The sequence below is a fragment of the Heptranchias perlo genome, chromosome 4 (genome assembly GCF_035084215.1).
Source record: "Heptranchias perlo isolate sHepPer1 chromosome 4, sHepPer1.hap1, whole genome shotgun sequence".
In the NCBI taxonomy this organism is placed as follows: domain Eukaryota; kingdom Metazoa; phylum Chordata; class Chondrichthyes; order Hexanchiformes; family Hexanchidae; genus Heptranchias; species Heptranchias perlo.
The window spans coordinates 29,041,353-29,185,531 of NC_090328.1; the positions used below are offsets into that span (position 1 = coordinate 29,041,353).

General features: G+C 41.9%; 2 protein-coding genes and 1 non-coding gene across 8 annotated transcripts; 2 read left to right on the forward strand and 1 right to left on the reverse strand.

Annotated features, from left to right (window-relative positions):
- Nucleotides 1–10,095: 10,095 nt before the first annotated feature.
- LOC137320816 (KH homology domain-containing protein 4-like) lies at nt 10,096–61,194 on the forward strand. Of its 4 annotated transcripts, none has more exons than XM_067982688.1 (14): nt 10,096–10,192; nt 13,963–14,221; nt 15,844–15,969; nt 16,862–16,941; nt 26,618–26,670; nt 27,918–28,072; nt 33,940–34,151; nt 35,674–35,734; nt 41,736–41,796; nt 43,083–43,420; nt 48,027–48,203; nt 50,534–50,640; nt 55,915–56,003; nt 60,473–61,194. In XM_067982688.1, the coding sequence occupies exons 1-14, from the start codon at nt 10,164–10,166 to the stop codon at nt 60,748–60,750; spliced, it is 2,025 nt and encodes a 674-aa protein (XP_067838789.1). In that variant the 5' UTR covers nt 10,096–10,163; the 3' UTR covers nt 60,751–61,194. The 4 variants fall into 4 exon arrangements, with proteins under 4 accessions (XP_067838789.1, XP_067838790.1, XP_067838791.1 ...); XM_067982689.1 differs by lacking the exon at nt 10,096–10,192 and adding an exon at nt 10,470–10,510; XM_067982690.1 differs by lacking the exon at nt 10,096–10,192 and adding an exon at nt 10,533–10,809.
- On the forward strand, nt 49,197–49,306 carry LOC137321311 (small nucleolar RNA SNORA47). The gene has a single exon (XR_010962779.1). It is a non-coding gene; the product is annotated as a small nucleolar RNA SNORA47 (small nucleolar RNA).
- Nucleotides 61,195–61,861: 667 nt separating the features above from the next.
- On the reverse strand, nt 61,862–117,947 carry aggf1 (angiogenic factor with G patch and FHA domains 1). Of its 3 annotated transcripts, none has more exons than XM_067982684.1 (16): nt 117,884–117,947; nt 117,691–117,771; nt 104,800–105,005; nt 102,752–102,854; nt 102,094–102,407; nt 99,664–99,795; nt 97,571–97,747; nt 92,046–92,388; nt 81,709–81,814; nt 79,137–79,188; nt 78,397–78,498; nt 74,978–75,143; nt 71,531–71,613; nt 66,201–66,328; nt 63,261–63,360; nt 61,862–62,206 (listed from the first exon to the last, which is right to left on the reverse strand). In XM_067982684.1, exons 3-16 carry the CDS (start codon nt 104,989–104,991, stop codon nt 61,976–61,978), a joined length of 2,229 nt encoding a protein of 742 aa, XP_067838785.1. In that variant the 5' UTR covers nt 104,992–105,005; nt 117,691–117,771; nt 117,884–117,947; the 3' UTR covers nt 61,862–61,975. The 3 variants fall into 3 exon arrangements, with proteins under 3 accessions (XP_067838785.1, XP_067838787.1, XP_067838786.1); XM_067982686.1 differs by lacking the exon at nt 92,046–92,388 and adding an exon at nt 94,420–94,489; XM_067982685.1 differs by having other exon boundaries at nt 117,691–117,933.
- Nucleotides 117,948–144,179: the final 26,232 nt, after the last annotated feature.

Below are 144,179 nucleotides of genomic sequence, written 5' to 3' on the forward strand. Positions count from 1 at the left end.
CTGCTGTAGGCCTGACAGACTTGGAGCAGCGGTTGCTTTTCCATATCCATTTCCAGGTGCAAGGTTCTGTCAGGGGGCAGCCCTATGCCTGGGTTGTGTTGGGCCTAGGGTAATGACCTGAGCCCACAAATACAGGCAGGTTCAGGTCAGATTAGGTGGTGCACACTTTGGATGTGCTCTGCCTGACTAGCAACCAGGAACAGCGGGGGAGAAAAATCTGCCCTCTAGTATCATAGAATCACAAATACGTAATTAAAAATACAATATAAACAGGTTTTTTTTTAACCTTAAAGTTAAATAAAAGAAAATGGCTGGTAGCTCACGAACTCTTGTAGCTTATTTTGTGCCTTTTGTGCCATTTTGAATATACAACAAAGACATTCCCAAGATATGTTTGCGTTCTTCTGTCAGTCTTGTTATTTAAAAGATCCTGACTCAACATTTACTACAGCATCTTCTACTGAGAACCCCGTAACATTTTTCCAAGGTGTCCAATTACTTTGCAGCATTTCATTCAAACCATTGAATTGCATCTCAGCATGGAGCATCTCACTGAATATCAACTAGATTTACTTTGGCAATCCTTTCATTTTCATCACGAACTTTGTTAGAATTCGTTCTTCTGCCATCTATCCACAGAATGAACAGTTATTCACAAATTTATGCGGTAACCTCTTTGGCGCAAGGGGAAAGAACACTGTGATTGTGGAGCCTGCTTCTTGTTTATAAATTATTGTTCAGACGATGGAAATATCATCTGTGCAATGCAAATAGTTAGGACTGAACAATGTACATAACAATTTTAGACTGCTTTCCTGGAAGTTTTACTAGATTATCTTTGGCATGCCAGAATGAAATATCATAAGGGCCCCATACATAGTTTAGCACTTGCTGACATTGCACCGAGCCGACCTCATGGGATTTCCTGAGATTAGCCTTGTTATGTATTCCCAGCGTGCTCCTAACCTGGATTGGCTTTGCCTGTGGGAGCTCACTGTTGGGAGCGGGGGGGGTGGGAGGGATGCGAGAGTACTTCAAGAAGTGTAGCAAAGGACGGTTGTCCTGTCTGGAGCTCCAAGGAATCATTCCCATAGTAGCTCCATCAACTCTGTTTGGCAGAAGGTAGTAGACAGAGCCTAAAAAATGGGTGCAGAAGAGAATAAATGTTGATAGCCTCAGGAAGTCTGAAAAGTAAGGCTAGCCAGTATTTCAAAATGCCAAGGCGATGGATAAAATATATATACCACAATGACTGTCCTTTCACTGTTAAACCATTACTGATGCTGCATGTTGAGCATTCACAAAACAACTCTTATGCATGCCCATACTGCAGCAGTGCACACTTTATTACTGTCACTACAAATTGGAAATGCTGTCCTATATTACAACATTGACTGCACTTCAAAAAAGTACTTAATTGGCTGTAAAGCACTTTGGGACATCCTGAGGTCATGAAAGGCGCTGTATAAATGCAAGTCCTTTCCTTGGGTGGTTTGTAATAGGACCTTTGTCCCTGCTATTCCTTGCAACACCAGGTTATAGTCCAACAGCTTTATTTAAAATCACAAGCTTTCAGAGGCTTCCTCCTTCGTTAGGTTAGGACCTGACGAAGGAGGAAGCCTCCGAAAGCTTATGATTTTAAATAAAGCTGTTGGACTATAACCTGGTGTTGTAAGACTCCTTACATTTGTCCACCCAAGTCCATCACCGGCATCTCTACATCCGGCTATTCCTTGGCCTTTGATGGCTAATTCTTTGTGCCCCAATGCATCTGAATGCAAAAAAATGGCAGCATTTGAAGGGCAGCCAGCAGCCCTTCAATAGTTGCTGATGCCCAATACTGTGGCTCCCGACACCTGTAGCATTATCAACACTTCAGGTGCTACATGCCAGAAGGGCCACATAAATATTTAAATGAACTGACCTTGCATTATATGGCAAGGTGAGCACAGTTGGGGCGCAGATGCAGACAGTGCCTGAGGAGCTGTGACTGCATTAGTCATTTAATAACAATACTGTCTAAACACATTTTTTTTCATTACTTTGTCCACTATTTTAACAGCGGTATTAATGTGTTTATTGTTAACTGGCTAACGCCACCATTCATTGATGAAATTACCATATATTGAGATAAGATGGGTGAATTGGCTAAAAAGTGGCAGATGGAATTCAGTGTCATTAAGTGTGAAGTGATGCATTTTGGTAAAAAAACAACAGTAATTGTATTCTAAATGAAAGTAGGCTTGGTGCTGTGGAACAGGAATGGGATTTGGGGGTACAGGTGCACAGGTTATTAAAGTCATGATGTGGAGATGCCGGTGATGGACTGGGGTTGACAATTGTAAACAATTTTACAACACCAAGTTATAGTCCAGCAATTTTATTTTAAATTCACAAGCTTTCGGAGGCTACCTCCTTCCTCAGGTGAACGAATGATTTCCACATCGTTCACCTGAGGAAGGAGGTAGCCTCCGAAAGCTTGTGAATTTAAAATAAAATTGCTGGACTATAACTTGGTGTTGTAAAATTGTTTACACAGGTTATTAAAGGCAGCACCTCACGTTGATAAGGCCGTAAAAAAGCTGATGGAATTCAAGGTTTTATCATGAGGTATAATGATGAGCTTATGTAAAACCTTAATAGGACCTCAGTTAAAGTACTGTGTACACTATAGCAAGGATATTGAGGTATTAGAGAGGGGACAATGCCTGGTATAAGGAAATACAAAAATGAAGAAAGACTTAAAAAATGGGTCTTTTTTCCTTAGAACAATGCAGATTATAGGACGATATGATGGAAGTGTTTAAAATGATGCAAGGATGGTACGGGGTAGATAAAGATGGACTATTTCTAGTAGCTGAGGGATCCACAACAAGGGGTCATAGATACAAGATTAAATGTAAGAGATTTAGAACTCTAGATTTAGAAGGCAGGAGAAATTTCTTTACACAGGATATGGAATTCACTTCCAGGGTTGGTGGTTGAGGCAAAAACGATGTCAACATTCAAGATTAGATTGGGTAGATGGATGAAGGAAAAGGGGAGAAAGGGATATGAAAACAGGGTGGGTAAATGTGATTAGAACTATTTGCTTGGGTGGAGGGTAAATGCCGACATGGACTGTTTGGTCTGAATAGCCTGTTTCTGTATTGTATCTTCTATGTAGCTACGTAAAGTAGTAAATAAATTTTGTAGATTAAGTGTTCATATGGTAATATTGCACAGTGCAGCTTTTAGGCTTTTTTTAAGATAAAAACTACTGCAGATGCTTATGTTCCCTTTTTACACATCAGCATTATTTGGGGCTCAGAAAATGCATCAATATTTGAAAGGTGATAGCTAATTTAAAAGGTTTATGGTAGAAAAAATGGCAAGACCAGACTTAATTTATCCTTGGGTGGTGAAAGAAATGCTGGAGGCTGTGTGTGACAACAGCTCACTGAGATCTAGGGCAGTGGCAGAAGGATGGAGAAAAGCACATGTGGTTCCCTTATTCAAAACGGGATTGAATTATAATTCTGGGAACTATAAAGCAGTAAGTCTAGCTTCTGCAGTAGGAAAGTATCACAAGGGATACAATAAAAGAACATTTGGAACTCATAGGGCTGATAAGGGTACGCAATGTGGCAGTCACAGCACATGGAAGGCAAGACTAAATCATTCTGGATAATAACTAATATGTTTGGGGCCTCCTGGGGCTTGTCTGATCGTCCACAAAGGGTTGGAAAGGAATTTTTGACAGAGGACTTCTGAATTAGCTACAGGTCTCTGGTTTTTTTGACTCTCCTTGAAGATAAGGGGAGGGTTGATATATGGGGATGAAATCAGCAAGGATAACAGCGAACAAATATGGGCCTGACAGAACGGATATGGGTCTATGGGGTCCGTGCCCATGGATCCCGTGTTAATATGAGGGCCGCGGTAAAATTCACCATAGCAAAGAAAAACTACATACAATCGCAGCATCAAAATATTCTAGCATTTAAAAATCCTGTCAGAAGAGGGCGAGGCAGAGTTTGTGTTTTAATAGGAGGAGGTTGTGCAGGAAGTGCAGAGAGGCCCAGGGCCACAAAAATTTGTAATCTGAAACTGGGACCCAATTACATTTTCTCACCCTCATGATATAAACAAAAATCATACATCATTACTAAGAAGAATACACCTCTAGCATTTAAATTCTTTAACATCCACGTTGCATTGGGTGTGTTCAAGACAATGCAAAATCTCTACAATGAACTCCTTTAGTCTCAGCAGCCTGACTTAAAGAATTTATTGGCCCAGATATTGCTCTGGGATGCGATCCTGGCAACTATGTTGGGAATGCATTTGCTGGTATCCTCCAGTGCTAACCCCGTCAGAGTACGTGGGGTCGGGAGGAGGGCAGCTCATTAGCACGGACCCGGGACACCTCAGGTGCCCATCAGCCCACGCAGGCTGGAAAATCCGGCGTCTACTACCATGTTGGGGGGTGCCTGGTGACACCCATTACACCGAAGAAATGAATTTTCAGCCCCTTACGAAGGGGGCCAATAAATAATACTTTTTTTTAAAAAAAAGAATCTTTTCTTCAGGAGGCTGGGCCCTTCAGGAGCCTGGATTGCCTCACCTCGCTAGTCGTACCAGCCTCCACACTTATGCCCGGACCCACTGAGGCCGAGGAAGCGGCAACTCCCAGTGCAGAGAGTCCCTGAGCCCTCTGATGTGAGAGATCATTTTTGGGATGGACAGAGGATCCACCCCAGAAACCACCAGCGAAGGATACACTGAGTCCCAGCCTATTTCCCCGGGCCTTTCCGCTGCACTCTTGCCAGTTATGGTGGGAGCCCGCTGGAAAGCTAACATGTTTTCAGGCCCAGTTATACACAAGACGCAGTACCCATCCCAATGGAGCAAGCTTGCCTCTTAGGGAAAGTAATCTAGTTTCTAAAGGGCTAATGTCAACAGGACATCATTTGCAGAGTAACCTCAAGTTTCCACTGAGGTTTTATTACTTTTAATTTCAGTATTACTGTACGCTACTCGTTCTCTCAAAGTTATAGTAATCATAAGAACTGATCTATACTGTAGGAGCTCCCCCTACAGGTCTTATAGTAACAGTGTTGTACCATTGTTCCTTACTATAAATGCAAGAGCAGACTTGAGTAAGCTCTCCATCCACAAACCCCAATTTTGAGAGACAGGCAAAAATGTGAGAGCTGACCTATGGCACAGGCATACCCACACCAGTAGTTCAGGGGACGGGCCAGGAGTGCACATTTGCAAAATCAGCCCTTTGGAGACGAGGCACTTGTCAAGAAGATGGCCAATGAAGATATTATTCTGCGTTCTGTGCTGCCATGAACCATGGAAGTGGAAATAACATTGAATACCCCATTTGTGTTGCAGGTGTACGAACAAATTATCAGCCACCAGTGCGTTGTATGTCAAAGAGCTCTGATGGGCAGAGTGACCCTAACCTGCAATGAGTCATGGACATGGACGTGGTCGTCAAGAAGGCCAACTTACTTCAAGCAAGAAGCCTGAACACTGCCAGTTTCGAAATCTGCTGGAGGAGTTATTCATAATATTGAATGGTGTATTCTGACATACCAAATGCAAAAAATACAAAGTAAAATGTGTTTAAAATTAATCAGAATGCACCATCTTGGAGAGTGGGTAGGAGGAATGGAAGGGCATGCTCCCAGACTCCTCTAGAAAATAAATCATGTACCTTCGACAGCTGTAACCAGTGGAAATAGAAGAAAGCTGGTCGCAGGCTTTAATGATGTCATGTAACCTCGACTTAAATGTGATTTAAATAACAAAGCCTGTGTCAGGTGTAGTGAAGTGTGCTCCCAGCTGGATGCAGCTAGTAACTTGCAGCCAGCACAATGGAGGCAGGGATGCATTCATGCGCTCTGTCACTACTGGTGGAAAATCCTGAATGTGGTGGCAAGTTGTGGGGAACTGGTGGAATGGCTCCATCTGATTTTCTGCCCTCACCCAATAGAATTACACCAGGAAGCTTGAATTCGATAACACCAGAGCAAATCTGTGCTGGCTGTCATTTATTAACCCATGTTTTTCCAAGTGACAATTAAGTTTGTCCCGGGTTATGGTCTCTAGAAGTTTCCCCACCATAAAAGGGAACCCAAAAGTCTTTTATAAACATATAAAAAGGGTAGTCAAAGGAAGGGTGGGGCCGATTAGGGGAAAGGCTGCTCCCAGGTTTAATGATGCCTCACTCCAGGTCTTACTGGATGGGGTGAGGAGGAGGAGGAAGATCTTCTACCCGGCGGACAGGTGGAAGTGGCCGGCCTCTGCCACCAAGAAGGCCTGGATCGAGGTGGCAGAGGAGGTCAGCAGCACCAGCAACATATCCTGCACCTGGATACAGTGCAGGAAGCGCTTCAATGACCTAACTAGGTCAGCCAAAGTGAGCACACTTACTCATTCTCCTACACACCAAATTGCATATCACCACCCCTACCCCACAACTCCTTCTGCACTGCCAACACTACTCTATCACATCACTACTCACACCTACTCAAACCTCATCCTCAACTTACCTGCACTTACTCGCCTCCCCAGTACTCATCCCACCACTACCACTCAACCCAATCCTCATACAATGTCATGGCTCTGTCTCATAGTCACCCTCTGATGCATCTCTTTCAGGGTCACCCTCACCCAACCTGCCACTACCTCTGCTGCAGCCACAGGGGATGCATAACGTATGAGTGGTAGGAAGCGTAAGGCAAAGGTTTCGTGAGCACAAAGGGGATGCACAAGGGTGTTTGACGGTTTGTCATGTTTTTTATTTGTATTTGATGTTGGTTCAACACACATTAAATATTATATTGTCACCACTACTGCCATGTCTTGGCCATTCATGACTGGCTTGTGCAGTAAATCCTTTACATGAGGTTCTCCATGAACACCCACACTTGATGCCACCCATTGGGTCACCCTACAGTGTGTGTACGTGTAGTTGCACGACTATTTTGTGCAGGTGCCTGTGGCGCAGCACTGTGTTTTGGAGCTCCACGTGATTGAGGTGGACGGCGTGCCTGGCGAGGCTGGTGATGTTGCTCGTCCTCGGATGAAGATGTTGCTCGTCCTCGGATGAAGTGATGAATGCAGCCATGGCGCCCCCCCCATCCTGACGGTGAGAGTTTGAGGGGGTCCGCAAAGTAGTTAAATGTGTTTGGACAGCAGAGTTTAGGGTATAAATTAAGAATTTTGAGTGGAAAGACAAAGGTGCTGCAGGCAAAACTTTGTCTGAAGTGAGAGAGTGCCCTGCAATAAATGAGGTTTCCCCACAACTGTCAAAAAATCCTTTGCATCTCCCACTGGCTGCTGGCTGAAACACGTCTGCTCCAACAGGGAGTGTTTCCCACAGCACGGGAAACACGCTGAGGACCCATGAAAATTGCACCCCTGCCAAAATCTCGTCAATGAGGTCTGTCAAGTACCTCAACTAGGTAAGTAAGTATTTAAATTGTCATCCTGCTGGCTTTAATTGCCGGTGGGAGTCCCACATGCGCGCGCGCACCTGAACACGTCACTGGGGATCCCGGAAGTTGGCGAGTTGGAGCCGGGCTCCGGACTCACTCCGGGATTCCCTGATTTTACGAGCCCCCCCACCCCGCTCAGCCATCCTAAAATCAACCCCATAGAGTACAAAAGCAAGGAAATTATGCTAAACCTTTATAAAACACTGGTGAGAGCCAGAGGTGACATGAGGGAAAACATTTTTACACAGCAAGTTGTTATGATCTGGAATGCACTGCCCGAAAGGGTGGTGGAAGCAGTCACTGGGCTGGAAATTGCTTGTAAAATAACAGTGAACCAAACAGTGCTCACCGTTATTAATGGGAAAATCGAACAGCAAGCTCCCACGACCACACGTGCAGTCAAACGCGGAAATCGAGAACTTGCTCTTCCTGATTCACCAGAGTTCTGAAAGCACGACGGATCGATCGCTCGCTGGCTGGCTCTCCATTGAAATCAATGGAGAAGTGTGAATTTGCTGCTGCAATGTGGTACGTACACACTAAAATACACTGAAAAAGTTAGGGCTGCTCTGAGATTGCATTAGATCCTACTGCGATGTTAATCTCCCGCATAATTAATGAAGCCAGGATTTGGCCAGGTGGCTTTTTAGCTGCCAGAGAGTTGTTTAAAAAGTTAGAGCCAGGTGTCAGAATTTTCAAATGTGGAGTCTCATTCCTCCCAATTTTAATAGTTTTTGGACATTTGAAAAAATAAAACTTTTATTTTTTTACTTTTTCTTTCTGTCACTTTTATCTCAGTCTTTTAATCTTACCTTCTCTTTATTTCGCTTTCTCTATCTGACGTTATAGTACATTTACTAATCTTATCTGGCACTTCCTGGTTCTTAGTTTGTGAATGAGCAATCACTTCCTGGTTCTCACAGCGCAGCTTGCTTCATGTTGATTGGTGGAGGGGACATAGGGCCAAAAATTGTGCTCAGCTGCGAACACATGTCGCCCGCCGCTGGTAGGTAAGTAAGTAACTTACCCACAAACTTTTCATGCTCTTCTGGCCGTCAACTTGCTTTAATTGAGAGGTGCAAGAAGTGTAGAGGTCGTTTATGGACTTCTCTGGGCGATGAGAGGAGCAAAGGATCGCTATGTCCCCTCCACCAATCAGCTTGAAGCTGGCCACACCGTCCAAAAACTATTAAAATCAGGAATAATGAGACTTCACATTTTAAAAAGTTAATTTTTAGTGCCGGAGAGATTGTTTGGCAGTTATTACTAATTACCATGCTGTTAAAACTTAGTTTAGACCTAGAAAACTCAGCGTACCTGTTTTGTGGCGAGATTAGTTCGATTCCAGCTGGGCAGGAAAGCAAGTTGTCACTGGCCCATTGACTGGAGTTAGCGAGGTCCCTTTAACAGGAAGCTTTCTGATCACCGGCGAACCAGGAAGAGCAAGTTCCAGATTTCTGCGTTTGACTGCGCATGTGCAGTCGCTGGAACTTGCTCTTCGATTTCGCCCTTAATAAGTGAGCGCTGTTAGGCTCACCGTTATTTTAAAAGCAATTTCCGGCCCATAGAGATCCTTTCCTCCTCTCGTTGCCCAAAGAAGCCCGGGAACAACCGCTGCACTTCTTGTAGGTCTCAACTAAAGCAGGTTAATGCCCAGAAGAGTGTGAAAAGTTTGTGGGTGAGTTAGTTACTTACTTACCAGAGGCGGGTGACATGTGTTCGCCACTCACCGCAATTTCCGGCCCAATAATAACTTCCAAAAGGGAATTGGATAAATACTTGAAGAGGAAAATTTGCAGGGCTAATGAGGAAAGAGCAGGGGAGTGGGACTAATTGGATAGCCCTTTCAAAGAGTTGGCACAGGCACGATGGGCTGAATGGCCTCCTTCTGTGCTGTATGATTCTATGAAATTCTAAGTTTTCAAAAACAACAACCCTAAAAATGTGTCTTGCAAATCTTGCCGTTACAATAGATAAGATGGTTACAAAAAAAATATGACAGTCTACTTTTACACAAAATGGGTATCTTTTAACTAAAAACACACCAACTACCGTGAGCATAAAAATACTGTTATGTACAAATATACTCAACTACAGTGAAGGTAAATGCAGAAACATGGCTAACATATGGGCAAATGTCAAATGATCAAATTTCCAGGTTTAGGTTCAACCAGAGTTGGTAACTGTAACACCTGCTCCTCTCAGCCTCACAAAAATATAGAAGAACTTACCTTCTGATGAGAATAGACTAAGGGGACATGAGTTCAAATTAGTAAAAGGTCATTTTAGGATTGCCATCAGGAAGTCTTTCCTCACACAGGGAATGATGAACATATGGAAACCCTCCCTCCTCCCCATAGAAGCTAAAACCCTGGAATCATTTAAGGAACAATGTGAGAACTGCTGGGTCTTATAGGATGGGTAAAATAAGATGGGCCAAATTGCCTTGGCCCACCAGGTTTATCTTGTGATCACATGGCATGAACCTGCCAATCCAAAGCCCGTTGCTCTTCGCACCATGGTTGAACGCCGGTGCTAGCGCCCCCTCGTGGTGCGGAAGGCTCCCGGCAGGGGCACGTGATGCTGCACGGTGAGGCGGATGGCCGAGGACGTGCTGTCGTCACGCTAGGGACGTTTTGCGCAGTCGCCGCTCTGCTAGCTTTCACCATGTCGGCAGGATCGCCGCAATCTGCGGGGTAAGAGAGGGACTTGGAACGGGCGGCGCTCCTCAACCAAGCCTTCCCCCCGCCCCCCTTCCCCCATTTAGAAACAGGCGGTGTGATGTCGGGCCGCCCGTTAAAGGGGCCGGTCCGCGGCCGCCGTGCGGTTGCTCGCGGTAGTTGGTGTGTTTTTTTAAAAAAAACTGCTGCGTCGATAGCGCCAGGCCGTGCTGGGCCTGGAGTAGAGTAGAGGCGACTGGGCCGGGCCGCGCCGGACCGAGCCCGGGGGGGGGGGGGGGGGGGAAGAGGAGGGGTTATAAAGTCTGAGGCCGGGATGGCGAAAGTCGGTTGCTGGTTAGTGTGTGGGGAATCGGTTTTGGTGTCACTTTAACCGGGTCGCTGACCGTGTGGGAGAGCGATCCGACCGGCGCCTTTAAATCCTCCCCGCCCCTTCTCCATTTTCTATCGGCATTACTATTAGCGTCTCCTTTTTAATGAGCCCCCAAACCAGCCGCGAGGTTCATTACATCGACCTCCCACTCCCACCACCACCACCACCACCCCCAAACTTCTCGCAGGCTGAAGGGGAAGCGGAACGACCGAGCTCCCCACCACCCTCTCTTCACTGTGTGACCTCGTTCGTCAGCCCGCTTGTAACTCTTCACTTTGTTAATGTTTTTAGGCACGGGGGGGATGAGCTGCATTAAAAACTGTCGCAGAAAAAAACATTGTGCTTAGTTCACAATGGAGTTTGACTTTTTTCTCGTTTGTTTAAGTTTCAGCGTTTCCTCATTCGCAGGGCTGTAGAATGGGTGTGCGATTAAAAATAATTCAAAAAATTAATTTTTACGCTTTGAAATATGAAAGGCGTTGTTGGAATGCTTTTGTGTTAACCGTGAAACCCCCACAATCAGTTGATTGTAGTTATTGGCCAGCTTGTTTACTGATTTGTTCAAATTACATTTTTAGTATTTTCTGATCATTTAGAAGTGGAATTGCTGAAAATAAATGATCTTCCCAAATATGTTTACGATTCTGTATGTTAAAATAAAGATGGTAGTTTGTTTAGGTTGTAATTCAATAGTGCGTTTCTTATATACTGCTTTAATTTTGCCGTTGAGTTATTTGTTGATATCTCGCCAACAGTAATTGCTTTCTCATGGTGCTTGTGCGACAATATACAAGTCTTAAACTCAAGGCAAAACTCAAATTAAAATTACATAGTAATAAATATGTGGAAATGATACTGGGTGGCTGATGTTGGATTTTAAAACCGTAACTCAACATTCAGATTATTTCATAAACTTAGTTTATTTTAAGGTATATCCTGACATTAGATTGCTGTCATCCTGAAATGGATATCTAGTTACTTATGTGGAACTTAAAAAAAAAATCTTTGATCTCTGCTTTTCCCAAACTACATTTTATTGCACTTCTTTGTCACCAATCTTCATTGGCCTGGGTTGACTCTATCCCCTGACGCAATGATTTTTGAAATTTTTGTGTGGTGAAGTGTTTTGTGTTATTTTTTAAAGTTTTTTTTCCAAGTAACACAGTGGAAGAGATTGTTAGAGATTTTCCCTACTGAAAGATGTGCAAGTGTGATGTAATCAGTACAGGCTTATGGAGTGATAATCTACTGTTGGTTACTGAGAAATCAGGCAGGCAGTCTTAAGTATTTAAAAAGTTGGGGCTTTATTACAGGCTGTAAAAATGTTAAGAGTTGTGATTAAACTATACACTGTTCAAGCTTTGCTCTTTCACAGTTGCCTTCATTGTGTTGGAGCTTTGTATCTCTTGTTTTTTAAAAAAAGTCTCTACAGTGTACAAAATGATGAATTCTAATAATGACTTCTTAAACAGTCTCTGCCATTAAAAGCTGCAGTTTTAATAGTTTTGGAAGGAACAGGATAAACTGTTCTGTTCAGCTGAACTAAAGGTGGGTTAAGCCTTTGTTAAAAATAATTTAAAAAAAAATAAGAGCCAGCATGGTTGAAACTGATCCTGATGTTAGGAATGGCGCCTTAAATATTCTTCTGCCTCTGTGACCAATTGATTGACAATGCTACGCTTATGCTGCTTACTTCCTGATTCTGCAGCAAGATTGGTTGCAATGACTATATATTTAATTTTCAAAAAGTTTTCCCCAATTTTATGAGCATTATAATGTGTTATGAACAAATTTTTCTTAAACGATTATAAGCATGTGCTGTACCACCTGCTCTATATCTGCTGGTTTTGCTGCTTCAATTAGTCAGCAAGCTGTATTTTAAGTGAACAGGCGTGTTAGCATCTCCAGTTACTAGCTGACAAAAGTGAAAATGGAGCAGCAAAGATCAGACTGATTTAAAATAAGTTTAAGTTTTGTTGATTCATAATGACTTTGTTAAATTTTTAGCATGATTTATTAAACAGGAGGTAATATAAAATCAAGATTTTCTAATCTTAAGGAATATGACTGAAGACCAGACTTAATTCATCACATCTAGGACAAAAGGAAAACAAATGCCAGTTTCAGTATGAACTTGCTTTTCCTGTCAGTGATAAATAAGAAGGTGCTCTTGTAGTAGCTGTTATAAACTTAGAACTTACCATCATGTTATAGATGGCAACAGCTGTTGACTTGAGTGACTGTCCTGCACCCTGACGAATGAAAGTATTTCTCTTGCCCAGTGCTCAGTGAGTTTATCCAATGAAAAACATACACATCAGGAACGTTCCAAGAGTGATCTACAATTTGTGCCGTGATATGTGGTCTTAGCTATATGGCGGTCTTGGTATGATATTTGACCTTAGAGCTTCCAAGTGGGGGGAATTCCCCCAAAGCTCCCACATCTGGTATTTGGCCAGTGACCCCCTATATTAGAAGTGAATAGTGCAGATATCTGAAGCTAGGATTGAGTTCAGCTATGAGCCCTTCCCCTTCTACCCCCAGCAGTTGAATTGATTTAAAGGCCTACTTGCATGAGGTACGAGAAGGTTTAAAGACTCATGGAGTAGTGGAGTCAGCATTCTTTGTACATAAAGCTTGTAAATATAATGCTTACAAAGGATTATATGTTTCTTAATTTATTTTAAAAAAATACTTCAATATTTTCACTTTTTATTTGCCAATTACCTTCCCTCTTATCTTGAAGGCATTGACTCCTTGCTGTGATACAGTACAGTACCATGGGAGCTGGTGGGCTCCAGTGTGCCTTGCCCAAGTTACCTATATTTATGTGAATGTTGGCAGATTATTTGATTGCAGAGGATAACGCAGCAAAGACTGATCTTGACATCTCACTCGACACCCACGCATGCATTTTTAGCAGGGGTCCATGGAAAGAAGCCATTTGCAGGAACCGTGGTGATTTTCTTTTCCCTAATCTGCGATCTTGAGCTTATTTGTAGCACCCGTCCACCCCTTGGCTAAAATTAGTTAAATCAGTGCAGACTAGTAATCGAAATGGGGCTATTCTTGTCTGTATGGCTTAATTGCTCACCAAATAAACTAACTAATTGGCAAAAAAAACCCTATTGTGTTTTTAAAATATTAAAATCAGTTTATGATCTTACTGATATACTAAAGTGGATTCTTCCTTATTCAGTTTCACATACAAACAAGTGTACCAATGTTCTATGTCATGATGTGATTGGATGTCGATTACCCAGTGAATTTGGCTTGAATGCTTTGCCAAGCAAGGAGAAATATCATGAAATGTGTTGGAAGGTACAGCTGGTTTGACTAGATCAGCTCTTTTAGCACTAAAATAACGGCGCTATTCACAAACAATATTAATAAGTAACTTTTTTTCTTACTGTAGGCGCCGTAGTAAATGGGATTGTCCAGAAGCAGTTCCTGTGTCGATGGCAGTATCAATAGAGTCTCAGATGAATAGTTTTCCGGTCACAATGCCACAAGTTTCAGCTCATGATGGAGGTCTCGCTGGTCCTCCGCCAGTCAGCCAATCTCCTCAATCTTCATCAGAGGCATTAGATGCAGCTGCTGCTGCCGCTGCCAGGATTAATGCCATGTTGATGGCAAAAGGGAAACTGAAGTTACCACAGACTCCAAGTAACCGAGTAGGTGATGCTTTCTTGATCAATGAAATCTTTAAAACAATACAAGTTGCTTCACTTTATATGATCAGTTTAATATTGGATAGTATAATACCATTTCAAAATACTGTAAACTTTGTAAGTACTCTGTTTACATATTTCTGTAGCAAAATATATGCATATATTTCTAATTTGTGTCTTATTATTCTCTCACATCTTTGCACTTATTTTTCTGTTTAATTTCTGTCAATGTTTATATCCATTTGTTTCAGTGCACCAGTAAATCATTGGTCAGGTTTTCTTGGCCACTCAAGGAAGGCAAGTGCTCTTGTGGGGAATGAAGCATTTTCACAAAAATTAGGCCTAGACATCTAAAGTTCTATGTGTTTGCCCATTCTCTGCCTGACTCAAATCGCACAGGATGCAAAACCTTGGATGAGTCAAAGTTGTGGGTTCAAGTCCCAACACAAACTTGAGCTCAGAATCTAGGTTGACACTTCAGTGTCCAATACTGAGCATTATCCAAAGTGTTGTCTTTCAGATGAGACATTAAACCAAGGTCCCCACTTTTTGCTCACGTGAACATAAGGTTCTGTGGCACTATTTGAAGGGGAGAAGGGTATTCTCCTGGTCTTGTCCCAAAATAAACTCTAGGAACTCTCTTTTTAAGAGTTCTGAGAACTTGTTTGAGAATTTTCAGCAGATAACTTGTCTTAATTGACTGATCTCTAAATTACACCAAAGTTTATCCCCAGGTGTTCTAGCTCTTTGGATCTTGGTTTAAGTATAGAGTAATCGTAGATCTATTATTGCACCAGCAATTTATTAGTAGGGTCTCAGACTTTGATCAATTGATACAGCAATGCTAAATTTCACCATAATCTCTAATTGTGGCCAGAAGAAATGGAATTGAGGATTATGCAGCAAAACCCAAGACCTCACCCACATAAAAAGTACATTTTTGTGTTTTTTATCAAGAGCTCCTGAATCCCCAGCCTGGGGACTGTGGCTAAAGTCATGAAAAAGAATATAGGAACAGGGGTAGGCCATTCAGCCCCTCGAACCTGCTTCGCCATTCAGTTAGATCATGGCTGATATGTACCTCAATTCCGATTACCTGCCATAGCTCCATATCCCTTGATACCCTTACCTAACAAAAAATGAAAAGGGTAAGATTATATGATCCCTGTCAACTACTATGCCCCACTACAAGAGGAGAGAGAAGGTTGATGAAAATGTTGCCGTGGAAAGCATAAACAATTGTTTGACTTTTAGGTACAGGCAAGCTGACCTAAAGTCACTTATGAATAGTGAAAGCTTGACTTTTCAAAAAAAACGCATTTATAACAAAATAAGGTAGAAATGAGAAAAGGACATTCAACCAACTCAACTTCAGCCCCTTGTTTCAGGACTCGATTTGACCACTTCTCATGTTTTCTTACTGCATTCCCATATTTCCTGATGAATTAGGAATCAGATTTCTCTTGCTGAGTCAATTAGTGCCCTAGGCAGAAGACTGTACTGTAACTTGATGACTAAGCCTGAAGAAATTAATTCCTTTAGTTTATTAAAGAGGGTAATATCTGTGTCAAAAATAAAAAATGCTAAATAATCGATTTCATTCATTTGATAACTTCTCCTTCCAGTCAAAGTCTTCAAAATCGATGTCCCATCTGAAGAACAAAGATGATATGGTGGTTGCTGAAATTGAAATTAATGATGTTCCTATTGTCTGTAGAAATCTACTTACGAGAGGTCACACTCAAGATGAAGTAAGTAATTAATATGCATCTTAAAAAAAAATTAACCTTTGGACAGTTTATACCCTATGTTGCTACAGATTATGAAAGGATTTGCAATGGGACTTTTACAATGAGAAAAGTAAACTTTTTAATACTAATGTTTACATAAGATGTGAATACAGATGCTTGACAGCTCAAATAACTGTAAACCTTGCAAATGTTTTTGAATAGTTGTGTTCAATCAATTGCTGAGACTATTAGAATCATTGAATAGAATCATACAGCACTGAAGAAGGCCATTCGGCCCATTTTGCCTGTGCTGGTTCTTTTAAAGAGCTGTCCAATTAGTCCCGCTCCCCTGCTCTTTCCCCACAGCCCTGCACGTTTTTCCTTTTCAAGTATACGCTCAATTTCCTTTTGAAAGTTACTATTGAATCTGCTTCCGGCACCCTGTGTAAAATAATATCTCCAAATCTTCCCTCTGGTTCTTCTGCCAATTATCTTAAATCTGTGTCCTCTGGTTACCAACTCTCCTGCCAGTGGAAATAGTTTCTCATTATTTACTCTGTCAAAACCCTTCATGATTTTGAACACCTCTATTAAATCTCCTCTTAACCCTTTCTGCTTTAAAGAGAACAATCTTAGCTTCTCTAGTTTCTCCACATAACTAAAGTCCCTCATCCCTGGTTTAATTCTAGTAAATCACCTCTGCACCCTCTCCAAGGCCTTGACATCTTTGGCAGTTCTTACAAAAATAGTATGGTAGAACCACTTTCTATTTACTTGTGCTCAATTTGGTACTTTTTGTTATTTCATCAGTCAGTAGTGACACCTAAGTATTGATTAGCAATAAATGAAGTACTGATGATGTTTGATACTGTCTGATATATTTACAAAGTGATTCAGTTTGTTCTTTCTTCAGATAAACAAAATCAGTGGCGCTGCTGTTTCCACCAGAGGGCGTTTCATGTCTGCAGATGAGAAGCAAATGGCAGTACAAGGGTAAGATCGCTTTACATTTTGCAATTTATTTGAGAAGTTTGTCATTCTAGTGTTCTAGGAAAAAATATATTTTCCATGTTATGAGCAGTGTGCCTTAATTAAAAGCAATTAAACTTTAATTATTTAATGAACAGTTATTCCCTATATGCTAAAATAAAAAAATACACTCCTGTATTTTTGGATGAAGAAACCTATTTTGCTTGTGAGAACTTGGAAGCAGACATTTTATTTTTATTTGTGTCTCCCACTTTATGAAAGTTAGTGGCTAGATGTTACAGGAACTTTCACAGAAGAAAAGGTCCACCAAATTATACACATGTTATTTAGAAAATTACTCCTGTGCTAAGATTCTGAAAAGGCTGGAATCCAGAGAAATTTTTGAAGAAGCTGCCCTTCATTGTTAAATAGTTCTCCATTCACAGCTGTTCCATCCATCGTTAGGATTATATATATATATATATATAAAATCCTACGACATTCTGGAAATGTTTTAGTAGGTTATTCAGTGCTTGAAAGCAAAAGATTAATATTTGAGATGTAATCTTTCTGTTAGATGCTGATCAATTTTGTGCATAGTTCCTGAATTTCTGTTCTTTATTTCACATTTCTTTTTATTTCTACAATATAATGAAACCTGTTAGTGTTAGAAACAAACTTCTTGGATGCAGAAAAAGTAGAATTAAAACACAGCTTCTCTTCTGAGTTTTACACTTATTTTGCCTATAAAGTAGAATATTGTACTAATGTACATCTAGGTGCCCTGATTGCACATGAAAAATTAGTCAAAGTCTCTTAATTTTATAATCCCCCCCTGTAGCTCAGAGGGTTCAGTCAGAAGTCTTCAGTTCTTCAAATTATGTTGTAGTAACCGTTAACAAAAGTGTGTTAACCAGGGTTCAGGGTAAGCACATTCCTTATAAAGTGACGGGCAAGGCTGGTAGAAGTAGGGAACCTTGGATGACTCGGGAGATTGAGGCCCTAGTCAAAAAGAAGAAGGAGGCATATGACATGCATAGACAGCTGGGATCAAGTGGATCCCTTGAAGAGTATAGAGATTGCCAGAGCAGAGTTAAGAGAGAAATCAGGAGGGCAAAAAGGGGACATGAGATTGCTTTGGCAGATAAGGCAAAGGAGAATCCAAAGAGCTTCTACAAATACATAAAGGGCAAAAGAGTAACTAGGGAGAGAGTAGGGCCTCTTAAGGATCAACAAGGTCATCTATGTGCGGAACCACAAGAGATGGGTGAGATCCTAAATGAATATTTCACATCGGTATTTACGGTTGAGAAAGGCATGGATGTTAGGGAACTTGGGGAAATAAATAGTGATGTCTTGAGGAGTGTACATATTAGAGAGGGAGGTGCTGGAAGTCTTAACGTGCATCAAGGTAGATAAATCTCCGGGACCTGATGAAATGTATCCCAGGACGTTATGGGAGGTTAGGGAGGAAATTGCGGGTCCCCTAGCAGAGATATTTGAATCATCCACCGCTACAGGTGAGGTGCCTGAAGATTGGACAGTAGCAAATGTTGTGCCTTTGTTTAAGAAGGGCGGCAGGGAAAAGCCTGGGAACTACAGACCGGTGAGCCTGACATCTGTAGTGGGTAAGTTGTTAGAGGGTATTCTGAGAGACAGGATCTACAGGCATTTGGAGAGGCAGGGACTGATTAGGAACAGTCAGCATGGTTTTGTGAGAGGAAAATCATGTCTCACGAATTTGATTGAGTTTTTTGAAGGGGTAACCAAGAAGATAGATGAGGGCTGTGCAGTAGACGTGGTCTACATGGACTTTAGCAAAGCCTTTGACAAGGTACCGCATGGTAGGTTGTTACATAAGGTTAAATCTCATGGGATCCAAGGTGAGGTAGCCAATTGGATTCAAAATTGGATTGACGACAGAAGACAGAGGGTGGTTGTAGAAGGTTGTTTTTCAAACTGGAGGCCTGTGACCAGCGGTGTGCCTCGGATCGGTGCTGGGTCCGCTGTTATTTGTTATTTATATTCATGATTTGGATGAGAATTTAGGAGGCATGGTTAGTAAGTTTGCAGATAACACCAAGATTGGTGGCATTGTGGACAGTGAAGAAAGTTATCTAGGATTGCAACGGGATCTTGATAAATTGGGCCAGTGGGCCGATGTATGGCAGATGGAGTTTAATTTAGATAAATGTGGGGTGTTGCATTTTGGTAGATCGAATCGGGCCAGGACCTACTCCGTTAATGGTAGGGCGTTGGGGAGAGTTATAGAACAAAGAGATCTAGGAGTACAGGTTCATAGCTCCTTGAAAGTGGAGTCACAGGTGGATAGGGTGGTGAAGAAGACATTCAGCATGCTTGGTTTCATTGGTCAGAACATTGAATACAGGAGTTGGGATGTCTTGTTGAAGTTGTACAAGACATCAGTAAGGCCACACTTGGAATACCGTGTACAGTTCTGGTCACCCTATTATAGAAAGGATATTATTAAACTAGAAAGAGTGCAGAAAAGATTTACTAGGATGCTACCGGGACTTGATGGTTTGACTTATAGGGAGAGGTTGGATAGACTGAGATTTTTTTCCCTGGAGAGTAGGAGGTTTAGGGGTGATCTTATAGAAGTCTATAAAATAATGAGGGGCATAGATAAGGTAGATAGTCAAAATCTTTTCCCAAAGGTAGGGGAGTCTATAACGAGGGGGCATAGATTTAAGGTGAGAGGGGAGAGATACAAAAGGGTCGAGAGGGCCAATTTTTTCACTCAAAGGGTGGTGAGTGTCTGGAACGAGCTGCCAGAGGCAGTAGTAGAGGCGGGTACAATTTTGTCTTTTAAAAAGCATTTGGACAGTTACATGGGTAAGATGGGTATAGAGGGATATGGGCCAAGTGCAGGCAATTGGGACTAGCTTAGTGGTATAAACTGGGTGACATGGACATGTTGGGCCGAAGGGCCTGTTTCCATGTTGTAAACTTCTATGATTCTATAACATTTTCAGCTTAGTATTTTGCTACCACGCAGTCTTTGATAAAATTAACCCCCCCCCCCCCCACCCCCCACAAAGGTCTCAACATAGAAACCCAGAAATGCTTATGGTTTTCAGGGGAATGGAAGCAGAGCTACCAACTGTAGTTCTAAGTCGTTGGCATAGAGTTACTGCAACTTGCTTTGAAAACGTAAGACAATATCAAATAATGAAAACAATGAGGCTCACAAAAGTCTAGGTGAAATGAGTTTGGGCAGTCTCAGTCAGTACCTGTTAGGCACAGGCCCATTGCAATCTGCCCTTATTCAGCACTGATTTGGGCAATCTTACTCCGAGATCGCAGGATGGCTGGTGTGGGAAGTGAAAATATTTCATACTGGTGCAGTAAGGCGGCTGCTCTGAAGTTGAGGATGAGATGCTTTATTGGGTTAGAGTACAGGGAGTTTTATTAATCTAAGCACACAGTGCTTGACCTGGGAGTGTTTACTGCTGACCAAGGTGCCCAAAATGAATTTGAGACCAGTAAGTAGTGAAAGGAGGGGTGGGACCGATTAGGGACCAAAAAGGATATCTATGCATGGAGGCAGAGGGCATGGCTGAGGCCAAAGTCCTCGTGGGGGTGTTTGCTAGTGCTGTTGGGGAAGATTTAAACTAGAGTGGCAGGGGGATGGGAACCTTAGCGGGGAGTCAGAAGGGAGTAAAGTTGAGAGCAGCAAGAGAGGGGAAGACCCAGGGGAAATTTACAATACAAATAGTATAAACAGTTGTTCAAGAACAAGTGAAAAGGGAAAGCGTAGAGCAGCAGAAAGAAAGTGTACTTTAGACACTACAGATAAAATGAAAACTAGAAGGCGTAAGGCGATTAACCCAGCATCAAAGCTGAAGGTCAGGCTAGGGTGTGTGGCCCAACTAAGAGTTCTATATACAAATGCATGGGGTATGAGGAATAAATTAAATGAACTACAGGTTCAAATTCAAATTGGAGGGTATGACATGATAGCTATTACTGAGACTTGGCTGCAGGATGGTCAGGATTGGGAACTAAATATACTGGGTTATAAGGTCCACAGGAGAGATGGGGAAAATGGAAGAGGGGGAGGAGTAGCCTTAGTGATTAGAGATGAAATCAATTCAATGATAAAGGAGGATATAACGAGAGGTAAGCAGCCAACAGAGGCTGTATGGGTTGAATTGAGAAATAGGAAAGGATCTAAGACTATAGTGGGAGTTGTGTATAGGACCCCTGGCAGCAGCTCTGAAGTGCTAGATTGTATAAATGCAGAGATTAGACAAGCGTGTAACAAAGGCATAGTGGTCTTAATGGGGGAACTTTAACCTTCACATTGATTGGGGAAAGCAGACTAGCAACTGTCAGAAAGGTAGTGAATTTCTTGTGTGTCCGGGATAGTTTTCTACAGCAGTATGTCCTAGAGGCAACAAGGGGGCAAGCCGTACTAGATTTAGTAATTAGTAATGAACCAGATTTAGTTAACAGCTTAACTGTCCATGAACATCTATCCAATAGCGATCATAACATGATCGCGTTCAATGTAGTGTTTGAAAGGGAAAAAAGTGAATCAGCTGCTAAGATTCCAGACTTGGGTAAGGCCGACTTCAATGGGATGAGACAGAGACTGTCCACAGTAAACTGGGCAAATCTGTTAATGGGTAAAACGACTGATGATCAGTGGGAAATGTTTAAAGAAACATTTAACGAGATACAGAACTGGTTCATACCCCTGAGGAGCAAGAACTCTACTTGCCAAAAAAAGCAGCCATGGACAACTAAAGAGGTAAGGGATAGTATAAGACATAAGGAAAGGGCATACAAAAAGGCAAAAAATGGCACAGATGCTGGCGAATGGGAAAGATACAAAGATCAACAAAGGGTCACAAAACAGATAGTAAGAGCCAGAAAAAAAAGAGTTTGAGAAGAAACTTGCAAGGGATATCAAAACCAATACAAAGAACTTTTATAGTTATATTAGGAAAAAGAGGGTGGTCAGGAGCAGTGTTGGCCCCTTAAAAACTGAAAGTGGGGATATTGTCATTGACAATGGGGAAATGGCGGACAGGTTGAATAATTACTTTGCATCAGTATTTACAGTAGAAAAAGAGGATAGCATGCCGGAAATCCCAAGAAAACTAATATTGAATCGGGGACAGGGACTCTATAAAAATTAACATAAGTAAAGCAACAGTAATGAAGAAAATAATAGCACTAAAGAGTGACAAATCCCCAGGACCAGATGGCTTCCACCCCAGGGTTTTAAAGGAAGTAGGTGAGCAGATTGCAGATGCCCTAACTATAATCTTTCAAAGTTCTCTAGATTCAGGAACTGTCCCTCTAGATTGGGAAATTGCACATTTCACTCCGCTTTTTAAGAAAGGAGAGAGAAGGAAACCAGGGAATTATGGACCAGTTAGCCTAACATCTGTTGTGGGGAAATTGCTGGAGTCTATAATTAAGGATAGGGTGACTGAACACCTCGAGAATTTTCAGTTTATCAGGGAGAGCCAGCATGGATTTGTGAAAGGTAGGTCGTGCCTGACAAACCTGTTTGAATTTTTTGAAGAGGTAACTAAAGTAGTGGACAGGGGAATGTCAATGGATGTTATTTATATGGACTTCCAGAAAGCATTTGATAAGGTCCCACATAGGAGACCGTTAGCTAAGTTAGAAGCCCATGGAATCGAGGGAAAAGTACGGACTTGGTTAGGAAATTGGCTGAGCGAAAGGCGACAGAGAGTAGGGATAAAGGGTAAGTATTCACATTGGCAGGATGTGACTGGTGGAGTCCCACAGAGATCTGTCTTGGGGCCTCAATTATTCACAATATTTATTAATGACTTAGATGAAGGCATAGAGAATCTCATATCTAAGTTTGCCGATGACACAAAGATTGGTGGCATTGTAAGCAGTGTAGATGAAAACATAAAATTACAAAGGGATATTGATAGATTAGGTGAATGGGTAAAACTGTGGCAAATGGAATTCAATGCAGACAAATGTGAGGTCATCCACTTTGGATCAAAAAAAGGATAGAACAGGGTACTTTCTAAATGGTAAAAAGTTAATAACAGTGGATGTCCAAAGGGACTTAGGGATTCAGGTACATAGATCATTGAAGTGTCATGAACAGGTGCAGAAAATAATCAAGAAGGCTAATGGAATGCTGGCCTTTATATCTAGAGGACTGGAGTACAAGGGGGCAGAGGTTATGCTGCAGCTATACAAAACCCTGGTTAGACCGCACCTGGAGTACTGTGAGCAGTTCTGGGCACCGCACCTTCGGACGGACATATTGGCCTTGGAGGGAGTGCAGCATAGGTATACTAGAATGATACCCGGACTTCAAGGGTTAAGTTACGAGGAGAGATTACACAAATTGGGGTTGTATTCTCTAGAGTTTCGAAGGTTAAGGGGTGATCTGATCGAAGTTTATAAGATATTAAGGGGAACGGATAGGGTGGATAGAGAGAAACTATTTCCACTGGTTGGGGATTCTAGGAGTAGGGGGCACAGTCTAAAAATTAGAGCCAGACCTTTCAGGAGTGAGATTAGAAAACATTTCTACACACAAAGGGTGGTAGAAGTTTGGAACTCTCTTCCGCAAACAGCAATTGATACTAGCTCAATTGCTAAATTTAAATATGAGATAGATAGCTTTTTGGCAACCAAAGGTATTAAGGGATATGGGCCAAAGGCAGATATATGGAGTTAGATCACAGGTCAGCCACGATCTTATCAAATGGTGGAGCAGGCACGAGGGGCTGAATGACCTACTCCTGTCCCTATGTATTAAATGAGTACTTTGCATCTTCTTTAGCAAGGAAGAAAATGCTACCATACTCACAGTAAGTGAAGAGATGGTTGAGATACTGGATGGGCTAAAAATTGATAGAGGAGGTACTAGAAAAGCTAGCTGTACTTAAAGTAGATAAGTCACCCAGTCCAGATGGGATGCACCCTAGGTTGCCGAGGGAAGCAAGGGTGGAAATTGTGGACGTACTGGCCATAATCTTCCAATCATCTTTAGATATGGGGTGGTGCCAGAGGACTGGAGAATTGCAAATGTTACACTCTTAGTTAAGAAAAGGTATAAGGATAAATGTGGCAACTATAGGCCAATCAGTTTAACCTCGGTATTGGGGAAACTTTTAGAAACGATAAATCGGGACAAAATTGGACAAGTGTGGATTAATTAAGGAAAGCCAGCACGGAGTTGTTAAAGGCAAATCATGTTTAACCAATTTGATTGAGTTTTTTGATGAGGTAATGGAGAGAGTTGATGAGGGCAGTGCAGTTCATGTGTGTATGGACTTCCAAAAGGCGTGCGATAAAATGCCACATAATAGGCTTGTCATCAAAGTTGAAGCCCAATGAATAAAGGGGGCAGTGGCAACGTGGATACAAAATTGACTAAGTCATAGGGAACAGAGTAGTGGTGGTCGGCTGTTTTTTAGACTGGAGGGAGGTATACAGTGGTGTTTCCCATGGGTAGGTACTAGGACCATTGTTTTTTTTGATATGTTAATGACTTGGACTTTGATGTACAGGGCACAATTTCAAAATTTGGAATGACACAAAACTTGGAAGTGTAGTGAACAGTGAGGAGGATAGTGATAGACTTCAAGAAGAAGTAGACAGGCTGGTGGCATGGACGGACACGTGACAGATGAAATTCATTGCAGAAAAGTGTGAACTGATACATTTCGGTAGGAAGAACGAGGAGAGGCAATATAAACTAACGGGTACACTTCTACGGGGTGCAGGAACAGAGATCTGGGGGTATATGTGCACAAATCATTGAAGGTGGCAGGGCATAGGGGATAGAGCGGGGGAGTGGGACCAGCTGGATTGCTCTTGCAGAGAGCCGGCATTCACTCGACGGGCCAAATGGCCTCCTTCCATGCTGTAACCATTCTATGATTCTAATTTGTTACATGACCTGTGGTAAGTGTACCATGCTTGGGAGAAACAGGTGACTTTGGACCTATAGTTCCCAAAGCTCTCCACCACTGAGGTTTTCCTGGTCATGCCTGGGTCTGTTGTAGACTAGTAGATAGAGATTGATTGCTATGATTGGTCAACAGCTCTATTATCATTGTATATATCATGCGACTACCAGGATAGTAGAAGGCTAACTAGATAGACCGTGGTCTTTTTCATCTAGCAATTCCTATGTTACTCTGAAATGCATTCCATTTGCCAGCACTAACACACTTTGAGTATAAAGAAAAATTAGCTTTTTAAAAAAAAAAGCTGTAAGTGTAATGAATAAAGAAAATCAGCCAAGTCTTGGTCTAAAATTCATGAATATTCCTCCCTTTTAAGAAAATGTCAAAACATGTTTTTTTTGAAAAAAGCCATTTTAACAAATTAAACACAAGGTATCCGCAAGAAAGAATTCTGTAATTTCTTAACGAGAGACTAAAGATTGTCCACAAGATCATAAGATAGGTTTGGATGAAAAAAGCCCTTCATTCAGCTCATTTGACCTCTTCCTTCCAGAAAACCACTGTACTATCTTCATTACAGCATCTGGTTTCTTAAGAGTCCAGTATCTTGCTCACAACCACTCTGGTGACTCTTTAGAATTGTTGATCACTGTCTGTGAAAAGACAGACGTTGCAAGGTCTGTCCTAAATTTGCCATTAACTATTTTGAATCTGTGCCCTCCTATCCTGCTGCAATGGTACATTTGCAAGTTTTAATCGCTGTTTACTTTGTCTGCTAAATATCTTGTATACCTCCTGAGATAAGTCTTTTTGTATAGAGCATCATATCTAGTAGGATTGATTCTTCTTTGGACATCCACTGCCTAATTGAGGAGTAATCTTTCTTGAAATTACATTCCTGTATTCTTATGAACAATATAGAATGTATATTTATAAAGGTATAATCATTGTAAAAGGGGATGTTTCATAATGGTGATATATTTGATAGAGTATGTCAAACCAAAAGTCCTTGGTTACTGGAATGTCTTACAAAGAAGAGTGCTGTAATCCAAAATGCACATTTTCTGAGGAACAATTTGGTGCCAATTGTGTATACGATGAAATAAACTTAATACTATTTTCCATACATAGTTACAGTTGTGCTTGTAAAATGTCAACCATGGTTCATTGGTAGCACTTACGTTTCTGAGTCAGAAAGTTGTTGGTTCGAGTCCCACTCGAGACTTGAGCAAATTCTAGGCTGACGCTGAGGGAGTGCTGCACTGTTGGAGATGCGGCCTTTCGGATGAGATGTTATACCGAGACCCCATCTGCCCCCTCGGGTGGACAGAAAGATCCCATGGCATTATTTTTGAAGAAGAGCAGGGGTCTTCTACCCGGTGTCCTGACCTATATTTATCTCTCAACCAACACCACTAAAACAGATATTCTGGTCATTATCATATTGGTGTTTGGGCAAATTGGCTGCCATGTTTTCTACATTTCAAAAGTACTTCATTGACTATAAAGCGCTTTGCGACATCCTGAGGTCGCGAAAGGCGCTATATAAATGCAAGTCATCTTTTTTCTTTATCTGCAAAACAGTTTTCTCTGCCTAACTCGTTAGTTATTAATAGAATTAATACAGATAACAGGAAGTTCATTTTGTGAATCCTATTTTAAAGAATGAAGTTTGTTTTATATTTGGTACTATTGTAATGCTTTAGTAACACTAAAGTTAAAGCGCTTTAAGTCAATAATTTATCTTTCTTTAGGGATCGACCCCTCTACCTTTGCATACAGGCACAGACGCAGAAGAGTGTGGACAGTAAGACTTGTTGAAATTGCTACGTGTCTAATTTTCACACTGATTAAATTTCAGTAATTTTTGTGTTACCTGGTGCTAGTTACAGTCTATATACTCTCTCATAACTGTTAAAGTTACAGACCATTGAATGCTATGTGACAAATAATAGACTATCTTTTGTTTATAATAAACAGGTTTGTTGCTCTTAACAGTCATAAATTGTGAATTTTAGCTTTAAGTTGATTTGTAACTGCTTTTTTCCCTCTAATTTTTCTCTCCTCTTGTGAAGGTGTCAAGTCATTATGGGGGTATGGTTCCATGGAGCTGGTCACCACCCTGTACATTGCCCAAATGGTGCATATTTATATATGAGCCTGAAAGTGAATGTCAGCAGGCTATTTCTGTGAAGCCATCAAGACTGAGCCGAATTCTCCTTGCATGTGTACTTCTGCACGATCAGGAGCAACATCCATGGCTGATTTTTTTTTCACCAAATCTAAGCCAGTTTTAGTGTCCATGCTGCCCCCCTCCCCACTTCCCTCCCTTGAGCCCAGAATGAACTTAGCTTACTTAATACAAAAAGAGAACAAATCTTTCTTTGGCTCAGTTATTCATTAGATAAACCTGCTGTGGAAGAACTGTAATTACCTTTGATACCTTGCTTTAGTTCTATTTCATTTGAATTGAATGAAATCTTGGACTAATATGTAACGAAAAACAAACTAGCATTTGAATAAGTGCTTTGTTACAAAACTGAATACTTTATTATTTTTTACTCAAAAGTTATGAGATAAACTTTAGGGAGGGAGCACAGTGGAAATTTTTATTATGTGAACTTGTCTACTTGGGGAAACAACACTTTTATTTTCCAGATGTTAAAGGATTTCACATACGGTAGAGATACTTGTTTTGGTCAGGAAACTGAAGATAATGTGTAAAATGTTCACATTGTAATTTTAAAAAATACCTATTATCATAAATTTGTTGCAGGGGTTGCACTTCATGCAGGTTTTTATCTTGCAAACCTGCTGATGCAACTTCTGTACTGGTATAATCAGTTTAGCAAGTCATCTGTCTTGTTTAAAAGTCATAGCTTTTTTATGCTGGTGCAATTAATACAGTAGATTGTACAGCAATCCTTTTCAGGTATGATGAGCCTTTTTGAAAGCATTTATAGATGTTTTATTTGCAGTTACTCTGCTGTGTTTAACTTCCATTCCAAGAAAACGACATGTATCAAGTGCAGCTGATTTTATTTTTCATCTCAGGGGCTGTAAACAGGATCAAAGAGATTATTGGTGAAGCATTAGCAAAAGAAGCCATCAAACAACCGCTTCCACCTGTAGTGACATCTACAGCAAGGAGCAGTCCTATGACTGCACACAACTCTCCATACAACTCCTTGCCCCAGTTACAGCCAGGGGTATGTATGGTTTAGGCTAAAAAGGGTGTTAGTATTGGAGCATTTACTTGCTTTTTAAAATGGCACTTGCTATATTGGTTACAAACAGTATTTGTAAATAAAGCCACGCATCGACAGATTCAGATAAACAAATACTTGATCGAAGCATAGAATTATAATGTAATTTACTTTAAACTTTATATTGATGTGGGTGTGGTAGTTTAATAATGCTGCAATATTAATCCAATGTCAGATTTACCAAAAGACAGTAAGGTGTTTTATAAGTTAGACACTTTGTTTTAAAATACATTTTTACTAAGCAGTTTATATTTTTGTTTAAAATGAATCGTGGAACAAATGGTTAAGACTGCTTTGACAAAGATTTAAAAATTGGATATTGTGGGATTTCAGCCAGACTGTACTCTGTTTGCTTAGCTTGGCTCCTGCCTGTCTGGAGCTCTGATCATCCTGTCCAGGAGAGACCTTGGCACATATGTGTGCATGTAAGCATAGAGCTCTCTCCTTAGTTTAACAAAACAGTATTTAGAGAGCATGGAGGGGAGAATCTCTGGTCTCTAAACATCTAAATTAAGTTCAGGTAGGTTTAAAAAGTTTTCAGGAGGTCCAACATACTTCGTGAGAACTTCCAGGTTTGACGCTACACTGAATTTACACTCAGAAGTCCCACATCTAAGGCTCCCTCTCCAAGGAATCTTGGTCTGTTTTGCTATAATGTCAATTTAGGTTTTAATTCTGGACATGCATGGCAAGTTTGGCGTTTGGGTGAAATGGAAATCGATTTATACTGACACTGAACAAGCATTATAAATCCCCCCCTTAATCAGTCATATTCATATTTTTGATGGATTTTTAAAAATTGTGCTAAAAGTGAGGGGCATCAATGTTGGGCAATGAAATATCTTCCACTTTGAATACAAGTGTTAGCAGTACACAATCTCAGATCAGGCTAAATACAGCAAGATGCAGAATAGAGCTCCCTCTGCCCTGCAGAAACACTGCTTGAGTACCAATCTCCAAAGAGCACTTCATATTTAGTTAATTTGAATTTTTCCATTTCCCAATTTAATATCCAACTGTCTACCTGATGGAGTTTGCCAGTTTTATGTTGTGGGTCTGTACCCATTAGGAACTTGGTTGAGACTGCTCAGACTGTTTTCACATTGGATACTTTCATTCATTCCGTCAGTCTGGGCTGGAGCTGAATTTAGGTCCCAAAGGTAAAAGGGCAATGTACTTAACCTACTGAACAATCTGGTCCCCTATTTGTCTGAAATTTACAGAAGTCTTTATTCTAGTAAACATTTGTCAAACTAGTTAAGTGTTCAGTTGTACTGAGTTAACTAATAACTTTTGTCATTGAAGTTGAAGCGACATTATTTTATTGGGTGATCTTATGACCCTGCTGTTGGCGCATGTATGAAACTTTTCCATTTCAATACACTATTATATTCATTCTCCCCTGGAAACTAAAACCATAAGATTATTACTGCAGTAAAATTCCATGTGCATTTATTTTAGCTAATTTGTTTTGATTTGCCAGTTTTCAGGTAAAATCTAGTATTGATGTTATGAAATCACTCCTAACTAGAAGATAGTCCGTTACATTTATTATTTGTAATTTATGCTTTTACTTTTGTAGATTGATTTAAGTTTTTAAATTCTATATAAATTGAATTTAAAAAAAAACTGAAGTATGAAGTAAGCACAATTGGAATTGATTCATTCAACAATCAAATAATTCGATCAAATTTTAAAAACAATCCAAATTTAAAATCAAAACTGAAATACAAGTTTTTAATTTTAAACCTGTTTTCAAATCAAGTTTTTAGTTGTGCTTTCACCTTTATGAATGAGTAATTTGCTTTGGTGTGAGTCCCTTTTCACCTGATCTGACATTGCTTTGGAGTAGGAATGTCCAAACCTTTTCTTTTTGTGTGCCATTGTTATCATGGAGCCCTGTGGGCCACATAATGAAAAATTCAAATAATAAACTCTAAACTTCATCTAGCTAGAGCATTATAAGCAATTTTTATTGGCTCCCTGACTAATTATAATATTCTACCCTCTGCTTATTTAAAATATTGTACAAAGATGACATTATAGAGAGGGTCTGCTGAATATTGACTACAGTTGAGGTGACAACAATTTAAAACAAAACAAGTTCACAGTCATTTTGCTGGTGCTCATCCTGCTCCTTGCTGCTTCACCCTGTGCTGCTGCTGCTTGTTGCTGTCAATCTCTGATGAATGTCTTTCATTTTGTCTGGGACAATATCCTTGCAGGTCTAGAGCATGCTGCACCAACTCTGCCACTGTCAGCTTTGTTTTTTTAAATGCCGAGCTAGTGGATTGGAAAAGTCATTTTCTCAATGATGGAAAAGACAGTGGAAAAGGGAAGCTTATGTCAGATACCGAGAGCACAGTACTGCAGAAGGCCTAGAGAAGTATAGGAAGTGCAGTGGGGTTCCGCATGGCTCTACTAGGTTCCTTGCTTTTTGTGGCGTATATCAATGATTTACACTTAAATGTAGGGGGTATGATTAAGATGTTTGCAGATGATACAAAAATTGGCCATGTGGTTGATAGTGAGGAAGAAAGCTATAGACTGGAGGAAGATATCCATTGTCTGGTCAGGTAGGCAGAAAAGTGGCAAATGGAATTCAATCCGGAGAAGTATGAGGTAATGCATTTGGGGAGGATAAACAAGGCAAGGGAATACACAATAAATGGTAGGATACTGAGAAGTGTAGAGGAACAGAGGGACCTTGGAGTGCATGTCCACACACCCCTGAAGGTAGCAAGACAGATAGATAAGGTGGTTAAGAAGGCATTCGGGATACTTTCTTTATTAGCCGAGGCATAGACTATAAGAGCAGGGAGGTTATGCTAGAACCGTATAAAACACTAGTTAGGCCATAGCTTGAGTACTGCGTACAGTTCTGGTCATCACATTACAGGAACGATGTGATTGCACTAGAGAGGGTACAGAGGGATTTACATAAGAACGTAAGAAATAGGAGCAGGAGTAGGGCATACGGCTTCTCTAGCCTGCTCCACCATTCAGTAAGATCATGGCTGATCTTCGACCTTAACTCAACTTTCCTGCCCTATCCCTTGATACCCCTAGGGTCCAAAAATCTATCTTAGCTCAGCCTTGAATATACTCAACGACTCAGCATCCACTTCCCTCTGGGGTAGAGAATTCCAAAGATTCACAACCCTCTGAGTGAAGAAATTCCTCCTCATCTCATTCTTAAATGGCCGACCCCTTATTCTGTGACTGTGCCTTTTAGTTCTAGACTCTAGCCGGGGAAACAACCTCTTGGTATCTACCCTGTCAAGCCCACTCAGAATCATATATTTCAATGAGATCACCTCTCATTCTTCTAAACTCGATGTGGAGATGCCGGTGATGGACTGGGGTTAACAATTGTAAACAATTTTACAACACCAAGTTATAGTCCAACGATTTTATTTTTAATCCCACAAGCTTTCGGGGGCTTTCTCCTTCCTCAGGCGGTGTGGAATGCCTTTTATGTGGCACCTTAGCGAATGCCTTTCCACACCGCCTGAGGAAGGGGAAAGCCCCCGAAAGCTTGTGGGATTAAAAATAAAATCGTTGGACTATAACTTGGTGTTGTAAAATTGTTTACAACTTCTAAACTCCAGAGAGTATAGGCTCATTCTACTCAATCTCTCCTCATAGGACAGCCCTTTCATCCCAGGAATCAATTTAGTGAACCTTTGTTGCACCGTTTCTAAGGCAGACTTTTTGTGTCCTCTTCACAGCTTACTTTCCCACCTAGCTTTGTATTGCCAGCAAACTTGGATACATTACACTCGGTCCCTTCATCTAATCATTCACATAGATTGTAAATAACTCAGGCCCAAGCACTGATCCTTGCGGCACCCCACCAGTTACAGCCTGCCAACCTGAAAATGACATGTTTATCCCTACTCTGTTTTCTGCCCGTTAACCAATCCTCTATCTATGCTAATATATTACCCCCAACCCCATGAGCCCTTATCTTGCGTAACAGCCTTTTATGTGGCACCTTAGCGAATGCCTTTTGAAAATCCAAATATACTACATCCACTGGTTCCTCTTTACCCTGCTAATTACATCCTCAAAAAACTCTAATAAATTTGTCAAACATGATTTCCCTTTCATAAAACCATGTTGACTCTGCCTAATCATATTATGATGTTCTAAGTGCCCTGTTACCACTTTCTTAATAATGAATTCCAGCATTTTCCCGACGACTGATGTCAGGCTAACTGGCCTGTAGTTCCCTGTTTTCTCTCTCCTTTCTCCAAATAGCAGGGTTACAATTGCTACCTTCCAATCTGCTGGGACCATTCTAGAATCTAGGGAATTTTGGAAGATCACAACCACTGCCTCCACTATCTCTGCAACCACCTCTTTTAGAACCCTAGGAGGCCATCAGGTCCAGGGGATTTATTGGCTTTTAGTCCCATTAGTTTCTCCAATACTTTTTCTCTACTGATATTAATTACTTTAAGTCCTCGCTCTCATTAACCCCTAGGTTCCCCACTATTTTTGTTATGCTTTTTGTGTCTTCTACTGTGAAGACAGATTCAAAATGTTTGTTTGAGGATGTTGCCAGGACTGGAGAATTTTAGCTATGAGGAAAGGGATTGGGATTATTTTCTTTGCAACAGAGGAGGCTGAGGGGTGATTTAATTAAGATGTGTAAAATTATGTTAGAGCGGCTAGGAAGGACCTATTCTCCTTAGCAGAGAGGTCAATAACCAGGGGGCATAGCTTTAAAGTAATTGGTAGAAGGATTAGAGGGGAGCTGAGGAAAAATGTTTTCACCCAGAGGGTGGTGGGGGTCTGGAACTCACTGCCTGAAAGGGTGGGAGAGGCAGAAACCCTCATTGAATTTAAAAAGTACTTGGAGATGCACTTGAAGTGCCGTAACCTACAAGGCTACGGACCAAGAGCTGGAAAGTGGGATTAGGCTGGATGGCTCTTTTTCAGCTGGCACAGACAGGTTGGGCTGTAAATTTCTATGATTCTATGATTAGAAAGTATTTTTTTCCCGATCCACTGACCATTCCACCAGTGACAAAGGAGCATTTTCCAATCCTCCAGCCCTGTATATAAAAGAACAAATCTGACAATTTCCCAATGTTGTAGTTACAAATACGTAAGTATCCAAACCAAAGAACTAGACTTTGCAGACATGATAAACCGAGCTTGTGGGTCGGATCTGGACTGTGGGCAATAGTCTGGACACCCCTACTTTAGACCTATATGGTCATATGCTTGGATTGAGACGCTACCAAATCTGTTGATGGTTTTGTTCCAGTTGATCTTTCTTTATTGCGTTAACTTTTCTCTCAATTTGTTGCTCTTAAAAGCTTGTGTAATTCCAATATAATCCAACTGGGAGAGTGCGGTAAAATGAAGTACGAACTTTTCCATAACTGCTGTTAGTATTGCCCGATCTAATCTGCTAACGGGAGTGTGTGGGGGGGGGTAGGGGTAGGTGATCGAAGAGGCACCCTTCATCACCACTATATTCCTCTGGGTAACCATCTGTTCACTTGGCTGCTGCTTGGCTTCCTGGAGGACAGCTTTATCAGATGTGTTATAGTGCATTGCAATTTTTACAGACCCCCAACAAACGATGAGCCTGAAGATTTTGCCAAAAAGAACATGAACATTCCAAGATCTGAAAAACGTTTCGGTTGTTTTGATGATTTCAGCATAGTAGTTTGTTCTTAACTAAAATCAAGTTGAATCTTGATGCTTTCTGCATGTATTAAAAATGTAGAGGGAGCTAAGTGTGTTTCAATTTAATACTGTATGCTGAAATGCATTTTTGTTTCTCTCTACAGATGCATTTTGTTCAGGACAAAATCTTTGTAGGCCTAGAGCATGCTCCACCAACTTTCAATGCAAAAGAAAAAGTGGAGGGTCCGGGAGGGTCTTTTCTGCATCATATTCAGAATGAAACAGGAGCCAAAGTTCACCTCAGGGGTAAAGGGTCAGGGTTCATTGAGCCAACGTCTGGAAGGGAGGCATTTGAACCAATGTATATTTATATCACGTAAGTCTAACCTTTACTAAAAAAAAATTATGTAATAGAAAAATGGCTAATGGTAGCAAATTTCTGAGGAAGAGTGTTAAGCAATTTATCGCTATTATTCTACTGCAGCTTAATTTTACTTGTACTGTAGAATTAACGAAGGTTCCCACTCCTTAATGCAGTATATAGTAACTCCCTTATAATATGAACAGGTCAAACTCAGTTGTGATCACGCCCATGATTGTATACTGTAGAATTTAAATATTATAGAATGTAGAAGGAACATTATTTCCAGGAATAATCTGTAGCATGGTACTTCTGTCACTGGGGAATATAGATTGGCTGTAAAATTCTGCGCATTTCATAAGGCCTCCCGCTGTAAAGCTGGTGGGAGATCAGCGGAATTTCCAGGGAATTGATGTGACTGGCTGAAAATGGTGGTTTATGCAGTTTTCCTGGGGGTTCTGTCGGTCTTCCACTGGATTTATGGTGGGTGATCAGTAGAACCCCTATGGAATTTCAAGGCCTGTATTTCTTGTTCCCCTTGCATCCCAAATATACTGCCATATATAAACCTTTAAACCAGTTTTTATTGCTTTAGTGTTTGAAGTTGATGATGTAAGAAACTGTGTTGTAGTATTTAAAGAGTTAACATAAGGCAAGTCCCTGGAACCATCAGTTTAAATCATTCATTGAGTGCTACTTCTATAATTGGATACCAGCAGGTTGTAACATACCGTGGAACATTAAAAAAAATTCTTCCCTCTGCTGAAGAGATGACTCATGTTAGGATTTGGTTCCATGTATGCCATTTAGTCGCTATTCTTGTGTTTTGAGTCTGGGCAGGGACTTTGCCAGGTAAAAGGATCATGGGAGTGAACGCAACTGGACATGTGCGTATTTTAGGGGAGTTACTATATACAGTATTAAGGAGTGGGAACCTTGGTTAATTTGTCTTTTTTTCACTCCCCCTTTCTATAACCCTCTCACAGTTAGACACTACTGGGGTATTTGTACTCCTAAGACTGGGATTGAATCTGGCAAATTCCTGATTTATTAACTCAATACACCTTCACACGCATTTATTATCTTTTGGATGAGAGGTTAAACAGAGGCCCCATCTGCCCGTTCAGGTAGATGTAAAAGATTCCACATCACCTTTTCAAGTAAAAGCAGGGAGTCCTCCCGGTGTCCTGGCCAACATTCAATGCCATCAAAAAGATTACCTGGTCATTTATTTTATTGCTGTTTGCGGGATCTTGTAAGTAAAATTGGCTACTGCATTCGCCTACAAAACAGCACTGAATACACTTTAAAAGTAATTAATTAGCTGTGAAATGCTTTGCAGCGCCCTGAGGATGTGCAATACGTAAATGCAAAATATTCTTTCCTTGCCTCCCATTTATTCTAAACATGTATAAAATGACATTGCTTCTTATATAGTGCCACTACTGAAACTAAGCCCAAACTTAAGGAAAATTAATATTCAGTGTCCTTATGTGTTTCTCTTTACAAAGAAAGCCATAATTTGTTGTTTTCACAGTCATCCTAAGCCAGAAGGTTTGGCGTCAGCAAAAACACTGTGTGAAAACTTGCTTCAGACGGTGAGTAGAATACTGTTAGATCCTGCAGTTAGCCTTGTATGTGGTTAAATGTATGTGCTGCAGAGTTGTTTGGAATCCACATTTGGATTTACTGAGATATGCTGACGTTTGGTTTTATTGCAAGAAACATCGTTGAGAACCTCTCCAGTAAATTTGTTGTTGGTTGTATTTTATGCCGTTGGTTGGTAACCCTCTAGGTAAGTTAAAGTAGTATTATACTTTCAAGTGGCAACATGTCGATGCCATTTTTGTTTAAAAGTTAGGAGTATGGTAGTGTACCCCTAATAGTTATGTTACTGGACTAGTAATCCAGAGGCCTGGACTAATAATCCAGAGAACAAGATTTCAAATCTCACCATGGCAGTTTGAGGATTTGAATTCAGTTTTTAAAAAGCTGGTTTCAGTAAAGAATGACAGATTGATGGAAGGACACTGCATTTTACAGATGGTCGTAAAATCCCAACTGGTTCACTACAACAACACCTTGCATTTATATAGCATCTTTAACGTAGTGAAATCCCAAGGCGCTTCACAGGCGTGATTATCAAAAAAAAATTGACACCGAGCCACATAGTTATTAGGACAGGTGACCAAGACCTTGGTCAAAGAGGTAGGTTTTAAGGAGCCACTTAAAGGAGGAGAGAGAAGTAGAGAGAGGGAGAGGTTTAAGGAGAGAATTCCAGAGCTTAGGGCCTTGGCAGCTGAAGGCACTGTGGCCAATGGTGGAGTGCAGAAAATTGGGGATGCGCAAAAGGCCAGAATTGGCGGATCGCAGAGATCTCGGAGGGTTGTAGGGCCAGTGGAGGTTACAGAGATAGTGAGGGGTGAAGCTACTGATGTCCTTTAGAGAAGGAAACCTGCAGTTCTTACTGGGTCTGGCCTGTATGTGAATCCAGTCCCACATCAATGTAGTTGACTCTTAACTGCCTTCTGAAGTGGCCTAGTAAGCCACTCAGCTGTATCAAACCACTACCACCTTCTCGGCAACTGGGGATGGGCAATAAATGCTGGCCTTGCCAGCGACTTCCACATCCTGAGAAATAATTTTAAAAAAATGTTTACCATACATATTGACTGGAAGTGAGCTTTGTAAAATTGTAGTAATAAAACTTAAATCCTTTCCTTAATGGAATTTTAAAAAATCCACTGTTTATTTTCGCATTTCATTTTAATCAGGTTGCTTTTTGCTATTTTGTACATGTGGTTTTGTAATTTATAGAGTTCACATCGTGCACGTCAGTAGGATAAGCCTAATGGCCAAGGTGGCGAATCATGGAAGTGATGCCACTTGCATTTGAGTATTGGCGTAGTCATTTAAAAGCAAGGGTTTGGTTCTTGTAGGAATCAGCAGTTCATTCTTCTTTCATAATTGCAGGTCACATATGTTAATTCCTATCCTGTCAACTTATCTTTCAAAAGATTTTTTTTTGAAGAAATAAAATGTCTCCTGGATTCAAGCACCGTTCTAAATATTAGTGGCCCTTCTTTGCTCCTAATAGACTGCCCTTCCTCTGATTGAAGCACAAGATGGCACTGTGCAGTGCTCTCTGTGTCCTAACATTCTACACTCAAGAATTCCCTTGTAGGGTGATGAGCCTTCCTGAAATAACAGATTGCCATTTAGGATAAACCCAGGAACTGTCCAGGTAAGTATGCATGCTTTACTACTGCCTTGTGTCCGATCCAGACCTCAGTACTCCATTCCAGTGGTGCCGACATCTCCAAGTAGAAAGTAATGCCTGTGTCCCTATAATAGGCTGGTATATAAATGCATTTTCTAAAAGGGCACAGAGCCTTACAGAGCAGGTAGATTCCACGTTCAGTCCTTAGTAAGTATGACAGCCAATCTTAACTGGGACAGCAGTAGGAATGTTGAGTTGGTCTCAACACGCATGGTCAAAGGAGGAGGTAAATCAATCAGGCTTTCCACATCTGATAGCAATCAGTAAACCTTTATGTAGCTGTATGTATGACGGATGAGAACAAGTTTGGACATGGCTGTGAAGGCGTCACAATCAAATAGCTCACTTGCTCACTGTTGAAGCTCAAATTAAGAATGACTACCTGTGTGAGTTATTGGAAGGCTACTGCTGTCTGTGGAGTTATTCCCTTGTAGGCCATTGCTTTCAGGATAAAGTGAGAAAGAAGATTGGAGGTAAAAAAAAATACACTCTGAGGTCAGGTTGTTCTGAGTACTTTGCACAGTCCAGTATCAGGACTCAGGCCAGCTTGATCATTCGTCTACTTTTTTATTCGTTCATGGGATGTGGGCGTCGCTGGCGAGGCCGGCATTTATTGCCCACCCCTAATTGCCCTTGAGAAGGTGGAGGTGAGCCGCTGCCTTGAACCGCTGCAGTCCGTGTGGTGAAGGTTCTCCCACAGTGCTGTTAGGAAGGGAGTTCCAGGATTTTGACCCAGCGATGTTGAAGGAACGGCGATATATTTCCAAGTCGGGATGGTGTGTGACTTGGAGGGGAACGTGCAGGTGGTGTTGTTCCCATGTACCTGCTGCTCTTGTCCTTCTAGGTGGTAGAGGTTGCAGGTTTGGGAGGTGCTGTCGAAGAAGACTTGGCGAGTTGCTGCAGTGCATCCTGTGGATGGTACACACTGCAGCCACGGTGCGCCAGTGGTGAAGGGAGTGAATGCTTAGGGTGGTGGATGGGGTGTCAGTCAAGTGGGCTGCTTTGTCCTGGATGGTGTCGAGCTTCTTGAGTGATGTTGGAGCTACACTCATCCAGGCAAGTGGAGAGTATTCCATCACTCTCCTGACTTGTGCCTTGTAGATGGTGGAAAGGCTTTGGGGAGTCAGGAGGTGAGTCACTTGCCGCAGAATACCCAGCCTCTGACCTGGTCTAGGAGCCACAGTATTTATATGGCTGGTCCAGTTAAGTTTCTGGTCAATGGTGACCCCCAGGATGTTGATGGTGGGGGATTCAGCGATGGTAATGCCGTTGAATGTCAAGGTTAGACCCTATCTTGTTGGAGATGGTCATTGCCTGGCACTTGTCTGGCGCGAATGTTACTTGCCACTTATCAGCCCAAGCCTGGATGTTGTCCAGGTCTTGCTGCATGCGGGCTCGGACTGCTTCATTATCTGAGGGGTTGCGAATGGAACTGAACACTGCAATCATCAGCGAACATCCCCATTTCTGACCTTATGATGGAGGGAAGGTCATTGATGAAGCAGCTGAAGATGGTTGGGCCAAGGACACTGCCTGAGGAACTCCTGCAGCAATGCCCTGGGGCTGAGATGATTGGCCTCCAACAACCACTACCATCTTCCTTTGTGCTAGGTATGACTCCAGCCACTGGGAGAGTTTTCCCCCTGATTCCCATTGACTTCAATTTTACTAGGGCTCCTTGGTGCCACACTTGGTCAAATGCTGCCTTGATGTCAAGGGCAGTCACTCTCACCTCACCTCTGGAATTCAGCTCTTTTGTCCATGTTTGGACCAAGGCTGTAGTGAGGTCTGGAGCCGAGTGGTCCTGGCGGAACCCAAACTGAGCATTGGTGAGTAAGTGCCGCTTGATAGCACTGTCGACGACACCTTCCATCACTTTGCTGATGATCGAGAGTAGACTAATGGGGCGGTAATTGGCCGGATTGGCTACATGGTTTGCAACTTTTGATGTCCAAGATGTGGAACAAGCTAGCAGTGCCAGACTCTAGCCATGGTAATGAACTGAGTCTAATCAGTTACGAAAGTTGGAGCAACAATAAAGAAGCTTGAAGCAATACTACCTGACTGAAATCGCCCTAATTAGTTTCAAATGGGATTCTATAAATTACATTGAAATGAATGGGAATGGTGCTACACATGTTAAATTATTATAAATAGGATTTGATCATAATTGGGATGTACTCTACAATCTTGCTTGTAGAGTAATATGTATGAAAGAAAGAACTTACATTTATATAGCTCCTTTCATGACTTACTTTTTGTAGTATAGTCATAATTGTAATGTAGGAAACGTGGCAGCCAATTTGCGCACAGCAAGGTCCCACATACAGCAATGAAATAAATGACCAGATAATCTGTTACAGGGATGTTGGTTGAGGGATAAATGTTGGCCCGGACACCAGGAAGCACTCCTGCTTTTCTCTGAATGGTGCTATGGGATCTTTTAATGTGCACTTGAAGGGTCCTCGGTTTATTGTCTCATCTGAAAGACGGCACCTCTAACAGTGCAGAACTCCCTCAACTTAGATTATGTGCACAAGTCTCTGGAGTGGGATCTGAACCCACGACCTTCTGACTTACAAGCAAGCATGCTACCACTGAACCAAGGTGGACATGTATACTGCATGATCCCAAGATGATACTAGTTATACTTGTAATTGCTCTCACAAGCATGTTGTGGCTTTGTACTGAGATGGCTGGTCAGGAATTCATTATTACCAAATTGTCCTATAAATTTACTACTGGACAAATGGCTTGCAGCACCAGTCAATATTACAGATATTCTTTTGAAAATGCTCAATATATGCTACTTTTAATGTTAACGTCAGCTTCCAGTGTAAATTGAGGGCCCCCTGCTCTACCGCTCCACCACTTTTTTTCGACCCCTCCACTGCCTCTGTGCTGTTAAACTGCTTGTCCGAAATCCAGTTTAACATCGGGAAGACCAAGCCATCATCTTTGGCACCTACCACAATCTCCATACCCATGCCACTGACTCAGTCTTCCTCCCTGGCCACTGGCTAAGGCTGAACTACATGGTTTGCAACTTTTGACGTTTTGTTTGATCCCTGACGTGAGCTTTTAACCTCTGCTGCTGAAACCTTCATCCATGTCTTTGTCACCTGCAGACTTGACTATTCCTGTGCTCTCCTAGCTGGCCTCCTATCCTCCACCCTCTGTAAACTTCAGCTGATCCAAAACTCTGCTGCCTGTATCTTATTCTGGCTGCCCAATACCCCTATCCTTGCTGACCCCCAAAGTCTCAAATTTGAAATTCTCATGCTTGCATTTAAATTCTTACATGGCCTCATCCTTTCCTATCTCTCTGACCTTCTCCAGTGCTACACATTCCAACCCCCCCCCCCACCCCCATCCGAACTCTCTCCTTTTGACTGTGACTTCTTGTGCACCCCTCCCCCATGCCCCACTATTGGCAGCTGCGCCTTTAATTGTTTAGGCCTCATGCTCTGGAATTCCTTCTCTAAACTCTTCATCTTTCCATTTGCCTCTTCTTTGAGATCTTCCTTAAAACCCACTTCATTGACCAAGTTTGCACGTGGAGGAAGTTCATTCCGAAAATCTTACCAAACCTGACAAACAAGCAGTCGCACACGTCAGCCCGGTATAGCGAGTAAGATCAGTCAAAGTGAGATCAGAGACCTCTTGTAATATCTCCTTTTTTGGCTTGGTTCCGTTGTTTCTTTCACCTCTGTAAAATGCCCTAGAATGTTTTTCTATGTTAAAGGTACTATATAAATGCATGTTATTGTTTAATGTTAATTAATCTTTGCACTGAGTGAACGTTGACTTTTAATGAAGGTGTAATTTTCATTTTGAATGAGATTTTAAATTATATTTAAAATTATGTAAAAACAAGAGAAACCTTGAACAAAAATTCAGTTTGTGCCACAGCTGATTCCCTTTTAAGTTACACAGATTGCCATAATATTGATTGACTTTCTAGTATTTCAATAAAACACAATCATATTAACAATTGGCTTTCCAATAAAATATGTTTACCTGTTAAGTACTTCTATTATTGTCCGGATCTTAGGATGACTGGTTTGACTGTACTTAAGCTTGAAGAAGTTAATGAAGCCGCTCTTTATAGATAACGAATTTTGCTGAGATGTTGGTATAATGCTGTGTTGTAAATAGGTTATACCCTAGCTGGTGGTGTTTGCGATTAACAGTGATGAATGCATAATGACAGAGGATAAGATGTATGTTCTGACATTAGATCCAGAAATTAATTTACAAACTGGAATAATTATATAATGCTCATGTTTGTGAATGCTGTCTTTTTAATTTTTTTTAAGGTATATGCAGAGTATTCTAGATACCAAAGCCAGATTACAACAGGAATGGGCCCACCATCAGGTATTCTTTTGTGGTGGTGTGAACTTTGAGAGAAACAAATGTTAAATGTTAAAGTCTTATACTACCACTGTATACCAATATCCTGTTAGACTAGGATTTTCATGCTGAATTCACAGTTGAAGCAGTGTTAATGTGGCATGAGATTCTGGGGATAGAGCAGCTCATTTGGTGGTTAACTTCATTTTAAAAAAATCTTCAGTTCCTATTGCTTGGTTTGGCTATTTGGGTTATTTGCCACCAAATTGGTCTTCATGTTCTAGTCTGATCCTTCGACATTGGGGCTCAAGATATGTGATATGGAAAAATTGATACAAGGCAATAACTTTACTGCCTTTTTAATTTTGTGACAGAATGGAGAACATTTTCATTAAACATTTTAATGGTTATATGGTACTCAAGCCCATTTTTGTACATTTTTCTTGGGACCTCATCATCAAGAGGAAGTCTCATCCTTATTTAAAAATCAAACTCTTACTGTTTGGTTTTAACTTAAAAATGGTTATTTAGGCGAATGCACCCTTGAATGGCCAGTTGTTGCCTCTCTGCTTTTCCTGGGCCAGCTACAGGAATAGACTTGATGAGTTCACCATGATTAGTCCATTGCAATACGCTACTTGGCAAACGATGGTCAGCTTGGAGAGGCAGGGGAAAGGAGATAGAATATAGTTGGAGCTCCCTCTGCTGGTTCTTTAACAAGATAGCTGGCAAGCCTGTTACGAGAACAAGTAGAGAGGGCCCTTTACAATTCATGGAATTTTTTCTTCAGGTGCCTTTCTTTAACATAACATTTCCTTTTTAAAAATGAAAAAACACACACATAGTGATTTGTGCAGTTACCAAATCTTCCTTGTATTACAAATTTGACATTTGACTGAACCACATTAATGGTGTTCCTATTGCTTGTAAGGAATTAAATGTTAGAATGTAACTGGAGAAATTTGTTTAGAAAAGCAGCCAGTATTCTCAAATTTAATTGTGGTTTATTTAGACCTTGTCATGACTAAAACTACTCACTATGCTGCCTTATATACAACTTCTTTATATATTTCACTTTAGATGTTGCAGTGGTAAAGCTATTTTTTAATACAGGTCCTTGAATGAAGCTGGTAAACCTCTGCTGAACTATTTATTCATTCATTTAAATTACTTTGAATAATCAGTAAGTCTGCCATGTTAGCAGCTGTAAAATCATAACCAGATTAGGTCAACAAAAACAAAAATATTGTTTGATATTGTGTGGTAACACATAACCTTAAGTTTACTTTGAAATCTTCAATATTTTACAGTTTACTCCATGGTAACACCAACTCCAGCTATGGGTCCTGCCCAGAATCCTGTCTCTGTTTTACCTCCGGTGATGACATCACAGCCATATCCCATTCAGCCTCAGGCATCTGTCCCATACACATTTGCAAACACAAATGCACAGTATACTACACAGCAATTCAGGCAACCTCTTCCAACACCATACACTGCTGGATTGCCAACAGAGATCTCTCAGAATCAAGTAGTGTCAGGGATCATGAATCCTGGATCTCAGAACAACTTTCAAATGCCACAGCCAATGCCAGGACCTTGTTACATATCACAGCCTTTACAGCCAACTGGAGCAAGCTTGCAGCAGGTAAGAGCATAAAAGAAATTAACTGTGCAATATCACAGTCACTGTACTTGTAATAAATTTTGTATTTGTTTATCCGAGTTGCTAAATATGAACCTTTGTTGAACAAAATAAGAGTTATTGCCTCTTGCATCCATTCTTCTTTAAAATAATACAGCTGTATACAGTTTATTACTTGCTTATTGCAGCCATTTATCAAGTTTAGTCATGATCTAATAACAGGATGCACTTTTAAAAAAAAATTCAGTGAGATTCAAAATGGCTGTGCCACCATTATAGGTCCTGTCTTTTTCATTAGAGCTTTTCAGGGGCCTACCTGTGAATTGGGTCTAAAGTGGTTGTTTCTTTATAAAAACCACTTCAAATGCTAAATGGATGGTTTTATGAACAGGAGGGGAAAACTTCAAACTCTGAGCTACGGCCTAACATATCTCTGGCACAGACTGGATATAAGCTGTAATTAAAACAATTCTGCGACAGATTCTGAAAATGATTCTATGAATGATACACAAATGAAGGATTAAAAAAGCTGGGATCCCTTGCTGGCTCAGTGTGTAAGGGTAGCACATATGTAGTACTGAGCTATTTGGGCCACAAAGCCAAATACCAGATTCAATCCCCTGACTGTGTTAGGGTAGCTGCAAGTAGTTTTAGAGTCCCTTTGGTGGTAAGGCGGGAAAATACATCAGGGTCCTGGTCTTGAACATCCAATGACCCTTGGTTAAAATTGCTTGTGAGATAATGGGTAAGAACATGGTTGGGCTTGACTATGATGTCCCTGCAGTTGAATTGCCTCTAGGCACTTTGTGTCTGGACCAATACAAGAATAGCTATTTGAGGAACGATGTGGAGATGCCGGTGATGGACTGGGGTTGACAAATGTAAGGAATCTTACAACACCAGGTTATAGTCCAACAGTTTTATTTGAAAATCACAAGCTTTCGGAGGCTTTCTCCTTCGTCAGGTGAGCGAGTGTGGGATTCCATGGAAGGTTACCGCATTTATAGTCAGAGAACAATACCTGGTGATTACAGATTATCTGTAATCACCAGGTATTGTTCTCTGACTATAAATGCGGTAACCTTCCATGGAATCCCACACTCGCTCACCTGACGAAGGAGAAAGCCTCCGAAAGCTTGTGATTTTCAAATAAAACAGTTGGACTATAACCTGGTGTTGTAAGATTCCTTACATTTATTTGAGGAACAAGAGGGCTGTCATCACTAGTAGAACCATATCCTAATATTCTTCAGTGCAGGGGGAAAAATAATTAAAAATGCTTACAAAGTGGTAAGTTTTATGATTTCTTTTTCATTTGTTCTTGGAATGTGGCAAGGCAGCATTTATTACCCATCCTTAGTTGCCCCAAGGGCATTACGACTCAATCATAAGTTTATGTTACACGACTATTTTAGTCTTGTTTGTAAAAATATTTGGGTCACTTAGGGGAACACCTTTTAGATTCTAAGACAAAACCATTGTGATATAAATGATGGAAAAGAGTAGTGATCCAATTATTTGCAGCCAATGTAGAATATAGAGATGGTCTTATTCCTTGTATTCATGTATTCTCATGCAGTAGTTTTTATTTGAAAGGTGACAGGATTCTTTCATATTTTAATGTTCTAATTAATATTGATTTTTATAAAAAAAGGAAAAACTGCATGTCTCTAAGCAGGAAGGAAAGTGTTTTCATAGAATATGCACAGCAACTAAAATATTGGACAGGCTAAGCATGGTGAAGATTATGTAGTTTTATTGCTGTACTGCACTTACTGGTAAACTTGTTCCATATTAAAATATTACAGTAATTCTGCTTAAATGCAGCAGAGACCAACACTGCTGCTGCACATAGGTATTGCTTCAATAGCTACGCTGTAATCTTTGGTTGTCTTAAGGGAAAACCAGGAGTATTTTATCCACACAAATCATACAAAGGGAAAAAAAATCACAATGTGTTCAAACTTTTTGTAGTGAGTAATTATTACTGTTTTTCTGTTAAATGTAATAAACATAAAGTATCTAAGATTTTTATGGATTTTCACCAGGAATAATTTTAAGATCCAGAAATTTCTTGATCAGATTTTGACACAAAAATGGTCAGACTTGCCAACCTGTGTGATTTCCTTAAATCTTGCCATTTTGTGGATCTCAGAAAATATCAAATATTTATCAAAATTGTAAAAAAAAATTTGTATAACCTACATAAAACAAGTAAATAAAAACTGGAAAATTTTCAGAATAAGCGAATGAGGCCGAAAGAGTTTTGTAACATTGAGTATATGCTCCATTATTTTCATCTAAATTTAATTATTTTCACCTAGATTTAATTTTTAGAACTTAAACTGAATATTCCTGGAAAATCTAAAATAAAATAGAATATTAAGAAACCTAAGAATGTTGTTTGCAAGGTTAAAACATAAAAGGATGGAAAGGAAAAGACTGGCCTGCCAACCCTAGATCATGTACAGTATACCCTATCATGGAGTCAACCCCATGTACTTTTATCAGCTAAGAGAGACACATGCCTTCAAATGTAATCAGGATATTGATAGATTAGGTGAATGGGCAAAACTGTGGCAAATGGAATTCAATGCAGACAAATGTGAGGTCATCTACTTTGGATCAAAAAAGGATCGAAGAGGGTACTTTCTAAATGGTAACAAGTTTAAAAACAGTGGATGTCCAAAGGGACTTAGGGGTTCAGGTACATAGATCATTGAAGTGTCATGAACAGGTGCAGAAAATAATCAAGAAGGCTAATGGAATGCTGGCCTTTATATCTAGAGGACTGGAGTACAAGGGGGCAGAAGTTATGCTGCAGCTATACAAAACCCTGGTTAGACCGCACCTGGAGTACAGTGAGCAGTTCTGGGCACCGCACCTTCGGAAGGACATATTGGCCTTGGAGGGAATGCAGCGTAGGTTTACTAGAATGATACCCGGACTTCAAGGGTTAAGTTACGAGGAGAGATTACACAAATTGGGGTTGTATTCTCTAGAGTTTAGAAGGTTAAGGGGTGATCTGATCGAAGTTTATAAGATATTAAGGGGAACAGATAGGGTGGATAGAGAGAAACTATTTCCGCTGGTTGGGGATTCTAGGAGTAGGGGGCACAGTCTAAAAATTAGAACCAGACCTTTCAGGAGCGAGATTAGAAAACATTTCTTCACACAAAGGGTGGTAGAAGTTTGGAACTCTCTTCCGCAAACGGCAATTGATACTAGCTCAATTGCTAAATTTAAATGTCAGATAGATAGCTCTTTGGCAACCAAAGGTATTAAGGGATATTGGGCCAAAGGCAGGTACATGGAGTTAGATCACAGATCAGCCATGATCTTATCAAATGGCAGAGCAGGCGTGAGGGGCTGAATGGCCTACTCCAGTTCCTATGTTCCTTTGAGATAATCCACATACTGACTATCCTTCGTAGTATCTGAACTATTCATCCCTCGCTAGCTGTCCTCCACAGATGACTGTCCTTTCCCAGCCCCAGCTTTGAATGTCTTCTCAATCATTTTTGGAAACCCACTGTGTGTACACACAAGATTAAAAACCAGAGACACCTTATAATATCTTATAAGCATTCTTTTTACTTATGTCCCTGCTCGTTATAGTGGTACCCTACTCCGCTCTGGATCTTTGCTAATGGATACTTTAATTTGTCATCTCCAAAGCCTTGGCCAGGAATGGCACTATGCACGTCTGATGATAAACACGGGACCATTATGTGTCTTTGTACCAAAGTTATGGTTATGGTTAATCCTCTCACTTCTTCCATTAACTATTTAATTTATCATGTTTTTTCTCCTACATTTTCACTCTTAATGGTGTTCTGAACGTTGGTGCTTCATGTAGGTATTTTAATTTTTAAACCGCTGTTTGGCCTGTAGTCTTATCCCAGAATAGAACTTGATGTACCACTGTTGCAATCATGGAGACTGATAAATAGCTGTTGGGCAGAATTATTTCAGAAGTAGAGTCTAGTGTAAGATTTTTCTGCTCATCAAAGTAACATTTTGAGCTTACACAGATTTTTTAATTTGTTCTTGCGATGTGGGCAATGCTGGCAGGACCGCACATTGCTTATTCGTAGTTGCCCTCAAAAGGTGGTGGGCAGGGAGCTTTGAATAGTAAAAAATTTCTCTTGAAATGAGTGGCTTGCTAGACCATTTCAGAGGGCATTAAGTGTAGGCCACCATGTAGTGTGGGACTAGGGTCTTGTGTACGCCAGACTGGGTAAAATGGCAGGTTCCCTTTCCTGAACCATTTGGGAGCTTACAACAAGATGCCAGCTTTCGTAGTAATTTTTATCTGGTGCCAGTCCATAAATAACCAGATTTCAATTGCACAGTTTGCAATGGTGGGATCAGAACTCATGACTTCTGGGTTGCTCGTTCAATATAACCACTGCACTATGAATATCAGTAATGTATCTGGCGTTACAAGAAAAGTTACACTCCATATTATTTTAGGGGATAATTCATATGAAAGCAAGCCTTAGCACTTGTCAGCTTTTTGGGGTAAATTGCTTGAGCAAATCCTAATTTAAAAGCTACTCCATCAGTCTATTATTGTAGCATTAAGTATTCTGTTGGTTATTCATAGGTCCAACCTGTAAACTCCACCCCCATGCCAGTGTCTATGTCCAGTTCAGAGTATCAGTTCCAGGCCACAGGTACTAGTAACCCAATGCCACCTCCTGTGCAACCTTCTCAGCCACAAAAGAGACGTTTCACAGAAGAAAGAGCAGCAAATACACCAGAAGGACTTCTTGGATACCGGGTAGGTATACACATAATGTGTGTGTTTGAAAAAGCCACTGATATATTACACCAAATAATTAATTGCATTTAGGATCGAGTAGGTGATGTTCAAAAAGGAGAGAGCATATTGACTGACATGATGGTCAATGCATGATACAACTGGACAATCCCCTTTTATTGGAGGTGGTAAGAACAGCCATCCATTTGTAAAATACTGAGGCACACATAGCAGAGAAAATCCTGTTTTAAGCAGTTGGTGAAACTACTACACTAATAAGATATCAAAAGAATATCCCCCCAAGGCTAATAAAACAGTTAACTGCATACTTTTAAAGAGAAAAATGATATCATGTTGAATTTTGGCAAACTGAAATTATGCTTGCTGCATGTTGTGCAACTTTAGTAACTGGTAATGGCTGTCTGATTGTACTAGGATAGATGGCATGCTGATTTTCAGTTGATAGCATAATGTACCAAATATGTTTAAATCTGTTACTTCATTACATAATGAACCTAAAAGAACAGTCGAATTATGTGTCTTGTACTCATGTGGTACCGATTTTAAGTAATTGTGGTTAGAAGCTGCCTTCTTAAGCTTTAATTGATTCTATTTAAAAGAAACAATTTCATATGTCCTCTGCTGGCAGCACGGTCGGACAGATCAGGCCTCTTCCTTCATCTGAGAAAATATTTTTGTGGTTTTTATTGAGTTCAGTACCCATCTACCATATATTGCAAAACCAGTGAATATCAAAACTGTTAACTTTTCTCCCAAATCATTTTTTAATTAAACAAACACGTTGCTTAATTAGACCTGTTTAAACACATACATTTTCAGTTCTCAGCCACCATATATGCAAGAACTATTTTGTGAGAACATACCTGCATTCAAGCAGGAAGTTTTTCTAACATACTGGTTTTAGTTGGTGATTATTTTGGCAAAACAGATTTATTTGCTCATTATTTTAATATACAATATAAACATCAAATTTGTCCACACTTGTGAATGCAGTGGAGGATTGAGAAGGTGAGGTAGCTTTATACGTGTGCTGCACTTACTGGTAAACACCTCCTATATTAAAATATTGCAGCAGTTTGTTCTTCTGAGCTACAGCACACCATTGTTGCTGCAGATATACACTGTTTTGTAAGAACATTAAGCATAGATCAAAAAAGGTCATTCAGCCTATCAAGCCCATTCTTTTCAAAGACTGTGCACTAACGCCGTTGGATTCCACTGAATCCATTTAATCTGAGGAAAGGTTCTGCACATGGCTCTGTTCCTCACAGGTAAATTGAGTGAATATTGGAATATCTATCTTGTCTTCATCCTTCATTATTCACAATGGCTTTCCTCAGCATGAAATTTGAGTGGCCGTAGCAATTTATGAGTCACTATATTCCACAGAACATTCAGCCATCCCTATCTGTTCTTTATAATCCTTTATTGTATTCCCAATTAAATACTTACGCAGCGCATTCATTTTAAAGTTAATCGACAGCATTAGCAATTTTAGGTGAGAGTCTGTTCTATATATCCACTACTGTAGGGGAAACAAAATTCCTTCTTATTTTGTCCTGCTTGAGGCTTGCTAATTTTAGACTCGCATTCTCTAGTTCCGTGCTCCAAGTTAAATAACCAGCTTGCATCAATCGTATGCATTCCTCTCGATATTAAAAATTGGGATCATCTTCAAACTTGTCAAAAGCCCTTTGAAGTTAGGAGCCCAAAATTGCTCACCAAATTTCAAAAGTGACCTTACCACTGAGCTTTGAAAGGTTAGAATAATTTATTTCAACTTGTTTCAGAGATGATTCTGAACTTAAACAACAGTGCTGTAATACAGCAGCGCTCTTGATTTGGAAAGCAAAGCAACTTTAAGGAAAATATTTGATACAAAATGCTTTTCAGTCACATCAGTTGAAGGATCAGTGTATTGCAATGGATTGATTTACTATTCAAATATAGGTTTAGGGTTGGATGGCTGTGAATCAACAATAAGTTTAATAGCACTCCTTACAATCTATTAAATTGATGTTCTGTATCAAGGTATTGCTTAGTTGACAGCAAGGAAGCAAATGTAGCTTTGCAACAGAGATGTATATTCAGGATTTTAAAAGTATGCTATTAGCTGTTTTGCTTGCTAATTTACTTTGTGAATATTGACCATCTAAAAGCCAGTAGTAGAGGTCCATGCCTTTTCCCATCTAATTCTAAAGAGCTCTAAGATCCTGTTTACGTTAGAACAACTAATTTAATATTGGTGTACGTTAGTCATAATCGAATTTGTTTTATGCTTTGTATGCAATCACGCCTGTTGATTTCTGTGGCCTTTTTTCTACTCATAGCACGGACCATTTCACTTGACTAATCTAGGTACTAGGAGCAGTCAGGATATGGGATCTGGTTTGAAGATAGCTGCTGATTCCATCCTCTTTGGAAGGGGAAGAGAAAGGTAAATAGTTTTCTGTATTGATTCAAAGGTGTCGTTTGTTTGAGAGATCTTTAACTAGATCTATAAGGGCCAATTTTCCTGACCCCAAGTTCAGGGCACAAAGTTCAGGAAAAGCGGCAGAGATCCAGTGAACTAGATTTTTACATTGTCCAGGGACGTCTGGGGCTTTCCTGGGTGGTTGGAGCTGAGCCTGCATCTACAGTGAGATCAGGCCCATCATAGCTATGTAAATGCAATAATAGTGGAGTGTTCCCAGCCTTGCACCTCATTTTCTAGAATGAACACGTGCTGGGTGCCTATAGAATCACAACACTGGCATGTTCCTGAACTCTTGCTGATCAGAGGGTCCATGGGACCTCTGGGTACAGTCCAAAGACAATTCATGTAGTTCTATGATGCTGAAACATTGTATGTGAGCTAAAACCTTAAAATTCAGCCAAGCCAGAGACACTGCCGTTTACTTAAACCTGAGGTAAAGAATTTTAAAAAAGGTTTTAACTACCCCCTCCCGCCTCAAGGGTATTCGGGTGTAATCGGGACCAGCTGGCTGCTGATATGCAGGTATGGACCAGAAAGGCCTTCAACGTCACCTCTTTTTCCTGCCCCTTATACTAGCAATAGGCCCTACTCAAGGATACATGGCCTGGGACAAGATGTTCTGGTCCTCTGAGCCTGGCATGCAGTTTGGGTAGGCTGCACCTAGGGCAGGGAAATCTACCCTCTTCTTTGAACCATATAAATTTGGTTGAATCCACAGTGAACATGGAGACTTTGAAAATAGCAGTTACACAATTCTTGCACTGCAGTGACAACTTGTTTGATGGCAACTACTCTTATTTTAGAAGCCATTCCTGTGTTGCCAGCAGGTTTAGGAAAATGGCAGTCTCCCTAGCTTGGCTAAATTTTAAGATTTAGCTTACTATGTTTCAGCATCACAGTATTACATGAATCACTAATATATTATGATGTGGAGATGCCGGTGATGGACTGGGGTTGACAATTGTAAACAATTTTACAACACCAAGTCATTTGCCTGAGGAAGGAGAAAATCTCCGAAAGCTTGTGAATTTAAAATAAAATTGCTGGACTATAACTTGGTGTTGTAAAATTGTTTACAACTAATATATTAGTGTGATACAGTATTAAAGTTACTGAAATGTCAGCTTTACCACTGGAATATTAAGCCAATGTAACAAAAACAGTAAAAATCAGTTTTAAATAAATACATTAAACACTTCTGCTTGTTTTCTCCCATTTTCCTTTTTGTGTATTTTAACTTTAATTTTAATTTTTTCCCCCCAACTAACCTATTACATCTAACCTTTTCAAAGTTTTAAGTTCATAAAATTGTATTTAACCTGTTTTCTTTTTACCAAAGAGTTAAAAACAAAATGGGTATAAAGAATGATCATTAACTTTAATTTTTCTTTCAAAAAATATCTTATTATTTAAACCCAATAGACGATTGAATATGCAGTTGAGGCTAAAGCATCCTTAATTCATGACTAGATCTCTATTAACGGATATTAAGTGGAAGGGTAAGGCCGATCAGGGACCAAAAAGATCTACTCATGGAGGCAGAGGGCATGGCCGAGGTACTAAATGAGTCTGTCTTTACCAAGGAAAATGATGCTGCCAGAGTCTCAGTAAGGGAAGATGTAGTTGAGATACTGGATGGGCTAAAAATTGATAGAGGAGGTACTAGAAAGGCTAGTTGCACTTAAATACGTCACCTGGTCTGGATGAGATGCACCCTAGGTTGCTGAGGGAAGTAAAGGTGGAAATTGTGGAGGTACTGGCCATAATCTTCCAAACATCTAGATACAGGGGTGGTCTTAGAGGACTGGATCATTGCAAATGTTACACCCTTGTTCAAAAAAGGGTGCAAGGATAAATCCAGCAACAATAGGCCAGTCAGTTTAACCTCGGCAGTGGGGAAACTTTTAGAAACCATAATCCGGGACAGAATTAGCAGTCACTTGAACAAGTGTGGATTGATTAGGGAAAGCCAGCAAGGATTTGTTAAAGGCAAATCGTGTTTAACTAACTTGATAGAGTTTTTTGATGAGGTAACAAAGAGGGTAGATGTGGGCAATGTGGTTGATATGGTGTATATGGACTTTCAAAAGGCGTTTGATAAAATGCCGCTTGTCAAGGTTTGTCATCAAGATTGAAGCCCATGGAATAAAGGGGGCAGTAGCAGCATTGTACAAAATTGGCTAAGTAACAGGTAGCAGAGAGTAGTGGTGAATGGTTGTTCTTCGGATTAGGGAGGTGTACACTGGTGTTCCCCAGGGGTCGTACTAGGGCCATTGCTTTTCTTGATCTATGTTGATGACTTGGACTTCTGTGTACAGGGCACAATTTCCAAATTTGCAGATGACACAAAACTTGGAAGTGTAGTGAACAGTGAAGAGGATAGTAATAGACTTTAAGAGGATATAGAAAGGCTGGTGAAATTTAACATAGAAAAATGCAAAGTGATACATTTCGGTAGGAAGAACGACAAGAGGCAATATAAACTAGAGGGCACAATTCTAAAAGGGGTACAGCAACAGAGCAATCTGGGGGTATGTGTGCACAAATAGTTGAAGGTGGCAGGGCAGGTTGAGAAAGCGGTTAAAAAAGCATACGGGATCCTGGGCTTTATAAATAGAGGCATAGTGTATGAAAGCAAAGAAGTTATGATGAAACTTTATAAAACACTGGCTTGGCCACAACTGGACTATTGTGTCCAGTTCTGGGCACCACACTTTAGGAAAGATGTGAAGGCCTTAGAGAGGATGCAGAAGAGATTTACTAGAATGATTCCAGGGATGAAGGATTTCAGTTACTTGGATAGACTGGAGAAGCTGGGGACAGAGATGGTTGCGAGGAGATTTGATAGAGGTATTCAAAATCATGAAGGGTCTGGACAGAGTAGATAGAGAGAAACTGTTCCCATTGGCAGAAGGGTCAAGAGCCAGAGGGCATAGATTTAAGGTGATTGGCAAAAGAACCAAAGGTGACATGAGGAGAAACCTTTTTACATAGCGAATGGTTAGGATCTGGAATGCATTACCTGAGGGGTTGGTGGAGGCAGATTCAATCATGACCTTCAAAAGAGAACTGGATAAGTACTTGAAAGTAAAAAGTTTGCAGGGCTACGGGGGGGGAGTGGGACTAGCTGGATTGCTCTTGCATAGAGCCAGCGCAGACTCGATGGGCCAAATGGCCTCCTTCCATGCTGTAACCTTACTGTGATTCTATGATTATATTTTTGGTTACTAGATCTTTTTCTGTTTCATCTTTGATTAAGGATTCTTTTACCTTGCCTATCACCAATGTTAAGCTAATTGATCTATAGCTCTCTGGACTTGTTCTATCTCCCTTTTTAAATATAGGAATCACATTAGCTGTCTGCCAGTCCTTCGGCACTATTCCCTTTTCTAATGAATTTTTATATATATGCAAAAGTGCCTCTGCTATCTCTTCCCTAACTTTTAATCCATCCGGACCAGAGGTTTTATCCTCTCTAAGTTTGATTAGTTTATCAATTATCTCCCCCCTTTCTATCTTAAATATCTTTTATCTTTTTTGGTCTCTTCTCATGTTATGCCCACCATGTTAGTCTTCCTGATAAGTACTGAGGCAAAGTAATTATTGAATATTTCTGCCATTTTGCTGTCATTATCTGTGAGTTTATTGTGTGTATCCCTTAGTGGCCCTATCCTGATTTTTCTTATGTTATTTATGTGTCTGTAGAGTACTTTACTATTCCTTTTTATATTCCTTAATAACTTAATCTGGTAGTTCCTCTTTGCCTTCCTAATTTTTTTTTTACTTCTTTCCTAACCTTTTTGTATTCCCTTTTGTCATCCTCCTTTATTGTCTATGTACTTAATGTTTGCCTTTTTCTTTAATTTCAATTTTGCCCTTCTTTATTCATCCTTGGTCTGTCACTACCGGCTAGTTTGTTCTTGCTTTTTAGTGGGATATATTTCTCCTGGACTCTAGATTACCATTTTAAATGTTTCCTGCTGCTGTTCTATTTCTTTGTCAGTAATTTTTTCCAGTTTATTTTCCCTAGTTCCATTCTCATCCCCTTAAAATCAGCTTTTTTCCAATTTATTACTTTGGTCTTTGTCTGTCTTATGTCCTTCTCAATCATTATCTTAAACCTTATTATGTTGTGATCGCTATTGCCTAGATGTTCCCCTACGTTTACTTCTCATCTGTTCTGGTTCATTTCTCATTACTAGATCCAGCAGTTCTTCCACTCTTTTTGGGTTTTTTACATACTGGCTAAGAAAGGAGTCCATTCCTTCTACCTGTTTACCTATCTCTTGCCAGTTTATTTGGGAGTAAACGTTCTTTCCGTTTTCTTTCTGTTTTTATCATTTTACTTCCTTCCCAGCCCCGTAGCAAATAATATCAAACATCATTAGTTTCTCAGCCTCGGACTGTTGTGTCTTCAGCTTACACCACTGGAAATGTCTGTGTTCTAATACTGTAGCCCCTACCAACTTTGATTTTTCTTAACATTATCAGCATTCATATTTATCTGTGCTGCTCAATTTGTGTTGAAAGTCCATGATTCTATAATTTAATTTCATCTCTATTGTTTATAAAAAAAACTTGCAAGTATTTTATACAGAATAATAAAGTAAACTGTTGCAACTTTTTATTTTTTCTACTTCTGCTATTTGACTTTTTTTGTCTGTACTCCCATCTTTTTATCAGCTGAAGGAGTTGCAGTATAAGAACTTCCTACAGACCCATTAAAATAGTATGCCACGCATGTGAAAACAAATTTAACACATGCCACTGATGTATTCTGTGTATATAAAATATAGTACATTTATCATTTTTTGTTTGTAGAATTTAATATGGGATACAACAGTAAAAATGGTTGTATTCCAATTGAAAATTATGGATATGTTTTTAGGCAAGTTCTAAAGATCCTAATATATTTGGATAGTGACTAGTTAATTTCCTGGATATAATGGTTCATGCTATATAGCATAAAAGTATGGTATACCTTATAGGTTCACATCAGTTCTACTTTTCATTCCCTATTTGTTTCATACAGTGTTGTATGCAACAATTTTTAAAAAAAGGTTTGCCTAAGAATGTGTGAAATTAAATTAACATACAATTATCTTATATTTTTGCATGAAATATAATAGGTTTACAATGATAGTTCATTGAAAAATTGTAACTATTGAAACTGTGCATTGCCTATTCTGATCAAAATATTTGAGAGTCAGATTATTCTTACTCTGTATCTTGCAGGCAGCTGATGCCCCTGCTATCCAACCATGGAGATCATTCTGAAATGCCAAAAACCTCGATGCATATGTTGCATTCTTTAAACATGCAAGGTGAGGACCCTCCATACTTAGCAGAACAAGGGACTTGTGTTTTTTTAAGTCAGGGTCACACTTGATGACCTATGTCTTAACCTTTTCAGTACTATACAAGATAAGTGTGTGAAAAATATATTGATTAATCCAACAGAACTAGAATTTTTTTCCCTCCTAATTTTCTTTGTCCCTTCTCTTGTGAAGGGAGTAACTTATGCTAGGATACAGTACTTTGGGTATCCAAGTGATTTCTCCATGTATAAGCTTAGATAGTAATTGTTGGCGGGCTAATTCATAATTAAAGTGTTGCGTTGTGGCCTGACCCCCATCGTCAAGGCATCCATGTGCATTTATATTGATAGAGTTGTGAGGTCGTCTTTCTTCGCCAACCTTTTACCTCCCCCCTGTCCTTCATCTGGTGATGCTGAGGTCACCTGTACATTGTTGTCTTAACTGAGATCAGCTATTTCAACACAGATCAGTAACCACACCTGGGACTTTCCTGTTCTGTATGGTTTGCTGTTGCAGTGTTGGCGTTACATGCTGAGCCATGAAAGGGTGGTGTTAGTTTTTAACTTTGTATGATTAGAAATATTCAACTTCTTAAAGTAAGTTCAACTTGCTTGCTGTTCATCCAGTGCATAAGCATTCAATGTATGGTGCGACCTGATTCCTATAATAAGGAGCACTGGCAAAATGCGAAAAGAGGGTATTTTCTGTACAAAATACTGCCTTCATTGGTATTGGTAGGAAATTATCTTTTGTTCATGTATTTCCCCGTCCTGCAGTACTGTGTTCCCAATTTTATCTGGAACTGCTTCAATAATACATGATATAGGGTTGGGTTCTGTCATAGTTCTGTTATATGGGAGTTGGTGCTTCAGACTGGCTCACTGCGACTAATATTCAATTGCCTCTGGATTGGCTTCTAGATCTGCCTAATGTACCAACTCGTATAAGTATTTGGTGCCAGTCGAGGATGTCAATGAGTTCCTTCCTTTGCTTGGTATTGGAGGTACTCCAATGATAGAGATAAAATGACAGGGCTCCATGGGAGAGAAAGTATGTGACTGCGTGTGGTGGGAGTGTTTTGTAATGCAAGTACTCTCCTGGCCTTCCTTTACTAATGGAGTCTCTAGGGTGTGACTGGTTCATTTTGTTTTTTTTTACTGGTAGTTATGGAGTAAAGAGTTAATGGGAAAGCAAGTGCATCATTTTGTTTTCTCTTGAGGCCATAACTTTCTGATGCAGCGTCAGCTTGGAGGAGCAACTTTCAATATGTTCAGAAATAAACTACTGGCTACACTTTCAGCTGAATGTTTGAATATGTTATTTATTTTAAAGTTCTGAAGGAAAATTTTCTTTAAAATGCTTTAAACATTTCAGGAAGCTGAAAAGTGGTTGAAATTTAAATACGAGGCAAATTGATCATATCACTAACTTGATGCAGTAATGTTTGAAAATAAGCAGATTGTTATTTTTTTAATAACATTTATTTACAACTGTGATACTTTTAGGAAAAGTAGTAGATTTAGGGAACAGTAGAAAAAGTAGAATAGAGCATGAAAAACAAGTATATTGGCTTTTGGACCATGCAGTGGAACTGAGATTTAAGAGTCTGAAATACAGTATTCCAACCATTAAAAGGATGAGGTAGGTTAAACTATGGTATGCAGATTTATTTTGCTAATTCTAATATATTGAACAAAAAAAACTGTAGCTTAGACAATCACCATTCCCATCAGCTTACACAAGATAAGGGCTCATGGAGTTGGGGGTAACATATTAGCATGGATAGAGGATTGGTTAACACAGAAAACAGAGTGTGGGGATAAATGGCTCATTTTTAGGCTAGCAGGCTGTAACTAGTGGGGTGCTGCAACGATCGGTGCTTGGGCCTCAGCTATTTACAATCTACATTAATGACTTAGATGAAGGGACCGAGTGTAATGTATCCAAGTTTGCTGACGATACAAAGCTAGGTGGGAAAGTAAGCTGTGAGGAGGACACAAAGAATCTACAAAGGGATAGAGACAGGTTAAATGAGTGGGCAAGAAAATGGCAGATGGAGTATAATGTGGGGAAATGTGAGGTTATTCACTTTGATAAGAAGACTAGAAAAACAGAATATTTTTTAAATGGTGAGAAACTATTAAATGTTGGTGTTCAGAGAGACTTGGGTGTCCTCGTATGAGAAACACACAAAGTTAGCATGCAGGTACACCAAACAATTAGGAAAGCAAATGGAATGTTGGCCTTTATTGCAAGGGAGTTGGAGTACAAGAGTAAGAAAGTCTTACTACAGTTGTACAGAGCTTTGATGAGACTTCACCTGGAGTACTGTGTACAGTTTTGATCTCCTTATCTAAAGAAGGATATACTTGCAGTGCAGCAAAGGTTCATTAGATTAATTCCTGGGATGAGAGGGTTGTCCTGTGAGGCGAGGTTGAGTAGAATGGGTCTATACTCTGGAGTTTAGAAAAATGAGAGGTGATCTAATTGAAACATATAAGATTATGAGGAGGCTTGACAGGGTAGATGCTGAGAGGTTGTTTCCCATGGCTGGAGAGTCTAGAACAAGGGGCATAGTCACAGGATATGGGGTCGGCCATTTAAGACAGAGATGAGGAATTTCTTCATTCAGTGGGTTGTGAATCTTTGGAATTCTCTAGCCCAGAGGGCTGTGGATGCTGAGTCGTTGAATATATTCAAGGCTGACCGACACATTTCTGGATTCTAGGGGAATTGAGGGATATGGAGATCGGGCAGGAAATTGGAGTTGAGGTTGAAGTTCAGCCATGATCTGATTGAATGGCGGAGCAGGTTCAAAGGGCCGTATGGCCTACTTCTGCTCCCATTTCTTATGCTCAGATCTGGTAATAAAGTTCAGGTTTCAGATTCTAGTTCAAATGACACGAGTTTAGGTGCTATAATTTGAGTGTGTTTGATCTAGTCTCAGTTAGTATATTGGACATAGTTTTCTATTTTAGCATGGAGAAAGACTGCTTGAATCATGCCTTCTGAGTAACTATTACAGAGCAACACTAATTGCCATAGAGAAGCCTTCATTCTAGATTGTCGCCTTTACCTGGTTGAAGGAGGAATGTATGTGTATTTTTTAGTGTGTATAAATATGTATTATATATAAACATGGAACTGGGAGTAGGAGGAGAAGCATATGCCTTGACTTTAATTCTTACAAATGCATTTATAGTCCTGTACAGTTGATTGTACACACAATCTCCTGGCTACACTTTCAGCTGAATATCTGAAGACATGTTTTATTTTTAAAAGTTCTAAAGGAAAAGTTTCTTCAAAATGCTTTCTCATGTTTTGTATACAAAGAAACATTACTTCATCAGTGAGGGCCTATCTAAACATATCTCCTCTAATATACACCACTTCCTGCTACATTTCAAACTATTACTATTCTATCGGTGAGGGCAGGCAGTCAATCAGTTTGTAGACATGCTGAACTAACTGCAAGCAGTTGCCTGTAAGTTTACAGATTGAGTCTCGTATTCCACCCACCCCCTTTCTCCTGAGGAGCTGAAATTTAATTTGTGGTGTGAGGAATTCATGTACTGTTGCCTTTCATGAATAATAGCATTTACAAAATACCCACTTCACGTAAGAAAGCATCTGATTACTCATGTTGATGTCTGTAGCATTCAAGGGATTAATTGCAATCATGTGGAGTTCCAATACAAGATCACTTTTTAAAACATTTTTTTTTATAAATTGCATGTATCTGCACTCAAACTCATTGTTTATAAAGGAATGATCCTATTTCTTTCAAGATCCCTAGAATAAGTGTCTTATGCTGCTACTGTAGAGTCTTGTGTAGGTACCTACAATATTTATACAAACTGCATAAATAAATGTACCTTTGTGTACATCTAACTTGCCAAAGAACTAGTAAGTTGTCAAATTACCATAATATATTTGGAGAGAAAAAGGGAAGTGATATGTCTGATTATTTTTATGCATTGTCAGGTGAAGTTTTTACATTAATATCTAATGACTTGTTAGAGAATGTGGATGTGAGAAAAGTTAATCAAGATTAACAGGTATAACTTTAGTCAATCTGAAGGGTGTTGTTTATCAATGGGAGTATTTTTATATAACTAGGCATAAATATAAAAGCTAGTGTAAAGTTTCTGTAATTGTATGTGCTACAATTTGAGCATAGTTCATATGCAATTGATCTGAATTAATTTAATTTTCCCTTTCTTTTGTGTCTTGTGTTCTCTTACATGTTTCTGATGGGACATCATCACCTGCTGCTGTCAACTTGACATGGTTTTATCTGACATCGTCATTTGTGTACAAATGGTTTCTTTTAATGTGTTAATTGTCTGTAAACATTTTTAAACATTAACGATGTGTTTGTTCTCTTTCCCACAAACTAAATAATTTTCTTTTTTTTTTGATATTGAATGTTTCTTGGCTTTCTGGGTGTGTGGGGATGTTCTTTTAAAATGTAGGTCATATCTCCTCTCCAAGCCATAAGCGACACAAGACTAGTGATAGCCTAGGTGCCCTGGCCCAGTATGGGGAGGATTCTTCAGACGAGGAAGACGACCGGCATAAGCGAGGTGGGAGGTACCGAACTTCTGGAAATGCATCACGCAATATGTATCATCCCTACTTTCAGCACTCTATCCAACATCATCATCCTCATCATCACCACCACCAGCAGCAGCAGCAACATGGTTTACCAAGGTCCCAAAATTCCATGCCCTTCTGGATGGCACCCAACTAATATTGCGAATGTTGTAAATGTATTTTTGTCAATGTTCTCTTCACCATGTGCAGCTAAACTACAATTGTTCAAATGAGCCTGTCTGTGCTAAGTGCAGTACTATTACCCAATCTGCCAGGACTCCTGGAATTAACTTCAATGGACCATCATAATCAAATGGCTGACTGCAACAGTGGAAGATGGACTTTTATCCAGGGAGCAGAAACATGTGAAGAACTATACTATTGATACTTTTACAGGAATACATCAGCTGCAGTAATGTGAAGAGTAAAGTCACAGATTACCATCAACATACAAATTCCAGAAATGAGGACATAGTGAAAACCCCAGCTTTTCCCACTGATAGTTTGCAGAAGCATGATTCATGCATCAATCTTTTATGTTGTAATGGGCAAGAATTTAGTGTATTAAATACAGCTGTAAAATAAAAGTATGTGAAAGAGGTGTATAGCATTAAACTTGGAATTATTTTGTAAAGTGTTGAAAATCACAAACTATTTCTCTTTAAATTTGGCTTTCAAGCAAAATGGAAAATTAATCCATTCTAGTGCTGCTATTTTGATTATTGGTCTAGCAATTCATACTTGGTACATTAAGCAATTACAATGCTCCCAGTCAGATTTTTTTTTCACCCAATACATTGCTTCCTCAGCTACTGGACACACAAAAACAAGTGAATACAAAAGTCTCTTGAAGTTAACCCTTAAATTGGCAGTGGGGCTTTAACCAAAGTCATGGCACTAAAGCGAGAGAAGTTCCACAGGAATTCAGCCCATCCATTTCTGTCTGCCCTATCTGTTCCAACTAAAATTAACTTGAAAAATCTTAATTTACCCCAGCTATGCACTGTTCAGTTTGGAGCTGGAAATTTCAAAATTAACTTTGTATAATTGAACTGGATCATTATTTGGACATACACGAAAATGCATCTACCATAAAGCCTATTAAATCAGTGTGCCATGAATTAATGCATGAGATGTTGCTGTCTGAGGAATAAAGCTATTCTTCACAAGAAATTTAAGCAATGATTACCCATTATCACACTAGTCCAAAGTTGGAATGGAATTTAGGATTAATAGAGTGATTGAGTAGAAACTGAGGTGCTGACAGGTTCTAGTTTAAAAACGGTGCATTTTATTTTACAATACAAAGACTTTATTTTAATCCTTCAGAATATCATACAGAAAAATAAAATACTAGGTGATTTCTAAATATATGTTCAAAGTCAGGTTGTGGCAGAGTCTTCAGTCTGCTCCCTTACACATTCACCTTTGACCCAAGATGTTTTCACCTCTGCTGCCTTTTGACTTGTGGTTTGCTGAAAAGTTTCAGAAAATCTCTCTCTAGCTTTGGCCCAATTCTTCTGTTTTTTGGATCTGACCATCTGTACATCTTCAATGGAAAGTGGTAGAGTGGCCCCCAAGCCAGCTTGTGACTGATGAAGTTGAACTTGAATCTGAAAAATAGATACAAGGAAGAAAAAAGTGTACTGTTTGGGATTTAACAAAGGAGTGGCAGGGTACAGGTGCAGTATTAAAGGGATTTTTCTGATTTCCCTTGGGAAGCTGTTGCCCTGAACATTTGTGTTTTGAAATTTAAAGTCAATTTTTTTAAAAGGAAAAATGTTTACAGAAGATTACAAAGTTGTCCTGTATTCTTTGTTAAATGGTGACTGTTCCCTCAAAATCTTGTACTAGACTACAATCCTGAAATGCAGCTGGTCAAATATTTTGGAACTTGTAGTTTTTAGCCTTTCCCCCCCACCCCAACTTCTCCCTTTCTGTTGTGAAGATATTGGCAGCCCTCTGGTACCTATAACCAAGTGGCCATTTTCATTAGTAAGACTAGGGAGTGGATGTTGGTGGGATGGTGCATCAAAGCCAAGCCCAATTTTGTCCTCACTTGATGTTCACATGTAGTTTCTAGCAGAGTTTACTCAATAGTGATCAGTAAAAAGAACCCTTCCTCATTCCAGGGACACTAGTGCCAAGTATGGTATCCCATTACCACCCAGACTGAGATCTGCTAACTCAGTAAAGAACAGGGAACAAACATGGAACTTACCTGGTTTGTACTTTTGAGTATCACACCAAGAGATACATTTATCCACTGAACCATCAGAGGGAGCTTACAAAGGCCTTTCTGGTTTGGTAAATGGACTGTTATACTCCAAGTACTTAAATCATTTTGGCAGATGGTGTTAAAAGCACAAAATTTACAGTATTTGGGTAACATCACAACTATGATGCAAGTTCATTTTAAATCATATTAGTTAGGCAGTAAAAAAATTATTCTCAATTTGCATGGGAGGAGTGTTCAAAAAAACTCCAGCAATTTCCAATGTGAGTTCTCTATTAAAGACCAAGTGAACATTATAGATCACTGTATTTAAAATGTAAGAAACAGTTTGTCTGCTTAAATTAAATATCAGTTTGTTTCCCATTGTACTTTCATGATGCACAAAAGTTATTTCTAACAGTTTTCAATGCAGTAAGGCAAGGTCAACTTACCGGCTCTTTAATTCCACAGCTCTCTTTACCAAGTCCTTCTCCTTTCTTCCAGCCCATCTTTTCCAACATCTTTCGTCCTTTGTTGCTGTCAGAGATTTCCCTAAAATCAATAAATCTTAAAAGTATTAATGCAAAATTTAGTCAGCATCTTTAGTACAAACTTGAACATCTCAAAAAATATTATCAAGAATAAGCACACAATACAAATAGGTGGATAGAACTGCTAGCAATATTCAGGTTGTCTTCCATCACTGCACAACGCCCCAAGACCTGAATGCCAGAGGACAAATGAGAGCAGCTACTCTTGACATCAAGATAGTATTTGTATAGCACCAAAGAGCCCTAGCAAGCCCTCCAGTGACTGGCCCGACAGCTTCAAGTATGACTTCAATCATGTAGACCCAGGGCATTACCAAAGGAGTTCCTCGGGGCAGCATCCTCATCTCAATAGTTTTAAAGTGCTTCCTCCTTCATCTTGTTCACTGACAATTCCATGGTGTTCACTTCTATTCACAGCTTCTATGATAAGGGCTTGGGCTGATCAGGGGTAGGTAATAACCATCTCCTGTGATCCTGAACAGCACTACCATGGCTTGTTGCCACACCATGACTAACCAGAAAATTAGCTGGACCTACAAGAGCAGGGCAGAGGCCGGGTACTCTGTGATAAATGTCTCACCTCCTGACCCCTCAAAGCCTCTCCACCCTCTATCACTCAAATCAGAAATATGATGGAATACTCATCCCTTGCCTCACTAGGTACAGGCGCAAGAAAGATGATCAACATTATCCAGGACAAAGCAGTCTGTTTGGCACTGTGGCTGCAATTATCTACAATCTACAGAATGCACTCCAGCAAGTTTACTTTATTACTTTATAGCCCTGTGACCTCTTAATGCCATGAAGGGAAATAGCAGCAATATCATGGGCACATCATCAGCTCCTAGTCACATACCATCCTACTGTGGACATGTATAATATTCCTTCATTATCACTGGGCCAAAATCCTGGAACTCCTTACCTGATGCCATTGTAGGAGCACCATCTCCACAAGGACAGGAGTGGTTCAAGGAGGCTCACCACCACCTTCTGATGGAAACTAGGCATATGCAATAAATGCAGTCTTGCCAGCCTCACATCCCGTGAACAAATATAAAAATAAACTAAGGTTAAGGACTATCTTGGTTACAAGGATTTTGAACTCCTCAGGGTTTAGAGACTATCACAGAAGCTCTCCTCCACTTCCAGGTCAGATACAGAATGGTGTGTAAGTTGTTTCAGTGACTGCAACCTTACTTGCAGAGTGAAGAGCCCACCTAGAGGGGGTTTGCATACAGGGAACCCCAAGTGATAAGTGGTTCTTCAACAGACGTCAACTTCTAAAATTGTTTTGAAGATCATGGACTCAACAGAATTGTGAGGGGAATTTGCACCGACAATGCATTTGTGCTCTGCTACATCGAGAAATGGGACAAGGTGTAATCCCTTGGCCCTTTGCCTCAACACCATGAAGATTCGGTACTACCATCTGATCTGTCAGCTCAGATATCTGGGTGGAATGACTTGGCATCTCCAGTCATTGTGCAACAAAAACCAATAAAGTGAACAGAATGTTAAGCTATATTGCCAAATTATGAGATTGGACATGGACACTGCAACACTTTGGTACTTCTAGTTACATGGCCTTGAAGGATTTTGTTTTAATTCATGTTATGATATTGCTACGAGGTTAGGTTCAGCTTACAAAGGGTTAAATCCCAGGGATACACAAACTATTCAGAACATTGTTTAGAATGGTCCTTGGGAGGACACATCAGATTGTTTACTTTTGCATGTTACCGTAGCTTCTAAACAATTGGGAAGCACCCACAGGGTTCAATATGTAAATGATACCATAATTGAGAAGACATCTCTGACCATCAATATAGATGGTCTCCTTTGCTTTCAGTTGATGTGGGTGAAAAATCCACTGAGGGTTAGTTGTTTTTAAATGATACACTGGGACTCCAGAATGATAAAAGGAACATACTAGTTATGACCTAAAGATAACAATAGTTAGCTTAGAGACAGTCAACTTTGAAAGTAAGCTGCCATCCAGAAAGGTGACAGGTGTGTTGTTTATTATTTTTTTTACAGTACAGGGAATTGATTGAATCTCTGTGGAAACTATATTCAGTTCCTTCATATATTTCATGTAAAATAAACCAGTTTGTTAGTTGAAAGTCATGCCTTGTTTCACTAGAGTGCTTTTCAATCACCTTCTGTAAAGACAGAACACATGCAGATGCTCATGCAAGATCAGTATCCAGGAAACAAGAGGGCTATGTGATGATCTCTGGGTCATGCTATCGTTTAGCTAGATATTGGATAGTAAAGATCTACTTCTGATCATAGGGCACATGAGATCTGTTATTGGAGTGACTGGTGATGCTGACAAGAAGAATATCTACTGTAGAACTGCAAAATGAAGAGATCTGCCATTCTGTCATTCTCATTCTCTGAAAGAAATCCACATATAAAGTTGCCTTCCAGTCAACAACTTATTTCTGTTTCAGGCATTGCATAGCTCAAAGCTGCTCAATTGTTTATTGTAAATGTTTCAATGCTCTTGTTTTGTTTTGGGTTCTCAATGCTGCCACCTCCAATCAAAAAACTAAAAGTGCAATCTAGAATGATGTTGAATAAATGACACAATGGTGAAAGGCCACCTGACCAAATAGGGGGTGCATTTCTTAAAGGGATAATGCACTTAGTGACTTTTTTTTCTTTGGGATGATGGCAATATTCTATTTGAAGCTTGTTTTTTTCTAAGAAAGGTCATTCTTGGTAGGTAATTTTACATTCTGTGCTGCATTTGAATAAGTACTTAGTAGGTAATTTCTGAAATTTCCATCTACTTTCAATGTAGACTCACAACCCTGTGTTCATTTTTGTACTTACACATTGATTGAAGCTGGAGCATCATCTCTTCTGTAGATGCTATCGCTTCCAACCACCTGCCTGCGTTTCGCCGCTCGATCCTTGTACATTGAGTTCTTTAATGCTTCATCTCCTTCATACGCGCTATTCTAAATAAAAGATGGCAAATAATTTTACAGAGCATGACTAACTGCTTGAAAAATTATTACAGAAATATAACAATTCAGAAAAAGTGGGCATCACATATTCTCTATTGCTTCTGCAGTTATGTATAAACACCTAGTATATTTTAGAGAAGTAAACTCTGAGATAATCTATACATTTTACAGTATTTTCAATTGTGAACTGCTTTGTCAGTTCAGTTTTGACTTAATTGATAGGGTTTATTTTAAACCACTAGTTGATCTCCCATGGAATTGTATACAGGAGTCCAGATCAAGGGCACTATTCAGGCCAAGCAAGATTAGTGGGCAAGGAGATAACTGAACCAAGATGGGGGAAGGTCAGAGTAGGCAATGGGAGGGGGGAGTGGGGAGGGGGGAGTGGGAACGGGGGAGAGGGAGAAGGAGAGAGGATGGTAAAGGGCAAGGGCAGATAGGTAGAGAGGAGGGGAGAGGTTGGAGATGATTGAGGGAGAAAGGAGGACAGAGAGGAATATAGGGTGAGGGGAAGAGCTTGGTGGAAGGGGGAGGCACAGTAAATGGTGTAGATGGGAGCTGGAAGTTACAAAGGGACAAAACTAGCAGCTGGAGTTCAATGTGGGGAAGTGTAAGGTCATCCACTTTGGATCCAAGAAAAATAAATTGGAATATTTTCTTAATGGCGAGAGACTAAGAACTGTGGAGGAGCAAAATCTACACAATTCACTAAAAGCTAGTGCACAGGTGCAAAAAGTAATTAAAAAGGCTAATGAAATGTTGGCCTTTATCTTAAGGGGGCTGGAATACAAAGAGGAGGAAATTATGCTTCAGTTGTACAGAGCCTTGATCAGAGCCCATCTGGAGTACTGCATTCAATTCACACCTGGTAGGATATAATGACCTTGGAGGGGGTATAGCTCAGAATAGAAGGGGGGAGGGGAGGAGGGCGAGGGAGGAGGGCGAGGGGAGGGAGGGGAGGAGGGCGAGGGGAGGGCAGGGGGGATGGGGAGGCGGTCGAGGGGGGATGGGGAGGCGGTCGAGGGGGGATGGGGAGGCGGTCGAGGGGGGATGGGGAGGCGGGCGAGGGGGGATGGGGAGGCGGGCGAGGGGGGATGGGGAGGCGGGCGAGGGGGGATGGGGAGGCGGGCGAGGGGGGATGGGGAGGCGGGCGAGGGGGGATGGGGAGGCGGGCGAGGGGGGATGGGGAGGCGGGCGAGGGGGGATGGGGAGGCGGGCGAGGGGGGATGGGGAGGCGGGCGAGGGGGGATGGGGAGGCGGGCGAGGGGGGATGGGGAGGCGGGCGAGGGGGGATGGGGAGGCGGGCGAGGGGGGATGGGGAGGCGGGCGAGGGGGGATGGGGAGGCGGGCGAGGGGGGATGGGGAGGCGGGCGAGGGGGGATGGGGAGGCGGGCGAGGGGGGATGGGGAGGCGGGCGAGGGGGGATGGGGAGGCGGGCGAGGGGGGATGGGGAGGCGGGCGAGGGGGGATGGGGAGGCGGGCGAGGGGGGATGGGGAGGCGGGCGAGGGGGGATGGGGAGGCGGGCGAGGGGGGATGGGGAGGCGGGCGAGGGGGGATGGGGAGGCGGGCGAGGGGGGATGGGGAGGCGGGCGAGGGGGGATGGGGAGGCGGGCGAGGGGGGATGGGGAGGCGGGCGAGGGGGGATGGGGAGGCGGGCGAGGGGGGATGGGGAGGCGGGCGAGGGGGGATGGGGAGGCGGGCGAGGGGGGATGGGGAGGCGGGCGAGGGGGGATGGGGAGGCGGGCGAGGGGGGATGGGGAGGCGGGCGAGGGGGGATGGGGAGGCGGGCGAGGGGGGATGGGGAGGCGGGCGAGGGGGGATGGGGAGGCGGGCGAGGGGGGATGGGGAGGCGGGCGAGGGGGGATGGGGAGGCGGGCGAGGGGGGATGGGGAGGGGGGAGAGGAGGAGGGCGAGGGGGGAGAGCGAGGAGGGCGAGGGGGGAGAGCGAGGAGGGCGAGGGGGGAGTGCGAGGAGGGAGAGGAGGAGGGCGAGGGGGGAGAGGAGGAGGGCGAGGGGGGAGAGGAGGAGGGCGAGGGGGGAGAGGAGGAGGGCGAGGGAGGAGAGGAGGAGGGCGAGGGGGGAGAGGAAGAGGGCGAGGGGGGAGAGGAGGAGGGCGAGGGGGGAGAGGAGGAGGGCGAGGGGGGAGAGGAGGACGGCGAGGGGGGAGAGGAGGACGGCGAGGGGGGAGAGGAGGACGGCGAGGGGGGAGAGGAGGACGGCGAGGGGGGAGAGGAGGACGGCGAGGGGGGAGAGGAGGACGGCGAGGGGGGAGAGGAGGACGGCGAGGGGGGAGAGGAGGACGGCGAGGGGGGAGAGGAGGACGGCGAGGGGGGAGAGGAGGACGGCGAGGGGGGAGAGGAGGACGGCGAGGGGGGAGAGGAGGACGGCGAGGGGGGAGAGGAGGACGGCGAGGGGGGAGAGGAGGACGGCGAGGGGGGAGAGGAGGACGGCGAGGGGGGAGAGGAGGACGGCGAGGGGGGAGAGGAGGACGGCGAGGGGGGAGAGGAGGACGGCGAGGGGGGAGAGGAGGACGGCGAGGGGGGAGAGGAGGACGGCGAGGGGGGAGAGGAGGACGGCGAGGGGGGAGAGGAGGACGGCGAGGGGGGAGAGGAGGACGGCGAGGGGGGAGAGGAGGACGGCGAGGGGGGAGAGGAGGACGGCGAGGGGGGAGAGGAGGACGGCGAGGGGGGAGAGGAGGACGGCGAGGGGGGAGAGGAGGACGGCGAGGGGGGAGAGGAGGACGGCGAGGGGGGAGAGGAGGACGGCGAGGGGGGAGAGGAGGACGGCGAGGGGGGAGAGGAGGACGGCGAGGGGGGAGAGGAGGACGGCGAGGGGGGAGAGGAGGACGGCGAGGGGGGAGAGGAGGACGGCGAGGGGGGAGAGGAGGACGGCGAGGGGGGAGAGGAGGACGGCGAGGGGGGAGAGGAGGACGGCGAGGGGGGAGAGGAGGACGGCGAGGGGGGAGAGGAGGACGGCGAGGGGGGAGAGGAGGACGGCGAGGGGGGAGAGGAGGACGGCGAGGGGGGAGAGGTGGACGGCGAGGGGGGAGAGGAGGACGGCGAGGGGGGAGAGGAGGACGGCGAGGGGGTAAAAGGATGGAGGAGGAAAGGATGGTGGAGGAAAGAATGGAGGAGAAAAGAGTGGAGGATGGAGGAGAGAGAAAAGTGGAGAACGAGCCGTTGGAGGTGGAGAAAGGCTGGACAGGACAATAATTACACGCCTGCAGCCAAAAAAAAATCAATCCGGTAGGCTCACAAACTTTTAAGAACATAAGAAATAGGAGCAGGAGTAGGCCAATCGGCCCCTCGAACCTGCTCCGCCATTCAATAAGATCATGGCTGATCTGATCCTAACCTCAAATCTAAATTCATGTCCAATTTCCTGCCCGCTCCCCGTAACCCCTAATTCCCTTTACTTCTAGGAAACTGTCGATTTCTGTTTTAAATTTATTTAATGATGTAGCTTCCACAGCTTCCTGGGGCAGCAAATTCCACAGACCTACCACCCTCTGAGTGAAGAAGTTTCTTCTCATCTCAGTTTTGAAAGAGCAGCCCCTTATTCTAAGATTATGCCCCCTAGTTCTAGTTTCACCCATCCTTGGGAACATCCTTACCGCATCCACCCGATCAAGCCCCTTCACAATCTTATATGTTTCAATAAGATCGCCTCTCATTCTTCTGAACTCCAATGAGTGGAGTCCCAATCTACTCAACCTCTCCTCATATGTCCACCCCCTCATCCCCGGGATTAACCGAGTGAACCTTCTTTGTACTGCCTCAAGAGCAAGTATGTCTTTTCTTAAGTATGGACACCAAAACTGTATGCAGTATTCCAGGTGCGGTCTCACCAATACCTTATATAACTGCAGCAATACCTCCCTGTTTTTATATTCTATCCCTCGAGCAATAAAAGCCAACATTCCGTTGGCCTTCTTGATCACCTGCTGCACCTGCAAACTAACTTTTTGATTTTCTTGCACTAGGACCCCCAGATCCCTTTGTACTGCAGTACTTTCCAGTTTCTCGCCATTAAGATAATAACTTGCTCTCTGATTTTTCCTGCCAAAGTGCATAACCTCACATTTTCCAATATCGTATTGCATCTGCCAAATCTCCGCCCACTCACCCAGCCTGTCTATATCCCCTTGTAGGTTTTTTATGTCCTCCTCACTCTCTACTTTCCCTCCCATCTTTGTATCATCTGCAAACTTTGATATGTTACACTCGGTCCCCTCCTCCAAATCCTTAATATAGATTGTAAAGAGTTGGGGACCCAGCACCGACCCCTGCAGAACACCACTGGCTACAGGTTGCCAGTCCGAGAATGTACCATTTATCCCAACTCTCTGCTTCCTGTTAGATAACCAATCCTCCACCCATGCCAGAATATTACCCCCAATCCAGTGATTCTTTATCTTGAGCAATAATCTTTTATGTGGCACCTTGTCGAATGCCTTCTGGAAGTCTAAATACACTACGTCCACTGGTTCCCCTTTATCCACCCTGTACGTTATATCCTCAAAGAAATCAAGCAAATTTGTCAGACATGACTTCCTCTTTGTAAAGCCATGCTGACTTTGTCCTATTAAATTATGTTTATCCAAATGTTCTGCTACTGTCTCCTTAATAATAGACTCCAAAATTTTACCCACCACAGATGTTAAGCTAACTGGTCTATAATTTCCAGCCTTCTGCCTACTACCCTTTTTAAATAAGGGTGTTACATTGGCAGTTTTCCAATCTGCCGGGACCTTTGCCGAGTCCAGAGAATTTTGGAAAATTATTACCAAAGCATCCACAATCCCTACTGCCACTTCCCTCAAGACCCTAGGATTTAAGCCATCAGGTCCATTTTAAGCCATCAGGTTTATTTACTGAGTAATCTGTAACCTCACAGAAGGTAGAGGTCAGGGCCAGTACTATGGGACTACCATGTAAATTAAGGTGCTGTCCCTTGCACTCAATTAGTCATATAACGTTACACTTAAAGCACAACAATGGGTGGAGAATGTTTGGAATCGAGACCACTCACTGTTTTAATGTATAGTCTTACACTGTACATTTTTTTAAAAACTGACCAATACATTAATACCTAGATCTTTTCATTGTTTGGCAATAAGACTTTTAATTATGTGACTGCAGGATAAGCAAAGTTTTACAACTAAGCTGACAGAAACAATGACAAAAACGCACCTGCAAACCATACTTGACCTGAATCTGTTTTAACTCTTGACGTCGTAACTTATCTTTCTCCTGCTTGCTCAGCACTGGAACAACTAAATAAAACCAAAAAAAAATAGCAATTTAAGAAGCACCAGGATTGCCACAGTCAGTATTAAACTATGTGTATTATAATGCAGAGGAGCTCCTCAAAATATTTGAAGCTTGGTCTTGCTTATGCCATTAGTAATTTTAGACTGTATCGTAAATTTGTACCATGTGAACCTTTGGCCTGTACCATCAATTACTTTGACCTGTACCATTCGTAATTTTGACCTGAACTATCGATAAGTCTATGAATGTATTATTTTTGACCTGTACCATCAATAATTTAATCTTATACCATTAGTAATTTTAACATGTACTAATAATAATTTAAGCCTTCACCATTAGTAATTTTAACCTGTACCATCAATAATTTAAGTCTTCTCCACTAGTAATTTAAACCCATACCATCAATAATTTAAACTTATATCAGTAGTAATTTTAAGCTGTACCATCAATAATTTAAACCTCCACCATCAATAATTTAAACTTGTACCATTTGCAATTTTAACTTGTACCATCAATAATTTCACCATCACTGATACATAAAAAAACACAAAAGTTACAACACAGAAACAGGTCATTCACCCTAACCATTCTGGGTTGGCGTTTACCCTCCACATGAACAAATAGTTGTAATCACATTTATCCACTCTGATCTCATATCCCTTCAACCCCTTTTCCTGTTGTATCCAATCTAAGCTTGAATGTTGAGTTTTTGGCTCAACCACTAATCCTGGAAGTGAATACCACAGCCTCACAACTCTATGTATATAAGCTTCTCCTGCACTTTGTTCTAAATCTCTTACATATAGTTTTGCCTCTATGCCCCCTCGATCTTGACCCTTCAACTACAGGAAACAGTCATTTTAACCTGTACCATTAGCAATTTTAATCTGTAGCATCAATATTTTTATCTGCACCATTAGTAATTTCATCCTGTTCCAGCTTGGAGTGAAGTAGCAAAATCCAGACAAAATTGCACTGTGCCTTCCACCCTCCAATTTTTTTAAATTAAGAATAAAGCATCTTTATTCTTATAATGACTAACAAGGTAAGACTTCTCTTAACTAAATTATGTTCAAATACACACCAACAGATAATCATGTTTAACAACACAGGTAGCATAATGCAATCATTGTAACTGGGGAACCCCATTAACCACGACATGATCCCTAGGTAGAGAAACCTTGGTATATGGAAGATAACTTAAAAGAATAAGAAATACCATAAGTAAGACTGAAAGGTTGTAATCCATTTTGTAATTCTCCTCCACATGCCACAGATAATTTTCCCAAAGCGGTATGTCTCAAGGAAAGAGGAATTATTTGTGTAAGGATTAAAATCAAAGGCCAGAACAACTCTGGCAAATCATGTCTCAATTTGTAAACAGGTCCAAACAGTAATATTTTGAGGCAGCATGGCAAATTTTCTATTGGGGAGCAGAGTCTGCAGTTCAGCAGCAAAGTATTGTTCTATGGTTGAGTTCTGAGAATACAGGATGTATAGATTCACAACTAGGGAGATGGCCATGAAGAGACATTTTGCGGGAGCTGTAAAACATAGCCAAGGAAACAGTTTGTGACCATTAAAGTATCTTAACTGTCCACCCTGAGGATTTACTGCTTCTATATTGGGGCATGTGCTCCAATAGAGACAAGGTAGGTTCAGAAATTCTTTGGAGAGAGCACAGAGGATATTTGAGGTACGGGCCCGGCGTGGAAGCCTAAAGGAGAACATAAAGAAGGGCAGTGGAGTGGAGGCTCACTGTCGGAGCACAATGTCATTTGGAGAGGCAGCTTGTGGTTGCATAAATCATACAGCAGTGAGGAAAGATGTTTTAATAAAAACATTGACATTTTCATTTGCTTACTTTAAAGAATATTTATAATTCACTTGACACTTACCTTAAAGGTAAACATACACCTGCACTGCCACCCATTGGCTCTGTTATACAACTGCATGCTTACATGCCAACTCTCAGGGCCAAAAATCAGTACCAGAAGGGGGTCTGTAGCTAATGTTATGTGATAGATCTTTTAATAATAAAAATGCTAATTGCAGCACCACTTACAGGCGCAAGAGGTACTACAGGTAAATATTGACACTTTTATAATGAATTTTGGAAATCGGGCAATAACACATCAGGGAGGGATGTGTTAATATGACATGATAAACCATTAATTAGTCTGAGCAGTAAATCAATGTCACTTCAACCCTGTGATGTGTCACTATCTTTGAACACATTTCAGAATGTGTGATTCTTTATAATATATGCAACAGAAGGATTTCTTACCATTTTCCAGTTTTTGTCAATGGGGTGTAATCATGGTGAACTGATATTATATTCCTGTGATTGTTTTGTGTGGTATGGCAAACACTCATTTACCATTTAATTTGAAAAACAGTTTTACTGGGAAATTTCATAGCTTCAATATATTACAAGCTTTTTCTAGGCATGTTTACTCCAAACAGATTTAGGAAAATCTGAATTTCGTTTTACATCTGAGGGAAACTATCTATTCTCTGCCCCCCTACGTCCACGGTATACATTTTCTCTCCTGGTCTCCCTAAGCCACACACACAAACAGTAACTGACTAATCTGGTCTTAAGACATTTGTTAATACCACTGTGAACCAACTCTAGGATGTGAGTGAGCAGTCCATGGACAAGGTTCTGACAATTTTCATTACCCCCACCTCACTGCAACACAGCTCAAATTGGGAACTCAGTGATGTTGAGGAACGAAATCTGTGTCCCACCACCGGACAGCTGAATACATTGGAAACTTGATTCTTCCATGGTGGATCATTGAAAAAAAAACAGATAACCGAGAGCCCTCACATTTAATTTCTCCTGTTACAGTAAATGCTGGCAATCCTGACTCCTTTTGATTTCTACCCTGTTGTAGCCCAGTGCAGCAAAAGGTAGCGAAAAACCCCAAAATACTTTCAGCCTTAAGAAACAATGCTGATGTCAAAAGTTTAATATAACATTCTAACTACTATTATCCTGACAGAAACAGAAGGAGATTCTAAAAAAAACTTTTCTTCTCAAATGGCAGGATTGGCTGCATTATTAGCTGTAGCTGGGCAGGTCAGAGAACGAGAATAGTTGTTCAGTTCCTTCCGTTTCTGTCCGAACGAAAGTTTGAATCTTTTAAGCATACAGCAGTAGACATCTTAAGATAAATCTGACTCAAAAGGCTGTCCCAATCTGAAACTCTCAATCCTGTTGGTTTCCCAACCTGAATTCACAATTCCTGTCAGTTCAGCTGCTAGATGATCACAGATGTGAATACTACAACAGTGTATAATCAGGATATATATAGAAAGCAGTAACAGCAGCACAATAAATTTACCACATTCAAATACCTGTTGATTCTTCTTTCTTGTTGAGGCGCAGGTGTGCTATAACCTGACCTGGCTCACAGCCATTGCATGTGTCAGTTCCTGGATGGATATGAAAAGACAATACCGTCTCCCCAAACTTCACTTCATCACCATGCTCCAACCTATGGGGATCACATTTATTTTTTGGCTGAAAAAATTACAAACATTAAATTGATGGCTAACAAGCAGATATTAATTATTTTGTATTTTTTTTGCAATAAAAAAATTACAGAATATTGGAGCTTCAATATTTAGTACAATTATTTTTACAATGTAACAATTAGGAATATGGCCAATTAAATGAATACTAAACAATTTTTTTTAAAAAGGGTGTATTTTTGAATTACCACAATTCAGAAATAAACCAAGTGATGATAGTTTCATTCTTGTATTATCAAAAAAGTCACTCATTACAGAACCACACTTCTGCAAATCATAGTATTAATTTACAGGCTTGTAAAATCAAGAAATACTTCCAAAATCTAATTTTAGTTAAATGAATGGTTTTGTGTTGCACTGGCCCCACAACGTCTTTTGTATCACAATGCCATGATGTGCGTTAATCTGTTGTTTATATTAACCTACTGATGCCATTCTGAATACTCTGGTTAACAAACAAAGGGCTGGTGGATAGGTCTAACTTTGGTGTTTAATGTGATACAGGCTGCACCAGCTTCTTCAAGACTCAAGAGCGCCGCAACCCATGACGCATGATATTAAGTACATAGGGGACTGTGACTGTTCAGTTTCAAGGCAGCTAGAGTGTCCAGAATTTCAACCTCAAAAGTCAGAAGTTGCTCTTCTGCTCACTTCTGAAAACCATTGCATCATTTGAATATTAGTGCATTATTAAACATAATTTAATTATTTTCTTTTATTCGTTCACGGGATGTGGGCGTCGCTGGCGAGGCCAGCATTTATTGCCCATCCCTAATTGCCCTCGAGAAGGTGATGGTGAGCCGCCTTCTTGAACCGCTGCAGTCCGTGTGGTGACGGTTCTCCCACAGTGCTGTTAGGAAGGGAGTTCCAGGGCACAAGTCCCCAGATGTTAGTAAGGAGGACCTTGCAGGGTCGACTGGGCTTGGTTTGCCGTTATCGTGTCCAGTGCCTAGTGGTCCGATGCCGGGTGGTTCGTCCGGTTTTATTCTTATTATGACTTTTCGTAGCGAGATTTTACAACTGAGTGGCTTGCTAGGCCATTTCAGAGGGCAATTAAGAATCAACCACATTGCTGTGGGTCTGGAATCACATATAGGCCAGACCGGGTAAGGACGGCAGGTTTCCTTCCCTGAAGGGCATTAGTGAACCAGATGGGTTTTTACGACAATCCGGTAGTTTCATGGCTATCATTACTGATACTAGTATTTTAATTCCAGATTTTTATTTAATTAATTGAATTTAATTAATTAATTGAATTTAAATTCGCCAGCTGCTGTGGCGGGATTTGAACTCATGACTCTGAATTTTAGTCCAGGCCTCTGGATTACTAGTCCAGTAACATAACCACTATGCTACCGTACCCAGTGATAGGACAAAGTCAGCATGGCTTTACGAAGGGGAAGTCATGTCTGACAAATTTGCTTGAGTTCTTTGAGGACATAACGTACAGGGTGGATAAAGGGGAACCAGTGGACGTAGTGTATTTAGACTTCCAGAAGGCATTCAACAAGGTGCCACATAAAAGATTATTGCTCAAGATAAAGAATCACTGGATTGGGTGTAATATTCTGGCATGGTTGGAGGATTGGTTATCTAACAGGAAGCAGAGAGTTGGGATAAATGGTTCATTCTCGGACTGGCAACCAGTAGCCAGTGGTGTTCCGCAGGGGTCGGTGCTGGGTCCCCAACTCTTTACAATCTATATTAACGATTTGGAGGAGGGGACCGAGTGTAACATATCAAAGTTTGCAGATGATACAAAGATGGGAGGGAAAGTAGAGAGTGAGGAGGACATAAAAAACCTACAAGGGGATATAGACAGGCTGGGTGAGTGGGCGGAGATTTGGCAGATGCAATACAATATTGGAAAATGTGAGGTTATGCACTTTGGCAGGAAATAATCAGAGAGCAAGTTATTATCTTAATGGCGAGAAACTGGAAAGTACTGCAGTACAAAGGGATCTGGGGGTCCTAGTGCAAGAAAATCAAAAAGTTAGTATGCACGTGCAGCAGGCGATCAAGAAGGCCAATGGAATGTTGGCTTTTATTGCTAGGGGGATAGAATATAAAAACAGGGAGGTATTGCTGCAGTTATATAAAGTATTGGTGAGACCGCACCTGGAATACTGCATACAGTTTTGGTGTCCATACTTAAGAAAAGACATACTTGTTCTCGAGGCAGTACAAAGAAGGTTCACTCGGTTAATCCCGGGGATGAGGGGGTGGACATATGAGGAGAGGTTGAGTAGATTGGGACTCTACTCATTGGAGTTCAGAAGAATGAGAGGCGATCTTATTGAAACATATAAGATTGTGAAGGGGCTTGATCGGGTGGATGCGGTAAGGATGTTCCCAAGGATGGGTGAAACTAGAACGAGGGGGCATAATCTTAGAATAAGGGGCTGCTCTTTCAAAACTGAGATGAGGAGAAACTTCTTCACTCAGAGGGTAGTCGGTCTGTGGAATTTGCTGCCCCAGGAAGCTGTGGAAGCTACATCATTAAATAAATTTAAAACAAAAATGGACAGTTTCCTGGAAGTAAAGGGAATTAGGGGTTACGGGGAGCGGGCAGGAAATTGGACATGAATTTAAATTTGAGGTTAGGATCAGATCAGCCATGATCTTATTGAATGGCGGAGCAGGCTCGAGGGGCCGATTGGCCTACTCCTGCTCCTATTTCTTATGTTCTTATTGTTGAATCAGAATTTTAGAAGCAACAGATCATTTTGAGCAGAATGTCCTCTGAAGTGACCTCAAAGTTCTGCTCACATGACAAAGCTGAATTCAGTTACTGTCATTAGGATGTCACTAGAGCAGAGATTTACTCTTCTGAGGATTGGGTGGAGAGGCTTGAGGCACTTTGTTGGAACACAATTTTGGGAGCTTGGTTCTACATTTGACTGTGACAACTAATGTGGGAGTGATATGGTATTTCATTCGCCAATATGGACAGCTCTCACCTTAATGAACAAAAAGTCCCCTTGAAAAGTACAAGCTGAATGTATTTTGTGTGGGAGAAAGTGATTTTTTAAAAAATAAACACAGTGATGCCCTGATAGTAAAGAGCTGTGTCTCTGAACTCAAAGCAATAATATTTGACTTCTGCACAGAACAATTTTCAGAGAATAAAACAAACTTGATCTCAATTTCTGTTGGTGTGAAGAGTGATCACACTCCCACACCCAGTGCTGAGAAAGGCCAGTAAAATATTTTGCTATCTGATCACAGTAACATAATCTTACCATGAGGATCCTGTTCCCATTGACCACAGTCCCATTCTGGCTCCCCTGGTCTACCAGCATGTACTCCTGCAGATCTTGGTCAAAGTATACTTCAGCATGGAACTAAACAAGATGGAAATTAGGACGTGAGAAAAAGAAAACAACAGAATAAACATCAACACGTGGATATTCTAAAAATGTGTTGAAGAACTACTTTGTGGTGGCATGGAGCGGTTTAGGATGCAAGGCTGCTCCTGTAATTCCCAGCACTATTAGGCTTCATCTCCCCATGCTGTTGAGAAGAATGTCAAATGGAGGCAAAGCATTTCCCCAAAGGGACACAAAACAAGAATCTACAGGTGAAATTCCCCAGGCCACCTTATATACGCCCACATCAATCACTCAGATCAAGAGAACCATTTCTGGATTTGGGGAAGGGGCGAGGAGTTACGAAGAGATTGGGAAATAAATACACTCCCATTTTGGGGCTTTAAAAAAAAAATCACAATCTATAACTGTTATATCATCATATTTAATAGATGAATGCTATTCAAGGTGCCAAGAGGCAGGCACTTTAATATCTCACTGAACAAGTAGTTCTGGAAATATTACATTTTACTATGGAGAACATTAAAAAATATTTGCTTTTATAATAAAACTACTCAGTTTAATTCATCACAAGTTATTCATCTCCAGTGACAATCTTTTTAATGCCATTATATTTTCTGCTTTTTACAATTTAATGTGATCACATAACTAACCTTACTAACTCCAATTTCAGCTATTCTGATTGCATGGTCCATATCTTTCTCTCTGTTAAATAAAAAGAATTACACTTTTAACAAAATAAAACAAAATGCACAATACATTTTATTTTTGTCATCGGTGATTTGAAAACTTTTCTGCAGTTTCATAAATATAATTCAAAGATTATTATTTCATGCAAAGTTGCTGAAAGCATCTAACACGTTCCTGGTTCTTTCTCAAAATGGTATATATCTCAGTGACACTCAGCTTCCATGTCCCATTCACAGTGGGATACTAAGTACTGGAAAAATTAAAAATGTGAGATTCTGAATGAGAATACTGTTTAACAAGTGAATATCTGGAGAATCTTTAGCAATGCTTTGCCATTCTGTAACAGTGCAGAAAATGTTAGCTTACTATCAAGTCATTAATCCAAAATGTCTCCACCCCCAAAAATCTGTGTTTTCCATTTACTATTGTTATTCAAATTGGAATTTTAATTACTAAACACAAATATGTCAAACTTATTAATCATGAATGATAAATGAATAATCAATATTATTATGTAACACTGATGCAACATAAAATTAGGTGGTAGAATTATGCCTTCTGATACTGGCCAGAATAAAGTAGATTTAAGTACGGTACTCATTATTCATTGACTACTCTTGTACTCAGTGTATGCTGTATACCAAGGGTAAGGTAACTGGACTAGCCATGATGCAGTCACCCTTACGTGACTTTGTAGGAAGAACCCAAAACTGTGCACTTGTACCGCTGCCGACCTATGCTCTTTTTGGCCATAAGATTAAATTATGGGAAGTTCATAATCTCATTCTTTAGAGACAATAACAATAAGGACCATGTTGGCTACATTAGAGCATTCAAAAATCTGTGGACTCTTGCAAATGCTTCAGATTGTTCAGTCAGTGCATGAGCCATTTGATATGTTTGTGCCAATGGGAGTCCAAAGAAGATGTCAAACATTAACATCCTGTTCTTTAGCTGGGATAAATGTAAGGAATCTTACAACACCAGGTTATAGTCCAACTGTTTTATTTGAAAATCACAAGCTGTCGGAGGCTTTCTCCTTCGTCAGGTGAGTGTGGGACACTCATCTGACGAAGGAGAAAGCCTCCGAAAGCTTGTGATTTTCAAATAAAACAGTTGGACTATAACCTGGTGTTGTAAGATTCCTTACATTTGTCAACTCCAGTCCATCACCGGCATCTCCACATCTTAGCTGGGATAGTGATACTTAAGAATTATACAATACCTGTGTTCATCAGGGTACCCTGCAAGGACACAGATATGGTACAGTTCTTAATATGGATCATCACAACACTTCCTTCCCTTACCACAATATAGATGTCAGGATGGGGTGCTTTAGTCCAACAATGCCAAAGAATCCAAAGACTTTCTTCTGAGGCTGTGTACATTGCGTAAGCATGACATGCTGCAGGCATCTGCTTCACTGATGTCATCTTAATAGGATTGTTAAACATTAAGTGGTGTGTGTAAAAGTCTCAAATTGTTTAAACATATATAAGCCAAGTGGTGCCTCTAGGATCTGTCCCCTTGAAGAATTTATTATTGGTAAGCCCCATAGAAAAGACACAGGCAATATTATAAATATGTCAGAGACTTGTTTAAAATGGACGTACTGTGATACCATTTTCTTGAAGGAAGAAGAACTACTGAATTTGTTGCTTTTACATCCTTGCCCTGGGCATCCAAGCCACAAGACCTGTCCCATTCATGCTGCATTTAAGGTCTTGTCCTGGATTTGCAATTCAATTCTCTTGATGGGAGCAGCAGTGGGAAAAACTAAGTAGACATAACAAGGCAAATACGTGCACAAAAATTGATGAGCTCCAGGAACATGAAATCAGAGAAAATTGAGGGACAGGGGAGAGGGAGCTTTGTCTGTGGAGGGTGAACTACATTCAAAGCATGAGGAAGAACATAGTGAACATAGGAAATGTGAAGTACTTCCTCATTTGTTCATATTATACCAAAGTATTATAATAGCAGATGTAGGAAACAATATGATTTAATTTTGCAGTCAGCAGTGATGTGCTCTCAATCATAACATATTTTAAGTGGTGGTTGAATCAGTTTTATTCGTAGTTCCGGAACAAAAACAAGTTGTATCTTCCACCAGAGGTGTTAAAAACTGATACAAAAATATCATCGTTGATTATTCCACTATTCTACATATGGCTGTATGTGGAGAACATCATGCAGACCTACTGGCATCAGAACATTTGTGGCATAACAGGGACCTATTAGGAACAACCTGTTCTGAAGCAAATGTTCCAGAAGTGGAGAGTCCAAATCTTAGTAAGTGCTGACAATTTTGATGAATCATAATAATCATCATTTGAAGAAAAAAAGCCAAGAATATATTTTTCTATTTTATTAAAAGGTAGCAGCATTCTGTAGAACAGGATAATAATTAAACTAAATAGAACACTCCCTCCTCCCACAAATAGTTGCAGAAACCTCGCAGCACAGTGCCAGAGGAAATCCCATACAGTCCAACCTAACAACTAATCATCTGTTGGGATTGAGTGTTATGGTTACCTGCCAATGGTAGCTGACTTCACTGCAGTGATGATGAAGAGTGTACCAGGTTCCAGGACTGGTGATCGCACCACCATCACACGGATACATGGGGGCCACGGCTGACCTATACATTAGAAAGTAATATAGAATAGGACAGGAATTATTTGAAAAATACACTCTTAGTTATATGTAGGGATCAATCAACATTTAGGTCTTCATGGATATAAGTTTTATGAAAGTGAAACACACTCATTTTTGCTTTAAATCATTAAGAGTGCTTGTCATTATTTTTGTCATGCTAATCATATAAAAGTCATATAATATTCAGTAAGAAAATTTAACAAAAGCAAAATACTGCTGGTTCTGGCATCTGTGGAGAGCGAAACAAAGTTAATATTTCAGGTCAATGGCCTTTCATCAGACCATCTATGTCGATGGCCAGAGTTCTGATGAAAGGTCAACTGAAACGTTAACTCTATTTCTCTCTCCACAGATGTTGCCTGACCTGCTGAGTGTTTCCAGCATTTTCTGCTGATGCACATTTAATACTGAATGGAGAACTATGGATATCCTGGAGTGATAAGGTTCTCCTCTAGTGAATGGATTCAGATGACATGATAGACTGCAACTGAAAATTGAAAAAGCATTTTATCACTTTCATCTGAACTGTAAAAATATTGCCTTATAATCACTCCCAAGTATCTATTATTGCTTATAATAGAGCAGTTTGCTTCAGGTTTTTTTTTTGTTGGGATTGAGTGTTATGGCTCAAATTGATGATCAAGACCCACATACAGTTGATGCACAATGACATCCATAGTAAAGGATTATTGAGTGTGATGTAATTACTATGGATGTCATTGTGCATCAACTGCATTAAGAAGTGGTAACTAGCAGGAATTAACGCTATCAGTGAACTACAAGCCGGATATATTTTGCTCAACTAAGTGCTCTTGACTGAAATGCACAAAAGTTTTCACACTATATATGTGTTCAGCATCACCTTTCTGAGGCACATGTGAAACAGTTCCTTTTATTCATAAAATTGCCGTAAGAGTCACTTTTGTTGATCAAAAATGAATGAGCATTGTTCTAGTAAATCTGTGAGAGGCAGTGGCCCAGATTTTGTTGTAGCAGGGCTTCTAACGGCATCTGCCATTAGACTTGCCTGTGCACATTTAGGATTTTTAATTGTTTGCGTCACAAGTTGCTGAAAGTGTGAGCTGATAACGTCGCAGCAAGGGAAACAGGGCATCTGGGACCTGAGTGAACAGGACAAGCAACCGGGTATCTCCTTCACCAATCAGATTGAAGGATTGAGAAATAAACAGAGGAAGGACAGTGAAGGAAGTGTTAATTAGAGTGGGTGAATTCAACGTCAAATCAGGTACAGAAAGAGAGAGAGAAAAAGAAAGATTGGATTAAGAGAGAGAGAAAAAAAGACAGAAAGGAAAAGTAAAAACATTTAAAAAAAATTAAATTTGACATTTTAAAAATCTCTAACAACAATTAATACCTGAAGGAATGAGACTCCACACTTGTAATAGTTAATTTTCAGTGCCAGAGAGGTTGATTGGCAGTAATTACCAACTATCATGTTGTTAAAAGGGTACTTATGCTTGTAATGATAAGACTAAACTTTCTGTGGTGATTTTTGTTCATATCTACTGCGCAAATACAGCAACTTCACAACATTTAATGTAGGTCAATGGTGATGCAAACAGCGAAATGCCGTCTTCACAAAGCTGACGGTGGAGCAGCGCATCTTGGACAGCAATGTTTGGAGATTGGCATTTAACTGCGCATCTGGCCCTTGCCTGAAGTTGCTGTACCATTTACGCATAAATAACGGCGAGTGCCATTAGCCTCACTATTTTGAAAGCAAAATTTGGCTCATTGTGTCAGTTAATTTTTACAGACTACATCTAGTCAACAGTTAAGTGAATTATGTACCAATAGCAATATGACACAGTAAAAGCTCTGTACTATTAAAGGCATTGACCTAAACTATGCTGGTGTTGGTCAATAGTATAAGCGAAAAGACCATATTCTTTGCCCTGGTGAAGAGCATTGCATTAGGCTTAAGCTTCCCCAAAATTGACAGAGGTTGTACATATTATTGCCTGATACGATAACATTGCTAATGAATATTAGTTTTAAAAGATATTGTAAAGGTAAATTGACAGCATATAAAGCACAGCAAAGTCACTGTAGAGGATACAAATAACATGCCAGAAATAATTGTGAATCAAGAGGTAAAAGGGAGGGAGGAACTTAAAACATTTACAATCACCAGGGAAAGGGTTCTGAAAAAATTATTAGAACTAAAAGCTGACAAGTCCCCAGGTCCTGACGGACTTCAACCTAGGGTCTTAAAAGAAGTGGGTGCAGAGATAGTAGATGCATTGGAATTAATTTTTCAAAATTCCCTATATTCTGGAAGGGTCCCATCAGATTGGAAAATAGCGAATGTAACTCCTCTATTCAAGAAAGGAGGGAGACAGAAAGCAGGAAACTACAGGCCAGTTAGCTTAACATCTGTCATAGGGAAAATGCAAGAATCTATTATTAAGGAGGTTATAGCAGGGCACTTAGAAAATCTCAATGCAATCAGGCAGAGTCAACACGGCTTTGTGAAAGGGAAATCGTGTTTGACTAATTTATTAGAGTTCTTTGAGAAAGTAACAAGCAACGTGGATAAAGGGGATCCTGTGGATGTGGTGTACTTGGATTTCCAGAAGGCTTTTGACAAGGTGCCACATCAAAGGCTACGACACAAAATAAGAGCTCATGGTGTAGAGGGTAACATATTAGCATGGATAAAGGATTGATTAGCTAACAGGAAACAGAGACTAGGCATCAATGGGTCATTTTCAGGTTGGCAAGATGTAACGAGTGGAGTGCCACAGGGATCAGTGCTTGGGCCTCAACTATTTACAATCTATATCAATGACTTAAATGAAGGGACCGAATGTTTAGAAGAATGAGAGGTAATCTTAATGAAACATATAAGATCCTGAGGGGACTAGAAGGGGTATTTGCTGAGGGGATGGTTGCTCCATTTGCTGATGACACAAAGGTAGGTAAGAAAGTAAATTGTGAAGAGGACATAAGGAGTCTGCAAAGGGATATAGATAGGTTAATTGAGTATACTCCATCTGCCAAATTTTTGCCTAATGTGGGAAAATGTGAACTTGTCCACTTTGGCAGGAGGAATAGAAAAGCAGTATATTATTTAAATGGAGAGAGATTGCAGAACTCTGAGGTACAGAGGGATCTGGGTGTCCTAGCACATGAATCACAAAAAGTTAATATGCAGGTACAGCAAGTGATTAGGAAGGCAAATGGAATGTTGTCATTTATTGCAAGGGGAATGGAATATAAAAGTAGAGATGTTTTGCTACAGTTGTACAGGGCATTGGTGAGACCACATCTAGAATGCTGTGTGCAATTTTGGTCTCCTTATTTAAGAAAGGACATAATTGCTTTGGAGGCAGTTCAGAGAAGGTTCACTCGACTGATTCCTGGGATGAGGGGGTTATCTTATGAGGAAAGGTTGGACAAGTTGGGCCTGTATACACTGGAGTTTAGAAGAATGAGAGGTGATCTTAATGAAACATATAAGATCCTGAGGGGACTAGAAGGGGTATTTGCTGAGGGGATGTTTCCCCTTGTAGGAGAGACTAGAACTGGGGGCCACAGTTTAAAAATAAGGGGTCTCCCATTTAAGATGGAGATGAGGAGAATTTTTTTCTCTCAGAGGGTCGTGAGTCTGTGGAACTCCCTTCCCCAGAGAGCGGTGGAGGCAGGGTCATTGAATATTTTTAAGGCTGAGTTAGATAGATTCCTGATTAACAAGGGTTACAGTAGGTAGACGGGAAAGTAGGGTTACGGTCACAATCAGATCAGCCATGATCTTATCAAATGGCAGAGCAGGCTCGAGGGGCCGAATGGCCTACTCCTGCTCTTAATTTGTATGGTTGTATAACCAAACAGCCACATCTACCTCAATTTTAATTGGCACATTTCTTGTTGAACAGTTAAATTGATGACATTTATTCCATTTATAATTTATTAAAATACTTAAATTTCAGTTTTGATTTTTATAATTAAGGATGACAATTGGAATGCAATAGTTCTAATTTCTAAAAACTCTCTAACATCACTGCTTCTACATTGATTTAATAAAAGGTTCAAATACGCGATCCCCATGTCCTCACAAGGGTTAAGACATGAACGACACAAGACTGAGGCATTACTGAGGACTTTTGTGTAGTGCATACAAAAACGTATGCGATGTACAGGAACAGCTCAAATATCATGGCCCCGATATTTACGGGGAGGATGAAAACAGCCGGGGAGAAAATGGCTGGGGAACTTGTCGAGAGCGGAAACGCAGAGGGCCTGCCGAATTTAATGGCAGGATCTCATTCTAATTTTTTTCTTCTGTTTCCCAACTGGCAGCCGGCCAAATCAACAGGCTGGCCGGCTGCCGGGCAGGAAAACCAGTGGCAGGAGGCCGCAGCCGGGGAACCTTGGGGACATTTCCCGGGAATTGGGGGGGGGGGGGGGGGGGGGTGCGGAAAGAGAGAAGGCCGGAGATCAGGGCTTTGTGTGGGGGGGGGGGGGGGGGGGGGGAAAGAGAAAGAAACAGGCCATCGCGGGAGAGGAAAGGCCGGCAAATGCTAAATTTAAATCAGGCTCCCAATTGCACCGTGGGAGCCTGATTTAAATATGTTAATGAAGTGTCCCACCCCTTCAAGGCATGACATTCGCACGCCACGAAACCCATCGCAGTGAAAATGGCGGCAGGCGTGTACGTGGTGGGTTGGGGTCACGTTCCCCAGTTTTTCATTTTCAACCCTCTCCCGCCCGTCGTGGGTGGGTTAACATCGAGGCCTATAAGTCTTATGAGAGGAATATCATCCAACAGACAGATTATTCATGGGATAATTATGGCATTTCACAACTCTCCACGTAGTATTCCATTTATTGAACATGCAAATGAAAGGCATAATTCTGAAATACATTTCCTGTTTAAGTGAGGTCTATTGTAACTTGTGGTGGGGCTCTTTTGTCATCCCCCATAACATAAAGGCAGTTTCACCCTCTTTGGAGACATTTGGCCAGGTTACAGTATTAGAAATTTACTGAGAGAATTGGGTAGAAAAATTGTTGCTGTTGCAGCTACTAACATCGATTGCGACACTGGGTAACTGTTGTATTGGCCATATGGTTATTGAAAACTTTTATAGTTTTATGACTGAAGTACAATACTAACAAAAGGTTTTTCAAGTAAGTGCAAGATTTGAAAGCTGAGGTGCATTGTATCTGTAAAAGGGCTGCAAATGCCCAGTACTGATATATAGATCCTAGGTGTTATGTAGTGATTTACCACTTTGTACTGATCTTTTTATATTTGTTCTTGGGATGTGACAAGGCCACCCATAGTGGCCCTGAGGCAAAGAGTCAACCCCATAGTGTGGGACTGGAGTCATGTGTAGGCCAGACTGCTTTATTAGTGAACCAGTTAGGTTTTTACAACAATCCAACAAGTGTTCACTGTCATTTTTTTCTGGTGCTAGCCCACAAATTATCAGTTTTAATGAATTCAGTTCCACAACTTGCAAGGTGGAATTTGAAATCATGTCCAGTACTATAACCAACAGACTATCGTACCCTCTGACACAGAACTGACAACACTTTGTAGCTGTGTGAGCACAGCCAATTATATGACTACTTGCACGACTATTTGGTGCTGGTGGGGAATATGACAAAGTTCCAAAGTGCTGAAGTGCAGGCACAGAATGTGAGTTAAGGGGAAGTCCGGAAAGGCTTCCTTGCGAGGCTGGTTTCCACAAGGCGGGGGCAGTTAATATCGGGGCCTATGTCTTGATAGGCTTATATGTTTAATATATTTTAAATAACTAGAGTTTCAAAGTGAAGGCTATTCCTTCACTAAGTACAATAGGGCACCTTAGATGTTTTGTTTACAAAGAACAGGCACTGTTTTGTTCACAAATTAGCAATTGATGGGATGCAGTGTAACTAAATGTCAATATATATGCAGCGTTCGGCACAATACTACGTAGTTTACCATTATTATGTTGAGGGGGTTCCGTGGAGACGCGCAAAAACCCAGGAAGTACATGGAATTACACAGAATCTACAGCACATTCTACAGGGCATTTGGCCCACCTGGTCTATGTTGGTGCTTATACTGCACATTCACCTCCTCCCACCTTAATTACCTCTTCCCACCCTGCCCCATATCCCTCTATCCCTTCTCCCTCACGTATGCATCAAGCCTCCCCTTAAATGTGTTAGTGCTATTTGCTTCAACCATTCCATGTGGCACCAAGTTCCACATTCTCACCACTTGCTGTGTAAAGAAATTCCTCCTTAATTCTTACCTATTAGAGGCTATCTTATATTTATGCCCTCTTGTTCTGGACTCACCCACAAGTGGAAAAAAGTTTCTCCACATTCACTGTGTCAATTCCCTTTGTAACTTTAAAGACCTACATCAGGTCTCTTCTTAGTTTTCCCTTTTCCAGAGAATAGAGCCTTAGCCTACTCAATCTTTCCTAATAGTTGCATCTTCTCAATTCTGGTAACATCCTTGTAAATCTTTTCTGTGCTTTCTCCAGAGCTTCAATATCCTTTTTGTGGTATGGAGACCAGAACTGTGCACAGTACTCCAAGTGTAGTCTAACCAAGGGTCCATAACAATTTAACATTACCTCCATGTTTTTGTATTCCTCCTCTAGAAATGAACCCCAGTACTTTGTTTGCTTTATGATGGTGCCCCCACAATGGTGTTAGGTAGGGAATTCCAGGATATTAATCCAGCGATGAAGGAACAGCGATGTATATCCAAGTCAGGATCATGTATGACGTGGAGGGGCATTTGATGGTATACCCATGACATTGCTGTTCTTGTCCTTCTTGGTGCTGGAGGTTGAAGGGGAGGGATGTGCTGTTGAAGTAACCTTGGTAAGTTGCTGCAGTGCATCCTGTAGATAGTACATACTGCAGCCACAGTATGCCGATGTTGCAGGGGTTGACGTTGAGTCCAGTGGCAAGGGTGTTTGATGTTTTGATTCTGTGGATCATCTTATTTGCAAGTAAATATGGACAGTAGTTTGTCCTGTATGAAGTGGTCTAGCATTGGTAATACTTTCAAACTTGTGAATTGACAGGAGTGGTTATCATGCATGACCTCCAGTAAACATACTTGCCATGATTGGGTTTAATTGATGGACCATAGCTATGCTAGTTCGGTGGAGTGGGGAACAAAAGATATAGGTTTCAAATCAGTAAGAGACAGGAACAGTTTACAGAAACAGTAAAACAAAGAAAAAAGACTAAGACAGTTGCAGAAACATTTGAGAGGAATTTTGTGTTATATAGAAATATAGTTATCAAGACAGCAATATTTAACTAAAGAAAACAAGAGGAGGGATCTATAGAGAGTTTCTTCATTGCCTTGTGCCTCTAAGCAGTGCACTAATATGATGCACAACACAATAAAATGGAAGACTTCAGCTCCACCCTGACCTTAATTGTTTATAAGTATTCGAGAGTTATTAGAGGAATTGGAAGAAGTATAAAAATAGATGATAGCCTGGTATGAGAAGATCCAAAGAGAACATGATCGACAAATCAAAGCAGACTTTAGGAAGCTCCAAGATGAAAGAAGGAGTTGCACTGAATGATGAGGTGAATCTTCAGAAAGACTTACCAGGAGTTAAAGGAGACCCTGAAAAGATACAGGCAATCACCACCGCACCTGCACTGATGAACGCCTCTAATGTTCAACAGTTATTACGTATGATAGGTATAGTTGAACTTTCCTAGCTGACTTAACAGGGGAAACAAAAACACACAGGCATCTGCTATGTAAAAATGGCCTGGAGTTAGAGTAGTCTGCGACAGGAAACTATTGAGCATTTTTTTAAAAATGAGCTAACCAGTTCATCTCCACTGAGAATTTATGACCTGGAAAGATAGATCTGCATATCAACAGATGTTTCATCATGTGATTTTGGTGATAAATTGCTGAAATCACAATGACCAGCATGCAGCAAAGATATGCATAAGTAGAAAGAGGCTTTAGCCATAATATAGACATGTGAAAGTTTCCAACCTGAGAATTATCACAAGCCATCAATATTGGAATCTAAAAACATGGATGCACTATCATTGTGAAATAGAGATTTTGCTTGAGCTTCATGAAGTTCTCTTTTACAGTTTCTAAAATGCCAGGAAAGGCCCTTACAATGGCTGATAGTCAATCACAAGCTCCAGTATCAGAAGTGACTGAGACAGCTCCAAGTTTCCTTGAAGATGTGGATGCTTATGTGAACCCTGCTGTCCAAAACCTACCAGGAAATGAAAATCACCCAAGAAATGAAGATTCAACCAAAGCTTGATGAAGCATGCAGTCTGATTCCGATTTTGGAGTACTACATGGAAGACTGCCCAGAAAAGAATGAACTAGACTGTGAAAAGAGAATTGTCACTGCAAGATAGATTAGTCTAGAAACGGAACATCTAGTGATTCTTACATAAGATGACCTAGATGATAGGGGAAGTACACACTGCACATCAAAGCATTAGGAAATATCAAGAACATATTTGTTAAGCCATAGTGACTTGCCTTAAATACAATTCAAACTTGTTCAGAACTGTCTCAAATCCCGAGGACAGTATAAATCTGGTTAAGCCCATGATGTCATCTGCTCTGTCTGGCACACAGCTGGGAATGATTTATTCAAATGGAAAAGTACCATATCCTTTCACTGTAGAAAACTTCTCGCATTTCATAGATGAGCACAGCTGACTCACACCACGCCACAAGACATTACGGATAGGGTTGCTAACTCTAGTTGGACCTATTCCTGGAGGTTTCATCACATGACCTCCCACCTCCATCCGCTCCGCCCAGTCAAACGGTCATTTTCCCCCATCTCTAATATTTTTATAACTAATTAATGAATGTGTTCAAAGAAAATGAAAAAAAATCATTTTTAATGCCCTATTGATTTTTCTCCTGGGTTGCTCATGGCATTGTCCAAGAGATTAACCTTTAATTCCTGGAGACTCCAGGACAATCCTGGACAGATGGCAACCCTAACTGCGGAACACCGGAAATCAATATTGGTACATTATAGAATACCAGTCCACAATTTTCTGCTCTGGATTTTGTTATATTTCTAAAGCAATATTAATTTGCTCACATGAAAAGTAACAGGAAGGTGGAGAGAGCAGTGCAAACTACAACGAACCTGCTCAGCAAGTTGAAAGACTTATATTTAGTTTTTTTTTAAACATACCATAATACCTGCCCCACTGGCAAACAGAATGCAGCCCTGCAGAGTGGTTAATGGGTATACAGTTAAGAATTAATCTACCAGTGCTTCCAGCAAATCTCAACCCTACATTGCCATACCAAACAAGTTTCAGAAAAAGGGAGAAAACATGAAAGACACGTCAAATTGGAGACTTCAATCCATGACACAGAGCAAGGGAACTACCAAGACTAAATAATGGACATCAAATTTGGACAGCAGACACAAGAACAGCAATATGCAAGACAGCTACACTGCAATCATTTGTTGTTGAGACACAAAGGCTCACTGAAACAGAATAAGCATCATTTTGTGCCTGTAACAGAATGGCCATAGACTTATTAGAAGTGCCAAAACTTCTTGTAAAGGGGCAGAGTGATCAACTGAGGTCACTAGAATGCAGCCATGCAAAGTGCATGAGGAATCTACACCCTGTTCTGAACGACTGCCTGAACAACCTATAAGGCTGAACTTTAAAAATGATAATTTTCCAACTACAAAAGGAAATAATATGCGCACCTGTCTGTACAAATATTCAATGAACGTACAAGGATATGGGCAAAGTACAAGCAACCTTAGTAATAAGTTTAATATTCTGAATTTGGGAACACTGGAAACAACTTAAATTTAAAAAACACACAATAATTGGGTTTGTTTAAATATTGTTTCAGATAAAGAAAGGCAGAGGGAAGGTTATTTAAATTACAGGACTATCCTAATTAATTTATGCTAATTTAGGGGGCCTGGGGCACGCGGGGGTGGGGTTGCCTCCTCCAGACAATAGAAAGAAGCAGACTAACATGGAGCTGCATCTGCCAAATGGGTGGAATATCAGCGTATTTAAAAATTCACTTGTTCATTACTTTGATTGTGATTAAAAGAACCCACACCACCACAGTATGCATCTGTATCTGTATAATTGTGTGACTTATGCAGCTGATGTTAAATAAATCCAAATGACATTACTTAATACAACACTATATACAGTAAACTGTCACTTACCTTCTTCTTTCTCACTCTCATCGTCTTCTTCATCTTCACTTGACTCTTCGTCCGTCTCTTCGTCTACACAACTATCTTCTTTGTCTGAGTCTGTAATTTCTCCTTCCTCTGGTTCACTTCCAAACCCAGCCTCTTCCTTCTCTTCCAATTTCACTTCAACATCCTCTTCATCTTGGATACTCGTGTCTACATTCGGACTAAGTTCATTGGATGAATCCTGATCAACATCCTCCACTTTTGTTTTCTTTCGTTTTTTTGCTGGCTCTTCTGACAATACCTCATTCTCTTCTACGTCCCAGGACCTGCAATTACTTGAAGCTTTCGGTATTTCAGCTTCAGTATCCTTAGAGGAAATAATACAAATATCAAATTTCAAGGACCCGTCTTGAAAGTGTTTTACGGTATTTGTCAATGACAAATGGAACCTCAAAACTTTCAAATATCACTGATCCTTGGATACTTTATGTGCAGCAATGAAAATTTCAGGAAAGCGATGGGAAGTGTTTTATATGTACAATGTAAAGAAGGTCCCTTATGCCTGTATCACCAGTCCAATCATGGCATTTTATTAACTGCTGCTATTTGGATTAAAGGACTATATTTGATAGACTTCATCAATAAAGAATGATACACACCACTGATACTAAAACAACTGAAAACCACATGATTGACAGTGAAATACAGAACGCAAAAGAATTTTTCATCAGAATAAAAGTCACAAGGGAAAAAAAGATTAGCAATATTCAAAGATGTTTACTGCCAATTTTTAGATTAACTAGTTTCTTTAAAAAATGATCTGATTGATAACAGATATTGCTGATGCCTCTTTATTAACCCGTGACTTCCTAATGGGTTACTTACGCTACATCAGCAAATGAACTCTCATTATATGATCCTATCTATATGCTTGACTATTTTTAGAACTATTCTAAGAACAGTGAACTCTTGTTTTGTATGTGGAAGGAAAAGTGGATGATTAAATATCAGGATGCAGTGAATTAATGAAAATAAGCCAACAAGAAAATTGTGGCATTTTCCATTAATATATCCAGGCAAATAATAATGCACGGATATATCCCGATGAAATGTTAACCTATCTTTATTTATGATGCTGCCTGACCAGCTGTGCATTTCCAGCATTCTCCGTTTTTATGCACAGATGCGTGTTCTGTATAGGTCTCATTTTCATTCTGATTTATTTAAAATTAAAAAGCAATCTGATTTGTAATACAGATCTGTTTAGGCTGTTTGTGCAGTTGGTGCGGTCAGTGCTAGTGTTGACCACGAAAGCATTAGTGTTAGCCCCGGTCTGTGATACAATGGCAATATAAGGTGACTGACAACTTTGAAAAATTTAAACATAACATTTAATTAAAACAAAATTAAGGAACACCACATGGTGACTTGATCTGGCCTTTTTAAATCTTAGCAACACACAGATATCCAATTTTAAAAAGGGTAGCATGGCTAACCAACTTCTTAATAATAGTATAACATGGACCAGGACCCATGATGCAAAGATTGAAGGTTGATGTGAGAATGAAAGGATGCAGAGAAAGCTACTAGTCTGGCCTGACTCGAATAAATGCTTTTTTCCCTTGTTAACATGATTCCTCCAGGTACTTCAATGATGATTAGGTATCATCTTCATATAAATCACTTAACAGACAATATCTAACAGAACTGAAGCAAAATACTGTGGCTGCTGGAAATCTGAAATAATGCAGAAAACACTCAGCAGGTCCTAATCACTCTGCGTTGTTTGAGCTCAGGATGGCTTTCCTCCTTTGCGGCTGTCTTCTGCGATTGACCTGTTGTCAAAGAAATATTGCCCCCCGCCCCCCCACCCATCCAACTGAAACTTCATTGTGCAATATAACATTCAATTAGATTCTCCTCCTCCATAAAGTGAGATATGAACAACAGATACTAATTTTTAAGGTCCAATGAGCTTCATATAATTTATAGTCCATTTTCATTTTTTTTTAATAACCTCAGTGAGGGCTCCACATTTTAGTCTGAAGAGAGGCCTTTAATAATTCTTTATCTTTGGCACAAAATATTTTCATTTCATGAGGCCAAGTTATTTGCATGAATGAATATTTTTGTTCCACAACAAGATTTCAAGGCTGAACCCAAGATAAAGGGCAGCAAACAATCAATAATCAAAGGAACAAGAATGTACAGGGAGTTCTGTGCCTCAAAGATAGCATTAAATACCGCAAGACATCTCTGTTGATTAAGTACTGTAATATTATGGGTTCAATATATTTGGATCATGTTTAACATGACTAATTAATGGTTTAGTCCTATCATTACCCACTGTAGGACAGGCATTTGCAGCATAAATCTATGTTTTTTGTTATTAATCTACCTGTTGCTGATTCTGACCATCCCAAAGAAGAAATCTTCAGTTTAGCCATTGATTCTGTCATTTGCAGCACCTGAGGACAGGAGGAACAGAATCTAATGAACAGTTGGACATAAAACAAACAAAGGCCTTGGCAGAGCATTAGTGTATTAACGCTCATTGCCACAGAACAGTGACAACACGGGTCCTAGTCCAGCTAAATTGAAAAAAATTGAAGGGGCAAGTCACATCTGGGCAGTTCCTGGCATCTCCTGGTCCTGGCCACAGAGAGCATTGGTGGTGGCCTGGAAGGAGGTTGTGCACCTGTCCCCTTACCTGCAAAGATGTCATACCAGGTAAACCAAGAACATGGGATAGAATTATGGGAAAAAAGTGGAAATGTATCCAAAAATAACCCCCATTAAAAAGTGAAAAAGGTGAATGGCCATTGCCATTCAAATCTGTTTAATATTAATGTTTTTATGTGGCATGCACATAAATCATGTACATACACCACTGTCTGCTCCTTTACCCACTCCGATTAATGGCAAAATATTGTCCCATCAAGATGGCATCTCAAGAGTGATGCATGAAGAACTGAAATATATTTTTTACAAGTTCCTGCTGGTCATAAGGTCGTAAAGCTCAAATAATCATTCGGCAAAATGGTAATGTAACCGTGTTCAAATCGAGGTATGAAGGGTGGTGGTTAAGGTTGACTATGCAACAGGAGACACTGCTATGGCTCACCTAATTATGTTCTCACTTGCAATATAACACTATTGTATTCTGCACTATATCCTAGAAATAGCATTATTATGAGTCGTCATCTGACCCATCTGTATGAAGGTCAGCAGAGAATGTTGCACAGATAGGCAGCTTTAATGAATCATGTCGGTGGAAGAAAATGGAGTACACATTGCGTCATCTAGGTAATGGTAGGGTGGCAGGTGTTGTCCGTATTCGTGCTCAATCCCTAAAAGTTGCTCTAGATTGGGAAGGGGATAGATGGAGGATAAAGGAAAATGATAATGGTCTTGAAAAATCGGTGACAAGAACCACTAATGCCTCAGAACTGTCCTTTTCTGGCTGAGGAATAGGACTGTCTGAAGCACCTATACCCGTGGGTGTTTCAAAGCAAAGTGCAGTTCCCAAACACAAAGGAGGAGGATCTAGTGGGAAGGAAAACTACCAAGGAATCTTGTTGATATCATTGGCTCTTAATGGGTTTTTCCTGATTGTTACAGCAGGTACATTAAATGCTTTGAAGATTAGCAGAGCAATCAGAAAGGAACAGGCTGACTTTCTCTTGCATTAGGAATGTGCAGGGCAGGTTATGGCTTTATGCAAGGTAACAGAATATCGTAAAGCTCAGGGGAAATTCACTGACACTGGTTTCATCAATTTTTATAATGCTTTCGATCCAGTGTCTCATGCAACTCTGATGAAGCAGGAAGCAATGGAGTGCGTGCCCAAATCTTGGATTTATCCGGGATGTGTACTCCAGTTCCAACATCTGCATAAGGGCAGATGGGAGACTCGGTGGATCCGTTTCTCTTAAAAGAGGAGAGAAGCAATGTCCACTGCCACCCACCCTATTCAGTGCTTTCATCACTAATGTGTTAGGTTTCATCGTAAGATTGGTTTAGGAATGCCTATTCTATGCATTTCTGAAAAAAAGTACGCGCTCCTTTTCGCAGATGATATTGTGTTGATGGTTTTGCTGGCAGAGTCGCTCAGGAATCTGGGGTGCTCTACTCACCATCCTGAACAATGGGTTATCCAGTGGGATAAAGTAGTAGGTGTCTCCAATTGCAATATTATGGCTTTACATGGTTTAAAAGGGGGTCTCAAAGGAGGTAGTAAAACTGTCGATTCATATCGGTACTTGGGTACTTCGGTATTTTCTTTAATGAAAGCAAATTATAAGCTTGTGCCATATATAAGGCATGTGTCCAATCAGTTCTCTTTCACTGTTCAGAATTCCTAGGCATGTCATGCAGGGTTTCGTTGAGTTCCAAGGACAAAGCTGTAAGATGGATTTGTTGTAGAAACAGGAGATGGTTACAGAGAGTGAGGGCTCCTGTTCACATTATCCTATCACTCGGTATTCTGCAATAGTCAGCCTCACAGCACGCATGTCTCTTTGCCAAAACACCTCACAAGACGACCTGAATTAAGCATTGGTGTTGAGTAAACCTGATACATGGAATTGGTCTTGAAGATCTAGATTTCAAGGTGGCTGGCACATTATAAGCTCTTTTTTGTAGGTCCTTGCACGAAACTAAAGGTAGGTCTGTTAAAAAACTTACAAGGAAACGCTGAAGCTTGGAACTACAGCTGCTGGAAGGCTTTACCTGGAGCCCATGTATAAGAACACGGCTCTTATATTCAGGGTTTGGTGCCTACGGTGATTGGGTTGCAAAGAGGAAAGCAGTTGCATTTTTGACTGGTGCAACCATTCGAGGAAGTATGGTGTTCGTTCATGTGTTCAGGATGATGACAATGCACTTACACATTTTATCATGTTCACCATGCTGCTTGTGAGGAATTCCTAGTATCTGCTGTCTGTCTAGCAAATGTTCATCATTTATCTAATGACCACCTAGTGGCACTGTTTACTGGTGGAGGCAAGCAGAGTACAATCCAGCACAAGGTGTTCCCATAAATGGACCATCTAAAACCTTGTGACAATTCTCTGGAAATATTTCAGCAAAGTTGGGATTCCAAATGGAATCTTAAGACTGAAATTCCAATTCTGCAGAAGCAAGTGGAAGGTTGAGGCTGAAGTGTGAAAAATGGCAAAACAGATAAAAATTTTCAAAATCTTGCTAAGGTGCCTATTTGTTAAACCCAGAGGATTCAATGAAAAAACTTTTCAGAAAATATTTAAAACTATTAGTATTTATAGTGTGAAGATATCAGTGAGACCCCAATTATTACTAATGAGGGGGATAAAAACTGATGTCAGAATACCAGAATGAGGCTACTAATAAAATGTGGGGAAACCACCTGGGTCTCATGAGACTGATGAGTTTGAACTCTTAAAAGGACAATATCTTACAGTTTCTTTCTCTTCCCTCTTTCTAATAAGACCGTTTGGGTTGTATGTGCAGGTTGAATCACACTTTAATTTTAATTTCAGCTGCAGTAAGGATAACTAGGTGTAACATACCTTCTCTTCCTTTGACCCAAGCTTTTCCACTCCTTTTCGTTTTTTCTTGACCTTCTTCTCTGTGTCTGTTGTGCGGTATGCTAGTAGATCCACTCGAGAATGAAACTGGTACAGACCACTCCCAGCATCATAATAATAGTAAATTCCAGTGTTTGGGTCATAGTAGAGTTGGTTTGTCTTAACAATAAAAACAAATGTTTGGTTACAAATCCCGCTTAAATTAATGTAGAATGCATCTTTTCAGATTGTATCTAAACGTACAATAAACTATGTTAGAAAATTGCGAGAAAGAGCAGCTTGGTATAATGCACTGGTGGTGTGTTAACATGCTTCACCATTGAGTGGTAATAGGCAAGTCTGTGTCTAGAACTGCACATACAGGAGTTCATGATCTCAAATGGGGAATTTCGGTAAGAGTGGGAAGGAAAATGATTAGGGCAGAGATCAGATGCTTTTCCATTGAGAGAGAACAGTGGGTGTGTCAGCTCTGGCCATACTGCACATCTCAAGTGGGGTTGGCAGAGAGCAGTCAGCCTATTTGTTCTTTCTGGTTGGAAAAGGGGCCAGAGGTAGTAATACAGAAAAAAAAACTGAAGTAAAGGGAATGTTTAAAAAGTCACACTAATTTCTACATTCTTTTTTATTCACTTTTTATCCTCGCCCTACCTCTCCTGGAAGTGTTGACTCATTGCCGGGTACAGTTCCATAGCGGCCATCATTCATTTGTGAGCTTTCACACTGTGCGAGCAGGCTATTAAGAATGAAGGACATTGCAGCCAAGCCTGCTTCTGTCCTCACTTGACATTCAGACACATGCACTTCCAACAGTCCTTGCTGGATAACAGTCAGGAAGAGGACCCTGGCTGATTTTTCCCTCTCTAACCCAGGGTGCTGATCCCAGCTGTAGTGCCTCTGCCCTAATTGATGTCAGCATTAACACAGACGGTGGGTCAAATTGCCAATCGATCCTAGTGCCTTTCTGGTCTATATGGCTCAGCTGCTCACTAGGTAAACTCAGTGAGCAAACAAAGGAGCCCAACAATGCATTTCTAAACAATTTTCAGCATTACCTTTGTATTTTTTTAAAATGACTAATGTGTCTGAATTTGTTCTTACTAATGGTATTGTGAATTTACAGCAATCTGCTGTAAATTTATTATATAAGACCTGAACAGTAATTTTGCAAGGGCACCTATTTTGAACACAAATGGGTTAAATTGACTCAAAGACTAAATGGATTTGGGGACTGATTCCCAACTTATAAAATCTAACAAATATAAACATATGCAGATATAAAACAGTATCTTCACAGAAATGACGGTATATTTAATTTAAAAATAATGCATCTTCATAGAATTAAAATCATAGAAAGTTCAGCACAGAAGCAGTCTATTTGGTTCATCATGCCTCTGGCAGTGGCAGTGCCTGCTTCACTTCAGAGCTGTCTATTCTATTCCAATCTCATTTCCTGCTCTTCCCCTATACCTTTTAATATTTTTGTTCTTGAAGAGTTTCTCTAATCCTACCTTAAATGTTGTGATTGACTCAGCTTCAATAGCCACTTATAATAAGGCATTTCATATTCTAATGACCCTTTGTATGAAAAATTCTTCCAAGACTCCCCCCCACCAATGCTTCTAATTCCCCATATTCACCAGGCAGTGGAAATAATCTTTCACTATTTACCCTTCCAAGCCCTCTCAAAATTTTGAACAGTTCTATTCGATCCTTCCCTTAACTTTCTTTGTTGCAGTGAATGCAACCTTAATTTGTCAAGTACCTCGTTATAACTAAAACTTCTAATCCCTGAATCATCCTACAAATCTAAGTTGTATCTTTTCCATGGTTCCAATATGCTTTTTTATAAGATGCCCAAAATTGCACACATTACTCAACTATGTCTAACCAATGTCTTGTACACATTCATCAACATCCCTTCACTTTTTAATTCAATATCTCTATTATAAAACCCAGTTCATTAATAGTTCAGTTAGTTTAAAAAAAAATCAAACACTGCTTTATTAAAAAATGAAAGAGAATTCAATAATGAAACAAAGAAAATATTTAAGGACAGGTGCAGCAATGCAAATTACCGAATCATAGTAGAAGCCAGTGCTGTAATCATAATACATCCCACTGCTTTCATCATAGGTGAAGCCCGTCTGTGACATAGCAGCTTCTGCAGTAGCACGCAAACTGTCCGCCAGGGATGTATTCTCTGAGTCCTTGAAAGGGAGGATAAAATTGTTTTAGATCAATTAAATGAATGTACTGTAGCATTTTACTTTTTTGGGTCGCCAAGCTTGGTGAATATCTGAATTTTATTTTAACTGCATCAGCAATGGATCAGGATTTCATTTTGGTCACATCACTACAACAACCGCCTGCCAAAGAAAGAAATATTAGGTGACCCAAACCTTGGCCAAAGAGGTGACTATTGAGTAGAGGGAGATAGAGAAGCACCAGCACAGGGGTTTAGGGAGAGAATTCCAAAGCATGGGGCCTAGACAGCTGAAGGCATAGCCACCAATGGTAGGGCAAAGGGAGGGGAGGATGCGCAAGAGGCCAGAATCAGAGGAGCGGAGACTTCAGGAAACGAGATGTAAAAGAAAGACTTGTATTTATATAGTGCCTTTCACGACCTTATGATGTCCCAAAGCGCTTTACTACCAATGAAGTACTTTTAAATTGTAGTCACTGTTGTAATGTAGGAAACGTGAACCAATTTGCGCATAGCAAGGTCCCACAAACGACAATGTGATAATGACCTGATAATCTGTTTTAGTGATGTTGGTTGATGTATCAGCTGATCCACTTTGGATCCAAGGAAGACAAATCAAAATATTTTCTTAATGGAGAGAGACTAGGAGCTGTGAAGGAGCAAAGGGATTTAGGTATCCAGGTACACAAATTACCAAAAGCTAGTGCATAGGTACAAAAAGGAATCAAAAAGGCTAATGGAATGTTGGCCTTTATCACAAGAGGGTTGGAATTCAAGAGTAAGAAAGTGATGCTTCAGTTGTAGAGTGCCTTGGTCAGACCCCATCTGGAGTACTGCGTTCAGTTTTGGGTATCGAACTTCAAAAAAGATATATTGCCCTTGGAGGGGATACAGCACAGATTTACCAGAACAGTACCGGGGTTTAAAGGGTTAAATTATGAGAACAGGTTACATAAACTTGGCTTGTATTCCTTTGAGTTTAAATGGTTGAGGAGTGGGGAAATCCAGAACAGTGGGGCATAATCTTAAAATTAGAGCTAGGCCTTTTAGGAGTGAAATCAGATAGCATCTTTTTTCATATAAAAGGTAGTGTAAATCTATCCCAAAAGGTTGTGGATACTGGGCCAATTTAAATTTTCAAGACTGAGAGCGATAGATTTTTGTTAGATAACAGTATCAAGGGACATGGATGAAAGACATGTAAATGGAGTTGGGGTACAGACTCGAGGTGATGAATGGCCTGCTTCTGTTCCAATGGAAGAGAAAGGGGCTCAGAATGGATCCTTAGGGAACTCCATAGGTAACAGTGCAAGGTGGGGAGAAGCCATTGCTGGAGATGCTCCGGCTATGATCGGATAGGTAAAAGTGCAACCAAACAGGGGAAAATCCCCAGAGCTGGATAGCGGGGGAGAGGCATTGGAGGAGAATGTTGTGGTTAAAGGCTGCAGAGAGATTGAGGATAGTGGTCACAGTCACAGAGGTGTCATTTGTGAAAGTTGGTTTTACTGGTTTACTGATGTGTCATATAGTTGTTTCTGCTTTATTGCTTATGTGATAGTTTTTTTTTCCTGCTGTTTACTGCTGGATTTTTGCACAGACCTCCAGCCACAGCATTCTTCCTTCCACCAGCTGCTAAACTTAGCTCTAACTACACCGCTCAGCACTGAAATCCCCTTGGTCCTGCCAATTGCTGTAATGGATTGAAGGGAGAAAGAGAAGTTCAGGCAGAGGGAAGAAAGGTAGGTGCGCTTACAAAGGTGTCTGGAGCCCCTCAGAATCAGCCCAGGAACTAATAGTTTTCAGACTCTGGCACACCTACTTAGTCATATCTTAGGTGACCTGCCTTTGCTGTCTCTGCTTCATGAAGGAAGTTGTGACAAAATTATGCAGCCTGATCTGCGCAGATAAGATCTAGCACAGAGGCGGCCCTGCTCACTGCTGTGAAGAGTTAGATCTCTGTGGGCAGGATGAAATTCTAGTGAGAATAGCTCAGCTTAAGGGTTAGAGGAGATGACTTTCAGCTTTTTCTATTTTTGTATTTAATTTAGAGCTTTCCTCCTCCCCCATTTAATAGCAGATTTACTGAATTATATATTAAGATTGGTTTTAAATAGCTTCTTATTTATAATAGCTAGAAACACATTCGGAAGAATACCTTCACTCTTGTACTGCTGATTGTGTATTATTTCATTTCAGTATCAACACTTCAGTAAGACAGTGTAACCGAAAAGATCAGGAAAAGCCATTTTGGAGCAATACTGCAATCTTAACTCTGGGTTGAATTATAACAAGTGATACCGACCTCTGCATTTTCAGCAGTGTTGTTATGGTCTCCAGGTCCATCTGGTAGTGTTGGTTTATCAGTATACCCTGTGTACTGATAGCTGTCTGTCTGGGCCTCTTCTGCACATTGATAGCTGTCTGTCTGAGCTTGTTCTGTGTACTGGTAGCTGTCTGTCTGTGATTGTGTTTGTGTTTGAAACTGAGTAGAGGCCTGAATTGAATCCTGAACTTTTCCACAAGCTCCATGAATTTCAAGCCCTGACACACTGCTCCTGCCATTCTGATCACTGTTCAATTGGTAATGAAAATCCTGTGCTTCATTATGGTAATAGTCTAGGAAACAGAAAGGCAAAGTAATAAGATTTAGACACTTTATCATTTTTACAATATTCAGTTTACTTGTGACTCATTTTATCACATCTTTCCCTAGAGGGGATATGCTATCATGTTTTTTTAATGCTAATGTTGCAAAAATGTCTGGAGTTGCTGAAGTAATTGTTAACTAATCCTGGGAATTACCTCCAGTACTTATATAAATAGATTGAACTATTACCAGTTCATGAATAAGCTTTTTTTTCTCATAATGTAATAATCAAGAAGGTTGCAGATAGAAAACTACCTCCCAGCAGTCTGTTATTAGTCAAGTTTTTTTCCCCCAGACAAATCTTAACATCTACCTCTGTGGTGATGGGTAATGGAAAGATCTGTCTGAACTCCCGTATCAACTCTGTCATTTTCTTTCTTTTTTCTTTCATGAATTTTTTCACTGAGATGTTTAACCTGTAAATATAGGACAAATTTCACTTCTTTGTATACTGACAATCTCAAAACTACTTTTCAATCACATATGATCAAAAATACCAGTTGGAAATATAATATTTCATTGCTATTTTAAAGGATATAAATGTACATAGGAAAAAAAGACCTATTTGGACCCAAAGTTCAAAAACACCATACTATACAGTCTCCTTTTTGCCTTTCAATTGCTTCTTTCATCAAAAAACTACCCAACTCCTTCTTGAATTTTCCAGCACTACTCATCTCCATCATCATCCTGTGCAACCTGTTTCACACTTGACCATTTAAAATATCTGTTCACCTTTACTCTTAATGTGGAGGACCATTCCTAAAATACCTCAACAATAATGATCATCATGCATGAAAAAATGTATCACTAATCTCTTATATAGTAACACAATCTATCTATTAAAAAGGGTACGATAGGGCGCAGTTCCTGTTTGTCACTCTTCAGACATCACACTCTGGCATCTCGTTTCCTGTGTCAAACTCTGATGTCATGTTCTGGCATCACACTTTGTGATTGACTTAGATTTCATATTGCTGAAAAGCAACAAATCACAAGTCTATGATTATAAGCAGAGAGGAAAATCTACCAATATAAAAAAAACAGAAACTGATCCAATCAAATCACTGAAGTTGTTTTTTCAACAATTCTTTTGGCTGCCATTCTTGGCTTAACCAGCCAACCACACAAGTACAGATTTTTTGAAAATAAGATCTGTAACATAATAAATTCATTCACCTTTATCACCCCCCACTCCAGCCCCAAAATACAACCAGACCCTAGCCATGCCCTTAATGCTACCATATTCCAGCACGACCCCCCCACCCCCCAAATAGTATTGCATCTAATCGTCTCAATCCTCATGGGCTCCGGGACCTCTCTCCAATTATCCCTGACCCTTGTACCCTCCTCCCAGTACTTCCACACACGTAACTAACACCATTGCTCCTGCATCCTCCGCCACCAATGGTACCAGGCTGCAGGTACCACAGACACCACAAACCTACTTTTCCTACCCTCTTGAATCCCCATTCCAATAGTCTGACACCTAGCAACCCTTCTCCCCAATGCTCCAAAATGCCGCCAGCATACCACCCCACAGCTGTCACACACCAAGATCACTCTCTTCCCACTTCTACACTCCTCTACACACTTGTCCCAGTAATTGCATTCCCATAGAACTACTCCCAGACCCAAGAACCCTACCAATACTGCTGCATTTCCATTCCCCCCACACACCCATCACCTCCTTTTCTCATTGCTCCCAGATTCCGTCTCAACACTACCAAATCACATGATCCCTCCCCGCCCCCATCCTTCTACACACCTCACTACTCACTTGGATCATTATCCCTACCATCTTACTGTGGATCCTGAACTTTAAAAAGGTAAGATATAAAACTGAGTACATAGATAAACAAACATATAATTATCAAAGCAATGGTCTTACAATTATAATTTCTCTTATTCAATCACCATAAATCTGACTGTCAGATAAAACAACTGACTCACTGTGAGCAATGCCACAGGAGATCTGCTAATATTAAAAACGATATACAGTCTGCTCATAATTCAAGTCATTTTTTGGACTATAAAACTGAATTATCCAAATATTTAAATTAAGTAATGTAAATAACACAGCAAAGTGGGAATTTAGTGTTTCAAAATTCAATTATCAGATGATTTGAATTTAGAACTTTCAAAGTGGATGACAATTAGAGTATGACATGATGCTGTTATCTAATTAACAGCATATGGTCAGTTCCAGATATAAAACTTAATTGTCATTCGACATGCTTCATTCAAACTCTTAAAATTTTCATTTTGTATCAGTCCCAACAAACTTAATGTAATCTCTTTACCATGGATCAGTAATTTAAGTTTTGTAGCATGTATCTTTTCAGACAATATTAAGCATACCTGCTTGCGGAGGTCTCCATTGTAACTCTCTGCGCTTTTGTATAGGATCTCAGTATGATTTAGTTCTTTCTGTAACACGTGAAGCTGACTTTTACATGATGTCAATTCTTCCTGCAGATTTCTGACCTTCTGCCTTAGATCATGAAGTTCAGAGTCAGGATCTGAGTGAAGATCCCCATTTGCTGATGCCATCTTAAAACCCTAACCTGCACCAAAGCAGAGCAGAGCATTCTTTTAATCATTGCAAAGCACACATAGACTTAATTCCTACACTACATCTGATAGCACTAGCTTTAACAATAATTACAATGATCAAATTTTAATTAAAATGGAATCTGAAGTATAATAAACATAGGTCATAAAACATAGAGCAGAAAAAAATCCTACAGCACATTCTCCGTGTTAAGTGTTCTACCACTCCTAGAAACCTATTTCTGAAGTGGAAAGCTGGTACAGAAGACACCAGTCAGAAATAACTTGCTTTCACAGCAAAACTTATTTGGTACCACTGTGAAATCTGAAGGGTAATTTCAAAAGTACATGGAGGCATCACAATTCTAAGCTTCAAGGCAGATATCTTCTATACTTATCTAATTAGCTGCTATTAATTTCCAATTTTGTACAGCATAGGCTTGTGGTGACTGAAGAGCTGCACACATCGCATTCTCTTGGAGAATTCCTTCATCAGACAATAAGGAAGCTCAGTAATTTATTCATTACCAAGGGATCGTGAATAGATACTTTTATTATGAAATAAATGGTTAATGGTAGTAACTTCATCCAAGGTACACGAGTGCATTGAAACAAGATTTACTCTTTCAAACAGGCTCCAAAAACTAAGGCCCCTATTTTAAAGGGATGATGGCGCATCCTGGGGACGTCGGAGACCTGGCCGATCTTAATTGCTGAGCCTCCTTTCCATAAATTTTCTCAGTGAACTGCATAAAGCCGACCAGATCCATTGTCTGGTTTTGGGGGGGGGGGGGTGGAAACCCTGCCAAGGGAGGCCCAAAGCTTCTATGTAGGGCTCGAAGGGGCACTTCTGCTCCACAAGGTCATCTAAAAAGGTATTAAAAGACTTAGCTGCCTGGGCCTCTTTTGACCCATGATCCACCTGCCAACAGGCTTGGCCTGATAAGGAAGTTGTCACTGCTCCCCCATTCAGGCCTCCAACTAAAATTGCAGATTGGGTCCCGATGATGTCATCGAGCCCCAATCGGCATATTGAAACAGGACCCCACTGCCTTCCTGCGGGTGCCCCACTCACCTCAAATGTGCAGATTAACATCGGGACCCGGCAAGAAGGCAGTGGGATCAGAGGGAATAAATCGCTGCCCTTATTTTAACCGGCCCCCCGCCTGGTTTCCACCACACAGTTTGGTGGGGGGTGGGGGGGGTTAAAATTAAGGCCTAAATGTTAGGAACTGAAGAACATCATGAACTAAATCAAGGACATCCACTGGGCTGCCTCTTCTGACCCATCACCATGACTTCTAGATGCAACCCCTGGCCTCTAACAAACAGGTCCCTCCCCCCATACTCTACTGTTTCTCCCCAGGGCACATCAAATTTACCATGTTCATGAAACTCATCGCCAATGTTTTTAATCCCCTCACATCCCAGCTCCTGTTCACCCAACTTACTTTGCCCCGTGCTCTCTAACATCATTGAGAAATTTGAGACATGACCTGTGGTAAGTGTAGCATGCTTGGGAGAAACAGGTTCCCAAAGCTCTTCACCACTTGGGTTTTCCTCAAACCGTGTCTGGATCTGTTGTAGACCAATTGATAGGGAATTATTGCAATGATCAGTCAACAACTCCATTATCATTGCATCATGGATCTACCAGGGTGGTAGAAGGCAAACTAGATGGACCTTGGTTTTTTTCTTAAGTCTAGCAATTCCTGTGTTACTATTAACCTGCTCCTATCCTCTGGTACTGTCCTTACCTCCTTCAAAATTGCATTTATCATCCCGCTCCTCAAAAAAAATCCTCAATCTCTCCACTCTAAAGACAGCACTATTTTCAATCTTTCTCTCCAAAATCCACATCCTCTCCCATCCTTGCATGCTACACTGGCTTCCTGTACCACATGGATCAATTATAAGATTGTTGTCCTCCATGTTCAAACCATCCATGGCCTCAGTCCACTCTATTTCAGCAATCTCCTCCAGTCATATATTTGCATGTATCCTTGGACACCAGTTAACTCATTTCTCTCTGCCTCACCACTGGCAGCTGTTCTTTCACCCATTATATTTCCATCTTCAGGAACTCCCTCTCAAAATTTGCGTGCTTCTCCACCTTCCCCCGGTTGTTCAAAAGCCTCCTAAAACCCTTCTCTTTGACTGTGCCTGCCACCCCTTCCTAACTCATTTTTCCATCTACCCTTTTTTCTCCTGCTCAGCATTGACTTTTTCTGTGAAGCAGAGATGTTGCTCTCTACAAGAGGAATGTTATATAAATATTAAGTTGTTGTAAACAGCATAACGAACAAAGTTGCACTTATATAATGTCTTAACACATACTCAGGACATCCTAAAGTGCTCTACAGCCAATTACTCGCGAAGTGCAGATACTTTTTATGCAGGCAAAGGTGGCAGCCAATTTGTGCACGGCCAAGTCACACAAACAACAGATGAGATGAACGACCAGGTAATCTGTTTTTGGTGGTGTTGGTTGAGAGAACAATGTTGCCAAGACACCTCCCTGCTTTTCTTCAAAAGTGCAATGTGATCTATTACATCCACCTGAACAGGCAGTAGGGGCCTTGGTTAATATTTTATCTGAAATAGCTCTGACCATGGGGCTTTTATTCAGTAACGTACTGAATTGTCAGCCTAGATTTCATGCTCGAACTCTAGAGTGGTGCTTGAACGTACAACTTTTTGAGTCAAAGACGAGTGCTATCAGCTGAGCCAAGCATACAGCTAGTGGGCCCAGGAGGAAGAGGAGTGCTCCATGAAAATACTGCTGCCAGTACTTGTCCCCCCTCCCTATCTCTGTAACCTCCTCCAGCTTTACAACCCTCCGAGATCTTTGCGCTCATCCAATTCTGGCCTCTTGCACATTCCCGATTTTAACCACTCCACCATTGGTGGCCGTGCCTTCAGCCCTAAGCTCTGGAAATCCCTCCCTAAACCTCCCCGTTTCTCACTCCTCCTTTAAAACACTCCTTAAAACCTATCTCTTTGGTTACCTGTCCTAATATATCATGTGGCTCTGTGTCAAATTTTGATAACGCTCCTGTGAAGCGCCTTGGGACGTTTTAGTTTGTTAAAGGCGCTATATAAATGCAAGTTGTTGTTGGAATTGGCTTCCCGCCCATCCAAGCCTGAGCTGTTGGCCAGCTCAGAGTAGGAGCCAAACGAGTTCCTGCCCTCCCACAACCATCGAGCTGCAATGGAGTGCCTATTTAGCAATCACAGCTTACCTGCTACATTCAAATAAGGACCAAACCTGAAAATGGTTCAGGCTTTCCAACACTGGCTTTGGGCAGGCGGTATGGTCACACTACCAACCATCCTGTTTTGGACAGAAATTGAAAATTTCCCCAGTGTCTTTCCTCATTCTAATTTGATTTCTTAGAAAAAATTGCATTTTAAAAGCCTCAAGGGAAACATAGGGAGGGAGAGAAAATAGGAGGAAAATAGGATAAGGCGGCCTCTGGCAAGTGAGAGTTGAGGGTGTGGATGGAAGATTAAAAGTTGAGATAAGTGACAGTGGAGTAAGGGGAAGGACAGGATACAAGGGTTGAGTAGCTAGTTCAAAGGGGAAAAGGCAGTGATGGCAGTGAGAGGGTCTTTTAAAAAAAAAATTAATTCTCTAGATGTGGGTGCTGCCGGCATGGCTGTCATTTAGTGCCCATCCCTAGTTGCCCTGAGAAGATTTTTGAACCACTGCACTCTGTGAGGTGAAGGTGTTATTCTTTCTAGCAGTTTGATATAATTCAATGGCTTGCTAGGTTTCAAAGGGAAGTTTAGAGTCAACCATGTTGGTGTGGGAGTAGTCACATATAGGCCAAAATTGGTAAGGACAGCAAGTTTCCTTCCCTAAAGGACATTAATGCACAAGTTGGGTTTTTACAACAATCCGACAGCTTCAAGGTCACTTTTACTGATACTAGCTGTTTATTTCCAGATTTGTTAAACTGAATTCAAATTCTCAAACTGCCTTGGTGGAATTTTAACTCATGCTCTCTGGATTATTAGTCCAAGCCTCTGGATTACTAGTCCAGTAAAATAACCACTACACTACAGTGGCAGGGAGGAGTTAGTGGGAGGATGAAGAGATAGGAGATGTGTTGGAGTGGGATGGGAGGGGCACCGCTAAGGACCACATTTTCCCTGCAACCCCTCTCCAAATGCACCCTGCAGCCATTGGTGGGTTCTTTCACACCAAATCACACAACGCCACCCACCACCTTCAACCCGAAAGAGTTGAGAGAAACAGAAAGAGAGAAGCAAAAAGAATTAGGGAGAGGGAAGCAAGCGAAAGAGAGACAGAAGCTGAAGAGGCAAGACAGAGCAAGAACACAAACACAGCAGAGAAAGACCACATTCTCTGACTTACCATGTCTAATGCCATGGGAGATTGACTAATATAACAAAAAAAAGTTTCACATACATCAACAAACTTCACTTTGTTGTCACTTTTTATGTCAACTTCCAACATTGAAATTCCCTATGTAACCAGTTGCTTGTCATTGTTTATAACCAATTGCTTTAAAAAAATTGCACCTTCCTGTGGCAAAAATGTGTGATGTCCATAATATGGTTTTAAACCAAAAAAAGACATTTCACAGTAACATGATTAGATTTGCACACTTTAATGCCTTCATTTAATTGTTTACTTCAAGACCTCAGCCTCTCAGAAAAGCTTGGGGTTTAACTGTATATTTTTACCTCGCATCATCTAGAGAGCTTTCAACCACATCTACCCATTCTGAGTGTGTGTAGTTTGTCAAATTTCTCAGCATGCAATATGGCCTCTCAATGTTCCAAAACTTTCTCCTCCATTCAGCTGGACTGCAGGACTTCACCTCCCTTTGCTGCTCCCTTACTTCCAGATCCAGGGACGCCCTTGTTCACAAACACCTCGATCGTATTCTCAGTGCTCCTTATCGCAGAGCTGCTCCATTGATTTCAGATCTTGAGACCTCCCTCCTCTTCAATGTCCTCACATCCCAGTGTTTCAAGAACCACACCCTCCAGGTTTCTTGGAACTCTGGTACCCCTTCCCCCCTCCAGTGCTCCCAGATATGGGAACCACCCCTCAAACTACTGCTACACCCAGAGATCCCATCCCAGGTCTTCTCAGTGCTCCCAGGTCTTCCTCCAATACTGATATGATGTGGAGATGCCGGTGATGGACTGGGGTTGACAATTGTAAACAATTTTACAACACCAAGTTATAGTCCAGCAATTTTATTTTAAATTCACAAGCTTTCGGAGGCTTCCTCCTTCGTCAGGAGGAGGAAGCCTCCTGACGAAGGAGGAAGCCTCCGAAAGCTTGTGAATTTAAAATAAAATTGCTGGACTATAACTTGGTGTTGTAAAATTGTTTACAATACTGATAAGTTAGCGTCCCTGGCAATACTACTTGGCATAACACCTCTGGTCTTATAAATTGGTGAAAACTAAGTGGTTTAGAATGAGAATTGGTAATTATAAAGCATGACTGTTTCATGACCTGAGTGCAAGAAGCCACATGTGGCAGTGCTCATCTTGATCTGGAATTCATAAATGACCCAGATAATGCAGAGGAAATGGAAGTCTTTGCACTCTTGGGGATGGCAAACATAGAATGATCAAGTTTACTATGATCGGATATTCAGAAATACTAACCACCAGGAGGTGGGTATATAACTTTAAAAGCGGTTATTTTCAAAGACATTAAAGAACACTCAAGCAAATTGATTGGGGAAAGGCTGTTTAACAATACTTCGGTAATGAGTGGATCACTTGAAAGGCATAATAGAGCATGCAGACTAAATACATAGTCAGAATCAGCAAGAACAAACTAAACGAGCATGACACTAAATGGATTAACAACTTCACTGAAGTCAAATTGAGCAGGGTGTAAAACGGGTGCCTAACCCAAACCCGCCCATTTTCCACCTGGTGGGTTAGGTTAAAATGATCCCTTTGGGCTTTTCAACCTTGAAAGGAGGTATATAAGGTAATAAAAGGTATGGAAAAGGTACATCCAGAAAATTACTCTAATTGCGACAGTAGGACAAGACCGATATCACAAAGAGTGATCAATACTCCTGGGCACTGTAGTGGAATTGAAAATCCTGGAATCGTTTAGGAAACAATAGGATGCCACAATGAAAGACTTTAGGGTCTTTCTGGATGGACGCACTAAGATGGGCCGAGTAGCCTTCTTTATCCGTGATAGCAGAAAACGTAGCAGTCAATATACCAGAATTTGATACAACTACTTGCCTCCAGAATTTTCACTCCGAATTTGTTACTATTGATACTAATTTGACATAGAGACTTTAGAAATACTAGAGACTTTCACATAGACCCCATCAAAAAACACAGGCCTGTGTGTTGTAAAGGGGCCCATAAATTGAATATATCCAAAATGACCCCACTATGGTTTCCATAATATTGTCCTTTCACTTTTTGATGAGTTAAAACATATTTTTATATCAGAATTGAGAATTTATCAGATGGGTGACTTTGCAAGGTCTGGCGATGGTGATTGGAAACTGGTATCAACATTGCTGTAGCTTTTATGAAGGCCAGATTTATGAAGCAAGCAGCCTTGTTTTTATGTGAAAACTATTTCCTTTATTTTTTGTTTTGAGGTATGGAATGTGGTGGTTTTCTTCACTGTTAGGGGTCAGGCTCGGCTCAGTGGTAGTACTCTTGCCTGAGTCAGAAGGTTATGGCATCAAACTCCACTTGAGACTCCAGCACAGAGTCTGGACTGACACTTCTGTGCAGTACTCCTATATTATTGGAGGTGCCATCTCTTGGTTGAGATGTTAAACCAAGGCCTCAGTTGCCTTATCAGGTGGCTCTTTTCCAGGGAACAGCAGAGTTCTCCCACTAAAACAAAAGCAAAATAGGAACAGAGTTCTCCCACTATCCAGGCCAACAATCATTCCTCAACAACATGGACAAAAAACAGAATATCTGGTCATTTATCACATTGCTGGTTGTAGGATCTTGCTGTGCACATATTGGTTGCCGTGTTTCCCTAAATTAAAACATTGACTATACTTCAAAAGTGTTTTATTGACTATGACGCACTTTGTGACTTCCTGAGGTCATGAACAGTGCTACATAAACTGGTTATTTCTTTCTTTCCTCTTGGATTTCAGAGTATTGATTTCGAGGTCTGAGAAACACTTCTTCCACTTTGTCTTTATTAGAAAAGGACATTCAGTTGTCAAAGTTTTTGTTTAAATTCCAAGATGTAAGGGTGGAAATTGCAGAGGCTCTGGCCACAATCTTCCAATCATCCTTAGATATGGGGATGGTGCCAGAGGATTGCAATTGTTACATCCCTGTTCAAAAAAGGGGAGAGGGATAAACCTGGCAATTACAGGCCAGTCAGTCTAACATCAATGGTGGGGAAACTTTTAGAGACAATAATCTGGGACAAAATTAATTGGGATTTGGAAAAGTATGAGTTAATAAATGAAAGTCAGCACAGATTCGTTAAAGGAAAATCATGTTTAACTAACTTGATTGAGTTCTTTGATGCAGTAATGGATACGGTTGATGAGAGTAGTGTGGTTGATGTGTATATGGACTTTGAAAAGGTATTTGATAAAGTATCACAAAATAGACTTGTTAGCAAAATTAAAGGGGCAGTGGCAGCGTGGATAAAAAATTGGCTAAGGGACAGAAAGCAGAGAGTATTGGTGAACGGTTGTTTTACAGACTGGAGGGACGTATACAGTGGTGTTCCCCAGGGGTCAGTATTAGGACCACTGCTCTTTTTGATACATATTAATGACATGGACATGTGTATAGAGGGTATAATTTCAAAGTTTGCAGATGACACAAAACTCGTATATGTAGTAAACAATGTGGAGGATAGCAACAGACTTCAGGAGGACTTAGATAGACTGGTGAAATGGGCAGACACATGGCAGATGAAATTTAACGCAGAGAAGTGTGAAGTGATACATTTTGGTCGGAAGAATGAAGAGAGGCAATATAAACTAAATAGTACAATTTTAAAGGGATTGCAGGAACAGAGAGACCTGGGGTTGTACATACACAAATCTTTGAAGGTGGCAGGACAAGTTGAGAAGGCTGTTAAAGTATGTGGGATTCTGGGCTTTATTAATAGAGGCATAGAGTAAAAAGCAATGAAGTTATGCTAAATCTTTATAAAACACTAGTTAGGCTTCAACTGAAGTATTGTATTCAATTCTGGGCACCACACTTTAGGAAGGATGTCAAGGCCTAGAGAGGGTGCAGAAGAGATTTATTAGAATGGTACCAGTTATTTGGAGAGACCAGAGAAGCTGGGATTGTTCTCCTTAGAACAGAGGTTAGTGGATATTTGATAGAGGTGTTCAAAACCATGAACGGTTTTGATAGAGTAAATAAGGAGAAACTGTTTCCAGTGGCAGAAGGGTCGGTAACCAGAGGACACAGATTTAAGGTGATCGGCAAAGAGGCGACATGAGGAAACATTTTTTTACGCAGCGAGTTGTAATTATCTGGAATGCACTGCCTGAAAAGGTGGTGGAAGCAGATTCAATAGTAACTTTCAAAGGGGAATTAGATAAATACTTGAAGGGAAAAAAAACTACAAGATTAGGGGGAAAGAGCAGGGGAATGGGACTAAATGGATAACTCTTTCAAAGAGCCAGCATAGGCAGGATGGGCCAAATGGGTCTCCTTCTGTGCTGTACCTACTACGATACTACATGTGATTATGGGTTAAATTGCATTCCTTCCACCACCATATACAGAGTTCTCTTGTATGCAGAACATTTTGCCTCTCTCATTAACAGTGACCCATTTATACTTCTTACTTTTGTGTATGCTTTGTATACCTTTGCTCTGCATGCAATAGTAGCATCAGGAACAGCACTCTGCATAGAAAAAGTCAAAAGGAATTATATCACATAGAACAGTCTTGCAATAAGCACTGTCTTTGACATAAAATTGTGAAAAAAATATTGTGTGTTTTAAATGATTCGCAGTATGAGATTATTAAACCATGAAATTTAATATTGAAAGGAATCTTTATGCATTGGGACCTCATGGATGTAAAACAAGTCTGCTATGTAAATGTGATCCTTTACAACCCAGGTGAAACGTTTACATTTCCTTTTGATGGTTGTCCATTATCTGTATCTTGTAAATCCCTGCCTTTATGCTTGGTTTGGTGTGTACTTCTTCCAAAAGCCTCATTTATGTGCACTTTACATGCAATGTACATTGTACTTCAAAAGAGCACACGAGAAGAATGACGTGGCAGATTCTGAATACAATAAAATCGAGCAGAGTGTAAAACGGGCATTCAAACCGAAGCCGCCCGCTTCCCATCTGAAGGGTTAGGTTTGAAACTATCTCCTTGGACTTTTCAGCCTTGAAGGGAGGTAGCTGAGTGGTGATCTTAGAGGTATACAAGGGAGTAAATGGTATGGTACGGTAAATCTAGAAAATTACTTTAAACGTGACAGTACGACAAGTAGACTGGTATCAGAAAGTTCTTCACGTAAAGCTAAGGGATAGGAGGCAGAGAGTAGTGGTGAGCGGATGTTTTTCTAACCGGAGAGTATGCAGTAGGGTTCCTCAGGGATCGGTATTAAGACCATTGCTTTTCTTGTTATATATAAATGATCTGGATTTGGGTATAGGGAGTACAATTTCGAAGTTTGTGGATGATATAAAACTTGGCAACGTAGTAAATAGTGAGCAAGATAGCAGCAGATTTCAGGAGGGCATAGACAGACTGGTGAAATAGGCAGACATAATTTAATGCGGATAAGTATGAAGTGATGCACTTTGGGAGGAACAACATGGAGAGGCAGTATAATCTAAATGGTACTGTTTTGAGGGAGGTGCAAGAGCAGAGGGACCTGGAGGTGCACATTCACAATCTTGGAAGGTGGCAGGGCAAGTTGATAAGGGGGTTAAGAGAGCGTATGGGATACTTGGCTTTGTAAATAGGGGCACTGAATACAAAAACATACTGGTAAATGGGATGGAAACAGTAAATCCAGAAAATTACTTTAAACGTGACAGTACGACAAGTAGACTGATATCAGAAAGTTCACACATAAAGCTTAGGGATAATCATGCCAAACCATTACATATTACTGGTTAGGCCTCAGCTGGAGTATTGTGTACAATTCTGGGCACCACACTTTAGGAAGGATGTCAAGGCCAAGGAGAGGGTGCAGAGGAGATTTACCGGATGATACCAGGGATGAGGGACTTCAATTATGTGGAGAGGCTGGAGAAGCTGGGTTGTTCTCCTTTGAGCAGAGAAAGTGAAGGAGAGACATAATAGAGGTATTCAAAATAATGAGGGGTTTTGATAGAGCAAATAGGAAGAAACTGGCAAGTAGGTTGGTAACCAGAGGTCAAAGAGTTAAAATAATTTGCAAAAGAACTAGAGGGGAAATGAGGAGAATTTTTTTCCACATAGAAGGTTGTTAAGATCTGGAACACACTACCTGAAAGGGTGGCGGAAGCAGATTCCACAGGAACTTTCAAAAGGCAATTGGATGTGTACTTGAACAGAACTAATCTGTGGGGTTATGGGGAAAAAGCTGGAGTGTAGGACTAAATTGAACAGCTCTTTCAAAGAGCCAGCACAGGCATGATGGGCCGAATGGCCTCCCTCTGTGCTATAAGTTTCTAAAGAATGATTAACACATGGACTGAACTCCCAGGGTCAGTAGTGAAAGTGAAAATAAAGAAAAATTTGTTCATTACTTTGTGATCAAAAATACTGTAGTTGTACATTTACATGGTGACAAGTATTAGAAGTAAAATATACTCAAAGGTGATTTGACTACACATCATATGACTGCCTGTAATATCTAATTGTTACAGAAATGGACATTTTACATATTTTTGGTTTAAGTAACTACATCTTGTGTTAGGAACATAGGAATGTACAGGACTGGAAAAGACAGAGGTAGTGGCCAGTCCCAAAGTTAAAAAAAATACCATATTTGCTTTATGCCATCAACCACTTCTCTTGCCAAAAAACTATCCAGCTCCCTTCTGAATCTGACACCACTATATACCCCCACAGTCTCCCTAGCAATGCTATTTGACATATTTACCATCCTCCATGTAAACTATTTAAATCTAAACAACCTGTTTATTTCTAAGCTTATACCCTGCCTTCCAAGTTCCACTTATCATTTTATTGTATCAGGCATATTTAAACTAACATTTGACTAAACGTTCTGGCTCACCATGGTAGCACCAGTGTGAACTAATATGGCATCCTTATTTGAGCCTTTGCCAATTTAGTCAAGCTGTGAGCAATATTGTTCTGTGGATCCACATCCACCAGAAACAGAGCTGATACTGCCCAAACTCATCATAGAGCCACCAGAGCTAGATCTCAAGTCAGAGATCATAAATTCAGGGCACTGGACTAATCCACTATACCATCTAGTTCCCTAACCAAGGCACCTAACGTTCCAGCTATACAGCACCAGATTAAGAATCTAGTTTTAGCAGCAGGATGGGCCAGCAATCACTGCCTGTTTGCAAAGCTGGAAGAAGCAGAAACTGAATTGCATATAAATCATAGCATATAATGGCTACAGCACAGCAGGCAGCCATTTGGCCCATGGAGCCTGTGCCGGCTCTTTGTAAGAGCAACCCAGTTAGTCCCATTCCCCCACTCTTTCCCCTGCAAATTTTTTTCCTTCAAGTATTTGTCAAATTTCTTTTTGAAAGCCACAAATGAATCTGCTTCCAACACCCTTTCAGGAAGCGCATTCCAGATCATAACTACTTGCTGCGTAAAAAAGTTTTTTTCCTCATGTCGCCTCTGGTTCTTTTGCCAATCACCTTAAATCTGACCCCTCTGGTTCTCAACCTTTCCGCCAATGAGAACAGTTTCTCTTTATTTGCTTTATCTAAACCATTCATGATTTTGAACACTTCTATCAAATCTCTTCTTAACCATCTCTGCTCTAAGAACAACCACCCCCAGCTACTCCAGTCTATCCACATAACTGAAGTCCCCCATCCCTGGAACCATTCTAGTAAATCTTTTCTGCATCCTCTCTAAGGTCTTCACATCCTTCATCCTTCCTAAAGTGTTCTACTCTTTTCAAACCATTAGAAATGATGGCAGTACTGCAGCTCCCCTCCCTGGTAACAGTTTTTAAACTTTAAAACAAAAATTAAACAGTTCTGCACACTTTCAAAGCAAAATTGGATATTTCCACTTGAAAAGAAAAAATCTTTATGGCTAGCACAGGCACTAAGGGCTAAATAGCCTCCTTTGTGTTATATGATTCTATGCACATCAGTTGCAGTCATAGTCACCCTGCATATACACTTTGATCGAAATCATTTTTAAAAATTCACATCCCATATAGAATATAAAACAGACAAATGTCAGGAATCTGAAATAACTAGAAATGCACATGAGAGAGTAAAGACAGGTAGAAAACCACCCCAACCCCGAACCAGATGTAGGACATAAGGGCAGAAAATGCTAGAAATACACAGCATCCGTAAGGAGAAAGACAGGTTAACATTTCGGATAGAAACACTTGATCAGAACTCAGTTAAATCTCAGCTCAGTTCTGACCGAGGACCTACACCCGAAACATTCCCCTGTCTCCTCCCATTAGCGCTGCGGGCGGACCTGCTGCGAGTCCCAGCATCTTCAGTCCCAGTTTCTCGTTGTTTTCTCTCGCTTACCATGAAATCAACGATAACAGGCCCAGGTCCCAGTCTCCGCGCCTCAAACTCAAAGATAGACCCTGGCCTCACATGACAGACCTAAAAAAGCAAATAAATCACATTACTGCCCGGCACCCACTACATCCTTCTCACAGCAAATTTATTTCGCGTTTCATGAAACTCAAAAGCAATTGCTGCAAAGCTGCTGTACTTTGCATTCGCACCACCGGCCGCCATCTTTGTATCTACTCCGCCACTACCTCCTTGGCTCAACTAGGTGACGTAATACGCACGCTACGTAACGTCAATCCCCAAGGCAATGTCAATCGGCCGCGCGCACGTTCTCAACATCTGGGAGGAGGTCGTTGTCCTGCACCCCCTGCAGGACTAATGTACTTTAGACGCTGGGGAAATTGGGCAAAAAAAATAACGAGTGACCGTGCCTGACTTTTACAAAAAATAGAAGGTGCTGAAAATAGAAACACACAGTAGTTCACAAAACACTGGTTCTGCCACAACTGGAGTATTGTGTCCAGTTCTGGGCACCGCACTTCAGGAAAGATGTGAAGGCCTTAGGGAGGGTGCGGAAGAGATTTACTAGAATGATTCCAGGGATGAGGGATTTCAGTTATGTGGATAGACTGGAGAAGCTGGGGTTGTTCTCCTTGGGACAGAGATGGTTGCGCGAAGATTTGATAGAGGTATTCAAAATCATGAAATATCTATGTAAGGAATCTTACAACACCAGGTTATAGTCCAACAAATTTATTTTAAAATCACATCATGAAATATCTAGACAGAGTAGATAGAGAGAAACTGTTCCCATTAATGGAAGCCATGATGTGGAGATGCCGGTGATGGACTGGGGTGGACAAATGTAAGGAATCTTACAACACCAGGTTATAGTCCAACAGTTTTATTTGAAAATCACAAGCTTCCGGAGGCTTCCTCCTTCGTCAGGTGAGTGTGGGATTCCATGAAAGGTACCGCATATATAGTCAGAGAACAATGCCTGGTGATTACAGATAATCTTTCCAACTGCCAGTTATCAAGGCAATCAAAGGAGTTGAATAGTGTTCAGACAGAGAGACATTACATACAAGACTACTGAATATACAAACGGTCAGAACCCAAAGACAGAGAGAGAGAGAGAGAAACATCTGAAAGGAAGAGAAAGAGAGAGAATGACCAATTGTATTAAAAACAGATAACTTTTTTTTCGCTAGTGGGGTTACGTGTAGCGTGACATGAACCCAAGATCCCGGTTGAGGCCGTCCTCATGGGTGCGGAACTTGGCTATCAATTTCTGCTCAACGATTTTGCTCGACGACAACACGAGGGAAAAACCTACTTGACCTCGTCCTCACCAATCTACCTGTTGCAGATGCATTTGTCCATGACAGTATTGGTAGGCGTGATCACCGCAAAGTCCTTGTGGACACAAAGTCCCATCTTCACACTGAGGAAATCATCCAACGTGTTGTGTGGCACTACCACTGTGCTAAATGGGATAGAATCAGAACAGATCTAGCAGCTCAAAGCTGGGCATCCATGAGGCACTGTGGGCCATCAGCAGCAGCAGAATTGTATCCCAGCACAATCTGTAACCTCACAGCCCTGCATATTCCTCACTCTATCATTACCAACAAGCCAGGCGATCAACCCTGGTTCAATGAGGAGTGTAGAAGAGCATGCCAGGAGCAGCACCAGGAGTGCCTAAAAATGAGGTGCCAACCTGGTGAACCTACAACACAGGACTACATGCATACTGAACAGCAGAAGCAACATGCTATAGACAGAGCTAAGCGATTCCACAACCAACGGATCAGATCAAAGCTCTGCAGTCCTGCCACATTCAGTCGTGAATGGTGGTGGACAACTAAATGGGAGGAGGAAGCTCGGTAAAAATCATCTCAGCCCCAGGATATTGCTGCAGGAGTTCCTTAGGGTAGTGTCCTAGGCCCCACCATCTTCAGCTGCTTCATCAATGACCTTCCCTCCATCATAAAGTCAGAAATGGGGGTGTTCGCTGATGATTGCACAGTGTTCAGTTCCATTCGCAACCCCTCAGATAATGAAGCACTCTGTGCCCGCATGCAGCAAACCTGGACAGGTAGATTGGTGAGGACGAGGTCAAGTTGGTTTTTCCCTCGTGTTGGTTCATTCACCACCTGCCGCAGGCCCAGTCTGGCAGCTATGTCCTTCAGGACTTGCCCAGCTCAGTAGTGGTGTTACCGAGCCACTCTTGGTAATGGACATTGAAGTCCCCCACCCAGTGTACATTCCGTGCCCTTGCTACCCTCAGTGCTTCCTCCAAGTGGTGCTCAACAGGGAGGAGGACTGATTCATCAGCTGAGGGAGGGTGGTAGGTGGTAATCAGCAGGAGTTTTCCTTGCCCATGTTTGACCTGATGCCATGCTTCATCAATGACCTTCCCTCCATCATAAGGTCAGAAATGGGGATGTTTGCTGATGATTGCACTGTGTTCAGTTCCATTCGCAACCCCTCAGATAATGAAGCAGCCCATTGCCACATGCAGCAAGACCTGGACAACATCCAGGCTTGGGCTGATAAGTGGCAAGTAACATTCACGCCATACAAGTGCCAGGCAATGACCATCTCCAACAAGAGAGAGTCTAACCACCTCCCCTTGACATTCAACGGCATTACCATCACCGAATCCCCCACCATCAACATCCTGCGGGTCACCATTGACCAGAAAGTTAACAGGACCAGCCACATAAATACTGCGCTACAAGAGCAGCTCAGAGGCTGGGTATTCTGTGGCGAGTGACTCACCTCCTGACTCCCCAAAGTCTTTCCACCATCTACAAGGCACAAGTCAGGAGTGTGATGGAATACTCTCCACTTGCCTGGATGAGTGCAGCTCCAACAACACTCAAGAAGCTCGACACCATGCAGGACAAAGCAGCCCGCTTGATTGGCACCCCATCCACCACCCTAAACATTACTACCTCAAAGGTAGTAATCTCCAGATTACTCCCGGTGCCACGCGCTAGCGAGTATAGAAATAGGAGGATAGAGCAGATAAATGCGTGACTGGGGAGATGGTGCAGGAAGGAGGGCTTTAGATTCCTGGGGCATTGGGACCAGTTCTGGGAGGTGGGTCCTATACAAGCCGGACGGGTTACACCTCAACAGGGCTGGGACCAATATTCTCCCAGGGAGGTTTGCTAGTGCTGTTGGGGAGGGTTTAAACTTGCTTGGCAGGGGGATGGGAACCTGAGCGTAGATTCAGAAGGGAGAGAAGCAGAGCTGGAAATGGAAGGCAGAAAATTAGTAAGTGAGTTTGGAAGGCAGAGGAAACAGATTAGAAACTAGGCAACAAAGGAGATTGGTATTGTTTAATGGTATATACCTCAATGCAAGGAGTATAGTGAATAAGACAGATGAGCTGAGGGCACAGATAGACATGTGGAAGTATGATATCTTACCTATTACCGAAACATGGCTTAAAGAGGGGCAGGAATGGCAGCTCAAAATTCCTGGTTACAGGGTTTTCAGACAAGATAGAGAGAGGGATAAAAAAGGATGGGGGTGGCAATATTGGTTAAAGAAACAATTACGGCTGTGAGGAGGGATGATATGTTAGAAGGATCATCAAATGATTCCATGTGAGTTGAGCTAAAGAACAAAAAAGGGGCAGTCACACTGCTGGGAGTGTACTATCGACCCCCAAACAGTCAGAGGGAGATAGAAGGGCAAATATGTAGGCAAATTTCTGAGAAGTGCAAAAACAACAGGGCAGCAATAGTCAGCGATTTCAACTATACTAATATTAACAGGGATACAATCAGTGCAAAATGTATAGAGGGCGCAGAATTCTTAAATTGCATTCAGGAGAACTTTTTTAGCCAGTATGTAACAAGCCCAACAAGAAAAGGGCGATGGAGTTCTGGGTTTAGTTTTAGGGAATGAAGCTGGGCAGGTGGAAGGGGTATCAGTGGGAGAGCATTTTGGTGGTAGTGATCATAATTCTATTAGATTTAGCATAGTTATGGAAAAGGACAAAGATACAACAGGAGTAAAAGTTCTAAATTGGGGAAAGGCCAATTTTACTAAACTGAGAAGTGATTTGGCAAAAGTGGACTGGAAACAACTACTTGAAGGTAAATCAGTGTCAGAGCAGTGGGAGGCATTCAAGGGGGAGATTCATGGGGTTCAGAGTAAACATGTTCCCACAAAGAAAAAGGGTGGGACTGCCAAATCTAGAGCCCCCCGGATGACAAGCAGAATATAGGGTAAGATAAGGCATAAAAGGGAAGCTTATGTCAGACACTGAGAGCTCAATACTGCAGAAAGCCTAGAGGGATATAGAAAGTGCAGGGGTGAAATTAAAAAGGAAATTAGGAAAGCAAAGAGAGGGCATGAAAAAAACCCAAAAATGTTTTACAAATACATAAAGAGCAAAAGGATAACTAAGGAAAGAGTAGGGCCTATTAGAGACCAAAAAAGTAACCTACGTGTGGCGGCGGAAAATGTGGGTATGGTTCTTAATGAATACTTTGCATCTGTCTTTACAAAAGAGGGGGACGATGCAGAGATTGTAGTTAAGGAGGAGGAGGACTGTGAAATATTGGATGGGATAAACATAGTGAGAGCGGAAATATTAAGGGGATTAGCATCTTTGAAAGTAGATAAATCACCAGGCCCGAATGAAATGTATCCCAGGCTGTTAAGAGAAGCAAGGGAGGAAATAACGGAGGCTCTGACCATCATTTTCCAATTCTCCCTGGCTGCAGGCATGGTGCCAGAGGATTGGAAGATTGCTAATGCTGTACCGTTGTTTAAAAAGTGAGGAAGAGATAGACTGAGTAATTATAGGCCAGTCAGTCTAACCTCGGTGGTGGGCAAATTATTAGAATCAATTCTGAGGTTCAGCATAAATCGTCATTTAGAAAGGCATGGTTTAATCAAGGACAGTCAGCATGGATTTGTTAAGGAAAGGTTGTGTCTGACTAACTTGATTGAATTTTTTGAGGAGGTAACAAGAAGGGTCGATGAGGATAACGTGTTTGATGTAGTACATGGACACAGTAGATGTACATGAATTTTAGCAAGACTTTCACAAGGTCTCACATGGCAGACTGGTCAAAAAAGTAAAAGCCCATGGGATTCAGGGGAAAGTGGCAAGTTGGATCCAAAATTGGCTTAGTGGCAGGAAGCAGGGTAATGGTTGATGGGTATTTTTGCAACTGGAAGGCTGTTTCCAATGGGGTTCTGCAAGGCTCAGTAATAGGTCCTTTGCATTTTGTGGTATATATTAATGATTTGGACTTGAATGTGGGGGGCTTGATCAAGAAGTTTGCAGATGATACAAAAACTGGACATGTGGTTGTTAGTGAGGAGGAAAGCTGTAAACTGCAGGAAGATATCAATGGGCTGGTCAGGTGGGCAGAAAGTGGCAAATGGAATTCAATCCAGAGAAGTGTGAGGTTCTGCACCTGGGGAGGGCAAACAAGGCAAGGGAGTAAAAAATAAATGGGAGGACATTGAGAGGTGTAGAGGAACAAAGGGACCTTGGAGTGCATGTCCACAGATCCCTGAAGATAGCAGGACAGGTAGATAAGGTGGTTAAAAAGGCATACGGGATACTTCTCTTTATTAGCTGAGGCATAGCATATAAGAGGAGGGAGGTTATGCTTGAACTGTATAAAACATTGGTTAGGCCACAGCTTGAGTACTACGTACAGATCTGGTCACCACATTACAGGAAAGATGTGATTGCACTCGAGAGGGTACAGAGGAGATTTACGAAGATGTTGCCAGGACTGGAGAATGTTAGCTATGAGGAAAGATTGGATAGACTGGGGTTGTTTTCTTTGGAACAGAGGAGGCTGAAGGGAGATTTAATTGAGGTATATAAAATTATGATGGGACTAGATAGAGTGGATAGGAAGGACCTATTTCCTTTAGCAGAGGGATCAGTGACCAGGGGGCATCAATTTAAAGTAATTGGTAGAAGGATTAGAGGGGAGCTGAGGAGTATTTTTTTCACCCAGAGGGTGGTGGGGGTCTGGAACTCACTGCCCGAAAGGGTGGTAGAGGTAGAAACCCTCAACGCATTTAAAAAAGTACTTGGATGAGCACTTGAAGTGCTGTAACCTACAGGGCTTCGGACCAAGTGCTGGAAAGTGGGATTAAGCTGGATAGCTCTTTATCAGCTGGCACGGACACGATGCGCGAATGGCCTCCTTCTTTGCCGTAAGTTTCTACGATTCTATGATCTGCAAGGAGAAACGACAGGGCGACGTTTCAATATAATGCTTCCCGTTGTGAAAACAAGTGGTTACGTTTGAAGTGCAGTGGGACACAGGTTTTTTGTAATTTAAACTGCAGGGAAAAATCTAAAGGACAGTTTCCAATAGTGATACATATTCCTTGGGCAGGTCTGAGGCATAACTGCTCCAGAGGAGTTTGAATTTTGACACATCTTTTTGTAATATTTTCCAGCAATTTGGTTACTATGGTTATTGTGCCTTGCAGCCAATAATAATTTATATCAGAAGTATTACAGACTCATCACCTCCCTCTTTCCTTTTTGACCCCGACCCTGTCCCAACAGGTGTGGAAGCCATTTGACGTGGCAGGACGCATGCATCAAAAATGATCCACAGTGAGTGACGCAGCAGCTTGGCAGAGTTGGGGAAATTTGAACGGGACGTTGGCGTCTCTACTGATTTTCAGTTCCAAATCTAGACACAGAAACACTGGGTGCAAACAATGGCTGCATAAAACACAGATGGCAAGAATGCTGCACAGTTCAGTTTACAGGGATCTAATTATATACATGGTGGATGTAGTCAGGTGTCCGTCAATAAAATGGCAATCAGACAATAATAGTGTGGCTACGATAGTTAACACTCAATATAATTTTATAAATCATTTAATGAGATGGCTTTTGTTTATATATTCTGTATAAATGTATACTCATGTAGCCGCTAGAAATGAATAGTTCAATAGAAACAAATGACTTTTGGTTTAAAACAGAAAACTCAAAGGGTAAATTTGTGCATGTTTTTTTTAGAGAGGGAGAGGTTGCAATGATTCACTTTGAAGTATTCAACTTTCTGTGTGCATGCATCTAGAAATACCAAAGATTAATAGCTTTCATTTCTCACATACTTGGATGGAATTTGGCAAAATGTTAAGTAATTTGGAAAGATGCAAACCTCTTCAAACGTGTTAAAAATCTAATTTCAGAAACAGTAAAAGCTGTCAAAACTTACCATTACTTCACAACTACAGATATTGCATGAATACCTGTCTTTTGCCCTGAGGTCACTTTGCCCAATACATCTGATATTTGCATCATTCCTCGTCTCTTCCTATTTATATTCAATAACACAGCAGGTGATCTCTCCTCCATATAGACACTGTGGGCTCGAATTTAGCAGGCCTGCGGGTTCCCAGCGGGTGGTCCTCCGGGAGCGTGGAAAACGCGGACGGCTAATTGCGTGCGTCCCCCGCGCGATCGCGGGATAATTGAACAGATTAAGCCCTGCTTCCGGGTTCTCCGCTCGCCAGCTGCGTGCCGGCCGGCTGCGCATGCGCAGTACCGTCGACGCGATGTAGGAGCTCCACTTAAAGGGGCAGTCTCCCAAAGCCCACTCCTGCTGCAATCATTAGGCTGGTGATGATGGCTCAGCCAAGGGGAAAGGCTGCGCCACGTTTTTCCGACCTTGCGCTGCAGCTGATGCTGGAGGGCGTGAGGAGGAGGAGGGACACGCTCTTCCCGGCGGATGGACGCAAGTTCCCTGCCGCCGCCACCAGGAAGGCATGGGCAGAGGTGGCGGCGGAGGTCAGCAGCAGGGCCAACACCCCAAGGACTTGGGAGCAGTGCCGCAAGCGCTTCAATGACCTGACTAGGTCTGGCAAGGTGAGTACACCAACGCACCCTCCCACAGCCCGTCCCCACCATCACGCCAAACAGATCACAACCCCTCCTGCACAGCCACCACTGCGCTCCAGCAGCAATCCTCACAGCCACTCATTCACCATCCTCGCCGTGCCCGCAAGTACCCACCGTCCCTGTCCCCACCTGAACACTACCACACACCCAATCCCTATGCAATGGGATGGGCATGTGGCACACGCATCCTCCCATCCATCTGCGCCACGCTCAACCCACCCACACCGATGCTCGATGCGTCTCACAATGCAATACGCACCCACTCACACATCTGTGTTTTGCCTTGACAGGAGAAGAGGAGCAAGAACAATCGGGAAAGGGCACGCACCGGAGGTGGCCCGCCGCAAGTGGTAGAGCTCACCGACGCAGAGGTGGAGGCGCTCGACCTCGCCCGCACGCGACATTGCCTGTCGGTGGCTGATGGCGAGTGTGTCGCTGCCGAAACGGCCGGTAAGGGAAAGCTGACACTCAACACCCATGATCGCGAGTGACCGTCTCATCACCTGCCATCAGGCGCACCGTAAAGTTGGTCCACATGCCTCATAGTGCCCTCTGTTCTCTTGCAGGGCCGTCTGCGAGTGAAGCGATCGAGGAGGGCGATTCCTCAGAGGACATGGCGGTCTCTGAGGGTGCATCGTCACATCAGAGCCAACCATCCACCAGCGCAGAGACACGCACCTCGGTGGGTCCCCCTCGCCAACTAGTTGGGGTAGCACTTGGTGAGTCACCGCGCACGAGTGAGCATGAGCAGACCCTGGTGGCAGGGGCAGCCGCGGGGGGTCCGCGTCGGTGGGAGCACTCATCTCCAGGCTCTGCTCAGCCGGACCCAGATGCTGAACCCAGGGGGCCACCAGTGAAAAGGAGAGTCGTCGAGCGGCACCAGCTAATTGCTGAGATACTGGGAGAGGTGCCGCGCACATTGTCCACAATTGCGCAGGCGATGGAGGAGTCCAACTCCTGCATGCGGGCATTGGTGGCGCAGGCACAGGAGGGTACCGGCGACACAGTGTCGCGGGTAGGTGCGGGACTGTCTGCGGTGGAGGACAGGCTGGCCTCCCTCGAGCGTCACGCACAGCTCCAGATCGAGTCCTTGCAGGCCCTGACAACGTCTGTACGGATTCAGGGTGAGCAACATTCCGCCGCCATCAACAGGCTGACGGATACACTAGGGGTGGCCTTGCAAGGCCTCACACATGCCATCCAAACTGCCGTCCAGTAGGGTGGAAGGGGTGATGTGGGCCGAGGCCACGAGAGGGATGTTGGTGACCGGGGACATGGAAGCGGAGACGCTTCTCAAGGCGCCCCCACGTCCCACCCATTGCCCACCTCTCAACCAGTACCCGCAATGGTGCCTCCTCTCCAGGTGGCCGAGTCTGCCCCTGCCCCGGTGCAGGAGGAGCAGTCTGTGGAGGTGCCCTCACGGGCACCGAAACCCAGGGGCCGTCCGCCAAAAGCATCTACCCGGTCAAGGCGAGAACACGAGCAACCTGCACTACCTCTGCTGGAGCCACAGGGGTAGCACCACGTAGGGGTACCCGCAAAAGAAATCCAAAGGCGTTATAAGCACAAAGGGAATACACCAGGGTGTCTATTAATTTGTAAATTTTTTTTTATATCATGTCACATTGTACATATTAAATACTATATTCTCACCACTCCTGCCACCTCTCGTCCATTCTTCCGCGGCCTGTGCAATAGGTGCGTTCCGTGCAGGCCATCATGACGGCGAACACCTGCTGCCGCCCATTGGGCACACTGCTGTGGGTGCAGGAGTACTGGCAACAGTCTTCAGTGGAGGGTGCTGGTATGGCCGCTCGCATGTGCAGGTGAGGAGATGCGAGCGCCTCGCACTGTCTGACTCTAGGAGAACCGTTGACGTATGAGTGCCTCCCTAGCCCGGCGACCATCCCGGTGAGTCGTGGTTCGGCGCATGGGTCGTCCACCATCCTCTGGCGCGTCCTCCTCCTCCGCCTCCTCCTCCTCCTCCTCCTCCTCCTCGCCCTCGCCGTCCTCAATGTGGGTGGCGGGTGTGGATGGGGCCTCCTCCAGCGGCACCCCTCTCTGTTGGGCCATGTTGTGCAGGGCACAGCAGACAACTATGATTCGTCCCACTCTGAATGGTGTGTATTGCAGCGCTCCCCCAGAATGATCAAGGCACCTGAAGCGCATCTTGAGCAGCCCTATGGTCTGCTCAATTGTAGACCTGGTAGCAGTGTGGCTGTCATTGTACCGACGCTCTGGCTCGGTGATGGGGTTCCTCAGAGGCGTCATGAGCCACGTGTGTAGGGGATACCCCTTGTCGCCGAGGAGCCAGCCGTTGCCGGCGTTGGGTGCCTGCAGGATGGGCGGGACGGCGGACTCCCTGAGGACGAAGGCATCGTGGCAGCTGCCGGGGTATCTGGCGCACACGTGTAGGAATCTCTGGCGGTGGTCACAGATGAGCTGGGCGTTCATGGAGTGATACCCCTTCCTGTTGATGAACAGCCCTGGCTCATGCGGAGGTGCCCGTATTGCGATGTGGGTGCAGTCGATTACACCCTGTACCCGTGGGAAGCCAGCCATGGCATGGAATCCAACCGCCCTCTCCATCTGGCTGCGCTCGTCCATGGCGAAGTTGATGTAGTGCGAGGCCCTGCGGAACAACCCATCGGTGACCTGCCTTATGCACTTGTGTGCGGAGGACTGACAGACCCCGGTGATGTCCCCGGTGGCACCCTGGAAGGAACCGGATGCGAAGAAGTTGAGGGCAGTGGTGACTTTGACGGCGACAGGTAAGAAGATGCTGCTTGGTCCATCAGGGAGCAGCTCGTCGTTAAGGAGGCTGCAGATGTCGGCGACTACCTGGCGATTGACTCTGAGCCGACGTATGCACTGCTCCTCGGAGAGGTCCATGAAGCTGAGCCTCGCTCTGTACACCCTGTGCGGAGGGTAGTGCCTCCTGCGACGCATCTCTCTCTGCGGTTGCCCTCCCTCCTGCTGTGCAGGTGGGCGTGCAACAACACCGTGTTGGGGGGCTCCACGTCTCCGAGGCGGACGGCGTGGACTGCGAGGCTGCTGGGGCTGGTCATGCTGTTCGTCCTCCGAGGATGTCAACGCACCACCCATCTGGCAGGTGTTGGTCTGAGGGGTTGTGCAGGGTAGGTGGGTGGTTTCTCGCTCTAGGGCTGCGGTTTCACGTCGGTCTGTACTCTGGCTCAGCGGGGGGTGGTGGAGTGCAGGGGTTGCCCTACGTGACGCGGTGGCCTCCTGCGTGGGTGAGGGCTCTCCCACCCGCTGTGGAGTGCACCTTGGCTGCTGCCACAGGCTGCTGGCTGGAACACGACCGGTTGAGGGAGGACTGTTTCCCCCAGTGTGTGAAACTCACTGCCTTGAACCTAAAATCCCACACTTCCTCTTTTGACAGCTGCTTCAGCTCATTAAATGACCTCAACAAGCAAGTTAAGTACTCTCAAGTGGAACCCCGCTGGCTTTAATTGCCTGTGGGATTCCCACCAGCGGGGCTTGCGCGCGCAGCCCCGCACGTCAGCGCAGTACCCGGAAGTGGCCGGGATTTCGTCGCGATCCGGTCACGTGACCGGATATCGGGATTTTCGGGGCCCCCCCGCTGGAAACCCGCCGGAAACCCGACGCGAAAATCAAGCCCTGTATCTCATTCAGACGTGTGTTTAGTCTGAGGCAGGTGCAACATTCATGAAAGCAACTGACAAGTGTGACATTAGGGGAGCCACCAGCTGGTGCAACACCTGGAGAGTCAGCTAACAGAGGAACTTTAGGGAGTGAGCAATAGATTTAACAACCGTAGAACAGGTTGGAAGTGACACACTGGGGGAGTGGTTGGTAGAAGGGCCCTGGGTGAGCAGATGGCAGAGAGATATTGGGGTTGGAGGCAGTGGAGGGAAAGTTGGACAACGTGTGCAGAGGAACATAAGAGAGCAACTAGGGTAGGGAGGAGTCTCGTGTGGAGTATAATCACCAACATAGACAAGTTGGGCTGAATGGCCTGATTCTATGCTGTAAATTCTATGTAATTCTATGCAACTGGGAGAGAAACATTTGGCCAGAAGGTGGCAGAAGAACATTCGAGGAGGGGTGGCCGATGCAACATTGAGGGAGTGGGCAACCGAGAAGGGGGTCCAGACTGTCTGATATACTTTACATGCTGTGACTGTCATGTGTTCCACAGGTTCCTCATCCACATATTTGTGGTGGGAGGAGTCGGTTTTCGTTATACTGGGAGGATGCACTTTCTTGCTGCCACATTATTCTAGTCTGTGCATCTCAGATGGCTCTCACGCCACTGAGGACAGGTCTAGTAGATGGGGGTGGTTCTAAAGGGACATCAAAGTTGGTCATGACTCCAGATCACTTCCCAAAATGGTTGAATTCAGTACAGGACAAGAAAATATGTAGAAATGGGCACATCCACTCCATCATTTATTCAACCCAACAATGTGGGACAGAATCTATGAAGCTTATGTGGGTTGTGATTTAGTGTGCAAGTTTGAGTTAATCCTTATCTATTCTACTGCGAGTTGTGATTGCTGGGGTTAGTTCCCAGGTTGCCTTCTATTTTTCTGTTATTTGGTGACCTAGATCTCGTTTCCGTGCTTCTTCCAGTCTTCTTGTGGGCTCTGTCAATGTGGAGGTGAGCACAGTGTACAAGGCAAGAGATATGTTTATCTTGGGGTTTGAGAATGAGTAACTCTAAAGTTTGCTGAAGTTTGCAGTTTCACTGGCCCCTGAGGAAAGTGCTTGACGTGAAGGTCCCTGGACATGTCCAGCTGAAGGAAGTGGGATTTTTCCTCTAGTTGCTGAAAGGACAAGACCTCACTCTTCTGAGAGGGCTGACTGAATCTTCCTGTGACTACAGCAGCAGGGAGTTCTTTGTTGAGCCACATTGGGAAGAGGGTTGACAAACGCAGTGGAATCTTCAATTGTACACATTGATCCTTCCAGCTTGATAGGGTTAGTACAACTATGGGGTGGTTCTTTATAGCCTCTAATCTTTCGCCACAGTGTATGAAGGGTAGATTAGACACGGGGATAAGTTGGGAAGTTTCAGCCTCCATACCCAGCCATGAGTTCTGCGGTAAGGCACTATTCCAATCCCTAATGCCTCGCAGCTGAACAATAATAGCACATAACTTTTGGAAACTCAATCCTCTCTTCAGCTTGGGGATTTGTAGGCATCCTAGGTGTATTCACGACATTTCATTTAAGACCCTTATGCCCCTTCATATTTACAGTTTGGGCTGGATTCAAAACCAAAGGCCTCAATGTTCAAGTCAGTGTTTTTGTCCAGTCCACTCATTGTAGACTATTCAACATTATTTAGCTGTTTCTGTAGGCTCTTCTCAACACTTTTAACTTTTGAAACATCATTAATAACTATTTCAGCCCAGGCAGAATGACAATCTCGAGCCGCGGGGTCATATTTCATGCAGCTAAAATTTGGTCGACAGCACTTCACAACTCATCAATCAGCAGCTCCATCTCTGTCTCCGTGAAGCATTGCTTTTGCAGTAGTATTTTTCACAGCAATTTTGCACCACAAATTTTTCTTAAAAGGTTGTGGCACTAATTACTATCTGGTTAAGAACTGACTGGCTCATGACTAGAATTTAATTGATTATTGAAGCTTACCACTATTGGATTTACCACAGTCCAGTTTAGAGAAAAGTACTCAAATTACAACAGCAAAATTCCTTGAATTTACCAGAATCACGACTAAGATGCTTCTACTATCTGCTGAGTCTAAAATCCAATCTTTGGTATACTTCTTTTTGCTATGTATTGTTGCACACAAAAATGAACTGCAATCTTTTTAAATTATTAGAATCCGGAAAAGTGTAAGTATTCACAGATATCAAAAAACAGTTAAAATGTCCATCACACCTTATTTCCACATTCTAAATAAACCAGTTTCCTTGTTCCCCAGTGAATACATTGTTCTTTTTGTCAGATTACAGAACATTAGAAAAAAAATGTTACATTGGGTGTCCAAGTTATGGTCTATAAACCCACGTGCGACCCACGAGGCCCAACAATCCACTGTTAGTGTTGCAGTTGGCAGCCGATTTTATATTATTCAGTGTGTCCCTTGGTCTGCACTCCCAGCCAATTTGGATATTGAAATTACAGTGTGGATTTACTTCAAGATGTTCCTTTATTATTGTAATACTCAGTGCTGAGCAAGAAAAAAAACCCCTCCCTATAGTAGAGGTATGTCTGGGAATCATTCACTCTATTCAAGCTTTTCTAAATAAATTGCCCTAATCTCCAAAATGATTCCTGTCCTCAGTGGAACTATTCGGCTCATTTTGTGAATAATTTAAAACTCACCTGAAGTTTGGTATTGCAGCGTGTTAACTGTGCCACCAACTTCACGCTCTTAAAATCAGTGTCAGCACAACTCTTGCTATTGCCTTAAGGTCAAAATAAATTAAACTTATAATGTATTCCAGAAAGAAAGGAAAAATTGGAAATGGGGCAGTCATTGGAGAGGATGGAAGGGTTGAGAGTAAGTTTTTTGAGAGAGGATGTTGATGTCAGTGGCTTTCAGCTGGAGAATAGGGACAAATGGATAATGCTGGTGATAACAGGATTGAGAGAGGAAGTTGATTGTTAGGATCTGAGATGGAAGTGGGGCAAGGGAGCAGGTGCCAGGCTTCATGAAAGAAATTGGCATAATAATGGAGGCAGAAATGGAGGAGAGACTGGAGTAAGAGATATATTTTATAAGTTTCCTTCTGGCAGGTTAAACACTTGAGGGTGGGGTGAATTTTCCATCCAGAAAACAAGTGCAAAGAGGTCCAATTTAGGGGGCCAACCTTCTGTGCCTGCACAGCGTCTGAAACATATCTAACGCCATAGCGGTTTGGGCACTGTAGAGGTATCCCCGGCTTTAACCTTCCAAATTTCCCTCTTAACACTTTCTCTGCTCAAAGATTGTTCTCCAAAGTTCTCTCTCAAACACCACCTCAAACCATCTGCCTGAAATTTCTTTATTTCTTTCTCCCATCTAAGGACTTTTCTGAAAACCCTTCTCTGAAATTCGTGCATTAATCCGCCCCTGATAAAAATATCAAAGCAATGTAAAGCATAACTTTTTGAAATTTTTTTGAGACAACTTTAACAGGAAATATGACCTATCTAACTATATATGTCTAAGATAGGTTTACAGTGCATGTATGTAAACGCACAAAACGTGGTAAATAAGGTTGGTGAGCTGCAGGCGCAAATAATAACACGGAAATATGATGTAGTGGCGATAATGGAGACCTGGCTCAAAAAAGGGCAGGATTAGTTTCTAAATATTCCTGGATACAAGGGGCTCGATATTGCCAGGGCTGCGGGTTCGCGGCGGGGGTGGGGTGGGGGGGCGAAATCAGTCTGCCCCGCGCGCGATCGCAGCTTAATTGGATCCGCTTACCTGTTGTTCCGGGTTCCCCACTGCTGAGCTGGCGGACTGCGCATGTGCAGTAAGGTCTGTCAGCTGGAGGAGCTCTATTTAAAGGGGCAGTCCTCCACTGACTGATGCTGCAACAAATAGCAAAACTTACAGCATGGAGCAGCCCAGGGGGAAGGCTGCTCCCAGGTTTAATGATGCCTCATTCCAGGTATCATTAGATGGGGTGAGGAGGAGGGGAGGACAGAGATCATCCCCCCGGCGGGCAGGAGGAAGCGGCCTGCCTCTGCCACCAGGAAGGCCTGGCTTGAGGTGGCAGAGGAGGTCACCTGCACCCCACCAACATATCGCCCACCTGCATACAGTGCAGGAGGCGCTCCAATGACCTCAATAGGTCAGCCAAAGTGAGTACACTTACTCATTCCCCTACACTCCGTCTGCCACATCACCGCCCCCACCCCACATCTCCTTCTGCACTGCCAACACTACTCTGTCACATCATCCCTCACACCCACTCAAACCTCATCCTCATCTTACCTGCACTTACTCACCTCGCCAGTACTCATCCCGCCACTACCACTCAACCCAATCCTCATACAATCTCATGGCTCTATCTCATACTCACCCTCTCATGCAGCTCTTTCACAGTCAGCCTCACTCAACCTGCCACTACCTGTGCTGCAGCCACAGGGCATGCATCACATATGTGCAGTAGGCAGCATAAGGCAAACGTGTTGTTAGCATGAAGGGGATGCACAAGGGTGTTTGAGGGATGGTCATGGTTTTTACTTATATTTAATTTCTGATCAACTCACATCACATATTATATTGGCACCACTACTGCCACATCTTTGCGAATCTTGTCTGGTTTGTGCAATAATGCCCTTTCCTGAGGATCACAATGAAGACCCACACCTGATGCCACCCATTGTGTCACTGCAAAGTGGGTGTAGGTGTATTTGCAGGGCTCTTTTGTGCAGGCGACTGAGAGACGTTGGCAATGTCCCCGGTGGCACCCTGGAAGGATGCGGAGGAGAAGTTGTTGAGGGCAGTGGTGACTTTGACAGTGACAGGTAAGAAGATGGTGTTCGGGCCAGCCGGGAGCAGCTCGGCATGAAGGAGGCTGCAGATGTCCATGACTACATGTCGAGTGACTCTGAGCCTCTGTGTGCACTGCTGCTCAGAGAGGTCCAGGAAGCTGAGCCTCGGTCTGTGGACCCTGTGGTGAGGGTAGTGCCCTCTGCGACGCATCTCTCTCTGTGGTTGCCCTCCCTCCTGCTGTGCAGGTGGATGTGTCACAGCACTGTGTTGTGGAGCTCCATGTGTCAGAGGTGGACGGCTTGGCTGGCAAGGCTGGTGATGCTGTTCGCCCTCCGAGGAGGTCATGACTGCAGCTACGGCGGCCCCCATCCAGAAGATGTACATCTGAGGGGGTCCGCAATGTAGGTATATGTCTCTGGACCCCGGGGTAAGTGTGCAAGTTGGTGAATTTGATTGTCAGGAGGAGGGTGATGGAGGCCAAACTTTGTCCCAAGTGACAGAGTGGCCTCCTGCAATGAGTGAGGGTCTCCCCCCACCCACCTGTCAAATGGACCTTTGCAGCTGCCACAGGCTGATAGCTGCAACACGTCCATTGCAACTGGGAGTGTTTCCCCCAGTATGTGAAACAGTCCCAGTTGTTTCTAAAATCCCACCCCTCCTGACATATTCCCTTAATCAGGTCTGTTAATGACCTAAAATAGCAGGGTAAATACTCTCAAGTGGCATCCCGCTGGCTTTAATTGCCTACGGGAGTCCCACATGCGGGGGCTGCACGCGCACGTCGGCGCGTCTGTGGGGAACCCGGAAGTGGGCGGGTTGGAGCCGGGCGCCCGACCCGCTCCGGGATTCCCCGATTTTCAGAGCCCCCCCGCCAGGAACGCACCCGATAGCGGGTGCTAAAATGGAGCCCAAGGTGTTCAGGAAAGATAGGGAAGGAAAGATAGGCGGTGGCAGCTTTGATTAAGGAGAATATTGCAGTGCTGGAGAGAAAGGATATCCTGGAGGGGTCAAGGACAGAACCTATTTGGTTAGAGATAAGAAACTATAGAGGTGCCATTACACTATTGGGTGTAGTCTATAGGCCACCAATTAGTGAGAAGGATATAGAGGAGCAAATTTGCAGGGATATTACAGAGACGTGCAAGAACTATAGAGTAGTGATAATGGGGAACTTCAGCTATCCTAATATAGACTGGGAAAGTAAAAGTGTAAAGGGCAAAGAAGGGGAGGAATTTCAGAAGTGTGCTCAGGAGAACTTTCTTGATAAGTATGTTTCCGGCCAAACGAGGAAGGAGGCATTGCTGGATCTGGTTCTGGGGAATGAGGTGGGTCAAGTGAGAGAACATTTAGGGAACAGTGATCATAGTATCATAAGGTTTAGATTAGTTATGGAATAGGACAAAGAGCAATCTAGAGTAAAAATACATAATTGGAGGAGGGCCAATTTCAGTGGGTTGAGAACGGATCTGGCCCGGGTAAATTGGAATCAAAGATTGGCAGGCAAAACTGTAATCGAACAATGGGCGGCCTTTAAAGGAGGAGATGGTTTGGGTACAGTCTAGGTACATTCCCAAGAAGGGGAAAGGTACGGCCACCAAAGCCAGAGTTCCCTGGATGATGAAAGAGATAGAGAATAAGATGAAGCAGAAAAATGGGGTGTATGACAGATGTCCAGTTGATAATACAAGTGAGAACCAGGCTGAATATAGAAAGTACAGAGGGGAAGTGAAAAAGGAAATAAGAGAGGCAAAGAGAAAGTATGAGAATAGACTGGCGGCAAACATAAAAGGGAATCCAAACGTCTTCTATTAGCATATAAATAGTAAATGGGTAGACTGAGGGGGCGGTAATTGGCCGGATTGGATTTGTCCTGCTTTTTGTGGTAGGGCAACTAAAGCCAGAGCTCCCTAGATGACAAAAGAGATGAGAGTAAGATGAAGCAGAGAAAAGGGGCATATGACAGGAGTCAGGTTGATAACACAAGTGAGAACCAGGCTGAATCTAGAATGTTCAGAGGGGAAGTGAAAAAGGAAATAAGAGGGGCAAAGAGAAAGTATGAGAATAGTCTGGCAGCCAACATAAAAGGGAATCCAAAAGTCTTCTATAGGCATGTAAACAGTAAACAGGTAATAAGAGGAGGGGTGGGGCCGATTAGGGACCAAAAAGGAGATCCAAGCATGGAGGCAGAGGGCATGGCTGAGATACTAAATGAGTACTTTGCCAAGGAAGAAGATGCTGCCAAAGTCACAGTAAAAGAGAAGGTAGTTGAGATACTGGATGGGCTAAAAATTGAAAGAGAGGAGGTACTAGAAAGGCTAGCTGTACTTAAAGTAGATAAGTCACCCGGTCCGGATGGGATGCATCCTTGGTTGCTGAGGGAAGTAAGGGTGGAAATTGCAGAAGATCTGGCCATAATCTTAGAATCATCCTTAGATATGGGAGTGGTGTCAGAGGACTGGAGAATTGCAAATATTACACCCTTGTTCAAAAAAGGGTGCAAGGTTAAACCCGGCAACTACAGGCCAGTCATTTTAAACTCGGTGGTGGAGAAGGTTTTAGAAACGATAATCTGGGACAAAATTAATAGTCACTTGCACAAGTGTGGATTAACAAAGGAAAGCCAGCAGAGATTTGTTGAAGGCAAATCGCGTTCAACTAACTTGATTGAGTTTTTTGATGAGGTAACAGAGAGGGTTGATGAGGGCAATGCAGTTGATGTTGCATATATGGACTTTCAAAAGGCGTTTGATAAAGTGCCACATAATAGGCTTGTCAGCAAAATTGAAACCCATGGAATAAAAGGGGCAGAGGCAGCATGGATACGAAATTGGCTAAATGACAGGAAACAGAGAGTAGTGGTGAATGGTTGTTTTTCGGACTGGAGGAAGGAACACAGTTGTGTTCCCCAGGGGTCGGTACTAGGACCATTGCTTTTTTTTAATATATATTAATGATTTGGACTTGGGTGTTTGCAGATGACACAAGACTTGGAAGTGTAGTAAACAGTGAGGAGGATAGTAATAGACTTCAAGAGGACATAGACAGGCTGGTGGAATGGGCGGACGCATGGCAGATGAAATTAACACAGAGAAGTGCGAAGTGATACATTTTGGCAGGAGGAATGAGGAGAGGCAATGTAAACTAAATGGTATGATTCTAAAGGGGGTGCAGGAACAGAGGGACCGGGGGTATATGTGCATAAATCTGTGAAAGTGGCAGGACAGGTTGAGAAAGCGGTTAAAAAAGCATATGGGATCCTGGGCTTTATAAATAGAGGCACATTGTTCAAAAGCAAAAAAGTTATATTGAACCTTAATAAAACACTGGTTCGGGCACAATTGGAGTATTGTGTCCAATTCTGGGCACCGCATTTTAGAAAAGATTTATTAGAATGGTTCCAAGGATGAGGGACTTCAGTTACGTGGGTAGACCGGAGAAGCTGGGGTTGTTCTCCTTAGTGCAGAGAAGGTTAAGAGGAGATTTGATAGAAGTGTTCAAAATCATGAAGGATTTAGATAAAGTAAATAAAGAGAAACTGTTCTCATTGGTGGAAGGGTCAAGAATCAGAGGATGCAGATTTAGAGTGATTGGCAAAAGAACCAAAGGCGACATAAGGAAAAACTTTGTTACGCAACGAGTAATTATGATCTGGAATGCGCTGCCTGTAAGGATGATGGAAGCAGATTCAATCGTGGCCTTCAAAAAGGAATTGGATAAATACTTGAAGAGAAAAAAATTGCAGGGTTACAGGGAAAGAGTGGGGAAATGGGACTAACTGGATTGCTCTTACAAAGAGCCAGCACAGGCTCGTTGGGCCGAATGGCCTCCTTCTGTGCTGTAACCATTCTTTGATTCTATGATCTAGGGGTTCTATTTTCAAGGGAATGCCAAGTAAACCTCTTCCACACTCCCAGCGTTTCCTTTACAACTTTGTAACCTGTATCAATGTGAACAATGTCACAGATGACTAGTTAGTTATTAATAAAATAGTAATCTACATGCTTATCCAAACACGACTTTAATAAATTTTGCAATTTTGTTACTTTTTCAAGATATATTGTGCTACTTTCATCTAGTTATTATTCTACAGTTGTTTTAAACTCTGCATGAAAATCTATAAGGCCAATTCACTGTCGACATTTGGAGGAACCTGGAAAATGTAATTTTATTTGAGTTGAAGTGGCTTGGTGTTAACAAGTTGACAAGTGGTTGATTGAATTAGGCCCCAGTATTCAGTGCTGAGTACCAGTGAGGGTGATGACACCATGGGGGAGTGCAGTCAAGAGCAAATCCATGCCCCCATGGGAGACTTGGCTGCACAGGGGGGCACATGAAAGTGTAGAAATGCAGTTATTATAGGGGATTCGCTAGTCGGGGGGATAGACAGGCATTTCTGCAATGCAAACGTGGGTCCTGCATAGTGTGTTGCCTCCCTGGTGCCAGGGTAAAGGATATCACTGAGAGGATGCAGAACATTTTGAGGGGGGAAGGGAAACAGCCAGAAGTTGTGGTCCATGTGGGAACCAATGATAGAGGAAGGAAAAGGGTTGAGGTCCTGCAGTCAGAGTTTCAGGAGCAGGACCTCAAAGGTAGTTATCTCTTCATTACTCCGAGTGTCACGCGCTAATGAGTATAGGAATAGTAGGATAAGACAGGTTAATGCATGGCTGGAGCAATGGTGCAGGAGGGAAGGCTTCAGATTCCTGGGGCATTGGACCAGTTCTGGGGCAGGAGGGATCTGTACAAGATGGACGGGTTGCACCTCAACAGAGTTGGGACCAATGTCCTCGCAGGGAGGTTAACTATTGCAGTGGGGGAGGGTTTAAACTAATTTGGCAGGGGGATGAGCACTAGAATGAAACATTAGAAAGGAGAAACAAGGTGCACAGAGGACTGGGAGGGACAAATAGCATTAGAGTAAAGAATAGTTCAGAAATAGGAGGGATCAAATAGGAACCTGGCTCAAAGAACAGAGGAACATAGGAACATGCGAACAGGAGTAGGCCATTCAGCCCCTCGAGCCCGCTCTGCCATTTGATAAGATCATGGCTGATCTGTGATCTAACTCCATATACCTGCCTTTGGCCCATATCCCTTAATACCTTTGGTTGGTAAAAAGCTATCTACCTCAGATTTAAAATTAGCAATTGAGCTAGTATCAATTGCCGTTTGCGGAAGAGAGTTCCAAACTTCTACCACCCTTTGTGTGAAGAAGTGTTTTCTAATCTCATTCCTGAAAGGTGTGGCTATAATTTTTAGACTGTGCCCCCTACTCCTAAAATCCCCAACCAGCGGAAATAGTTTCTCTCTATCCACCCTATCTGTTCCCCTTAATATCTTATAAACTTCGATCAGATCACCCCTTAACCTTCGAAACTCTGGAGAATACAACCCCAATTTGTTTAATCTCTCCTCGTAACTTAACCCTTGAAGTCTGGGTATCATTCTAGTAAACCTACGCTGCACTCCCTCCAAGGCCAATATGTCCTTCCGAAGGTACGGTGCCCAGAACTGCTCACAGTACTCCAGGTGCGGTCTAACCAGGGTTTTGTATAGCTGCAGCATAACATCTGCCCCCTTGTACTCAAGTCCTCTAGATATAAAGGCCAGCATTCCATTAGCCTTCTTGATTATTTTCTGCACCTGTTCATGACACTTTAATGATCTATGTACCTGAACCCCTATGTCCCTTTGGACTTCCACTGTTTTTAACTTTTTGCCATTTAGAAAGTACCCTGTTTTATCCTTTTTTGATCCAAAGTGGATGACCTCACATTTGCCTACATTGAATTCCATTTGCCACAGTTTTGCCCATTCACCTAATCTATCAACATCCCTTTGTGATTTTATGTTTTCATCCACACTGCTTACAATGCCACCAATTTTTGTGTCATCGGCAAACTTAGATATGAGACTTTCTATGCCTTCATCTAAGTCATTAATAAGTATTGTGAATAATTGAGGCCCCAAGACAGATCCCTGTAGGACTCCACTAGTCACATCCTGCCAATGTGAGCACCTACCCATTATCCCTACTCTCTCTCACCTTTCGCTCAGCCAGCTTCCTAACCAAGTCCGTACTTTTCCCTCGATTCCATGGATTTCTATCTTAGCTAACAGTCCCATATGTGGGACTTTACCAAATGCCTTCTGGAAGGCCATAAAAATAACATCCATTGACATTCCCCTGTCCACTACTTTAGTCACCTCTTCAAAACATTCAATCAGGTTTGTCAGGCACGGCCTACCTTTCACAAATCCATGCTGGCACTCTCTGATTAACTGAAAATTTTCGAGGTGTTCAGTCACCCTATTCTTAATTATGGACTCCAGCATTTTCCCCACAACAGATGTTAGGCTAACTGGTCTATAATTCCCTGGTTTCCCTCTCTCTCCTTTCTTAAAAAGCAAAGTGACATGTGCAATTTTCCAATCTAGAGGAACAGTTCCTGAATCTAGAGAACTTTGAAAGATTATAGTTAGGGCATCTGCAATGTGCTCACCTACTTCCTTTAAAACCCTGGGATGGAAACCATCTGGTCCTGGGGATTTGTCACTCTTTAGTGCTATTATTTTCTTCATTACTGTTGTTTTACTTATGTTAATTTTATTGAGTCCCTGTCCCCGATTCAATATTAGTTTTCTTGGGATTTCCGCATGCTATCCTCTTTCTCTACTGTAAATACTGATGCAAAGTAATTATTCAACATGTCCGCCATTTCCCCATTGTCAATGACAATATCCCCACTTTCAGTTTTTAAGGGGCCAACACTGATCCTGACCACTCTCTTTTTCCTAATATAACTATAAAAGTTCTTCGTATTGGTTTTGATATCCCTTGCAAGTTTCTTTTCATACTCTATTTTTGTAGCTCTTACTATCTGTTTTGTGACCCTTTGTTGATCTTTGTATCTTTCCCATTCGCCAGGATCTGTGCCATTTTTTGCCTTTTTGTATGCCCTTTCCTTATGTCTTATACTGTCCTTTACCTCTTTAGTTGTCCATGGCTGCTTTTTTTGGCAAGTAGAATTCTTGGCCCTCAAGGGTATAAACCGGTTCTGTATCACGTTAAATGTTTCTTTAAACATTTCCCACTGATCATCAGTCATTTTACCCATTAACAGATTTGCCCAGTTTACTGTGGACAGTCTCTGTCTCATCCCATTGAAGTCGGCCTTACCCTAGTCTAGAATCTTAGCAGCTGATTCACTTTTTTCCCTTTCGAACATTACGTTGAACTCGATCATGTTATGATCGCTATTGGATAGATGTTCATGCACAGTTAAGCTGTTGACTAAATCTGGTTCATTACTCATTACTAAATCTAGTATGGCTTGCCCCCTTGTTGCCTCTAGGACATACTGCTGTAGAAAACTATCCCGGACACACTCAAGAAATTGACTACCTTTCTGACAGTTGCTAGTCTGCTTTTCCCAATCTATGTGAAGGTTAAAGTCCCCCATTAAGACCACTATGCCTTTGTTACACGCTTGTCTAATCTCTGCATTTATACAATCTAGCACTTCAGAGCTGCTGCCAGGGGTCCTATACACAACTCCCACTATATTCTTAGATCTTTTCATAATTCTCAATTCAACCCATACGGCCTCTGTTGGCTGCTTATCTCTCGTTATATCCTCCTTTATCATTGAAGTGATTTCATCTCTAATCACTAAGGCTACTCCTCCCCCTCTTCCATTTTCCCTATCTCTCCTGTAGACCCTATAACCTGGTATATTTAGTTCCCAATCCTGACCATCCTGCAGCCATGTCTCAGTGATACCTATCATGTCATACCCTCCAATTTGAATTCGTGCCTGTAGTTCATTTAATTTATTCCTTATACTCCGTGTGTTTGTATATAGAACTCTTAGTTGGGCCACACACCCTCGCCTGTCCTTCAGCTTTGATGCTGGGTTAATCACTTTACACTTTCTAGTTTTCACTTTATCTGTCGTGCCTAAAGTACACTCTCTTCCTGCTGCTCTACGCTTTTTGCTTTCACTTGTTCTTGAACAACTATTTGTACTATTTGTATTGTAAATTTCCCCTGGGTCCTCCCCTGTCTTACTGCTTTCAACTTTACTCTCTTCTGACTCCCTGCTCAGGTTCCCATCCCCCTGTCACACTAGTTTAAACCCTCCCCAACAGCAGTAGCAAACCCCCTGCGAGGATATTAGTCCCTGATCTGTTGAGGTGCAACCCGTCCGGCTTATACAGGTTCCACCTTCCCCAGAATTGGTCCCAATTCCTCGGGAATCTAAATCCCTCCCTCCTGCACCAACCCTCCAGCCACGCATTCATCTGGTCTATTCTCCTATTCCTATACTCACTTTCACGTGGCACTGGAGTAATCCTGAGATTACTACCCTTGAGGTCCGGCTTTTTAACTTATTTCCTAACTCCTTATATTCTGCTTGCAGGACCTCATCCCTCTTTTTACCTATGTCGTTAGTACTGATATGTACCATGACCTCTGGCTGTTCACCCTCCCCCTTCAGAATGTCCTGCATCCGCTCAGTGACATCCATGACCCTGGCACCAGGGAGGCAACATACCATCCTGGAGGGGAGGATTGGGTACTTAATATTTCTGGCTACAATGTCTTCAGGAAAGATATGGAAGGAAAGAAAGGAGAGGGGTGGCAGTATTGATCAAAGAAACTATTATAGCACTGGAAATGGTACAATTTTAAAGTGGGCACAGGAACAGAGAGACCTGGGGTGTACGTACACAAATCTTTGAAGGTGGCAGGACAAGTTGAGAAGGATGTTAAAAAGCATATGGGATCTTGGGCTTTATTAACAGAGGCATAGAGTATAAAAGCAAGGAGGTTATGCTAAACCTTTATAAAACACTGGTTAGACCTCAGCTGGAGTACTGTGTTCAATTCTGGGCACCACACTTTAGGAAGGATGTCAAGGTCTTAGAGAGGGTGCAGAAGAGATTTACTAGAATGGTACCAGGGATGAGGGACCTCAGTTTTGTGGAGAGACTGGAGAAGCTGAGATTGTTCACCTTAGAACAGAAATGGTTAAGGGGAGAATTGATAGAGGTGTTCAAAATCATGAATGGTTTTGATAGAGTAAATCAGGAGAAACTGTTTACAGCGGTAGAAGGGTCAGTAACCAGAGGACAGGTATTTAGGGTGATTGGCAAAAGAACCAGAGGTGACATGAGGAAACATTTTTTTACGCAGAGAGTTGTTATGATCAGGAATGCACTGCCTGAAAGGGTGGTGGAAGCAGATTCAATAATAACTTTCAAAAGGGAATTGAATAAATAATTGGAGGGAAGAAATTTACAGGGCTACAGAGAAAGAGCAGGGGAGTGGGACTTTCAAAGAGCCGGCACTGGCACGATGGGCCGAATGGCCTCCTTCTGTGCTGTAATATACTATGATACTACTACTTTGATGCTGATAAAATTGATTTTATCTTTAAATGTGCTCAGTGACCACTAGAGGGCAGAAGAGCAACAGCCCATAGTCATTTAGAACAATCATGTCAGATTATTTTAGCTGGGAATTTCCTTGGAGCTTCTCCCACTCCACCACCATGACTTAACCGGGAGTAGGGGGGAAACCCCATTCACATAGGTACACAGGGTTTATCCAGCACTTCCCCCAAAATTATGGCAGCGGAGCAGGAGCAGCTTCAAAGAAATTCCCAGCCTTTGAGTCATTTAAAACTTTTAGGAATAATGGCTCAGATTGAATCCTTGAAAAAGGAAGCCAACATCATGATCCAGATGCTGGTTTTTGGGTCGTTTTATTACAATTTGATTGTTTTAACTTTTCAAATGAATTCTTTTCCATGTGTATGTGCATATGTGATCACAAAAACAGACCAACCAGTTGGTGTCCAAGGATGGGTTATGGGATGTTGCCTGAGATGCTGCGGGGAGTGGTAATTTAATTGAAGTGTTTCTGAGGGGCTTGGACTTGAACATATGAACAAACAAACAATGACGGACAGGAAAAGACCCTCTGGTCCATCCAGCCTGTCCCACACAATCATGATACCTTATGTATCACAATATATACACTCCTCACCCACTCCATGTGATCTTCTGGGAGAGGTGAGAAACCAGACAAAATCCCCAGCCAATTTGGCGGAAAATCTG

What these genes read in the sequence shown, in the direction of transcription:
- LOC137320816 (XM_067982687.1), top strand. Translation starts at nt 13,825, where the DNA reads ATGCTTTGCCAAGCAAGGAGAAATATCATGAAATGTGTTGGAAG. An exon ending in CCAATGTATATTTATATCAC is followed by an intron (nt 34,152 to 35,673) that starts GTAAGTCTAACC and finishes TTGTTTTCACAG; the next exon opens with TCATCCTAAGCCAGAAGGTT. An exon ending in GTGAAAACTTGCTTCAGACG is followed by an intron (nt 35,735 to 41,735) that starts GTGAGTAGAATA and finishes ATTTTTTTTAAG; the next exon opens with GTATATGCAGAGTATTCTAG.
- aggf1 (XM_067982684.1), bottom strand. Translation starts at nt 104,991, where the DNA reads ATGGCATCAGCAAATGGGGATCTTCACTCAGATCCTGACTCTGAACTT. An exon ending in ATGGGAACAGGATCCTCATG is followed by an intron (nt 75,144 to 78,396) that starts GTAAGATTATGT and finishes TAATTTTTTCAG; the next exon opens with CCAAAAAATAAATGTGATCC. An exon ending in AGGTCAAGTATGGTTTGCAG is followed by an intron (nt 66,329 to 71,530) that starts GTGCGTTTTTGT and finishes TCTTTTATTTAG; the next exon opens with AATAGCGCGTATGAAGGAGA.